Source organism: Rhamphochromis sp. 'chilingali' (genome assembly GCF_963969265.1).
Source record: "Rhamphochromis sp. 'chilingali' genome assembly, chromosome: 14".
In the NCBI taxonomy this organism is placed as follows: domain Eukaryota; kingdom Metazoa; phylum Chordata; class Actinopteri; order Cichliformes; family Cichlidae; genus Rhamphochromis; species Rhamphochromis sp. 'chilingali'.
The window spans coordinates 3,302,726-3,439,750 of NC_137941.1; the positions used below are offsets into that span (position 1 = coordinate 3,302,726).

The window sequence follows — 137,025 nt, forward strand, 5'->3', positions numbered from 1 at the left end:
TATCAAACTTAAGCTCTGACAGGATTTTCAGTTTAGATAAACATGAGCACTCTGGCTTTACGCGTGAATTACTTCAGACACACAAGGGTGACGAACGCTTGGTTTAACTGCTGATCATCCGACAAAGTTTTTTTTTCTTTTTAATTCTACAGTGCTGGTTTTAACTATAAATGGAGCAGTTGTTAGGTAATATGTAATGCCCTTAAAACTACAGTTGCTGCTCAGGTAGTGAGGTTCAATTACATAACATGCAACAGCATCACTCAGCTGAAAAGCCACAGAGTAAAAAACAAATAATTTCAAAAGTATCTAAAATGATTTAACGCTCCAATGTACCACAGAGACATTGATGATAATTATAAATTATCTGGATCTGGAGTGAACGCATGCAGTTTAATCCTTTAAGTTATCTCTAATCTTTAAAAGTAGAGTAACTGCACAAATTATTTCTGATTTGGAATTTCATTTCACACGTAGTGTACATTTATATTAATATATATTTTCCTATACGCTGATTAACCGATTTGTTGTTCTTTTACGACTCACTTCCTCATAAAACGTTAGGTATTTAAATTTAATTCAACATAATTTTATTTATATAGAACTTAATCACAATATCAGGTAATGTTATCAGGTAAAGACCCCGCAATAATAATAATAATACAGAAAACCGCAGCAATCAGACGACCTCCCTATGAGCAAATACTTGGTGAAAGTGGGAATGAAAAACTCCCATTTAACAGGAATCTCTGGGTTGAAGGGAGGAAGACAGGACAAAAGATGCACTGTGGAAGAGATAATGATTGAAACTGAATTATAATTAGTACAGTTAAGTTATATTATAGGATATTTTAGTCAGACAGTACTTAGTAATGCTTTATTTTTGATTTGATGCACATGCTTTACTGCATTTTAGGTACAATGAACTTATCATGTTAATTAAACCAGTTTGATAGTTCACTTTGTGGCTTTATCCTGCAATCAGCCATTAGAAGACAGGCACACTGTGGTCATAAAAGGCGCACATGATCAGCAGTGATGCTCAGTTGGTACTAAGGACCCCAAAGTGTGCAAATGAAACATTTCCCCATACCACCAGCCTGAACTGTTGAGGTAAGACAGGATGGAGCTGTGCTTTTATGGTGTTCTGACCTAACTGTGATCCTGCCATCCGAATGTTGGAGCAAAAATTGGTGAGCCTGTACAAATTGTAGCCTCAGCTTCCTGTTCTTAGCTGACAGGAGCGGCACCCGGTGTGATCCTCTGCTGCTTTTGCCCATCTGTTGAAGGTTTGTTGCACCTTGGTGGTAATGAGCAGTTATTTGAGTTACTGTTGCATTCCAGCTCGAAGCAGGCTGACCATCATCCTCTGACCTCTGGCATCAACAAGGCATTTTCTCCCAGAGAACTGCTGCTTGTGGACTTTACCACCACTGTTAAAGTGTTAAAGTGTCCAGTGAGTGTATTTTGAATAAGAATCAGATCGACCAATCCGACCAATCACTGGAGCCCATTAATCTCTTCCCTAACACAGCAGACAGGTGTGGAGTCCACATGGTTTCAAGTTCCCCATTATGTTTTTATTGCATTAGTATTTATTTATTTACAGCCTGCTTTTAAAGGATATGGAAACATCTGCTTAAAGATAATTGAGTGTGGGTGGAGAGGACTCGATTGGTTAGATTATATTCAGGCTGAACAGTCACTGTAGGTGAGCGGGGCCTGGAATACCCAGGGAACTGGAGAAATATGATTTATAGCACTCAGCCTTCTCATTATTTGGTTGAGGCTGTCAGCTGTCACTGCACACACAGGAAATCCACGAGGCTGCATAGCCACAGGGCACGGGAACAGTGCGACTGCGCATCCTCCAAAACCCGCTGTAATGACAGGCTGTGGGGATGACTGACAGACGTCAGCACTGTCTGCGTCCCTTTTCCATTCAAGTCAAAGCTTTGAAAGGCTGACGGTTGTGTGCTGAATGTACACTTCGTGTGCACGTATGCACAAATGTGTGAGAAGCAAATGCACAGAAGGAGAAAAGCAGCAAACACATTTAATATTTTTTGTAAACACTCAAAAAATTTTGTTACTCCTTTTAATCATTTACTCCACATTTTTATTTAAAGTCATTTAAAGTACCTTTCAATGCTTTAAAAAAAATTGCATATTGGTAAAGTGAAGAATTACTTGTGATACCCGTGTCTCATAATTTCTACTCTCAGCCTGGTTTTAGCTCACCTCAGAGCTTCCTTTATTTCCAGACATGCTCAGTTTGGATTAGTCTGATAACAGAACTACAACCACAGAATGGGCGCTACACAGAAGCTGTTATGTACATATATAATTACTTTGTTAACAGTCAGCCTCAAGCAGCCACTTAACTAGTGTCACAGTCAATGGTTGGAGACAGCAGCGCGGCAGCAGACAGTTAAAATAATCATCCTTTGTGAAGTGACACAGACACAGCACACGTCACCAAACGCTCGATCAACACAAGAAACAAGACACGTTAGTTTCATTTATATACTCTTTAATATATCTTAAAAAATGGATATACAATCTGAGAAAGAAAATGTCGAGGATCTGAAGAAGAACAGATTGTTAATCTCGTTCCTCTGGCCCTGGAGTTTAACTGAAGCGAAGACATTTCCAGAGAAACATCCGAAGAAGAGGAGAAAACAAAACAAATTACCTCCAACAACACAAACTGCCAAACTAAAGGACACCGATAACAAGATCTCCAACAGCAAGCAAAAGTATTATTAAGGCCAAGAAAAAGCACTGAGTGTTGGGCTGAGGCAAAAACTACCGAGACAATTTGTTGCCAATTAATGAAGCGTGGTGTAGCCAGATCTGGGACTGCTGTCACTCTGTTTTTAAAGTCCTGGGTCTTTTATTTTGGCAGAGTCGGGTGCTTTGTGTTGTTGTGTTTGCTAAGAAAATAAAAATGATCTGAGCTGATGAATCCAGATTTTAAAAAAGAAAGAGGAAACCAGAGCATGCTAACAAGTCACATCGTCTCCACAAGTCACACTGTAACTGCCCACACACACACAGACACACTCCAGGAGCACAAACTGTCATTTTTGTTAATCTTACACGCACACTTCCTACACAAAAATTCAATCTTCTGCCTCTACATTTCCACATCCTCGGTAGGCTGCAACACTCGCACACAGACGTTTTCCTCATGCAGACGTGAAAACAAAGCTGAACAGGTGAAAACAGGCGATGCTTACAGACTCAAACCGGAGGCACAGCAATAGCCAGGGCCGGGCAAACGACACACGCTCACACACACACAATCACTAGCCAAAACCCACAGCAGCAGAGGTTCATGGAGACATTATCTAGTTAGTCCAGAATTCCTAGCGGCCATCCCACAAAGCATAATCTGCTCTAGTCAACCGAGAGGCGCAAATATAGTTTAACTAGTTAACTAGCACTCGAGGTAGCAATTTAATCCAGTGTCAAACATGTCAACTGCCTCAAGAGTGTTTCCCACCAAATCTGTGCAGTTTTTTTAACCTCCCCTTTTCCCCAGTGTTTGACTGTGACCGAGCCTGCAGAGCTCCACACATTTATTAGACCCCCCCCATCCCCCCACCCCCAGGGTAAGGTTTACCCCACTGCTGCCCTAAATCAAAAGTATTAGTAATGACCAAAATCATTGTTTATGTTTCTGTAATGCTTAATCCTGCAGTACACACAAGCTCTTAATCAAAATTGGATTTTTAAATGGTAAAATATAGTTATTGTTATGATCCCTGACATTTTAAATTTCCTGTTTCACAAAAACGCTGAAAAAGTAAATCACAATTATTAGCAATTATTATTATTATTTTTATTAAGATGCCAAATTACATGTTAACTTGCATTACTGAATAGAAAAATTAGTTTTAGTTGTTGAATGTGATGTCTCAGAGAAGTGCTGCAGATCAAATTCACCTATAAAAATGTAAAATCGGTTTGTTTTTGCATAAACAAAGAAAAAAAAACATATTTTTGACAGAATTCTCAAATATTTGTGATTCCTGTTTTTATGACAGGCGTTCCAATGGCTTTGTTAAGTACTGCACTTTCATAGATTTCATAGATGTCCAGAATGACGCCTTCCTGCAGTCTCTAACAGATCTAAGGCCACTTACATTAGCTAGCTAGTAATCCTGCTAGCATGTCATCTTGCCATCTGTTTTCATGCAATCTGGAAACCTGCCTTTTAAAGTAGCTGCTTGAACCAGCGTTCAAGTCTTCTGGGCTTCTGATGCACCCAGTGGAGATATATTTGGGCCAAGTTTTCATATTCTTTTGGCCAGTTATGACTTACACCTGCATGCAACTACAGCCTGCTCACCGATCAGTTGAACTCTGGCTACAAACAATAACAGCAGACTCTGCACGTCTGTATGCAGATATCATTTACAGAGTGGTCTTTATGAACCTCTGCTATTGTTTTCTCCACACACATTCAGATAGTGAAATCATACAGTCTGCTTACAAAGGGGGAGAGACTGAAATAGCGCCATTTTTAGAAAGATACAGTCAGCTCGGAAATCTCCCTAAGGGAGCAGAACGAGGGGGTTTGTGCAGATCAGTCAAAAACCTCAATATCGGTTTGGCTCAGCACTGAACAGTGACTATAAAGTAAAAAAAATGACTGAGTTTAAAAGTTGTAAGGCTTTCTTTGCACCTATTGATCTTCATTGGAGACATTTTCACACATGAACACTGGAGAATGTCAGGACTGTCTGGTGGGATACGATACACTCTGCAGCTACCGGAGCAGGCAGGAGGGAGTGCTTGCTGTGAATTCACCTGACAGTCACCTGTTCTTTTCGCAGCTCACTTTAAAGATCATTGAAAGGTGGCTGCACGTCTCTCAATAATCTTTGGAACAGTTCGGAGCTGCAGTGCACGTGGTTGATGACGAAGAACGATCTTGAGTCATTTTAAGTGTTGCCTACGTACATCCAGGAGGTCATTTGGAGTCGTGTTTAAGGTTTCCTCCAACTTTTCTTTCTTTGACAGATTCTTTACCGTGTTTAGCACTTTGTTGCTTAGTGCTGTTATCAGACTCTTATGTCATCACTTCTTTAAAACCAGTCGTTGTTTCGCTTACATGAAGAGCCAGCATGCCAGAAGTTTTGACTGTACTGTTTTAACCTCTCCATCTGCAACACAGAACTTCACATGTGCGCTCACCTGTGCTGTGTGTGTGTGTGTGTGTGTGTGTGTGTGTGTGTGTGTGTGTGTGTGTGTGTGTGTGTGTGTAACAGAGACAGATGCAGTAAAAAAGACAAAGAAGTGAAGAGGGCAGTGGTGCAGAGACAAGAGATGAAGTTGAAAAATGAACAGTGCATTTGGCTGTTTTTGTGGCAGTATTTTATGTCACTGGAACTGAAAACACACAGCTGTGTCTGCGTGCATGTGTGTGTGTATGTGTGTGTGTGTACACATGCAGAGAGAATGACATTAAAATGGGTCAGTGTGGTCATTCACATGCTGTCTAATGGGGCTGGGGGCTGCAGGCTTTCCAACTTCCAACCAATGTGTGTTTTTCCATGTGCTCACCTTTTACTGCAGGCTGTGACTGCGTGTGTGTGTGTGTGTGTGAACTCACATGCATTTTCACTTTAGTGACACAAACATGGCAGGCACTGGAACAGAGAACTGACAGTAACAGATAATCTTCCTCTTGAGTCATCAAATTTAAAAATAGCCAAGCGTGACTTGTTGTCTTCTTCAGTTAAACATCGCATCCAATTCCATCGCCACGTGGCTCGTGTCCGACGGGCTCGTCAGCGGGGTGGCGTCATTCGTGTGTCTTGCCACAACAGACAGACACTGTGGTCACTGTAACCCTCGGCCGATTAACTAAAGCGTTATTTTCTTGTGTATGTAAGTCCTCTCTCCAACGTGTGACTTTTTTTTTTATTTTTATTTCATTCCTGCGATGTGAAGTTTATTGCAATTGGGTGAACAGAAGAGGCGGGGCGTCGCCAGAGCTGTGGTGTTGAGAGGGAGGGGAGTGGTACGAGTCAAAGAGTCAGCTGCTGATTCACACATGTGGGAGGGGAGTTGGCCAAGAGAAGCAGAGGCAAGGTAGAGCAGTTTGGTTAGTTGGTGCAGGCTGCAGCGGGTCACCAATGCTTTTATCATCTGGCGTAATGCTTGATGTAATCTTGAACCTTATTCCGAAAGTCCTCCTGAGGACAGAGAAGGTAAAGAGAAGAAAAGAGTTAGATGGGAAAACTAGAAGTAAAAATGTTGCTGTGTTGCTTTTTCCCCATTTAAAACCAAAAATGGCAAAAAAACACAAACACTGATCTAACTGAAGATATTTTAATGTACTTTTTAGGTCGCTATGCTAGTTTTGGACATATTAGACGCTGTAAGGCACTTTTTCATTCCACATGTTAACTTCTTGCCAAATAATTGGAAGCAAAACAAACAAAACAAAAAGACAAACAAGTGTAAGAAGTATGCACGAGGACTAGGCTAATCTGAGGCGACACTACACAAATGTAGATCCAGAAAAATCAAGGGTCATTTGAATTTTACTACACTGAAAATATGCAAATGACCTTCGGCAGATTTGTCAATTAATTTCTTGATGTACAGTGAAGGCACCCTGCTAAAAATGCAACATGTATAGGGGTACAGTATGATGCATAAACACTGTTAAACAAGCAACAACAACAAGATAAATAACAGCCACTGTTGCAAAACTAGAATATTAATTTCACCAAATATTACATCTCTTTTAACTGTACTATGCACAGTATCAGTCCTATGCAGATGTTACACTGCAAGTAAATGTACGTAAAATCTACAAGCACAAAAACCCAAAACAAAAAGACAAACGTTTAAATTCTTACGTCTGATAGTTTAAAAATGAAATTCTTCAAGTTTTTCTCACTCGGGGCACATCTAGTGCCCGAGACGTGGAGTGCTTGACATCTTGATAATAACGACGTCTGTATCGAGTCGACGTTCCTTGGCCATATCCCTTCTGGTCCTTAGTGTCTTCCTCTTTCCTTACCATGTGTCCCCCCCCCCCCTACTCGATCATGCCCCTTCAGGTTATGCTTGACATCGTTCCACCCCCACCCACCATGCACGAGTCCTGTAAACGCCCCTCTGTCGTTACTTCGACTCATATCTCCTGGTGGCATCTGGTCCAACCAAGCTGTGTGTGACCTCCACTTTCCATCCTCTTTTTTCCCCTCCTCCGCTACCCGCTAGTTTTAGTCACGGTTTAAGTTTTCCATCCTTTAAAACCATTTGGCTTTTCTTGCCAACATCCTTTTCATCTTAACTTCTTTTTAATCCCATTATTCCTTTAAACACTGTTTCAATTCAATTTTATTCAGATAGCTTATACTTGCTTTACATTGTAGAGTAAAAACCTTATAATATTACAGAAAGATGTTTCAGCAAGCACTTTGTGACAGTCCAGAGACATTACAAGACTCACACACTCTCTCACATACACACACACACACTCTCACACACACACTTTGAGGCTACAGGCTATTAATTTGAGCTGCAGCAGCTTTACTCTGTTGTGAAAAGGTTTCCTTTATTTGGTCTACACTAGAAAATGCAAGGTCAGGCTGTTAGCTACACACATTATAAATCATAGAAAGTGCTGTAACTGAGGTTGCTGCTCACACATAACAACAACACAGGGGACATTTTTTACTAGTATTAATGATGATGCAGGTATGACTCTGCACAGATTGCTAGCATTTCCCAAGTATGCGGACATGGGGTAGAAGTTAGGCCCCCCAAAAAGAGTTGAATCTGACTTAGGCCCTAAATAGCAGGTTAATCCTACTCTGTTTATTTAAATTTCTAATGAGAAACTATGTGCTACAGGCTCACATGGTCTTCTGCTGAATGTATTTTGAGTAAATGATCTTTTCCCCAAAGAACAGCACACAAATCATTCCAAACAGATGGATTTAATCCATCTGTGCTTTCAACTGGCCTTTTTTTTTTTTGCTATAAATATTTAGCTAGCTTATTTGTGACTAAATTAATATTTGTGCACCCTTGGTTCCTAAGCATCCTCGTCTGTCGACCCACTTCTTAATATACCTCTGCTTTTTTTTTTTTTTTTTTTTTTTAAAACCCATCCACCACCACAGGGTCCTGCTCTTGTTACAGAGTCCCCCCCTCTTGTCCAACCTTTCACATAAATGTGCCGTGCATTGACAACAACGCCCTTATTTATGCGTCAGGTCGAGCGGCCTGTTGGTTACGCACACATTTCTCTGAGGTCGCTGGAGTACGAACAAGAAATGGAGAGCATGAGAAAATAAAGAGTAAATGGGAAAGAGAAAGAGAGAGTCTGTGCACAAACAGGGGAGACGGCATTAATGCTGAAAAGTTGCCAGCAACCATAAAAGAATTGATGACAGCGGTCTGAGAATTGGTCCATGGAGGGATGATGGATCAACTATTCTCTGTTGAGAGATTACTCCCTTAAGACTTTAATTAATGCTAGAAGAGGAATGAGCGCAGTGTGCTGGAGTCTGGGTACCCAAACTGCTTGTTTCTAAGTGAACCTACTATTTTGGTTTATTATATTGATATATATATATAGAGAGAGATCAGACCGTACTGACTAACATACTCAGCCAGTCACACTGCTTGGCTTGTGACCTCAGCTTAAAAAAAGCAAAGAGAGCTACTGAGAATGGACAAGACTACAGTAAAAATGGTGAAACTGAAGACATACACCTAGTGATGCACAAATCAATGAGTCAGGGATCAGAATCATCCTTGATTGGTGAACATCTGTTCAGCCTCGTGTCTGTTTTGTATTTTGCATGAAACGTTGATGTTTTCTTGATTTTTTTTAGTTCTGGTTATTAGAAAAAAAACTGGCAAAACACACTGAGCCAAGAGGAAATCAAAATGGGCCAAATATATTTCAAAGCTGCTATTACAAAAGGTGTAACTTGAAGAATTACTGCACAATAATTATAAACAACTTTTTCTCTTCCATTAATTAAATTTGAACAGCTTGATCCAGGCTTCATCAAGTATACCTAATCAACTACTTGCTAAATGCAATTATTTAACCAGTCAGTCCCATTCAGCACATTGAGGCATGTAGACACAGTCAAGACAGCCTGGAGAAGTTAAAACCAAACAGCACCACAGACGTTGAAGGTGACATGGTTGTTGATGCCAAATGGGCTCATCTGAGTATTCCAGAAACTCCCGATCTGCTCGGACTTTCCCACACAACCATCACTGGTGTTTACAGAGAATGGTCTGAAAAAGGGAAAATATCCAGTTTGCAGTTTGCACTGGTAGAGGTCAGAGGATAAGTGCTGGACTGTTTCAGGCTAATATGAAGGCAAGAGTAACTCAAAGTAGTACTCATTATAACTAAGGTGTACAACCTGGTGAGTGGAGGTCACAATGAACTCATAATGAGCTTTGTCCTGAAATATTGGTACATTGAGGCCATAAATGGGTGGACATGGTCGGTAACAGCACTCGGACGGGCTGTGGTGTTTAAATGTGGTGTTTAAGAGCAGCTCAGACTGCACAGGATGCCAAACCTCGAAGCAGATGGGCCACAACAGCAGAAGACCTCACTGGACAGCACTCTGGTCAGCTAAGAGCAGGAGCTTGGATGATGGGGCCAGAATTTGGTGTAAATAATATGAAAGCATCGTATTTTTCGGACCATAAGGCGCACCGGATTATAAGGCGCATTAAGCAAAACAAAGCAGTCAGAGAAGTCAAACTTTACTCAACTCATTCTTCTTGCTTCCTCCACTTCCGTACCATTGATTCATTAATGTTGAATTCTCTCACAGCTGCTCTATTTCCATGTTGTTGCAGTATATTAATGACTAACCTTCTATTGTGGATGGATTATCTCAGTTGTTCTCCTGACTGAAGTTTGGTCCGTTTACAGCATCCTGCCATGCGATTGCATTTGTCCCTGACCATTGGAAACCCTCAAGTTAACGAGTAGAAAAAAGTTAGCGTTCATCCTCCAGCTTCACTGTGTTTGTTATGCTAACATAGCTGTGTCGCTAGCCACCACGTAGCACATCATTATATACCAGCAAGTCCAACTTCAGTAACCCTACAAACGTCACTGCTGTTTAGTTTTCTGTCTTCATTTATGTTGGAAGTGACAGCAGAGCTGTACGTTTGAATTTTTTAACAAATCTCTCAGTCAGAACATGCTATATCATGTTTAGCTAACTAGCGAGCTAACTTCCTGCTAACTTCTAACTCTGTTAAATTTAATAAATTCTGTTTTCATGGATGCCTGGATGTTAAACTTAATTGTTACACCTGGTAAAGCAGCAACGCTGATCATCTTATTAAAGATGAAAGAATTTAGACAGTTTTTAACTCTCAGTGATGCTGCAGTGTTCGTTTGACTTTGGGACCTGAAGTAACTGAATTTAGGACCCAGATTACTCCACGAGGCTCTTGACTACAGTAACCGTAATTCTCCGACAATCCATAAAGCGGTGCGGCTTCGTAGCTTACCAAAGTCGTACTAAAGCATTTTTTGACAGATTTTTGAGCGCCGTGTACCAAATAAAATCGGTTTGAGGTCTGTATCACAACCAGAATACATAAGGCGCACTGTCGATTTTTGAGAAAATTAAAGGATTTTCAGTGCGCCTCATAGTGCAGAAAATATGGTACTTAAACTACTTAAACTGTTAGGGCTGGTAGTAGAGGTGAAATCCTGTGGGGGATATTTTATTTACACACGTTGGGCCCCTTAGTACCAGCTGGGCAGCGCCTAAACACCACAGCCTGTCCGAGTGTTGTTACTGACCATGTCCACCCCTTTATGACCTCAGTGTACCCATCTTTCAGGACAAAGCTCATCGTGAGTTCATTGTGACCCCCTCAGTCAACAGATCTAATAGTGCACCTTTGGGATGTGGTGGAATAGAAGGTTTGCATCACTGATGAGCAGCTGACAGCAACTGTGTGACACCACTGTGTCAATATCATCTCAAAATCTCAGAGGGATGTTTCCAGCATCTTGCTGAATCTGTACCACAAAGAGTTCAGACAGTTCTGAAGGAAAAAGGATGGGGCAAACTCTGTACTGTAAGATATACTTAATGAAGTGGCCAGTGACGTGCGTATAGACATTAGTATGTCAATCTATCCAAGAACTGCTGAGAGAATTCACTAAAGGCTGAAAATTTTAAGCTCACAGTTCATCTTCTGACTACTGTTATAATAAAACCCTGCCTGTGACACTTAGTGGCTCTTCTTCCTCATTTGGCAGATGACGTGACATCACAGAGGGAATTAAAAAAAAAAAAAAGGCAAATATGTGGTGACAAAATGACACATTAACTGTGGAAGTAAACACCAATAGAGTGCACACAGATTTTAAGCTAGAAACTCTTTGTCAACTGGGTCCAATTAAGATGTCAATACAGACTAGGAAGTTTCTCAGTGGCAGAATAAGAAAACAAAAAAACCTTAATTAAGCTATCACACAACTATGAGGAGAAACAGGATAAGAGCAGCAACTATTAAAGACGACTCACAAAAAAATAGTACGGGTACATTTACATACTTTGATCATATACGTTTCTCTTCCTTTGTTCTCGATTTTTCTCTTACAAAAGAAAATTGGCTGAACTGCAAATTACTCTGAGATTCATTAGATTTAATATTGCAAGTGAACTCTGCAGTCGATTAAAAAGTTTGTTGGACTGGAGCTTACTTTTCTTGGCTTCACCTAGAGAAAGCAATTAACTCTGTTCCTCCAGTGATCTGCACAGGTACTCAAAATATGCACCACCATCAGTGGGAGGGGAATGTAAATTAAACCCTGTGGGTTCAAATGGTTGGTTTAAAATCGGCTAAAATATAAAAACTGAGCAACTGAGGGCCTCGGGATATATCAGGTAAGCAGACTATGAAGGGAAAATATGTCGGCGTAAGGAGCGATGTGAACAGGAAAGTAAAGAAAGGACAGCAAACAGAAATGACATCCATCGAATTAGCCAACTGTTCCCAGTCGTCTTTTTAAACATACAAAAAAGACGAAAGAAAAGCAGAATGAAGAACCAGGCACGTGTTAAAATCATGCTCTAAGCTTCTGTAGTCAATCCACTTGTGTCCACTAATCAAGGATTTCAGTACCCTGGATCATTCTTTGCTGCATGTAAATGTGATTTGATATCTCGCTGGTAAAACCTGGAAGTGTGAAATAAACTCCCAGGTATCCCCCCCCCTCTCTCTGCACCTACTCAGCTCAGCTGAAACTTAATTAGCACTGCTGTGGGTGAATAGCTCTGCATTAATTGAGTGCATGGAGTGGTATACTGAGGCCACAGCCTTTTGTTTGAAAAACCTATACTGGAGGTGTCACTATGCAAAAGCAACTCTGCTACAGTCTGAAAGGAGGAGGTGGAGGCTCTGGCCGCTCACGATGGATGACATCGTGGCTCATGCAGCACTGAACTCGTCACCACTCTGGATTCCCTCGGCTTTTTCACCTTAAGAAAGGCCAGGCTGCTCATTATACAACTGCTGCTTTGACTTTGAAATTTAGAGCCAACTTGTGCCTCACTTTATCTTCCAGTGACTGTTTTCTGATTATTTGCACAAATCTTTGCTTCCACTTCAGCTACAGTTCATCAGTGTCTACAGGCAGGGCCTACGCTTTGTCTGGCCACTCCGGACGCACCATCTTTTCAGATGACAACAAATGGAGTTAAAGACCTTTATAGACCACTTTACATCACATGCTTGTTAAGTCAGCACTTGGTCTGACTAAACACAGACAGCAGCAGAGAGCAGACATGTCCAATGCTGTTGTCGTTCACTGCCTGGCTGCCACTGCAGAGCTCTGACACTAAACTGATAGAACAGGTACACAACACAATAAGGTGACTGGAGCTGCTGAAGGCTCTGACAGTGTGCTTGTTAACCCGTGTAAGAGCCTGCAGTGTAAATCCAAAGGACAGTCTCCCCTGTAAGACTTTGGGAGTGGACATTAAACCCCCCCAGTAAACCTCGTCTGTTGTGTACGTCGATGGCACAAAATGAGTGGACTGTTCACTGTTATAGAGGTTGTTGGGGTATTATTTTGGGATCCTGTTCTACACCACACACTCCCACATGCACTCATATCCCCAACTTCCTGTACTGTGGACTGAAAGACAGTGAGAAATCGTGTCTATGCATGGAACTCACTCCAAGCTAAATCCATCAGTCATTCAGTTCTTTATATGTTGAGACAGTTATTTTATCTTTTTCTGTTTCTGTGCCGCAGTTTGACAAATTTAGGGAATACCTTATTACATGTCAGATATAGGGGCAATAACATCTGCTGAAGCCTACTGGGATGGTACCGATAATTCAGGACATTCAGTGGGTGACAAAGTAGAAAAATATTAGTATTTTATAAACAAGAAGTGAACACTGCTTCTTTTAAGAGAGACTCAAGAATAAACAACCTTGATACGTGGTCTCCTTTTGTGCTTTAACGAGACCCTGTGGGTCATTCATGGACAGAAAGCTGATGAGGAGAAGAGAAGCCCAATCGAGATGCAGCAAAAGGTGAGAGAGTGTGTGTCTGTACTTGACACGTCTGACTATTGACTGAAGAAGCAAAGCCACTTGAGAGACCCAGGAGTGAGCATCTGGGAGAGTTAGAGAGAGTTAGTCCCTTTAATTGGTCAGTAACAATAAGTGGAGGTGAAGAACATTTAGCATTGTATGAATGAACTTTGAACCCTCCAAGGGCTGACTGGTACAAGGTCACTGTGCGCTTTAGGACAGAGAGTCTACTATGTATCCCAAATACACAGGCTCCCGTTTGTATTTCATATCCACCGAAGTATACGTGCTGTAACACAGTCCTCTGAGCCTTCTGCTCGCTCACGGTTCAGCTTGTTGACATGTTAACAACATTTGATATTTTATGATAGAAGCATGCTCGTGATCTCTGGTAGCGTGTTAATGGTAAGAGCCAATGTACACTGTTCACACTGTCCAGAACATTTCCACCACTGCTGTTGAAAAAAACTGAACAAGTAAGATGTAGGACAATTTTTAAACAATGTGATGTTTTTACATTTCTTCTATTGAATTAAAGCATTTCAGTAAAAAGAAATGAGATAGAATCCAACTTCTCTTTCTTGTAGGTGCAAACTTAAAGAAACGTCTTATCGCTGTGATCACCAACAAGGACTTCTCCAACAAGTACTAAGCCATGTTTTGCTTGGAAATCAAATACTTTATTAAAAGTTTAAATTATAACTTTTATGCAATGATTTTGATTCCTGGATCTTTGGTTGATACTCTGTAATTAAAAATGTAATTCCTAAAAACTTGTTAAAACCCTTGATTAAAAACTGAAGATTTGCATTTCATCACAAGGTGATGGCTTTATTTAAAATCCAGCATGGTGGCATACAGAGCTAAAAAATACAAATGTGTAATTGTGCAGATACTTGTGGACCTGTATGCTTTTCAGTTTGCTAACAGATTCAGTACTGTACAAAATATTCTTAAAGTAACTAATATAGTTGGTGCATCATCGAATGCAACCCAGCCCCATAGCCCTTCCTCAAGTCTTTCCACCATTCAACATTTACTTTTTTCTTCACATGCAAAACCTACTTCGAGTCAGCATGTATTATGTAACTAGGGCACAGAAAATGTTTACACATCAAGAAAAACAGGTAACTGACAACAAGCGCCCAAATCACCCTGTTCTTGGTTTGAAACACAGATCTCAGAAGGATTACAGTCAGTCAGTCTCATCTTTCACACACTTCTTTAAGCTGGAAGGAGCTAATTAGTATTTATAGATCAAGTCTTTGCTGAAGACTTCAAATGTCAGAGACTGTGTGCATTGCAGAGCTCATTATTAATCCACTTCCTTCATAAATCACAGAGAGATTCATACAGAGAAATACAATTTTTTTTGTTCTGGGCAGCGACTCCTGAACATCTGTCATAGGATGATCTCCTTTCTTCAGTGTCAGCTACTCTACCACGCTTTGATCACCTACTACAAATACAGCAGTTTATGTAAAAAAAAAAGTTTGAACAATATATATATAAATATAATTTTTAAAGAAGTGGACATGTTAACACAATCTCGCTGTCCTATTTAGAGTTATCTCTGAACTGTTTGTTGTACCGCTGTCTACACATGTACACAGACAAAAACCCACTCACAACTAATAATAGCACAATACCATTATAACCAACAACGCACACACACACACACACAGATTTACACACACTCATACTGCATTGCTCATGAGGATGCTTCCTTTTAGCCACTTTAACCAGCTAATGTATTCAGAGAGCAGCCACAGGAGGAGCCCCACTTCAAATGCCTCAACACAAAGTAGCACACGCATCCACATTCACAAGCATATTTGTGTACTGACACTCGCACTCCCACATCTCTATCCACTCGCTGCTGAAGTTGATTACAGCAGGCTTTGACTCAGTGGGAGTGGGTCACGGTTGGATGACTTTTCAGATGTTGTGACTCTGAAAAGCCACAACAGGCGGTAAAGCACCACTAAAACTTACTGAAACACATTTCGAAATGAGAGATTTTTATCATTAATGTATCAAATTACCGTAAATGTCGGGCTATAAGCCGCTACTTTTTGCACAAGCTTTGAACCCTGCGGCTTTTAGTCAGGTGCGGCTTTTCTATAGATTGTCCATGATTTTTGTGATATCGTAAGACGATTTGTTTTGTTTGTTCCGCTGTTGTACGGCACTACGTTGCCTGGCGGAAGGATCGGGGTTCAAGAGTGGTATGTTGGTCACATGTCCATCCGCCAGGCAACATAGTGCCGTACAAGTAGCGCGAAAAACAAACTTCAAATTAACGCTATGCGTTCAGCGGGAGTCGTGGATGACGAGCGGCGATAAACTTGCGAAAAGCAAGTTGTGCTCAACTCTACCGGTGGATTCTGACAGCGTGGAAAAGTGTGCAAACATCCACGATCACCAACGGATTTCGAAGGGCTGGACTGCTGCATGATGGAGAGGAGGACACCGCCACGGCCCTTCAGAGGGTGTTCGACTCTGACACTGACAATGACAATGAGGATTATCTTTGGTTTTGAAAGTGACAACGAAGGAAAGAAGCTGAGAGTGGATGACGAAGCCATCCTGAGCCTGTTCGTTTCCGACACTGGAGAAGAGGACTTTGGTGGTTTTAGTGCGCAGGAAGATGGTGGTGAATGACTGACTTTTCTTCTTGTTAAAGCCGTGTCTCTGCACCTGAGCCTAAAAGGTAGTCTGAATCTATTTTTCTGGTGTGCTGTAGGTTATTGTTATGTACTACATTTGTTACTCATTTATGAAGCACAGCACATGTGCAAATATGTACCCATAACTTGATTTTCAAAATATTAATAAAAGGGGTGTGTCTCCAAACAGCCATCTCTTTCCTGACAATTCGCTTTGTGCATATTCTCTTACATATGATAAGTCAATATTGAAACACCTGCGGCTTTTGGTCAGGTGCGGCTAATGTATGTACAAAACAGGATTTTCCCCTGATTTTAGCTTGTGCGGCTAATATTCAGGTGCGCTTTGTAGTCCGGGAAATACGGTAGTAACTTTGTTAACTCAGAACTATAACTGAAAACACTAAATGGATACACTACAAAAACAAATTCTGCCTTTTGGTCAGTCTTATCAATTCAAACTGCTTTTAGTTTCACAACTGATCTGATTATATATCTGTAGTTCAACGACCAAAAGTCTGTTTCAGTATAAATGTGTGTAATCAGTCAAAGTTTAGAAAAAAAACACTGATTTGACTAAAGCCACATTATAAAGCTGAAACGGGTAAAGGTGCTAAATAACAGACTGGGGCAGTAGAATTTAAAATTTAATTTGAAATAAATTTTGTTTATTTGTTTAATTATAAAGCACCGAATTACAGGTCACCTCAAACTGCTATATACTGTAAGGTCAAGTTTCTAAAGAACACAGAGAAAACCCCAACAGATGGACAACCCCTATCAGCAAGCACTTGGTGACAGTGGGAAGGAAAAACTCCCTTTTAACAGGAAAAATCCTCCAGCAGAAACAGGCTCAGTGAGGAACAGTTGGGGGTGAGCTCATAGAGTTTTCTGTCAGTGTAATTATCATATTCATTCATTGCTGTAAGTGAACAGCAATGAATGAAGTAGCCACAGCCAAACGTAGGCGCTTCTGCTATTCTGTCTGTGCCCCACAGGATGCGGTTGTTGAGACAGCAGTACATCAACCACATTAACTACAAGAAACCTTCATATAGAGATTCTGCACCACATACACTGCCACTAGTGTGACTGTTAATTAGCAATTAAACTGACACCTAAATGTTTAAGTCTCACATGTGGTCAGCTGGTCTGGGAATAATAAAAAGTGCATTTCCAGTAGTAGATTTTCTTACCTATCACAAGCTGGCTAGACTGTGTGGAAATGTGTTCATCCCAACGGCATTAAAATGCATTAAATTACAATGCACAATAAATGAGTAATATATGAGAATAGTGCAGAGTGATACAGGATGCAAGAAAATATCATTCATATTAACCTTTACCTTTGTAATCAGAAATGAATTTTTAATAACTTATAGTTAAACATTTAAAAGGTCATTGCCCAGGTCACAAACACATATTCTGAAAAGAATGACATATAGTTAGTAAACATTTATACCTACAGGAGCTGCTAAGCCATGCAAGCCCATCCCATGAAGCTCCTGGTGCACAGATCTTGTGCTGCTGTTAATGCCAGAGGAGGTCTGGAACTCTGCAGCCATTAAGGCAGCAGAGCATATAATGTTTTTAGAGGGGTATATTGAACGAATTCATCAGCTACATCATGTTAGATATTTGTCATAGAAAACCGGAAGTTAAGAGACAAAGAAAGAAGGCTTTCATGAACCAGTAAACCACACTCACATGACAGATTAAGTCTATACATGGTTTACAGGCGTTTGTTTCCACCTATTTAGTCAGTTAATAAAGATCCAGTGGATGCTTGACAAAACACAGCAGTCAATAAATGAACTATTTGCATGCAAATTTACCTGCAACAGCCTAACAGCTGCAACTTCTGCCACAAACACTTTTTAAACCCTCAGCCTTTTAAAACCCCACGCACAGTCAAACCTGCATATCTAATGGGGGCTCACATGGCAACCATCATCACACACTGTTGGATACACTCCAGTGAACACGGGAAACTGTACGTACACAGGGCAGAAGGTCAGTGATGTACTTCAAAATGCTTTCAGCTTGCCCCTACTGAGCCTTATAATTATTTCAACAGTCAGCAGACTCCCTGCAGATGTTGGCCAGAAATCTATGAATTAAACTTATGTGACCAAAATACTCAAATGATCAGTTTTAACAGTTTTGACACTAAATCGCAGGTAACTGATGGCCAAGTTAAACATAGATGGAAGGGAAGTAAGGCGACGCAGCGGGAATAATAATTTAAAGATTAATCAGCCAGGATAAACATATTTTTTCAGGGATCTTGTGTGTATATATTTATTTATTTATTCTCTATTGGGATTCCACTGTTCTCATGTTAGCTCAAAGCTTACCCAATATGCAAAAAGCCCAGTAAATCCCTGGCACTTACCAATATAAGCTTGACTAAATATATTAAAGTTATAGTCAGAATACATAATTAGCTTACAAACCATCAGGGTAGTGAAGCATATATAAACCCAGACATCCAGTTTGATGGTGTGTTATTTGACTTACAAATGGCAGAGCGTGCTTCAGAGGCAGTGTATTCAGTAGTCTTGCACAAAAACACCATATGCACCTGCTCTGTACAGACAGTTCTGGAGTCATAACGTCACTGTCTGCTCAAAAAGGTTGCCGTGTGCTCTTTGTCTTCAGCCCACCATACCAGATTAAAGCACACCGAGTTACCACATAATCCAGCTACAAAAGCAATGGTTTGCACAGAGCACCTCTGGAACCTACAGCAGCAGAAATTTTGTTTCTAAATATAGCTTATATGCAGGATATGCAGCAGTAAGAATCTCACTGTAATGATCGCAATGTGTGTATGTTTCTCCTCCAAGACACGTAGATCAATCTAGCGTACTGGGATTATCAACATCTACATATAACAATGCAACTATTATTTTTAGAACACACATCTACGAATTATATGTTATGTGTAGTAGCTGATCTCAAATGAATGGAGACATTGTTCACATTATGTGTGCATTACGTGCACACTTACATACCTTTTCGTTTAAACTAAACTGGAATGTGTTGTCGTGCATATCAGTAAATAAGAGTAAATAAGCTTTTTTTGCCATCTCATATATACAGAGATATAATGAAGATTTTAAAAAGGCAATGTGATAAATTAAAGTACAAAGTCTGTGTTTACATATGTGAGCGATAGCCACAGGCTAGTATTATGAGGACTACGAGCACATCTTGGATGCTGCAGATAATTAACAAGTGTGCCGAATTTATACCAGATGACCTGAACGACATGTCTCACCTTGTCTCTCAGATGATGTTCTGCTGCATCAATGTTCAGCGGGTCATCAAAGTTCAAAAGGTCCTGTGGAAGAGGCAAAGGAGGGGGTCATCATCGTTCGATGGATCAAACCACACACATCTTCAAAACTGGCATTTATTTCAGTATCAGCTACATGTGTTAATTCTGTAAACTTTGGTGTGGGAAATACAACCCACATTCACATTACTTCCTTTCTGTATTGACACCCTGAAAGCAGCAACTGTGATAAACAGAAAGAAAATTGAGCTAAAACAGACGCCTGAGAAGTGGTTTCCTTATAAAGTGGTAGGACTTAGGGCATGGCCACCGATATTTAAAGATGTTAGATGCTGTTTAGACATGTTCGAAATGTGATGAGGTTATTCAAGCTCACATTAAATGACTGGACTAAATATTCAAAATGCTTCAAGCTCCTTAATCTCTTCTTACTATGGCAGTAAATAACTTTTTAAAAGTTATTTTTATTTAATTTAAAAAAAAAAAAAAAAAAAAAATCAGACATACTTAAAATTCACGTTTAGATTCACAAAATTAAACATTTAACATAATTCTGAAAGGACATTCAGATAACTGTATGTTTTTCCTCAATATAACCCTCAATTCGATTACTTATCAATTTCATTCATTTCCTAAAGAATTTATAATCAATTAGTCCTTATCTTTCCATATAAGACCTGGAACTAGGAGACATCCAGAGCCAGCTGGCCCAGGATCTCGATAAGTAATACGTAATCCAATTTTCCTGCTTTTATTCCCCATCAACTCAAAGCGTTCATCATGAGGAGAAAGATAATTTCTCTACGCTGCAGAAGCGGATAAAAAAAAAAAAAAACAAGGACCTTGTTTAATTTGATGTGAATTAAGAGTAATGTCATTAGTATAACCTACATACAGCGAGCAGCTTCAATAGTGTGAATGTCTTTGTGAAGGTTTACTCTCCAGTTAAGGGATTTAATTCAGGGAGGGCTTTAGGAAGCTCTTTCGTTGGATTTCCCCGATTTAGATGACGAAATTCTCCAATGAAACTGTGCATGTGTTCACGCGTTAGGTCATAAACTAGCAAAAACTTACAGTAAACAAGGAGTTCAATCCCCAGACCACATCCTAGAAGACAAAAACAAATGAAAGAACATTAACAAAAACACTACACTTACTACATTATATGCATACTATGAACATATTTATACTATGTTTTTAAAAACATTCTGATTTTTGACTTCTGATAATGAAGAAAAACATTTTTGTTTATTTATTAAATTCTATAAAAGCGAATGAAAGATGACGTACAAAACGACAGCACAAAAACATCTTATAAGTCTGGCAAACTTTTTGGCAAGCAGATGTCAGAGACTGATGAACAGCTCAACACAACATGTATAAGATCTATAACACAATGCAAAACTTTTATAAGAAGTCATTTTCTGCTGAAGTGCTCAAAACTAGCAGAGAACGTGAGAATTCCTCAATAGCTGACATCTAACAACACGTTTGTTGAATAAAACACTTAAAGGCCAGCCTTTCTTTGTTTTGGTGTAAGTGTATTTCCCCTATCTGAAAACACGTTAAAGATAAACTGTTTCCTTGACCAGAATGTCAAAAACAGCAAACATTTTTATACATAACCTGTTACATAAACACATTTTTACACGTCTAGTAATTTCCTCAAAAGCAAAAAGATGTTTTTCAGTGCCGTCTCATGTTGGGATTATGCACAGTAAAAAGGTTGAAGGGTGATCTTCACCCACAATAGCTACAGTAAAGAAAAAAAAGACAGTTAGAAATGACAACAAGTACATCAGAAGAAATTGTGAGAGACCAAAAAGACTAAATAATCTTCATTTCATTCACTTGCTAAATACAACTTGCAATACTGATCATTTTAAAGGATTACTTTGATTTAACTGAATGCTTTCAGAGGTTTCGTTTACCTTCATTCATGCCATAAGAAAATATTTTGTTAATTTACATAATTACATGAAGTTCTGAGTAATGATTATTTTAAAAGACAAACAACTAGCTTGTCTTTCAAAGTTCTGAAGGTGTGCACTGGATGCTTTGTGAGAAAAGTAAACACAAAGCCTTCTCGTTGTACAATGTTCATGATATTAAAACCAAAAGTTTTCTCTTCCAAATCATGGTGAGCTAAAACTAAATCCCTTCCAGCTTTTATTAAAGCCAGTCTAAAGTAAGAGATTATTTTTTACTTTGCTTTACTTTTTCTTAAAGCTGTAAGGCACTGCAGCCAGTGATATGCCCTTCTAAGCAGAAGAAAGTTTATGAGCAACAAGAAAAAGAAAGGGAAAAAGAAAAGTCAACACAAGCTCCGAGTGAACTAGAAGTTAGGTAGGTAAAAACCATTTTAGAGAAAACATCCGCAAAACACAGAAGGAAAAAATGTGAGGAAACTGGTTACCTGAAGAAAAACAAAAACAATGTTATTACCACTCCAATCAACCTAGAAGCAAAAAACTACACTCTACTGACTTACTTTACATACTTCACTGCAAGGACACCCCGGCAGCCCAGTGCTCAGAGCCACGAGTGTGAGCAGAAGTCAGCAAAAGTCAGTAAAAGAGAAAGGACGACTTTGAAAAGTGTCACGACGCCTTTCCAATCAACATTTCCAGAATTTTCTAAAAGCTATGGTGCACCTTAAAAACAAACATCGGATTTAAACTGTGAAACAAACATTGCTTTTTTTCTAATCCTTTAACAAAAAGAACCTCTGGCAGCATTTCTGATTAGTCAGCAAATAGTTTTGTTTGAAGTGAATTCATAAAACCACAAAGATGATTCTCAGTACTGGAACTACTGATATAGGACCTGACTATAAAGCACCTATTAGAAACACTTACATAGAATAAGTTGAAAATAAATACATGTAGGCACAATATTTCTGCTGAAATAAACCTTAAAGCAATGAAATATTGAATATGGCATGACTATATACAAATACACACAGCAAAGATATTTCACGTAGCAGTGTGTGGGCTGAAGTACAGAAGAGCGGTGACCAACAATCCTTTTGTTGTGTTTTCTTTTCACTTTTGTGAACCTGATGACACTTGCTGACGCACATCAACCCAAAGTCAACCACTCTCACACATATGATCACACTCACACCTACCTTTAGGTAAACAAACACAGGCCACGTTTTAACTTGAGCTGGGGTCACACAGAGAGACAGGCCAGGAATAGAAAGGGACAGCCACAAAAAACCTTAAACAATATGACTGTGAGCATCACTCGAAGCCTTTTATGTCCATCATAAATCGTTCCACCAGATCATCAGTGAAAGGCTGTTTAAATGTTGCCATTTTTAATTATAATAGCTGTTCTAGCAACCACTTAGCTTTGGATATGCAAAGTACAATCGTAATTTGGACAGATTTAGAGCCAGTTTAAGGCCAAAGCAGTGTTGGGGGTTATTCATTACAAAGTTATGCATTTTACTATAATCATTTGTACTTTGGCATGTACGCTCTCTCCTCCTTAGCAGCTGGGCCAATATGAAACTTTGCACAGACATCATCACACATACAGCAATCATTAACATCTATGCTTTTAAATTTATTTTAAATCAGAATTCTCTTGATTTTTCTCTATTCTTATTAGGGCTGCCACGATTAGTCGACTAGTCACGAAAAATCGTCGACTATCAAAATCGTCGACGACTGATTTAATAGTCGACGCGTTGTTTGAAGCTTTATAAGATCACAAAAGACGCAGGAATAAGTAGTAGGATTTAACAGTGTAATAACGGACTGAAACAGAAGATGGCAGCACTGCATGTACAAGGATGCCAGCTGCCGTTAAACCCCGAAGAAGAAGTAGCTGTGTCCCAGAATTCATAGCGCGGCCCTGCTCAGTTTCCAACAATGGCGGCAGCTAGTTAGTCTTAATATTACTCTTATTATTCTTTCTGGGTCACAAAATAAACTCAGTTTATCAAGACACCACATATTTTCAAAAGCGCTCAGACGTTTTTGGAGACGTCTGTTACCCACTAGCTCGATAGCTAGCCGGGGGCTAGGCTCACTAGAGCCCGTGAGAACACCGGACCCCCGGCAAATCGTTTTCAAACCCACCGCCGTCTTTCACTTCTCAGGTTAAACATGATATATGAGTCACTTAGATAACTTAAAAATGTTATTATTTGGCTTTTTTCAGTATTTTATTTGTTCCTGAGTAAATCGGTTTGGCTGAGATTAAAGTTATAGTTTTTACACAGCTGAATAAACGTCAAGCAGACAGCTGATTATCAGAAATGTGAGATGCTGGAGAATTTACTCCGGTGTCCTTTTATATTTTAGATAGCAAGGAGTTTATTAAACTTCACCGAAACAATCTGCAAATTTCATTAAAATTTAATAAACTATCATCTTGTCTTTATTTTTACTTAGCACATACCTTAAACACTTAAAGCTGTAAGCTATTGATAGTTATATAAGAGCAGATGCATGTTGGTGCAATAAGCTGTACGCTGTACGTCCAATGGATGATGATCTGATTAGTCGACTAATCGCAAAAATAATCGGTGACTAGTCGACTATCAAAATAATCGTTTGTGGCAGCCCTAATTCTTATATTATGTTTTTGTCAATAACAAGCACTACTACTTACTGTATAATAGGTCTGACAGCTAAAGCTTGGGCAAAATCAGGAAATTGATCTCGACAATGATCCCAAACACAGCAGCAAACCTCTAACAGAATGGCTGCAAAAGAAAAGAATCGAGGTGTTGCAACAGCCCAGTCAAAGATCAGACCTCAAGTCGAGAGAAACCCTGTGGACTCAAACAATCATCTCAAGTTATTACTCTTAAAGTTCTACAAGTAGTCGAATTGTGGGATGTACTCGTTTTTTGCACACACACTTCTACTGCATTTTTGTGAAGCTTTGTGAAGTTTTTCACAGGACTGATTGTGTGAGACTAGCCTCTAATTGTTCTGAACGGAGCCACAGGACTGTAACCCATACGTATTATGGGCTCATTCTAATAACATCTCCTGTCATTCAAAGTAAATTAACAGTCTGAGCAGCAACTATCAAAACCACCTTAGATGCAAATTAAAGTATAATAAATGCAAGTCTGCCACAAACTTTGGTAAATCCCATTTGTATGATTCATTCAAATACTCTTCTCAAAAAAAAAAAAATTACATTGTGTAAGGAATACATATGCAAAAATGTATTTGTCCACGACTTGTTTTTTTTAACATTACGATAAAGAGAAAACCAATTATGTCCTCACACTGGATACAAAGTTGCTTTCTGTGCAGTGCCTTCTTATAATCAAAGTCATGGAAAAGAAAACGACAGAGGAACCGCGGCTGAAGTACTTTATCAAAGAGGTTTCAGAGTAAAGTGTTCCCCGTTTCTCAGATTTTCAACATTTTAAGTTTCATTTTATAGAAATAAAAATGCTTTTTTAAAATCAGCACAGATTAGGATTTGTTTTATTTTTTATACTTTATACATTTCCACTGTGTTCTGGAAACTAGTGCCAACAAGCAACATGAGATTAAAGTCGAATGTAACGTAATTGATTTGAGCTTCGGAGGAGGATTTGTGGGGTTCCATAGAAGTAATCAGAGGAAGGTAAATGAAAATAAGACTATGTGTGCATGTCCGCTACATCAACTGTGATTGTACACCAAACCACAACAAGAAAAACTGCTTATAACCACAGCATATACAGGCTGAGCAACTCATGAGCTCTATAACCTTAACAAATTGTGACAACATCTAAAATGTAATCAAAAACTGACTTAGGGATTTGGAAATTATTTCAATTCTACATTTATTAGAAAATAATACAAAAACTACATGCAAATTTAACCTTTTTAGTTTAACATTTTCTGTGTCTGTGAATTTACCATGGGTGTGTTATTCACTACCTTGTGTTGCTCACAGAGATTACTGTGAAAAAGAGTGTATACACCTGCGCAGCGCTAACAATTACATTTCTTTTTTTACAGCAGATGGTTAATCAATTGATTTGATCATGTGATTTAGAGCAGGACACAACTTAATGATGTTTTTCTACCACAGGATTACTGAGATATTGTGTGAAGAAAACTGTGGTTACAGGATATATGTTGATGATGAAATTACACTGTGTTGTTGAGGTAATGTTGGAGAAAATGTGAATGTTACAGGGGAGAAATGAATAAAGTTTGAGATATACTGTCCCTATCAGGTGCTGCTGACGACACCCACAGCAGTGAAGATTGCTGAAAGAAACACTTGGATACATCAAGCGCACTATTAAAAGGTGACACACATCAAGGCCAGCTCGGAGTAAGTGGCAGGAAGACCGGGTACAAAGGGGGGGAGAGCCTCCAGGGCCCCTCGTCTCAATCCGGTGAAGAAACCAACTGAGCCACAGGTACTCATCAGAATGGCTGGGAATGTGCTGTGCACCTTCTTGAGCCTGTGGACCCTGAGTGGGATGACAGGAGCGCACTGGGACAGAGCAAACCACACCCAGTACCCGCATGGGTTTTCAACCAACTACTGGTGGCAGTTAATGAACACAACCGCTCGCATAAACAACGAGACCAATTGTTATGCTTGTGATGCCACTGACTACACATTCTTCTGGACTGTGGCCATATAGCATCACTGAGAGCGAGACAGTTTGTTTGGTTGCCTTAGCAACACATCCAGGAGTAAACGTACTTGGAACACTGCCAACTTTTCAACTCCTCTGAACCTGAATGGACGGTTGATTCACCAGTAGCTGGGAAGGTGAACTGCTCTGGTGGATTAGTCCAAGTTGGAGATTTATCATGGAATTTGTGCGACATCACCTATTCTTTTTGTCCTCTGCAAGAAGGATGTAAACAGAGAAGCCTTTTGTCTACATTTACATCATGAACACTTGAGTTTTGAGCCAAGAAGATCAAAACACCTTGATCCAATTTCCTTTACAAAGCTTTTTCTGCGGTGACAACAGGACAGGAGAAGAGTTGTAAATGCAGATAATTCACCAGTTGACTCTAACCCCCACAGGATGCCTACAGTGAGAAGATTTGGGGGGTTGATAGGAGTCATAAAGAAGGGTGTTGACCAGGCTACAGCTTTGAAAGTTAGCTGAGAGCCACATGGACAGACAATAAAGTCAACTGATATGTTTGAATGCCTATGTCTGTATACAGTTGGATTGTAGTGACATATGATTTTTGAGAATGTTGATTCTTCTTGTTTGACTGTTGACATTCAGTTGTTTACTTGCAGAAATGCATGATGAATCGCACGACAGGAGTAGATGCACCACAAGGCTGGATAGCTTGGTTACTGTCTGGTCCTTGGTGGCATCTTCTTTTGAAAATATTAACTCCTGTTTTTGGACTGTTGACATTGATTTGCTTATGTATAGGATGCATTTTACCGTGTATAAGATCAATGCTAACTAAAATGATGTCTAATACATTTGTTAATTATGTACTTTTACAACAATATGAAATGACTGAAATGAATGACATGAGAGAAGCCTGTGTATAAATGACGCCTGCGCTGAAAATGTCAAGCAAGAGGTGCATTGCTAGAATATACTACACAGGAATAATTTGGAGCATAAAAATGACAAAACAGGAGGGAAATGTTAGAGTGAATTGTTAAATGTTGTCATTTTTATGCTTACCATTTCTACATTGTTTTAACTCTGTGATGAAAGGAATTCATTCTTTTGTCCCCCTCCCCAGCCTCTCGAGGTTCTGGGGGGGCTGTAGTGTTTTATTGCAGATACATCCTATCTGGAAGATCTGTTTCTTGTGATGTTGCTCCTGCTTTTATGACCCTTTGGTCAGCAGGAGGTCACACACACACACACACACACACACACACACACACACACACACACACACACACACACACACACACACACACACACACACACGTTCACACTAGGGCTGCTCAATTAATCGAATTTTAATCTAAATTATGATCTGGGCTTTCAACGATCATTAAAAATGACTGAGCCGATTATTAGCACCTCCCTCGTGCTTTACTCTCGCGCTGCTCCGTGTGGCAAATCGAGCGCACCTCTCTGCATTTCGAACTCGCGTCACAACAATTAAGAGGACCCGAGGGAAGCTCGGAAAGCTAAGCAGAAGTTATTTGGAGAGGAGAGTGACTGCCGTTGGTTGAAAAGGGAGGTAAAAAAAACCTTCAGTGGTGTGGAAACATTATGGGTTCGCGGAGTCAGACGTGGATCAAGTAGACATAGTGTGTAAACTTTGCCACAGTGTTGTAGCTGCTCCACAGAGCAACACTGCAAAGTTCACTAAACATAGATAAGATAAGATAACCTTTATTAGTCCCACACGTGGGAAATTTGTTTTGTCACAGCAGGAAGTGGACAGTGCAAAAGTTATGAGGCAAAAATTAGAATACAATAAGAATAAATACAGTACACAGCTGTACAGAATAGAATAAAATAAAATACTATATACAGTAGAATAAAATAAAATAAATATACAATAAGATAAAAATAGAATACAAATACTATATACAACTGAGTAAAAATACAACGATGACAGAAAGTATTATTGCATATGTATGGATGTGTGCTTGATCAGTTAAAGTCTTTATTATGGAGTCTGACAGCAGTGGGGAGGAAAGACCTGCGAAATCTCTCCGTCCCACACCGTGGGTGCCGCAGTCTCCCACTGAAGGAGCTGCTCAGTGCTGTCACAGATGTTTACATTTTTCATTTATTTTTTATATTGTAAACATTTGCACTGTTATCAGTATTTGCACACTATTTTATATTATTTTTTGACAATCTTTAAAGTCATTATTCAATACATTGCTGTTGTTAAATAAATATCGTCGAATAATCGAGATCTCAATTTCCGTGAAAATAATCGTGATTATAATTTTTGCCATAATCGAGCAGCCCTAGTTCACACATATACATACAATGCCTTGTCTTAGAAACATGTGGGCGTTGCCTTGCTGTGATGTGCATTGTGTGAACTGCTTTCCCAATAAAAGGCAGTGAGAGGAGGCCGTCATTGGGGTCATTTTCGTGGTAGACACCGACGAGGCCTCCCTTGCAAGTAAATCGATCGATCGCTGACTGTCTTGTTTTCTTCATGATGAATAAGTCTCTAAACCAGCGGGGCTTGTGGAAAAACTGACCCAACGTTTATTTTTTATCAAATGTGGAAAAAAATACCTGAAACATTTTTTAAAACCAACCACAGGTCATAAGTAACACGGCTGCATATGAAGAGGTAAAGAATGGAAAGTGTTCACTACTTTCTGGAATATTGAATTAGATATTCAAATTGTTAAGCAACATTAAAACTGCAAGTAATTCACTGACTGTGGTACCTAATCTAATTCAAGTTTTAGAAATTCAACAGAAATGCCTGGTTATAAGGGACAAAACCAATGTTGAATAGCCATGATCTCCAGGCCTTCAGGCAGCACTGCATTTACAATAAAGGGGAAAAAAAAGGAAAAGATGTGGTTGGTGAAATCACTCTGTGCGCTCAGAAACTCTTTTCAGGAATCCTGCTAACTATTTTCAGTGAACGACATTCACGGATTCAAGGTAATAACTCTACAAAGAAACAATGACAAGGATTTATTGGACCCAGCTCATTTAAGATTGTGGGAGTTAAAGATGTCCTGCTGTCCGCAAATCAACATTGGACATTTTTGGATCACAGCAGCGGTGGCCACCAGACTTTTACTGCCATAAAAGCAGCTAAAAAAATAAAATAAAATAACGCATATTTTTTTCCAAAGTGTACATTGTTTCATAGATGTTAAAAGTAGATTTGACACATTCTTTAATTCTTGTACAATCATGTTGTACACGGAAGAATAGTAGATAATTCAGTTCTTTTGTACAGTTATTTTTCTCCAAGTTATAAGCCTACATTTCTATAATTTCCCTTTATGAATCCTTAGTAGAAACCTGATTGCAGACACATAACAGTCATTGGACCCCATTATACATTTTCCCCCCTAACCGACTGTGACTGAGAGCATGCTAAATAATGTAACATCATTTATTCAATGCTCTGGGGATACTAAACCTGTAATGATGATCACCCAATAAAAGAAAACATAACCAGCCTGAGAGTTTCAACTATGTGAGACATATTGTACAAGGACAAATAGTATGAACAAAGTGTTTGTACAAGAATAAAGGAATGTGTCTTCTTTGAAGGAAGGTAAAGAATAAAAGCAATGTCTGCAAAAAACAAAACAAAAGGCAAAGGAAGGCAGCTAGTCTGGATTGACACACACACACACACACACACACACACACACACACACACACACACACACACACACACACACACACACACACACACACACACACACACACACACAAAACCTAAAACAGGAATAAAGGGTAAGACAAATCCTGACAGTAACTTCCGACAAGCGCCTTTGCAGGAAACTCGAGGGTATTCAAAGAGGATTTAGTGAATGACCCTCTAAACTCGGAAATCCTGCACTGGAGGAAGAAAGCCCACCCAGTACTTCAAATGCATACATTTGCATATTTCTAAAGCTACAAGAGCATACCAATGCAGTTTGTGACAGCAATTTTTATATACTCTTGAATCTCTGCAGAGAAATCTTATTTAACGTAGAAAGTACAACTACATTATGTTTCAGTCCATAGTTTCTATCAGACATTATTTCAGACAATCTTGAATTGGGCTAGAGGAGGACGTCCTTGCTCGAGTCTTCAGTAACTCTTTCTTAAGAGATTAAAAAAAAAAAAAAAATCTAAATTGAGTGAAGGGTGAAGCATGAAAAGTCAAGGCTTTCTTTTACATGCAGCTGAAAAGCTTTTTTATTGTGGAGTTTATCTTCCACGGCCCTGCAACACTTTATTGTGTCCTGAGAGAATGCCAAAGCTCTGAGCTGTATTTTTTCTGCCTCTTTGTTAGTTTAAGAAAGTGAAAGACACTGTGTGTCAAGGAGTGTGATGCTCGTGTCTTTTGTGTTTGAAATCATGTACAACCCCAACTCCTGTGTAAAGTAAATAAAAACAGAAAACAATCACTTGCAAAACTCATGAACCCATATTTTACTCCCAATAGAGCACAGAAAACATGTTTATGAAAAGATGGGCAGAGGTTCACCAGTCTGCAAGTCTGTAAAAACACAGTGTCTACAAATAGAAGAACAATTTCAGAATAACGATGCTCCACTTAAATTTGTGATGACTTTGAATATCTTATTATCTGCAGTACGTAACGCCTTCAAAAGAAATATCTGCGTGCAAACACGTGGTCTTCAGGCCCTCAGGCAGCACTGCATTAAAAACAGGCTTGATTCTGTCATGGAAATTACTGCCTGGGCTCAGGAACACGTCCAGGACACAGTTTACCGTGCAATCCACAAATGCAGGTTAAAGCTCTATGATACAAAGAAGGAGCCATGTGTGAACGTGATCCAGAAACACTACCATGTTCTCTGGGACAAGGCTTTTTAAAATGAACTGAAGAAAAGTGGAAAACTGTTCTGTGGTCAAGCGACTTGAAATTAATTGACGGCATCTGGCTTGCAGTTCAAAACTCTTGATCTTTGATGATATAGGGTGACATGGGTTTTAGAGGAACATATGCTCCCATTTATCTAAGCAAAACCTTACATATTCATACTCAGGATAATCAGCAAGAGGAAGCAGAACTGCGCATTACATCTATTACAACAACATGGCTTCACAGAAGAGTCTGGGCGATGAACTGGCCAACTTACATTCCAGACATTTTACCTTTTAAAAACATTTAGCTCGTCATGAAATGAAAAAAATAAAATTGGACAAGGACGACCAGGGACGGCTGAGCAGCAAGAATCCTCGCTCAGACGAGACTGCGTCAACCTCCTTCTCCCCAAAGTCTAGCAGCGCCCCTCCTCAGTTCCCAGATGTTTACAGACTGTTAAATAAAAAAAGACATGCTGGGTCCGTCCTAATGTTTGACGCACGATTCTCCCATAGAGTTCAAAATGACTATTTTTTTCTGAAAATGGGACATTATTTCAGTTTAAACATCTGATGTTTTCTACATTTCACTGCGAGTAAAATATGGGTTTTATGAGATTTGCAAATCACTGTATTTTGCTTTAATTTACATGTTACAGTGTCCACATTTCTTAAAAATTAGCATTGCATCAATATTTCCCTCCAAGGGTTCAGCACGATATAAGTTATATAGTTAGTTGAAATAGTCTTGAAAAAAATAATAGCATTAAGTTTAATTTTGATTCACATATAAATTAAGATATCTGTGCGCTTCATAGCAGGAACAGAGCAAAACAAAAGCTTTGGGTTTCAAACACGCTTGGCAGACTATGACCACCACATGTTGGTCTCTGACGGAGAAAATTGACCTGTTATCCAGATAGTTTGTTGAGTTTTGGGTACATTGCAATGGTATCAAAAGCTAAGGAGAGATTCATAAATATTATGATGTAGCAATTAGAAGGGTCCAAACTTTTTTTCATCATAGAGTCCAATTCTAGTAAGACTGCCGACATCAGCAAACTGCACCTTTCATCACACCTTTGAGCCACATCTTTGTAACGGGACTTGAATTGAACCCCTAGCCCACAGATAAAACACTGATGATGACCCCAAAGTTCAATTACACAGCAAAAACAAAGAAAAGGAAATTCTACTGAAGAAAAAGTTACACTTTACCTTTAATGTTCTAGTGGGGGCCCAGCCTGTGCCATCAATAGAGTGCTCCCGCAATAAGCTGCAGAAGAAAAAAAGAGATACACAGCTAGAGTATCTGCAATACTGTAAACGCTTGCGCTTTATGTAAGATGCTTTGTGTGAGCTTTTTAATGCACAATGTTTTTTTTTTTACTGTAGACTACTAATTTTTTTTTGCATTTGCATGCATTGTCGAGGATTCTCAAAGAATGAGGGCTCAGAGAAATTATTTTTCAGTTTTGGTTTTCTATCAATTTCTAGGCTAAATAGAAAATGACAATATGAGATAAAATGTCACGCGCTAGGAAGAAGTAATATTGGGGAAGGGTACACACAATTTACCTCAAACAGATTTCTCCATTCTCCGTGATATTGGGATGCCATATTCTGGTCAGACATCTCACTTTAGGAGGCTGGAAACCAACAAACCAACAATTTAGGAAGAGACACATTTAAGTTATCTGATTATTTTAACATTATGTGATGTTTTAAAAGCAGTCCATTTCTACTTCCTATTAGTCTCCCAAGTTACCTGAGCATCACTTCATACACGCTCTAAACCAACTTAATTAATCAGACTAAATTTCATTAGATGACAGACAAGACTCAGACACAGAGAAATGTCCAAGAAAGAAAACCCTCAACCAGAAAATAAAAACAGAGGAATCATGTTAAATGAGTATTGTTTCTTTTTTGAATCGTGTTGTGCAAACAGCAGTTAAAAAGCAGAGCACACAAAACCCAGCAGAGTGTCCAAAAATGGTCTAGTCATCATTTCTGGGCAACGAGGATGCGTCTGAGCCTTTGGTGCACGTGCCTCGTATCCTGCTGTTTCTAGTAAAGCATTATTGACTTTTCTGACCTCTTTTCTTTGTTAGCAAATGTGACATAGGCCACTGTAAAAACAGTAAAATCATGTAATTAGAATTTTATTGTAGCTTTACAGGAGTGGTTTCAAAGATGGTGTTTGAATTAAGTAAGTAAAACCAAAGAAGACAGTAAGGAAGGTTTCTAGCTTAGAGCTCCCGCTACTGCAGCATGATGAGAAAAAACATAGATAAATCTAATTTCCTGTGACACTATCGTCTACTTTTCAACTTCAGATGCACGTACTTATTCAACAAGACATTGTGGTGGTTTTTGTTTACCCTTATGAACAACGTTAACTGGGCAAAATAGATTTAAATACAGAGGACCTTCATATGAGAACAAGCCACCACCAGCTCTTCAGTCGATAACTGCATTTTAATCTTTCAAAAAACAATAAAAACCAATGTTAATTTCTAATAGTATATGATGTGAATATTTATTATATTAGTAAATTATTGTATGTCACTTATCTGTTTCTCCTGCTAACCTGTTAATGTTATAGGGGAGGTGGCCTTATAAAACCTTATGGTCTTCCTAACCTCTCCTGCACAGTTGTTCTTATTTTTAAACTTGTTGTTGTTGTTAATAATAATAATAATAATAATAATAATAATAATAATATGTTGCTGTTGATTCTATTTCTGTCCAAAACAAAAACAAACTTTTTGCTAATCAGATTTTTTAAACGGCTTTAAGCTTCCCCATTCTGGACTTGATGGCTACTTTCTTTTTCCTATAATGCTATTTGTCTGGAGCCATTTTGTTATGAAAAAAAGAGTAATATACAGTAGCCCCCAGCAAGTCACAACACCCTATTTTCAAGTACAGCCAAAAAAGAAATATTTCTTATCGCACTTTTTATGACTAACAGCTTATTACAAAGAGATTGCACTCATAAATACTTGAAAATGAAGAAACGCTGTTGCATGACACACACTGTTCACTTCACCCCGATAAGTCGGAGTGACTTGAGTGATAATTATAATTATGTCTTTGTAGAGTCATTCTGATGTCCTGATATCTACAAAACTTTATACCAGCAGCTATGTGATGTGGTTCTGATGAGAATTAAATTATATGGATTTAATTTCTCAAATTACTTGTTTCTATATCATGAAGTTAAGTCTTACACTGATGTCAATCCCATCTTGACATTTTGAGTACCTACATGTGACAACCAACTATTGCATTTGGAGACGACAAAGCTATTAAACATAAACAAGTATTGATACTTCACATCTAACAGGAACTGGATTACAGTAAAGTGAGGGGGTATTTCTGGAACAAATCTAACAGTTATTGAAAATGCTTCTCTTTGCTTGTGTTGTAATACTGTTTAACTGGTCAGTAAGACTAGAAAAGCACAGTGCAACTGACTGTCCTTTAATGACTGACCATTAATTATGATTGTGTTTCAGTTAAAGTTTATCAATAGATCAACTAATGTAACATTTTAGGCCATTTGAAATTAGCAGATTATTTTTTACATTTAAAAACCTATAATCAAGAACTTCTTGTTCAACAGCAAGGTGAACATTTGTATCAGTTCAGATTAGAAAGAATTTGTTTTTAAAAAGACGTGAGTGTCAGTCTGATAATGAATAAACCCACTTATTATTCCCCTAACAGCTGACATTTTGAGTCGTAAAGTCGATCTGATTAACTGTTCATGGAAATTATTTTTCTTGGTGATTATTCAGGAAGGATCTGTCCATGAGCAAGATTTTACAGCTACACAGCTCATAAGAAAGCCTCGCTTCAGGTCAGAGATACATGTCAAAATTAAAAGCTTTTTTTTCCCCATGATTAACAGGTGTTTAGCCCTCAGCCGTAAAAGGCTGACAGAGTATTATAGTCAGCTTGCCGAGCGGGCGATGCGGACATGCAAGTTTGTCAACATGATAACTCAAGAATGAGCAACGTAGAAGTTTTGAAATTTATACTACTGATGTATAAAGATTTTATTTGAGAATTGTAATTTGCTCCATAAACAGCATGTATGAGTGTATTTATGTGTTCATTAATTCCGTCTCTAACCCCCGACTTTATTCTGGCTCTACCATGAGGAGAAAGCCATATTTACAACCTGCGAGCACAGACTCACAGCTAACCTTACTAAGATACAGCAATTATTAATTTAGTGCATCATATCATTTGTAAAGATAGTTCAGTTTAACTGCTGGAGTCAAGCCAGTAATAAATGTAGGCATTTAAAAAAAAACCAAAAAAAAAAAAAACCAGTTTTGCATCTTAACAGTCGCCTAGTTTACCTCATATCTCTGTTTCCGTTCACAGTTTGTTCAATTACTCACTCACAGATCCCCATCTACTCCAGTTAACTCTGGTGTACCCCAGGGCTCTGTCCTGGGTCCTTTACCCTTTACTATCCATCTCCTACCCTTAGGTAATATTTTCAAGAAATATAACATCCAATTTCACTGCTATGCAGACGACACCCAGCTCTAGGGCTGCCACGATTAGTCGACTAGTCATGATAATGTCAATTATTAAAATCACTTAGATAACTGAAAAATGTTATTGTTTGGCTTTTTTTTAGTATTTTATTTGTTCCTGAGTAAATCTGTTTGGCTGAGATTAAAGTTATAGTTTTTACACAGCTGAATAAACGTCAAGCAGACAACTGATTATCAGAAGTGTGAGATACTTGAGAATTTACTCCAGTGTCCTGTTATATTTTAGTTAGCAAGGAGCAGACGGCTGAGTTTATTAAACTCCAACGAAACAATCTGCAAATGTCATTAAAATTTAATAAACTATCATCTTGTCTTTATTTTTAGTTAGCACAGACCTTAAACACTTAAAGCTGTAAGCTAATGATAGTTATATAAGAGCAGATGCTGCTGGTGCAATAAGCTGTATGTTTTATGTCCAATGGATGATGATCTGTTTAGTCGACTAATCGCAAAAATAATCGGTGACTAGTCGACGATCAAAATAATTGTTTGTGGCAGCCCTACCCAGCTCTACTTATCTTCCACACCCACAGCTACTCTCCCACCCACATCCATTTCTGATTGTTTAAGAGAAATCTCGATTTGGTTTACTCACAATTTTCTTAAACTTAATGGCAAAAAGCTCCCAGAATTTATTCTAACAGGAACCAAATCAAAACTTATTTTCATCTTCGTATTATTAACCGCCTTCGACCTTCACTCACTCCAAACAGTACTGCCATACTTGCCAATGCTCGTCACATTTTGTTTAGATTACTGTACTTCTCTATGGTCTACCTCATAAATCTCTCCTTAAACTGCAGTTAGTTCAAAATACAGCTGCATGTATTATTTTCAGAATTAGACTTAAACAACTCCATTGGCTTCCAATTCACCTCCGTGTCGATTTCAAGATCCTGCTTCTTACTTTCAAAGCGCTTCATAACCTCGCTCCTCCATATTTATCTGATCTTCTCCATACGCACTCACCACTTCGTACACTCCGCTCTTCTTTAGCTTCCCTTCCATCTGTTCCACCTGTTTACCTGACTACCATGGGAGTCAGAGCCTTTAGTTATTCTGCCCTGAGACGTTGGAATGCACATCCACCAGACCCCCAGACTACAAACTCTCTACTTTTAAATCACGTCTTAAAACCCATCCATTCAAAATTGCATACCCTTCATGATGATTCCGTCTTATTCTCTTTTTACCTTGTTGAGCTTTTATATTTTCATACATTTTTTATTTTTCATTTACCTCGTGTTTTTATTTTGTTGCACTAATGTAAGGTGACCTTGAGGGTCTTTAAAGGCGCCTATAAATAAAATGCATTATTATTATTATTACTACATTCCTTACATTAAGATCTAAATGATCTAAAATGATTGCTTTTTTATGCAGAAGGATTTGTGAAGCTATTATGAAGTGCTGCATATACTTGTGTGGAGCAAATAATGATTGTGTGAAAAAATGTAGAGCAAAGGGAGAAAAACAACACAGAATAAATACACTTACACAGAAGAGTATCAGAATAAATGCTTGGTAGGAAAAGAATGAGTGAAAGAACAAACAAAAGGAAGAGGTGAGCAGGCTAACACAGAGACACCCACGGGCACAGAAATGTGCTTTTCAAACCAGCCCACAGGAGAGAAACTTGACTACTCACCACCATGTTATAGGCTTCAGGGACATCTATTTCAAATTGAAACCTTCCACTTTGGTAGTAACCCTCATCTGGAAAGAGGATGACAAGAAAGGAGATTTTCAGTCATCTACATGAATACTGATTCTTGGTAAGAGATCACATTCATTCAGTGTTGGTGATCAGGACTTAAAAATAAAACAACAATAGAAGTATTTGAATTCAGAAAGACTTCAGTAAAAATGACCTTGAAAACAAGAACTTTAGCAAACACGTGACAAGAGCTGTGCCACATCACACTGTCCACGATAATAAGAGTGTCAGTTTTATGTGACATTTTGTGGCGTCAGTGAACCAGGTTATGAAGGAATGCGAGAACAAGATGCTAACAGCTGGCGATGCGCAACCCAAACATAAACAAAAGACCCCACCGAGCATCACTAGCAGCGCACCATATGCCAGGGAAAGCAGACAGACAGAGAATCCTGATAGAAAAACAAAAAGAAGAGGGCTTTCAGTACCTGTTTAAAAAGATTGACCCAAAATACAACAGGAAAAATTTTTTTTTCAATTTCAATATGTGAGAATATTGTGCAGCAGCTCTTGCAGAGACTAAGGTTAAGATACGTAAGGTATTGTTAAGCGATTATTTTATAATTTTACTTCAAATTCCCAGGGATAACACTACCCAGATTACCGTGCTCACACTTGACTGATGCTGTGTCAGTACTATTGGACTTTAATGTTGCTCCACCTTGATAATGTCATTCTTCACATTAGACTCTGTCATCAGTGACAGGAGTGGAAAAGAAAGATGGAAATGCCCTTCATTCTATCTGCACTAATAAATGCAGCTAAATGCAAGCTGCCATCACTAATAAATCCCTCAGTATTTTTCTCCTAGACCATTAGAAATATTATTATCACAAGTTTCCTTGAAATGGTGAGATATAATTTTGATTCTCTCTCTCACAGGCCCACACTTAACATGACAATGTTTGCATTAAACAGTTGCATTAAATGGTTGGAGCTAACAGAAAACCATTCTTCCAAAAATACATCCTTTCTTTGGTGTTTTGATGATCTTAAGAATTCTGCCTGACACACCAGCCTAAAATCTCATTAACCTTTAACTGGCAGATTTGAAACATGAAGATATAGCAAACAATCCATGCCATTATCATCAAACCACTGCCTGACCCCTGATGCCCTGGAGATGGGAGAACCATCTTTGTGATAAAAAAAGATTTAAAAAGGACAGTTATCATTGATGGAAATGTTTCATCATAGGATAAAGGTGATCACCCAGGGCAACTCTGTATCGATTTGCTGTGACCTCTTCTTTCTGAAGAGACAAGTGGAAACTAAAACATGGCAGCAAAATACCATCAGCATCCCGTCACTGTAGGGGCCAAACATGCTGGACCACAGTGAAGGATGACGTATCTGACCACATCTCCTTTCCCCACATCTCCACTGAGGAGTAAACTCTTACATGTGCATTTGTCTTTGTAATGAGACGTTTATGCATTGCAGCCTTATTAAATATCCTTCTCTATTTAACTCTTGATGGCTAGTTTTGCTGAAGCGTACTGCACTGACCTCAACACATCACACAGACACAGTGTACATGTGATCACAGTGCCAAACCACAATTTCTGACATCAATTAGGTACGGTCATCAAAAAAAATAGGAGTTGGTTCACATTTACTGACATCCTTCCTGTAAATCTAAATACAGAGGCCTCTGCGGTCACAGCTGCTAATGGAAAAACTATCCAGCCGAGTAGTTTTTATGACTGAAGCTCATTTCAACCATGCCCTTACAATGAACCCTCGTTCAAAGTCGCTTAGGTCATCCTCATACTGGGCATGCCAGCTTTAGCAGTGGAAACACATGAATGCCTCCACGCCCCCCTGGACTGCAATCACACTGCGTTTAACATTCCAGGTCCACTTTTGCTTTAGTTTGGCTCTTTCACCCCCAATCTTTCACTCCACTGCTCTTCTTCCCCATATGTCTTTATCTCACACTTATTTATAAGTGACTTATGTATATATGTATGTATATATATGTATATATTGTACTATTCTTAGTTAGCGTATTGTCTGTCTTGTCTTAATGTTGGTTTAAAATGGAGCACTGTAACAAAAAATAATTTCCCCCAGGGATCAATAAAGTATTCTGATTCTGATTTTTCTTCTTGGAAGACCAATTACTGTGAAATATAGTTGAGCTACATGCAGGGAGGTCTACGGTGGGGAAAGTTTTTGGTCCAGTTTTCCACACACTCTCACATCCTCATGTAGCCTTCAAAGCTCATTAAAGGCTTGTTCAGACATAGGGTCTGTTTAAAGGGTCTTTAATTAGCCGGATGACATTTACATTTCTGCTCTCACCTTATGGGGCCAGATGCTTTGAAAAGGATAGGCACTAAATATGGTACCATCACGGATCACAGGAGAAAAAAAAAAAAAAAAAAAAAAATGGAGACATGGGTCAGATTCAAAGTTATAAAAAAAAAATTTAAAAAAAAAAGAAAAAGGAAAAAGACAAAAGGGAAAAAAAAGAAAAAAAGAAATGGCTACTGAGCCTGTCACAAAGGTGGACTTGTCACTCCTGACAACCTGCTGAAATTAAGGTAAGAGAGACAAGGGATGGAAAAAACCCTTGGTAACTGACCATTAAATGATCCGTGTGTGTGCGTGTGCGTGTGTGTGTGTACTCAAGATTTTCTGATATTGTGGATCAGCTCCACTGTAATACAATTAGGGATGTTCCAGAAACGTAATCAGCAATAAGTTTCCTTCCCAATGCAATTCTAACAAAGAGAGATCTGAAATATACTTCCTAAAAATCAGTCTTGGCTCAGTATAGTCAACATGTCTGGCTTTATTTACAGAGTTTTTATCACTTGTTTCTATTCAAACATTATTACATTGTTAAATTCTATTCAATGCAACAATGCGGTGCGATTTAATTAGACGGCAAACAACCTCCTCTGTATTTTAAAAGGTAAAAGACACAAACAGAGAAACTGACATAGAGAAACGCAGCTTCAACATTAGCAAGAAGGAGTAAAGAAAGAAAAAGCTAAGGAATCAAAACCAACAAGGCAAAGTAACAAAAAGATTTTTTTTTTTTTTTTTTTTTTTTAAAAACACAGCCTCCCATAAAAACAAGAGGAGTAAGAATATGACAGTCAGTATTTTTTTTTTCTAACAGCTGCAGTCAGAGGTCATAAATAATTCATGACTGTCTCCAGTACACAGGAACAATCAGTATTTGTTGTGACTAAACACTTCTCATGAACACTAAAACAAATAATCTCACAGCTGAACTCCAAATTTCTGTAAACCATGATTATCACATGATTTAACATAATTATGTATATTGCTTATTGCCTGTTTAGGGCACTGAGAAGATTGCTTTCTTCCTACATCAAGAAACAGCTTAACATTTAAATAAGGGATACAAAGCTCAGCCCTTCATCATGGTCGGTCTGCTTTGCCCTTCACACCGAGTATCCTACTCAATACAAATATTCAACCCTTATTGGGATCAACAGCCTCTGACTCGCTGATTGCAGCATAAAATTTATTGCCCTACCCGGACGAATTATTGTATTTGTGATTTTCCCCCTAGGAAGGCGGCGTGTGGAAAAGTGATCTCTGCAGTGCATGTCTGTGTTTACAGATAATTACCGTTTTACTGAAAGGCATTTTAAACAGGACATAAACACGGATCATCTAAATGTTGAAAACCTGACGGTAAAAAAAAAATAAAATAAAATAAATATAGTAATACGAAGAACGAGACTATGACTCAAAATATGCTGAAAAGCAGAGCGACACTTTGCGACACCAAACTATAGATGGTTCTGGCGCCACTTAAAGCTGTGCACAAGCTGGACATCACTGAACTTCTGATGACTATGCAGCTGCTGTAGCTTCCTTATGGTCATGTCTCAGCAGGAAAAAAACAACAGTTGTTTACTCTACAGCACCTCTCACTGCTCTCTTAGCTGGGACTTTTGTTCTCCGTGTTTATCAGTCTAATAACTTCACAGCAGGAAGGAACAAACACTGGCAAGCATCTTAACAACCAAAAATCACAGAACAGAAAACACAAAAACCCAACTGTGGTGATTCTGAGGCTAAATCTGAAGACGTGGCTGCAACAAAAAGTGAGTGAAGTTAGCAACGAATTAGAAAAGCATAATAAATGTTTAAAATTGACTTTGTATCAAGATTGGGCCCTTTTACTTTATTCAAACTTTAGTCACACTTCCAGGCTTGCGCATACACTTTGTACGCAGCAACAATGGGCATTACAATACTGTAATTATGCTTCCATGCAGCACAAAGACAAGGCGATTGGTACATCAATTTTCTCTCATCATTGTAGTTCTAATAATAATAACAGTGACATGTGAGAATGCGTTCACCCCGTCGTGTTGCTGGTGTCCCCATTCCTCAGAGACTGAGGGGTCTAAGAGCACGGGGTCACAGCACAGAGTGTTTCATGGGAAAAGAAACAAAAGTACACAGACATTCCAACTAAATAACAACAGACCTAACTAATGTGTTGTCTACCACCTGCCTTGTTTCAATTAGATCTGGGAAGCCAATCCAGCACCAGCTATGTTTCCTTTGATGAGTATTCATGTGTTCTTAATTTGGTTTTGTGTCGTTTACTTTGTGTGATATGTATGAGATGATTTGAGCTGCTCAAAAAATGTTTTTACAAGTAATTGTTTACTAAAAATATGAGAAAGAACAGTGAATAGTAATACAGCTTAATTCCCAGAATGACCTACAGATCTATTATATGTGACTGTCAAGGACTTTATCTGAAAGGTGATTTTCTGATGTTTTGCCCTGCTGATTTAGATGATTTAAAACTAATTACAGATGAAGGTTAGATCTTTACAAATAATCTCCTTTTCAGAGGACTCACAAAGCTCTATTCATTAAAACATTCCCACTACAGGATTTTGCCTGATAAGTTATTAGTATCAGTGCAGCAGCATTTCCTCACCATGGGTGAGCAAAGTGAATCAGGCCTTTTGTGAATAAAACGCCAACAAGAGTTCCTTTTTTCCTTTTTAATTTTTTTCTTTGTTAAAAATCACACCATTTAACACGTTTAAATATATAAAAGTAATATTTTCAAAAGCCCTCTGAGTCAAATTGCCAGCTTAGTTTGTGCCACCACTGCATGTCATCAACTTTCATCTCCTCTCTCTCACACACACTTTTATCTTGTCCTTGGTCTCTACGCTTTTCCTTTCTTTTCTCTTTCCCCATCAGCCTCCAACCAGTCATGCCAGATGGCTTTTAAAACAAACAATCAAGATGTGATTGAAGTCAAACATCCAGGGGCTTAACAAAAGTATTGTATTAGCTGTTTAGAAATAAGAGCCATTTTTGTACATAGTTCCCTGTTGTCAGGGGCTCAAAAGTAATTGGACAAGTCTATGACGAGCAGTTTCACAATCAGGTGAGGGCAGCTACCTCGTTATTTTATGACAAGTTAAGCCAGCTGTGGAGTTGTGGGTGTTGCATTTGGGATCTTTTCACTGCAACTCAATAAACAGTCAAAAGAGTTGTCAATAAAAACAAAATATAATAAAATAAAAAGTAATTAACCTGTCAAGAAAATTGCAAATATTTCATGAAACCTAGACAAGTCAATGAGGGCTTATCCAGATTGACAGGGAGATAAATGTAAGGAGAAGGAGAGCGCTCTGAAGCATATCACATCAAACATGGTGGAATCAATGTTATGGTATAGGCATGTACAGTGGGGCAAAAAAGTATTTAGTCAGCCACCGATTGTGCAAGTTCCCCCACCTAAAATGATGACAGAGGTCAGTAATTTGCACCAGAGGTACACTTCAACTGTGAGACAGAATGTGAAAAAAAAAAATCCATGAATCCACATGGTAGGATTTGTAAAGAATTTATTCGTAAATCAGGGTGGAAAATAAGTATTTGGTCAATAACAAAAATACAACTCAATACTTTGTAACATAACCTTTGTTGGCAATAACAGAGGTCAAACGTTTACTATAGGTCTTTACCAGGTTTGCACACACAGTAGCTGGTATTTTGGCCCATTCCTCCATGCAGATCTTCTCGAGAGCAGTGATGTTTTGGGGCTGTCGCCGAGCAACACGGACTTTCAACTCCCGCCACAGATTTTCTATGGGGTTGAGGTCTGGAGACTGGCTAGGCCACTCCAGGACTTTCAAATGCTTCTTACGGAGCCACTCCTTTGTTGCCCGGGCGGTGTGTTTTGGATCATTGTCATGTTGGAAGACCCAGCCTCGTTTCATCTTCAAAGTTCTCACTGATGGAAGGAGGTTTTGGCTCAAAATCTCACGATACATGGCCCCATTCATTCTGTCCTTAACACGGATCAGTCGTCCTGTCCCCTTGGCAGAAAAACAGCCCCATAGCATGATGTTTCCACCCCCATGCTTCACAGTAGGTATGGTGTTCTTGGGATGCATCTCAGTATTCTTCTTCCTCCAAACACGACGAGTTGAGTTTATACCAAAGAGTTCTACTTCGGTTTCGTCTGACCACATGACATTCTCCCAATCCTCTGCTGTATCATCCATGTGCTCTCTGGCAAACTTCAGACGGGCCTGGACATGCACTGGCTTCAGCAGCGGAACACGTCTGGCACTGCGGGATTTGATTCCCTGCCGTTGTAGTGTGTTACTGATGGTGACCTTTGTTACTTTGGTCCCAGCTCTCTGCAGGTCATTCACCAGGTCCCCCCGTGTGGTTCTGGGATCTTTGCTCACCGTTCTCATGATCATTTTGACCCCACGGGATGAGATCTTGCGTGGAGCCCCAGATCGAGGGAGATTATCAGTGGTCTTGTATGTCTTCCATTTTCTGATGATTGCTCCCACAGTTGATTTTTTCACACCAAGCTGCTTGCCTATTGTAGATTCACTCTTCCCAGTCTGGTGCAGGTCTACAATACTTTTCCTGGTGTCCTTCGAAAGCTCTTTGGTCTTGGCCATGGCGGCGTTTGGAGTCTGACTGTTTGAGGCTGTGGACAGGTGTCTTTTATACAGATGAGTTCAAACAGGTGCCATTCATACAGGTAACGAGTGGGGGACAGAAAAGCTTCTTACAGAAGACGTTACAGGTCTGTGAGAGCCAGAGATTTTCCTTGTTTGAGGTGACCAAATACTTATTTTCCACCCTAATTTACAAATAAATTCTTTACAAATCCTACCATGTGGATTCATGGATTTTTTTTTCACATTCTGTCTCTCACAGTTGAAGTGTACCTCTGGTGCAAATTACTGACCTCTGTCATCATTTTAAGTGGGGGAACTTGCACAATCGGTGGCTGACTAAATACTTTTTTGCCCCACTGTATGGCTGCGATTAGAGTTTACTGATGACGTGAGCACTTTCAGAAACAGAAGGATGAATTCTGGAGTGCACGGGGCTCCACTTTCTGCTCATATTCAGATAAATGCTCCAATGATGTTTAACAGTGCAATTTGAACCAAATGACTAAGATTCAAAATCTATGAGGGACAGTACACAGAGTCAAACCTACAAATGTTGTGTCATTGCCTAAACACTTGACTGATATATATATATATTTTTACCTTCTTTACAGGTTGATCAAATCAGAGAGTTGACTTTAAAATGAAGACCACAGAGCCCAAGATGCACAACCTTTGAGTCCAACATTTAAATGAATACAGGATTCAGGAATATTTTTTCCACATTTGGTACAAAAAGTGATTGAGCACACTCTGCTACCTTCAGAACAATGTATTCATGCATTTCTAACCAAAGCAGTGAGTTTTATAGAACAACGTTTTAACCCTTGTAGCATGAAAACTGTTCCAGAGTAAACGGTGCCACGGTCTATGAGAAACATAGAGAACAAGAGAAGAAAATATGAAAGAACATGAGGAAAAAAACAAAAAAGCAAAACAAAGGATCGCTTAGCCTAGAGCTAAAAATGCTCTACATAGCAAGTCAAGCTGATTTTACCTTACGCTGCTAAGAGATATTAGACAGCCTGCATCCGGAGGAAAGTTCCTCTTGCATTTGATTTTTCATTTTCCGGCCCGACTACAATTACCTTCCCTGAAGCACAAATTAAAGATGCTTCATGGGTAACGTCAGCTTTTTACACTGCCATTCTTAAAGGAAAAATCTAACAATGGAAATAAGACAAATATTCATACAGCTTTGCCAGAAACACACCTGTAACATGACACGTCTTTATAAATCCACCATTTATTCATTTATTAATTTGAAAAGCTTGATGCTATTTTTTTAGTAACCAAACTCACACAAATTATAGTATCATCCTTTAACATGCATTATAGAGAAATGTACTCCTGTAATCGTGCCTGTGCTTAAATGCTTTTAGATTTGGCTATTAGTATTTTGTGTTTTGACGAGAGGCAATATTTTGTTTGTTCTCACAGATGAAATACAAACGACCAGCAAATGATCAGGGCTGTTGTCTTAAACACCACATTGGTTACAACTGAGGAAATGCAGGACGGCTGAGGGAGCCGCACAGGAGGAGGGAAAAGGAAGATTAAACAAAGACAGAAAACAGAAATGGCAAAAGGGAGCATGTGATAGCCGAGCGCGGTGCGGGTGGAGCCGAGGTGGTGCACGCCAGAAGAGACAAAGGTTTTGAATAATTGAGCAAGCCTTTTCTGAGAACTCAGTCTCCTTATCAACTCCTCTTAGAATAACACGAAACCAAAGCTTTACTCTAATTGCTGATCTTTGCTTTTCTCTGCAGATATTGCTTACAAAGGCCTCTGTGAACGTTAACCTGAACGTTACAGTGCATACTGCAGTGGAGGAGAGGTGGATGAATCACCGAGACACAATTACACAAGGCACACATTTATTACAGGATGAGACAGCTTAGAATTTTCAAATTAATTCATTTCTAAATGCCCGACCCGACAAAAACAAAAAAACAAAAACCTAAACAATTAATTCCATTGTAAAAAAAAGAAAAAAGTTTAAATATTGATGAGTTCCTAAAGTTAAATAACAGTTCTCTAAAGTCATGTTTAAGCTTAAAACTGCTACTAACAAACTCAATTCAAATGCTTTCGATTAGACCAAATCGCACCAATATTTTTTTTTTTTAACTTATACAAAATGTATTTGTCCCTCCAATTTATTCTATTAGTCTGTGATTGCTGCAATAAATGTATTTTATCTAAGGAATAATGTACGAATGGTGAATGAAAAAGACAAAAAGCCTTGTCATATGAAAAAACTAATTTAGCATAACACTTATCCTAAAACCAGACCAAACTTAACACTTAGGGTTAAACCCCCCATGTTACTAAAACTATACAGGTAGGAGTAAGACCTTTGATGCACAGATGCTTGGTGGACTCAGAACCCATTGTTGCCATGTTTTGATGCACTGAGGTGTCATTTTTATGAATACAAGGAACAACATGCAGTCTCGCGGTCATTAATGTTATAATCATCTGATTAATTTCTATAAAGAGTTCTTTGAGATGCTGCAGTGGAGTCACTCATGCAAAGACTTGTGTTACCGTGTATTTGTAAAGTTGCAAATGTGGACAAAGCCTTGCTCACAAAAACCATCAGAAATGAACTCTCCAAAACAACTTCCAAACCGAGACCATCCTTCATGCACATGACCTCAGTCCACTCACTCCCAAGCCGTACACCCGCCAGCTTTGATGTGGACTGGATGAGTAGTTGTTGGGAAATGTGAAAACATAATAAGACATCTTCCTTAAATTATTAGCTAGATGAAATATTCTACAAATATTTAAATAATATATTTATTACCGCTCTGTTTCTTTGCTTCTCTCCTTCTATTGCTCCAACATGACTGAGATTTCTCTCAGTCTATGGATTGGCATGTTTACTGATGAAAATGAAGACAGATTGCTACATGAGGAGAATGATAAGGAGAAACTGGGTTTGGGCTGGAAGAAAGTTTGTGTGTGATGGAGAGGAAGCAGGAAGTGGGACGCATGAGAGCCTCCGGAGACTTAGGTAACCCCACACCACTATGTTTGGTTTGTACAATATTCGACAGGTAGCCCGCTGAGCTTGAAACAATGCTGATTAAGCACAACTGCCTTGGGGAGTGAGGACAGTGCTGCGGTAATGTGAAAGTACAGAGAATGCTTAAGTGCCTTTCAATAGGAATACTTTAGGACACACAGAGATTGAGAAACAAATTGCAAACACTTGCAGTCTCCTCTCCTTTACACTAAATCACCTGAACCCAACAACGTCCCCGTCAGAGCTTCTTTTACTACACCACTTCATCTTTAAATGTGCTGGTGAAGTAAATTTAAGTGAAACAGAGATTTAAAAACTTTTATAACTAGAATAAGAACAAACTTTTTTTTTTGTGAGGGTGTACCAAAGCAGTTTTTAGAGCGGGATCAAAACAGGCTTTCTTATTTTCTTACCAGGAGACACTGCCAGCTGAAAATGATGCAGCTTATCCTCATCTGGAAAACTGGCTTTGCATGTGCCTGGACACGAACGATGTGGGGAAAGAGGAAAAAAAAAAAAAAAAAAGAGTCATTAGAGTCAGATAATAAAAACAGAAGAATATTTGCCTTACTGGCAAATAAAGGCATTAAAATCTAAGACATACTGCAATCTGTTCTAACCATGGTATGTTGATACCGCCTTAATTTGGTGCAGGATTTTTGCCTTGCATTTCAAAGTCCCTGTGGCACCATATTCCCCCCTGGTGTTCAAGGACAGGTACTACACTTAAAACTATAAAAGAACTCCTTTTATTTGTTTTACTTACATAATTACCAGCTTTTTGATTAAATAATAATAATAGAAATAATTCCTTTATGTCTTAAAATGACTCCAGACTGCCATCTTCACATTCACATTATATATATGCAAATGAGCCCCAGCAGCTCTAGCATATATACTCAGTGCTCACTATTGGCTTTGGTCACACACCGTAACACTACTCTGTGCTGCACAATGGAAGTTATAATATCAGAGTAATGCAGACACACACACACACACACACACACACCAACTAGAAACTCATTCTGAAGAGGATGATCAAATTATACCGGGCTGGCTGCCAGTCAATGCATCAGAATGTTAATATAACGTGTTTCACACATTGCTCCCTGATTAGAAAAGAATTAATGAAACCCTGGTTGTCTGAATCAGTGTCATTAAAGAGCCCTTGAGAAATAAAGTGCTCTGCTTGCTCTATGAGAAGATTGCATATTGCATTTAAATACAGCATCAATTTTTTTATAACCTTTCTTCACCTCAAAACATGAAAATGATGTCTTAAAAGCTGCAAATAAAAACTTACATAAATGGATCAATAACAACAATAATAATTATGTGATGAAGTAAACAGCTACAATTAAGACATGTTTATGAGCGTAAACCTATAGAGAATAAAAATGTCTTCACTGCACGGTGGATGAATCCCAGCTTTCACCTGGACAACAAAACTTCCCTCAGTGAAGTCCATCAGCCACGAGTGCTCCTTGTTTTTTTTACATCTGATTTGCTTCTTATTTCCCCATCCACCCTACGTTTAACATATTGCCTTTAACAGGCAAAGCTCTCTGCTTTAAGTGATTCCAAGAAAGTCACAAATATAAAAGTGAAAGACTGTGCACACAAATCTGTCACTGTTCTTCACACTGGTGTTTCTCACTGTGTTCACAGCCGGGAGGGTTGTTTTTACGTATTTAATGAATTCATACTCTTCAAGGTATCTTAGCGTTCATACTGGGACGTAAAGAAAGGATACGTAGTGGTCCATACATATTTAACAAATGAGGTTTGAGCACTCGGGAGTTCCTAAAACAAACAGCACTTTGCATCTAAAAAAAAAAAAAAAAAAAAAAACCCAACCAAACAAAAAAAAAACAAAAAAAAACATTGATATGTTTTGATAAAACATTTATCATCCAGACAACGATATAAATCACAAACATTTTAAATTTTCTGTAAATTCTGTGAATCTCGGGCAACTCGACTTGAAGTGTTTTCAGCTGAGCGCCGTGTACCTGAAGTCGAGTGTTTTGACCGATCCGTGAAACTACAGTTTTAGATACAAGTTGTAACGGCCGCCATTTTCTTTGTGAGTATTTATTACACGGCGTGCTGCGGGGAAAAGCTTGTTTTAACGTTTAAGTCTAAGGTGCATTTTGAGCACCTGACGGCTCTATTTTGCTTTTCATCCGTAAACTCGCTCCGTACTTTTTTACGCGACTCTTGAGTAGGTGGTAGAAGAGGTTTGTCGTGTTTGAGTCTGTAGTGGGGACCGGTTTTCGGCATAATTTGCATTGTACAGTTTTCTGGTCCGTGTCAGACTTTTCATAACCAAACCATGTCCATGCTACAGAGGTAGCCCCTCGTTTAGAAATATGGTCCTCGATTTGTTTTGACTGGTCCTTCCTTTTCTGTTATACTAACATGGAGCCTATAAAACAGGAAGCTCCGTTCTGCCGGAGGTTTCTTCCTATTAAAAGGGAGTTTTTCCTTCCCACTGTCCCCAAAGGGTCACATGATTGTTGGGTTTTTCTCTGTATGTACAGTATTATTGTAGGGTCTACCTTACAATATAAAGCACCTTGAGGCGACTGTTGTTGTAATTTGGCACTGTATAAATAAATAAAATGTAATTACATTGAATTGAAGTTGCTGATTGGAAATGTAATAATTAGATCTTTGTAATCAGCAGATTGGATAAAATCTTATTGGACAAAACAGATGCCGAAAAAGCTTAACTTGGGGAGATAATTTGCAGTATAAAAAAGTGAAATATATGTTATTCCAATAGTGAGATGGAAAATCACAATAAAATTGTATCTCGAGTGAAGTATTGAGGTAATATCGTATAGTGGGAAGTCTGGTGATTCCCACCTCTAACATATATTAAATCCTAATATGTTTTTACACATAAGCCCGGTTTCCATAAATAAAAACTACTTTAAAAAAAGCACTTTGCACAGAACATTATTTTATCATTCTTTAATTGTACAGCACAGGTTGCAGAAACATAAACGCCTCCTGCTTCACACTGCTGTTCATCTAAGAGCCGCATGACCTCACAGCAACTGTAGTGATTGTTTGAAAAGCAATTTGAAGAACTCTCAGGTTGTCATATGAGGAAGAGATCAAATAAGCTGCGAACACCCGCTGCAGCAGCGCCTACCTCCAGCAACTACTCACTAGTGCTTTTTTTGGACTCTTTGAATTGTGTCTTAAATTTGAATCTCACAAAAACATCTTCTAAGAAAGCCAATCAGCGGTGTTACTTTCCTGTTTCCGTGTGCATGACACATTGTTCATTGACCCTCAAGCTACACATCAGTTTCATCAGGCCACAAACAAAACCAAAAAAAGAAGCAACCTGGTCTGAGCCACAGCAAGCATGATGAACTCTGCACTTGTGCATAGCAGTGACCAAAGAAGATCTGATATACTGAGGTGGAAGTGCTAAAATAGTAGCCAAGGGTAAAGTTTGTTTAAACAAATATCTCCCCTAAGGGCAGAAATACAGCGAGCAGCAAACGTCTTCAGGCCTGCATCACTTTTGTTTATATTTAAAGACATGAATCACTTGCAGCTTAGCACAGATACATTTATGAGGTCGAACTCGACGAGCTGGCTGAAAATGCGCAGCTAAATAATGCTAAGCTGTCTCTTATCATTTAAAAACATCCACCAGTAGGGTTGCCAACCGTCCCTTAAAAAACGGAATCGTCCCGTATTTCGAAACAAAAGTACACGTCCCGTATTGAGCTAATAAGGGACGCACTTTATCCTGTAACACAGTGAGAATCAAAAGTAGTCTATAAATGTTTATGGAATTAACGCTTTGTTTGAAAACATAATTCCCAGCCCCTCTCCTGCTTTGTGACCAATGAGCTGACAGCACACTTATGACAATTCGAGTATGACAATTCAGATTACCGCTCATCTCATTGGTCGAGGAAAGGTCGCTTGCGGAGAAAATACCGGAAGACAACAGATGACCACAACAAGAAGCATGGCCAACAGGGGAACAAACGCCGACACTGCGGTGCAAGTCTCGGACGACTGTACACCTAAAGCTGGGCAGACACTGTGCGATTTTTTCAGTCACGTTATTCAGCTCCTGCTCAAACTGCACGATTGACTCACAGGGGTTAGAAGTTGGTAGGTCACGATGCAGGTCTCACACTATACCGCCCGATGCTCTGATGCGACCTGAGTGCTCACACTGTGCCTCCATAACATGAAGCTTGTAACAGAAAATCTGTCGCTCTCTCTGTCTTTCACTCACACACACACACCAACACCATCAACTTTGCTAAATTGCTAATGAAAAACATGATCAGGCAGCTGTGATTGAGCAGCAATGTAAATCCAACTATTTTCACGGTTGTTGTGGTCATGATAATTTTGTGATGCCACATGGAAAAGGCTCGGATGAGCTTTCCAAAGTTCTACAAGTTGTGCCTCCATCGCTTGTGTCCAGATCACACGCTGCACTGCCGTGCTGCTCCGTCTTTTTCACCGACGTTTACGTGTTTGCGCGTGAGCAGGTGTGGTGACACAGCCGCTTCTCGTTACCCCACGTATACTAAACGATGCACGATGAAGGCCAAAAACGGGCCGATCACCAAATCGGTCGCACGACTCAAAAATCGGCTCAAAATGGACCAAAAATCGCACAGTGTAAGCCCAGCATTAGAGCAGCAATGTTTGTTCCCCTCAGAGAAAGAAAAAAAAGGCTGCAAAAGTACAGGGAAGAATGGGAAAAGGAAAACACCTGGCTGGGAAAATGCACGATAACACCTATAACGTGCACTGCACTGTGTGCCGGCGCACTTTTTCCATAGGCATCCTTCTAGTGGTGGGCACATGAAGAACATGAGGGGCGTGACAGCTCGGGGAACCCTTAACCAATTTTTTATCCACCAGGCCACGGCAGAAGCAGATATGGTATGTAAACACTGGTTTGTTTTTTTTAAACCGTCTGGTTAAGGTTAATATGGGCATGTGCAGTGAATATCAGCGCTATGTGGCCAGAAGTGTGATAATATAATTTATTTTGTGTAATAAACAACTGCAAGGATAGATGATTACAACAAATAGATGACTAATACATAAAAGTAATACATAGATGAATATGATGAGTTAAGATGCATAATCATGGGAACAAGTGGGTTTACAAACAGGAGCAGCTGATTAGCATTAGAAAAGCTGAAATAATACCTCAGCTGAAGCCAATTGTACTAAATGCACTAAATGTGCACTGTTACAAGAATATTTTTCGTTCTATTGCTTTCTATTAATTTATATAATAAGTTAAGCAGGACAGAGTTCTTTTAAAGAAAGATTTACTTATATTCTCAAAAGTTAAGCATGACAGGCTTCTGTGTAAGAAAGAGACCTGTTTTACTGTGTTAATGTTGTCATTTTGAGCTAAAAATAAATGGCTAAATGATCATTTGTTTCCCATATGGTCATATCAAAAAGAATATCCATCTGCTTAAATCAAATTCAAGTCAAATGGTTAAAAAATAATTTCACACACAAAAAAAAGAGCTACCACACTGGGAAGGGTGAAGACAACTGGGTTGCCCGGCCCTGGCCATGAGGTGTCCCTTATTTATTTTTCAGGGAGTTGGCAACCCTATCCACCAGTCTGTCATTTGTAGGGATGGGTATCGTTTAGGTTTTATCCGATACCGGTGCCAAATCGGTACTTTTGAAACGGTGCCGGTGCTTAAACGGTGTTCGAACCGGTGCTTAAAGAATGGAGAACACAAACTTTGTCCAAAAACCTCTCATGTTCAGCTGGTTTTTTTTTGTAAAAAGATAACAATGTTAGCCTTTTCTGCAGCTATGTGGCATATATGGTATCACTCTTGGCTGGAAGCAGTGCTTAATCAATGGAAAAAACACAAACTTTGTCCAAAAACCTCTCATGTTTAACTGTTTTCCACTTTTTCTTTGGTCATTTTAGCCTTTTTGGCCAGGGTGAAGGGAGTATCTGCCATCAAACAAGAAGACAGCCGCATGTAGCTATGATGATGTTTGCTAGTTCACCTTACATGCATTAATGTAATAACGTGGTTAGCCTACTCAACGTAAATTACACACTAACAACATTAAGCTACTCACGCAGAGAAGAACGGCTGCTGCTGCATCATCATCCTCATCATTTCTGCTACACTGGCAGGGCTAGGGGCCAGGACTCTCCTCTTCGGGTTTTTGGGGGATGTTGCTCCGGGTCCGATAACTGGCAACCCACCCGACGTGCACGGTGTGAGGTCTCGCAGCAAGCTATCAAATACGGCGCATTTCTCGGCTTTTAAAAAAAACGCTATGCGTCGCCAGCTGTTTAATCGGATTCTTGGTGTTACCTCCTTTGACAGTATCACAGTATCAGCTTAAAGCACTTGTTGCAGGCTGCTGAGTTTGCATATTTTGCTATGAAGTACAGCCAGACTTTGACCGCTTCGCCTTGGGCATTTTTAATCTGTAGCTCTGCTCTAACAGAACGTACGTACCTGGCCCCGCCTACTATCCTCGGAAACGTAAAATGATTGGCTAGAAGTGTATCACAGCTCAGGAAAAAAAAAGCACCGAAATAAAGCACCGAAATGTGCGCTGCTTTTCGGTCTGGTTACTACCGTTTATGTCAGAACCGGTGCCATCATGGCACCGGACACCGGTACCCATCCCTAGTCATTTGGACTAAGTAGTCTTCCATGAATCACTCACTTAACAAACATTTTAACCATGAAGTAAAATGATCGTGTTACTGGTTGTTGCTGAATAACTTCGTGGCAATGTAATAACGGCTTAAAGTATGGTTACAAATAGCTTTCACTTAACATTAGCAAAGCAATTTGTCAAAAACAGAGAACGTGAAGCACATCAGAGGCTTGGTTTTCTTTCCTGCCTCCTTTATACCATAACTGAGGAAATTAAGAGCCAGAAGGAGACTATGAGGATTTATGGCAAATTAGGCCAATTACTCAGTTGTCAGAGTTTCAGCCGCTTTTGACTGGCGGAAAACGTGAAGCTGAAAAAAAAAATGCTGTGTGTATGAAAGTAGAAGTACTTACTAGGAAGATTGGCTTCAAGTTCGGCAACTTCTGTTGGCAGAAAATAAGAACGAGTGAGACAGCAGCAAAAACATAAAAAAAAAAAAAGAGGCTGAAGAATGAGGCACAGTGTGATATCCTCATACACAAAGAACTCAAACTCCCACACTGGTGTTTTTATAATGAAGTAATATTTTAGTAGCTGCATTGTCAGGAAAGTTTCTCTGCATAAAACATAAAGTCTAATATGAAATTCATACACGAAAAAATGTATTTTACATACAGCGCAGTGTAGCAGAGACACACAGCGAGTAACACGGTGGGCCAAAGTAGGAAAAAGGAGACGGGGAGAGAGAAGAGCAACGCAAGAAGGATAAAAGGTTGTTTTGTTCTCGCTGCCAGAGGGCGAGGTCGGGCTGAATTTTTAAAAGCGTTCAGGGTCTGTTGTGTTTTCTCACTACTGACACACTTTTCACTCCTAATTCGTGTCAGCTGGTTTAACACCTTTACCTCCCAGAAAAATACACAACAAAAATACCCGTTGTATTTTTCTTCTCTGGGCAGCTGGTGCTGTTGGTCGGACGTGGCCTGCTGAGAATTTTTACTTTGGTAAATATGCTCTTTGAGATGTGCATAGTCTAATAATTAGGTCATTCAAGGAAGTCGCTGGAGTTTCATCTGTTTCTCCACACAGAATGTGCATACACAGTAATCTACTTAACAGCTCCCTCGGAGATAACGCCGGCTTACTGTTTTGCCTAAGGAGACCAACGATGGGCTTTTATCAGATTAAGAGTAGCTCACAGTAACAAACTTTGGCCAAAAGGCAAAGTCCTATTCAGATTTTGAAAAATTTTTAATCCACCACCTACAATTTAGGTCACCTGTCCCCAGCTAAGAAAAGCTAAAAGAGACTCCTTCCTTCTGGCTGAAGGTGGGTCTCTCTATAAAACTAATACGTGTAAAAACATTTGTGTGAAGTATGTTTTTGGGATGGTTGGCTCTAAATCACCAACTTATACGGTCATGCATTCAAAAGTTAAACATAAAATTTACCAACTTTATTTTGCGTCTGTAAACATGATATACTTGCACTATAAAATACCAAAATAACAATAATACAACAAGGACATGTGCAGCCTTTATGTTGGAGGGCTGGGAGATGTCTTACTACAACAGTTGGCCTGAAAAGCATTTTGTTAGTGGAGGTAAAGCTTCAGGAGTGTAAGACCAAGACTAAGATTACATGTTTGATAATAACGTCAGACAAATGTGAGTGTGAAAGTTATTTCGAGGCTATTTTCTGTGTTGAAACACAAAATTATTCATTGATCAAAAAACCAATTTGTTTACATCTCTTGGGTCTTATTGTGTTGTCATGAGCTGCAGCTGCTGCCATTATTCATGCATGTTTGACTGGCAAAGCTGTCACCTGCTGGGAGTCTCAAAGGGAATGGCATTTGGGTATTTCTCCACGTGATGCTCAAACAAAAATTCTGACTAATTAGATGTATTACCTACAACTAATATTTTAATAAAGTTGATTTCCATGATTCTATGCGTGTAACATAAAGAAATAAAGAAAGATCCCTTTGGAGAGATCATCTCTGTGCGCACCTCTGGGCGGCGTCCTGCTATTGCAGAGCCCTCACTGGAAGCCCCATTTTAACCACTTGCACTCTTGTCCTACGATGTTCTGGATCTACTTTACTGTGTCTAAAACAAGCATTCAACCAGAGTTTCAAGTTGAGGAGGAAGACGAAGTTGTAGAGCTCAGAGCAGGTGGCCAGTCTCACCTCAGGGCATGCCCACTTATAGGTTTAAACAAGAGGTTTAAAAATTGCTGCTATCGCTAGTCAACATTCTAATGCTAATCAGTTAAAGTACCTCTCTCCTATTTTATTACTGAACACTTGTTGTTGCCCATTATTTCTGAGATGCTACAAGTTCAAGGGCTACAACCCAAAATGTAAAATGTGATTTGATTATTTAAGAACATGATTAAGTGTTTCTAACAACTCTTGAATACACACGTAATATCAGAGGAGACAGCATTTAACCTCGTCCATTACGCTCGACTCGGATTTCCGAGCGTGTACTACTATGACACGAGTCAGTCAGACTGTGTGCTGCCATTTAAAAACATTAGTAAATTAGCCTCAAGGAGCATCCCTAATATTCATGGCGCTCTGCACAGTGAATGTTTTGTCTCTGTGGTCAGAGCCAGAGAGAGAGAGCTAACATAGAAGTGACTCTCACCCTAACCAGTGAGCACAAATGCTGGGACAGACTCCAGCCACTCCGTCAAGCTAAGATGGAGAAACAGTTAAGAAGAAGGAAGGAAGGAAGGAAGGATGGATTATATTCACAAGAGGAAAACTGTTGCAACCTTGTTGAAATCTAGTTTTGTTCCTGTAATAAAAAAGGGAAACTGAAACTGAAAAATGGACCAAATTATAAAATACCCGGGTACCTTTGGTAAGGAGGCGGTCTCTGATTGAGACCCTGTGGGTGGAGTCTGAGGCTCCGGAGGCACGGCCTGTCTTTCCTCCGTCTTCTTTCTTCAGCTTACTGGCCAACGTGAGCATGGCTACGCTGATGTGATATGACTGTCAAAACCACGGTGCACCGTGCTGCAATGCACTGCTGCTCAAATGCCTGCAAACAACACAGAGCATACAGAATAAAATGCTCAGTTACACCATACTGCATAACACACAGATGCAGAGGCATTATAAGGTAGTGATACAGCAGTCAAATAATCCTGAATTACACGAGGGAGTCTGTGTTTTCATTACAAATAGATATTTCTACCACTTCCTTTAACTGTTCTCATTAGGGGTCGCCACAGCAGATAATCTCCCTCCCCATATCCCAGCATCCTCCACTGTCACACCAACCCTCTGCATGTCTTAGAATAGAATAGAATTCAACTTTATTGTCATTGCACATGCACAGGTACAGGGCAACGAAATGCAGTTTGCATCCATCCAGAAGTGCTTTAGTGATATAGATATATTACAATATATATTAGCAATAATATAGATATGTGAGTATATTACAGAAATGGGTCTATTATGGTATGTTATAATGTACACGGTATGAAGTATGTTGTGAATATTCTATAACTAAGTATGTACAGGCTGTAGTGAGTACAAGCTATGTACAGGATATGAACAGGATATAAATATGAAAAACTATACAGAATATGAAATAAATAACTTTACAGAATCTGGGATATACAGCTATACAGAAATGGGAACTATGCAAGTTGTAAACAGTTGTAGGATTAAAGATTATCGAATGTACAGAATGATTATTTACACAGAGCTATACAGTAGTGCAGTTAAGATAAGTGAGATATAATTCCTACAGAGGCTATATAAAGTGCTAGTGGTTGTGAGTGGTGGTTCAGTCCATGTTATTATTGTGTTTGAGGGTACAGTTGTCCATTGTGGGTGTGTGTATGTTCAGTCCATGAGTTTAACGTGGGTCAGATGTCAGGAGGCAGAGTTCAGGAGTCTGACAGCTGTGGGGAAGAAGCTGTTCCGGTACCTGGTGGTCTTAGTCCGGAGGCTCCTGTGGCGCCTCCCAGAGGGCAGGAGGGTGAAGAGTCCATGTGATGGGTGACTGGGGTCTTTGATGATTTTCCCAGCCCTTTTCAGACACCGCTTCCTGTAGATGTCTTTTATGGCAGGAAGTGGTGCTCCGGCGATGCGCTGGGCAGTTTTCACGACCCTCTGCAACGCCTTCCGGTCCGAGGCAGAGCAGTTCCCGTACCAGACTGTTATACAGTTGGTCAGGATGCTCTCGATGGTGCAGCGATAGAAGTTCACCAGGATGTCTGAGGACAGGTGGTTCTTCCTCAGAGTCCTCAAGAAGAAGAGGCGCTGGTGAGCCTTCTTGACCAGCTTGGAGCAGTTGGTCGTCCAGGTGAGATCCTCGGAGATGTGGACTCCCAGGAACTTGAAGCTGCTCACACGCTCCACAGCCGTCCCCTTAATGTGGATGGGTGGATGTGGGTCAGCATTCCTCCTGTAGTCCACGATGAGCTCCTTGGTCTTCTCGGTGTTAAGCAGCAGGTTGTTTCTGTCGCACCACTCAGCCAGACGATCCACCTCCTCCCTGTAGGCGGCCTCATCGTTGTCACTGATGAGGCCAATCACCGTGGTGTCATCTGCAAACTTAATGATGGTGTTGGAACCATCAGCAGGTCTGCAGTCGTGGGTGAAGAGGGAGTAGAGGAAAGGGCTCATCACACAGCCTTGTGGTACACCGGTGTTCATTGTGATGGTAGATGAGCAGCGGTTATCCAGCCGGACATGTTGGGGACGGTTGGTCAGGAAGTCCAGTAACCATTTGCAGATGAGGGAACTGATACCCAGGTCTGTCAGTTTCCTGATGAGTTGTGAGGGGTGGATTGTATTGAATGCTGAACTGAAGTCTATAAACAGCATTCTGGCGTAGGTGTTGTTGTTGTCCAGGTGTGAGAGGACAGAGTGCATTGCGATGGAGACTGCATCCTCTGTGCTCCTGTTCCGGCGGTATGCGAATTGGTGGGGGTCCAGGGTGGGGGGGAGACAGGATTTGAAGTGTGCTAGGACCAGTCGCTCTAAGCACTTAGTGATGATGGGGGTGAGTGCTACTGGGCGGTAATCATTGAGGCAAGATGGGTTGGAGTTTTTGGGTATCGGGACGATGGAGGTGGATTTAAAGCAGGCCGGTACCACAGCGTGGGCCAAGGACAGATTGAATATGTCTGTGAGCACTCCTGCAAGCTCCCCAGAACACGCTCTGAGAACACGCCCGGGGATGCCATCAGGGCCTGCAGCCTTGTGGACATTGATCCTGCTCAGCACCGCTCCTACATCGGTGGGGGAGAGAGTCATAGGTTGGTGGTCTGGCGTCATGTCTGCTTTGGTTGTGGTTGTGGGGTTCCCTCGCTCAAAACGAGCATAAAAGTTGTTGAGCTCGTTGAGGAAGGAGACATCAGAGGATGCGGGGGAGGGTTTGGTGGTCCTGTAGTCTGTGATGGTCTGGAGTCCTTGCCACATGCGTCGGGGGTTGGAGTTGGAGAAGTGTTCTTCTACCTTCTTTTTGTAATGGTGTTTGGCTTTTTTGATGCCCTTCTTTAGATTAGCCCTGGCTGTACTGTAGGCGTGTGCATCTCCTGACCTAAAGGCAGTGTTGCGGGCCTTCAGGAGGAGACGAACATCCCGGTTCATCCAAGGCTTCTGGTTGGGGTACATGGTGATCCGTTTCTGGGTGGTGACACTGTCTGTGGTTTTGGAGATGTAATCCAGTACAGATGAGGCGTACTGGTCCAGGTCTGTGTGGGTGAACATATTCCAGTCTGTGTTTTTAAATCTGTCCTGGAGCACTGCGTCTGTCCCCTCTGGCCACACTTTAATTGTCCTCACAGCAGGTTTCACACGTTGGATGAGTGGTGAATACCGAGGTGTGAGGAACAGGGAGAGATGGTCCGATTGTCCAATGTGGGGGAGGGGTGTGGCTTTGTAGGCTCCAGCCAGGTTGGAATACACATGGTCTAAAGTCTTGTCTCCTCTGGTGTGGCAGGAGACATGTTGGTGGAATCTGGGGAGGACTGTCTTTAAGTTGGTGTGGTTGAAGTCGCCAGCAACAATAAAAGCAGCCTCGGGGTGTTTATTCTGGTGTTTGTTAATGGCTGCAGAAAGTTCTTTCATGGCCAACCTAGCATTAGCGTCGGGGGGTATATACACGGCAGTGAGTATGATCGAAGTGAATTCTCTGGGGAGATAATAAGGTCTGCATTTGACCATTAAAAACTCCGCATTAGGTGAGCAGTGACTCTCAGTAGTAGTGGAGTTCATGCACCAAGTATTGTTAATATAAATGCACAAACCTCCACCTCTGGTCTTGCCGGAGTCATCTGCTAGCCTGTCGGCTCAGTGTGTGTGGCGTCCTGCTAACTCGATAGCATTGTCCGGGCAGCTGTTGTTCAGCCATGTTTCGGTGAAAAACATGACATTTGAGTCCATAATCCGTCTGTTGTTAGTGATGGAGAGCCGTATCTCATCCATTTTGTTTGCCAGAGAACGGACATTGGCGAGAAAAATACTGGGTAAAGGCAGCCGGTGTGGTGTTAGCTTTAGCTTAGCCCGTAGCCCTCCGCGCCTACCTCGCCTTTGTTTACGATCTCGGCGCCGTCTGCGTGCACTTCCGCCCAGCCGGGGAGAGTGGGCAGCCTCCGGTGTTCTGGAGATCTCTGGGATGAGTCGGAGATCGGCGATAAAACTGTTGGAGTTGTGAGTCCAGATGTCCAGAAGCTCTTGTCTGCTGTAGGTCAGCAACGCACAGCAATTCTGGACGAATAATTCCTTCAATACATCCATAAACCACCTCACAGCTCCATATTTAACATCCATTGGACAATATACCCATTGCCCCTCCTCTGTACATGTCCAAATCAGCTCATCAACTTTGACTCCAACCTGATGTGTGCCTCTCATGAACTCATTTCTAATCTTGTCCATTTTGGTCACCTGCAATAAAAATTTGCCACCTCCAGGCTGGCCTTCTGTCTAATTGTCAGTGCCACCATGTCAAGCTACACATCCTAGCAGGTCTCACTACCATCTTGTAAAACTTCCCTTTTATTCCTGCAGCTCTCCTGTCACAAATTACCCCTGACATCCATCTCCACCCACTCCACTCCACCTGCACTCACTTCTTCATCTCTCTTGTGGACTGTCTGTTGCACTGAATGGCTGACCCCCCCGTTTAAACTCATCTACCTTCATCACCTCTGCTCCTTCACCTCTCATTCACATGTATTCTGTCTTGCTTCTACTGACTTTCATTCCTCCTCTTGAGACCATAGCTTCACCTCTCCAGGCTCTCTTCCACTTGATCCCTACTCTCACTACAGACCACAGTCATCTGCAATCATCACAGTCCATCAGTGGATGGTCAGCCTGTCCATCACCACTGCAAACAAGAAGATCCCTGAAGTAAACTCACCCGACCTTGAACCCATCTGTCACTCCTACTGCACACCTCACCACCATCACGCTGACCTCATACAGGTCCTGCACCACCCTTATATCCTTCTTTGCCAATCCTCACTTCCTCATGCAGCACCACAGTTCCTCTCTGGACACCCTATCATATGCTTCACGTAGAACATTAAAGACTTAGTGAAGCTCCTTCTGACCTTATCTATACTTCCCCATCAACACTCTCAAAACAAGTATCACATCTGTAGTAACGTCACTTGTTAATTGCAGTTATTCAAACATTCACACTGGTTTCCTCCCACAATCTAAAATTGAGGACAAAAATTCAAAACTTCTCATGTAACTGTGGTTTAAAACATAATGCAATGCTGTTACAATTATGCACATACAGGTAACACAGAGAATAGAGAGGCGCAAACACACAGACCATAGCTCTTTCAAGGTAAATTGCATCAAAGGCAAACAGTAAGAAGTCTCTATTTTTTCACAGAAAATTAGTACTACTACATATCACATACATTACTACAACTACTGTGAAAAAATGATTTTAAACTCGTTCATTTTTAATCCATCTTAATTGCAACTCATAAGCAACTCATCTGCAATTCCAAATGATGTGCAGAGACGTGCTGAAAAAGTTTTGAATTATAGATATGTTAAATATTATTTCCTGCACAATCATGCTTTTGATCTCGTAGCTATCATCTGGTTGCAGAGAAGGTGTGAATTTAGTGTGAATTTAATGCGGGGGGATTCAAATGTAACTCAAAAACAAGATCTAGTATTGAGCACCGCAACACAACATTTCCATCAACAGAAGGAAATCTCACTGCACACATTCCTTCTGTGTGATAAGCAGGTTGCTGAGTCAAGACATCACGGAGTGTTACATTTCTTGCAGGATCACTACTCGTACAGTACAGTCCACAGTCAGTCAAGGGCTGGAAGTTTTCATGACGAGAAAACAGATGGACCTTGAATCCAGGAACACAGATATACTGTAAACAAACAGTGTCTGAGGCCGAATGTGACCCTGACTGTTAAGGGTATATCATCAGTGGGGCATACAGAGGACAGCACTGGCTTGCTGTCAGTTGGTCTATCTTACCTTTTTCCTGACAGGTTACATTTTTTATCTGGAACATCATGAGACATTGCACATGCAATATTTGTCCTCCGCTCTCATCTGACATCAGACTCAATCTTTATGGTCTTTTGAAAACATCATGTGCCACGGCGCTCTTACTGTGATACTGCTTCACAGACAGCGCAGGCTGCAGCTCTCGGTCAGTGTGAATCCAGTCTGAGCGATGTGGGAAGCAGAGACTAAAGGTATCAACTATCAGCGGACCGTGAAATGTGTGTCACTGCGCCTGAGTCAAGGCCCACCTGCCTCAGCTGTCACTCACTGCTGCACCTCCTTGACACATAGCACCTGGATGCCGGTCAAACAGTAAGCAGGCAACATATGACACATCTGTCAGGCCTACCGCAGTTCCAGCGATCAGCGCAACTGAAAATGTTCCCTAAATCCCAAACTTCCCCAAAACCCAAACCCAACGTGACCCAAACTAGAAGGAGTCGGCTCCCTTCTTATAACACCCAAACCAAACAGAGGTGTAGTACACGAGTTAAACCTTTGTGCAGAGCTGAAAGTGCTTCAAACACATTCAGGACTCGTACTAAAACTTTTCAGAGTGAAGTCACTGCCTCGTCTCCGAGCTGTGGGCTGCTGTGTTACCGTAAAATAACAACAACAAATGGCTCACACCGCTCAGCACGGCTAGCTGGACACTATGCCCAAGCTCATACGCAGCCTCGGCTCGGGGTTATTCCTCTCTAAACGCAGATGGGAGCAGCTGTACAGCTGAAAGTTGCCCGCAAAGTCTGTGTGCTAACTGCTGTTAGCCTGTGTGTGATCTGTGTTACCTGCTGTCTCAGAGCTAGCGCTCCGCGCTACACCATAATCAGCCGCCCCTCCTCTGCTCGGGCCGCAGTCTGCAACTCCAGCCGAGACTCGTAGCAGCTCCGTGCGCCTGTAAATAACCTCAAAAATGACGCCCTGGAGGCACGAAATGGATATGAACTGATTTAGGAATCAGCTGTCAGAACTTCGCTCCGGTGTCATGGGCAACGGAAGTGCAGTGGGTAGTTTACCTTACTGCTGTCCGTGTAGACAGTGCAGCTGATAAATAGTTCCGCAGGGCAGCAGCCGTCTTCTCGTCCATTCTAGTAAGTTCCAGTTTAAAATGGGTAGTAGACGATATGATTATTTAAAAAATTAATTACAGAAATAATTTAACATTACATTGGTATATTATTTGTACATTTGTACGTGCATTTCGTGCCAGTGCCAGTGTGTGAATGTGTGAATGACTGAATGTAGTGTAAAGCGCTTTGGGGTCCTATGGACTAGAAAAGCGCTATACAAATGCAGGCCATTTACCATTTACCATTTCATTTATGTCATTAACTACAGCAGCATTTCTTTGTCATGTTGAAAAACTGAGACGTACATTTTAAAAGTGTATGTCTTTTTTCTTATATTGAGATCGTCCAGGGATTCATTGTGCAATTAAACCAGGGCTGCCCAATCCCAGTCCTCGAGAGCTACTATCCTGCAGCTTTTAGATGCATCCCTACTCCAACACAGCTGAATCAAATGAATGGCTTGTTATCAGGCCTTTGCCAAACACGATGGCATGCTGAAGAGGTAATCAAACCATTTGATTCAGCTGTGTTGGAGTAGGGATGCATCTAAAAGCTGCAGGACGGTAGCTCTCGAGGACCGGGATTGGGCACCCCTGAGTTAAACTAAAGATCAGAGTGGGGTGTAGTTTGAGTTTGATACTGTTTCTCTAAAAGGATTTGGACATGAGTAAAATGTTTCCACTTATATATAAACACACAAATAATGTATGTTTATATATAATTATGAGCTGCATGTAACCAGATACAGTGGAGCAAAAAAGTATTTAGTCAGCCACCGATTGTGCAAGTTCCCCCACTTAAAATGATGACAGAGGTCAGTAATTTGCACCAGAGGTACACTTCAACTGTGAGAGACAGAATGTGAAAAAAAATCCATGAATTCACATGGTAGGATTTGTAAAGAATTTATTTGTAAATCAGGGTGGAAAATAAGTATTTGGTCACCTCAAACAAGGAAAATCTCTGGCTCTCACAGACCTGTAACGTCTTCTGTAAGAAGCTTTTCTGTCCCCCACTCGTTACCTGTATGAATGGCACCTGTTTGAACTCATCATCTGTATAAAAGACACCTGTCCACAGCCTCAAACAGTCAGACTCCAAACTCCGCCATGGCCAAGACCAAAGAGCTTTCGAAGGACACCAGGAAAAGTATTGTAGACCTGCACCAGACTGGGAAGAGTGAATCTACAATAGGCAAGCAGCTTGGTGTGAAAAAATCAACTGTGGGAGCAATCATCAGAAAATGGAAGACATACAAGACCACTGATAATCTCCCTCGATCTGGGGCTCCACGCAAGATCTCATCCCGTGGGGTCAAAATGATCATGAGAACGGTGAGCAAAGATCCCAGAACCACACGGGGGGACCTGGTGAATGACCTGCAGAGAGCTGGGACCAAAGTAACAAAGGTCACCATCAGTAACACACTACAACGGCAGGGAATCAAATCCCGCAGTGCCAGACGTGTTCCGCTGCTGAAGCCAGTGCATGTCCAGGCCCGTCTGAAGTTTGCCAGAGAGCACATGGATGATACAGCAGAGGATTGGGAGAATGTCATGTGGTCAGATGAAACCAAAGTAGAACTTTTTGGTATAAACTCAACTCGTCGTGTTTGGAGGAAGACGAATACTGAGTTGCATCCCAAGAACACCATACCTACTGTGAAGCATGGGGGTGGAAACATCATGCTATGGGGCTGTTTTTCTGCCAAGGGGACAGGACGACTGATCCGTGTTAAGGACAGAATGAATGGGGCCATGTATCGTGAGATTTTGAGCCAAAACCTCCTTCCATCAGTGAGAACTTTGAAGATGAAACGAGGCTGGGTCTTCCAACATGACAATGATGATGCTGATGAGTTGTGTTTGTTTTTCCACATGCGGTGTTATGTTATAGGCAAACATCTCCATTTTGATCTCATCTGTCTAAAGCAAATTTGGGTTTGTTCAGAAGCAACTGAAAGATGAGGCTTTCTCCTTGTAACCCTTTCAAATATTATTTGGTCTTTTTCTAATTTTAATGTAATGAACTTTAATGTTTAAGAACTGTGCAAACAATGTACAAAGCAGCAAATAAATCTTTGCCCCACAACATCCAGAACTTGTTCCAAATAAGACAAAATACTCATGACCTGAGAGGAATCCTTATGTTCAGCAAGCCAGTAGGGACAAATGTAAACTATCACAGCATTACAGTCACATGAGTTAGTGTGTAGAACACCTGTACAGATGAAATCAAGACAAGTACATCAATACACAAATTCACACGATTGTTTAAAAATAATAAATTGCATGAATATAGGAAATATTCCTCTCAGTGACTGAGTTGTCTCACTGTGCTCTATTGAAGCCTTGACCTCCTTTTTATAGATCAAAGCCAGAGTAACCCAAGCTTCAAGCGCTCATTAAGGTATTTGTAACATAGATAGAAAATAAGCTCAGAGATTAAGCAGGTGTTAACCACAGCGTGCTTAGTTTATGTAAAAATGTAGTTTGTTATTGTTTTGGTTTAAGTGCTAAAATTGTTTTATGTGTGTATGTTTATGTGTTGTATATGAGTGCAGACTTGTATATAGTTAAACATGTATGGATCATATAATGTCAAATTCTGAATATGGATTTGTAAGCAATAAAAGTTGAAATATGGGGGTAGGAACAGGAAAAGTGTAGACTTCATCCTACTCTGAGCATGCTCATTCTGTAGACATAGATATATACATGAAACATCTATCTATCTATCTATCTATCTATCTATCTATCTATCTATCTATCTATCTATCTATCTATCTATCTATCTATCTATCTATCTATCTATCTATCTATCTATCTATCTATCTATCTGTGAAGGTGTTCTCTTGCATTGCTGTGCAGGGCAAAGGCTCATAAATTCAAACGTTAGGATGAAGAAGCATCTATGTATGAAATGAAAACCTCCTGTTTGCCATGTCTGCACAAAGACACACAAACACACTCAGAAATATAAACCGGAGTATTTGCTGTTTGACAGAACAGCACATTCTTCTTGGAGCAAACCCAGTTCGCCCTAAAGTATTTGGACAAAACTGTTCATTCACTCAGCCAGTTGAACAAGGAACGAGGGTGGTGCTGTCACTGTAAACAAGCACATGCTCTTGACTGACCCGTCTGATTAGATAAGGGTCTTAAAACAGGAGGGGCGTATTAATCTTGCAGCGGGTGCGCATTCTGTTTTTCATCTACATGTGTTTAGACAGGTGTTGGCCATCAGGCTTTCTGGCCAAAGGACTAACCCCGTGACTGTGTTACGTTCACTTCCTCGCTTCACACAATGCGTTTGTTATTCGGAGGATGTCCAGTAACAACAAAGCGTACATCTGTATTTATTTGTGGGAGTGTTGGTGCTTCATTGTAGAGCTCGAGAACCAAAGTAAATAAGTAAATATTTATAATTAATAGTGCAAAAATTACACTCGAACCCCGAGCAAATAAATACTCTCATAAATCAATGAGAGTTTTAGCCTAAAGAGAGAGCGAGAGATCAAGAACACAGACTAAAGAAATAGACAAATTAGACTTTCTGTCCTTAAATGACCCCAATCCAGTACTGAAAATCAAGACATTTACTAAAATTATGTATACTGTCACGTCAGGGCCTCAGAGATCAAAACAGACTAAAGAGGGGGATTTAAAACAAAGTTTGTTACTTTCATACCCAAAGGAGGCAATTAACTGACAGAAGTGCCCCTTAAGGAATTTCTGAGTTCTGTTTATCTTTTCAGAAACATCTTGAAATTGAAACGTTTAATTAGCTTCTGTCAGCTTTGATGTCTGAAGCCCATCGGTGCCTTGGAAAGTATTCAGCCCAAGTGAAAAAAACAGTCTCATAGAAACGTATTAGGATTTATCTTCTGCTGCTATGTTGTCTACAAGCCGGTGGCTCTGGATTGTCCTTGAAGGCAGATCTTTAATCTTCGTTTCCCTTCCGTGACTCAGATTCAGTCACGCTGCTTGGAAAATATTACACAAGTTATTATTTTATAACTCTAACCGACTGAAGCTGTGTGCGCTCCTCACAGTGCATGTGCTATTTTGAGGTACTCACTTGATTTAATGTCACAGTAATTTGACATTTTAAGTCGAGCTGTGGAGACTGCTAACCGCTTTTGGTGACTTTATTATCAAGTTACAGCAAAACTAATGAGTTCCAGCTTTAAACCACAGGATTACATTTCCATGTAATTATTCACTTCCGAGCCAGCTTCATTACACAGCTGCCTTGAAAGTAAACAAAAACAATCTGCTATATTTATTTATTTATTCCTAAAATTTACAAGCAAGTTCATACAGTACAAAATCAGCTGAATGGAATTTCAGTGTATTTTATTTGAAATTACAACGTGATTATATTTACCTACCAGTACGTGCAGATAGTACCCTACAATAAGTAAAAAGTCAAGTTTTTACACAACACAAAGAAATTATTATACTATCGGCCAATTTCAGCAGCTTCTAAGTACAGAGTAAGCAAAAAAGAACAAATAAACATAGAATATCCATCATGCACATCAATATAAGGAAGATTAAAAACTATTTTAATAAATAACGATGTAAAAAGGTAAGTCACTCAATAATATGGCTCCACAGCGTACTTATAATGTAGGATGGGGAAATATTGCTTGTTTTCTGCAAAATTTATGCAACACTTAAAATGACTGTATATTTTAAGTATTTCTTTGGTGACAATTTGCAGGTCACCTAAATAATGTAAATACAGTTAAACTGTTATTGGTACTTTATTAAACCACTGTATGTTATGTGCTTGTATCCAAGGACAACGGCTCTTTGTTATTTCTAATTCATTTTCTAACTGGCACAATAAACATCTGTAGTTTATGGGTGAACCAAAGATTTGCTCATATTTTTTCAGAAACCAAAGTACAGAATAAAAAGAAAAAATAGTTTTAACAAAGATTTTTCTTAAATGTCCCCAGAAGTACCCCTGGTTACTCTGAATGCACAATAAAGTCATGTCTGGCTGTCAATTCAGATCACACTGCGACTGCAGCAGCAGTGACATCAGCCCCAGAGGCTCCAGTCTTAATCATGCAGAAACAAAAAGTTACACTTGGGGCTTTGCTCTCCCCACTGGACCAAATGACCCAGATGTTGGCACAGTGTCCACTCAGTTTAAAGGAAAATGTATCCACAAGAACATGAGTAATGCTTGTGATATCATTTTTATACCGTTATTATGTCTGTTGCAAACTTGCTATTATCAGCTAGGTTCTATCAAAAATCTGTTACTATTGTGTGAGACAAAACAATCCATCCTTGTTTGATTCAGGGAACAGAGGTTTTACAGAGCACAGTGCAGACAGGATGCCAGTCCATCTCTGCGCTAACACTTACACCGATTAGGTGTAATGCTCTGACCGCTGCAGGTGAACTGAATGACCCTGATTATCTCTTCATCATGGTACCTGTTAGTGGGTGGACTATATCAGGGAGCAGGAGAACATTTTGTCTTCAAAGTTGATGTTGGAAGCTGGAAAAACGGTGAGTTTTGAGTTTGACAAAAGGCCAAACTGTGATGTTAGATGACTGGATCACAACCACAGCCCTGCTCCTGGTTTATAGGGATCGATCAAAAGTGGTCCACGGAAGGAACAGTGGTAATCCAGTGACGGGTCATGGACCACCAAGGTTCATGGATGCACATGAGGATTTAAGGTCTGATCCGACAGACGAGCTTCTGTAGCTCAAAGTTTAAAAAAAAAACAACAACAACAAAAAACAAAACGTTTGTGCTGATTCTGATGGAAAAGTGTCTGAACACACAGAAGATCAGAGTTTAGCTGCAGATCAGTCATGCTTATACCTGATGGTAAATACAGACAGCCATCAACCTTGCTGCCTTTTCATTCAGACTAATTTATGTGTGAAATGTAGAAGAATGTTATGAGCTGAAATTCCCTGCAGTAGTGATTCCTGAGCAGAGTAAGAGATGTAGCTTAGTGCTACCAGAGAACGTGTATCAGGCTCAAATTTGTCATGTCAGAAAAAGGCATACCTTTTGTGTCAAACCCATTACAAGCAATCCACCTTTACTCATGTACCATTAGATGTGGTGTTATTGTTGTAGGTGAGCTTTAGGAATATGCGACGTGACAGGGCAAAGCGCTGAAAGAAGAATTGTGTCAAAAAGTAGACCCTGATGGAAGTATTTGGTCATGCTGTCCTCGGGCATGCGGGAAGCTGATGTGTAATGTGCAGTGTTTGCAAGTACCAGAAAACACTGAGTCACGAGAGGACTGTTTGTGCTTGTGTTCATTTTACGATGTATGCTCTACAAAATTATTTGTCTGTTATTAATATCCTTGCTTTGGTTTTTAATGCATAACATTGAAGACTGCACAGATGGAAACACGTGTTTAGCAGACACATCAGACATGCTCACTGTTTGACAGAATATCTCAGTTGGTTTGAAGTTGCTCCAGCACATTCTGCAGAATTCAATGAGAGTTACTATCAGAGCCTGGCGTCTCTGACGTAAAGCACAGAGTTTTCAGTCACAAATCACCGCACACGTGCGCTGACGAAACTAAAACTCTCCTTGAGCCCCTTTGCTTCTGTTTGATCATTGTATAGGGATGGAGGAGGATGCAAATGAGCTCTTGCTCATATTTGTATATTCAAATATTTGCTTATTCAAACTCTGGGCTGCCTCTTTTTTCCTTTCCTTCAGGCTCGTCTGTGGTGGTGTTCCCTTGAGTCCTACCCATCTCATCCTCCTCTTCTTCTGCAGGTCTTTGTTTTGCTCTTTCCTACAGGTCATTGCAGATCAAGTTAGACCAGTAAGTCTTCAAAATGTTCCTTAGACAGCTGCTGATGAAGGTCTGTGAGCCTTTCTCAGCTTCCTATGTTCTGCACCACAGAGCAAAACTGATTTAAGATCAGAGTTGAAGATTCTGATCTTGGTTTGTTTGTGTTCTTGACTTCCAGGTGGTCTTCAAATTATTCTCAGCTTTCACATTATTTTTAATCATTTCCCATTAAAATCAGAAACTGTTACATAGACACCGACTGTGCCCAAAGATGTGGAGTCTGCAGAGATGCATGCGCAGAGTACCCCATTGTGCAAAGATGTAATTCAAAAGCAGATCAATAAAAATAAATCCCTTCAAGCTGACTTTCTGCTAAGCTTTGTCAGCAGCCTGACAGAACAGATGTGATTTCAAAGGACAGACAGCTATTGATTTCCTTCCATATCTTTAGATAATAGCAGGGTGCTTATAATGAGATCTGAATGGAGCCCATGCACTTGAAACATCAGAGAGAAAGGAGGACGCAGATGTGCCGTAGTAAATTGTTGTATTTAATACATGAAAGTAATATTATTTACAACTATTATTCTATCATAGTTTAAATCAGCTGTAGCCTTCACTACATTAATTACATTAAGCAGTAAAAAACTGCAATAATGTTCAAAGGAAACTAAAAAGTTAAAGGTAAAAAAAATCATTTAAAAATCCAGAAATTGGAAGAAGAAAATCAAAAAGCACCGGGAAGTGAGAATGTCATGTTTTTCACTATTTAACAGATTTTGTTAGATACTTCTGCCTGGTCAGAGGAGGAAGACAAGAAGATACTGTAAAAATAAAATGATATAGAGTGAAACAAAATGTAGGTAACTACATATTTTGAGGATGTCCTGTCAGGTTAAAGAGGTTAAAGGTTAAAGCAGACCAACTTCAGATTAGGCAAACATGCTTACTTGGCCCTCCTGAGTCAAACCATGATCTCAAGTCATGCCAGCAGCAACAAGTGGCACTCTAATGTTTAACACTCCTGCACTGCCAGTACTATAATGTGTTTATAATAAAGGCCGTCAGTTAGAAAGTCAGGGTTTGAGAACAAAATTGAGGCTATTTTAAGCATAACAAACATGACAAAGTTACTCTTAGCTCAGTAAAGACAAGAATACAAAAGGATTAGTCTGGAGAACAAGCCCATAAATCCACTGTGGTCTGTAATGGGATGAGGGCCCTGAGAAGTTCAAAGGTTTTCTAAAGCCCTGTAGACAAGAGTGATACAAGGTCATAGAGAACTGTTAAGAAGCAATAGCAACTCCAACCCCTTGTGATAGTTAAGGAAATTCTATTTTTTTTCACTGAGATTCTGAGCAAACAAATTTAAGAGAAGCTGCGATGAACTTTCAAAGACTGAAGGTTGAAAATGGCCCAAGCACACCGACATTAAGGTAACAGGGGCTTCATTTACATCTCCTCCTGGGCAATGAAGCCAAGCAGACACTGATAATGGTGATGATGAAGAAACCAAGGACACAGCAGTCGGGTTTTAATGGTGGTGCTTTGCCAGACTTACAAAACCCTGATCGGAATGGTCTCAGTCATCAGTAGAACATTGATCAATGGCTCCCTCTAGTGGCAACTTATGAAACACCATGAAGGCTTCACATGTTTCTGAGAATTTACTAAAGCAATCTGATGCAAACACTGAGTATATAATTCTGTGCTTATTGGGAAAAGTGCGTATTCAGCAGATAATATCTGCACAACCTTTCTGTGCAACTTCTCTATGAAAAGGCTGGTTTTATAAAAGCTGGATTATTAAGTGTGATGATGAATATCACTCTTATGTTTGTACGGTAAATGTACACACGTGACTAATTTTAGTTAAAATACAGGAAATAAATTATGTAATTAAAGCATTATATAGCACTATTTGTTTCTGAGCTTGTCCTAAATTTTGAGTATCAAAGAGATACATTTGTGCACAGAGAAACTGAAGGGAAAACAAAAACAGGACATGTTTTCTACTGGATCCTTAATTAGGTTCATTTTTGTTGTTTAAAATAATAATAATAATAATGGAGGAGACAGGTGTCAGGCTTCCTGTGGTTTGCAGGCCAAAAGGTAGAAATACTTGACAGCCACCACCACCTCTGTCTCTGCAGAGGTCACCTTCATTACAGACATCAGCCTATGCAGAGAAACACAGGAAGCAGAGCGCATGATAATTCAGCTAGAGGGACTCGTTTAGACAACAACGAATGCCAGTCTTACACCTATAATTGTGGTTTTTCCACTGACATTATTATCACCCACAAAACCTGCTGACATGTTTGTCATGTTACTGTATGTAATAGATTTTAACACTGAGGAACATTAAACTGTCAAAACACATTATTGTCATTATGACACATATACATCGTGAAGGTCCCGGTTCACCTCTGACAGATGTCCTGGGAGAGTCTGGAGGCCTCCTGCGGGTCGTCTCTCAGCAGAGCCTGATAGCTGGAGAAAGACTCCACCAGCCCCATGTAGCTGGACAGAGGCATGGTCTTTCTGTCCCACAAACACTCCTGCCTGTAACACAAAATACACTCGCGGCATGAACGCAGTCAGTGGAGAGAGAGAGAGATAAATAAAATACCCATCAGACATGCCAAGGGGATTTTTTTTTTAAAGTGGATGCTGAACATTAAAATAGCTAAAGTGATATTTTTATTTATTTATTTTTTAAATGTTACAAATTATAAAGTACACAACATGTATATGCTGGAAAGAATTAAAACGTCTGTTACATAAGTAATGGTGGTCTGCTGCGAAAATTCCATATTAAGAAACAATTAGAGTTAGGATTATTTACCATTCCTTGTGAGGGTAGGGAATAGTTTCTAAGGCCTCCCGGTACAAGTTAATAGAGCTCACTCCAAGGTGGGGGCTGTGGTACGGCTGCAACGCTGCATAAAACTGGCAAATCCAACAGAAAAGGCCATGAGAAGTATTTATTATGAATTTGTTAATAATATTACAAAGAGCATCAATCAGACATAACTCGGTAATATTCAAGTTATGATAACTATGAGCTGTGTGTTACAGTCCACTCAAAGTTGGTGCACCTCACTCATCAACTCAAACAACTGCACCCCTCAGCTCAGGCTGTTTTACCAGAAACGCCCTCTAGATGGCAACGCACATCATCTTAGTTTCTTAACAACAAAGTAATCCAAACTCTGTGTCCTTATGTTTGCACTGCATCAAGTGCTGTTTCTCTGGATGATGTGGCAATGAACCTGGTGCATAAAACTCCACCGAAAGCAGAGAGGAGATGCTTCCTTTATTATTATTTATCATCTTTTGGCTGTTTTTTGAAAGCGCCGTTATTCACCGCTCACATTCCTATAAAATAACATCTGAGTGGCACACAAACCCTCCTTCCTTATATATTTATTAGTTAAGGTGGACTTTTTTTTACCCTCTAAAACAGACTTTAAACACAGGAACATCTAATCCTTTTTACATAAATCTTTTCTGTAAGAATTATTTAGTTTAAATGTAACTATTTTAACTGAAATCCCCTTCCTGGACATGAATATGAGGCTTGAATAATGTTTAGTCTTAAAGAAAAGAGTTATTTTAGTAATCATATTGACTTTGTGGTGTATAAGTGAGCGCTCAAGAATTTTTCCAGAAATGGTTTTGCTGCATTACTTTAAAAACCACTAGACTATAAACAGTGGTAATGAAAACACAGCAGTCTATTCTAGGTGGATATTATGCGAGCACCTCTTTGCAGACTTGGTTTAGTGAGTGCGAGCAGCAGTCGGCGTAGCTGAGCTCCATGTCAATGGTGTAGTTGAGCAAGGCTAAGCAGCCGCGGGGCTTCAGGACCCTGTGGACCTCTTCGAGAAAGCGTGGCCTGTCAAACCAGTGGAAGGCAGACATGGCCGTCACCAGGTCCACTGAGCTGTCAGCGAGTGGCAGCTCCTCGGCACCACACTGTCTGAAGATGAAAGAGGAGCAAAGGCCAAGTGAAACTTTTGACCGACTGCAGGATCATTTTTCAGAGTGTTTATGCAGGACTTCTGAAAACACGTAGCTCGCGGCAGAACAATGTAACCCCTGTCCTGTGAAGGCTGGTCATGCTGTGAGGCTTACATTAAGGAACATTCTCCTACTAGAACAGAACAAATGATGTGGCATTAACTGTGGTATTTTATTTTTTTACAGGCACGAGTTTTGATGAATTCTGACTTGTTTGGTCTTTTCTTACTTGTACGTGATGTTCGGCTCTTTGGCGTGCTGCAAAGCCACTTCCAGCTGGGCGGGACTCACGTCAGTGCCCACCACAGAGGCAAAGTGTCTGGCCAGCAGCAGAGTGCCCTGTCCTGAGCCGCAGCCCACGTCAACTGCCAGCTCAAAGGGCCGACCTTTCTGACAAAATATTCAACATGTCGTTAACGCGCTGTAAATGTTTGATGGCAGTTTACAGTTGAAAGGATTCTCGAAGGAGAAGCATTTGTCACACTTACATGTTTTTCCAGGAAGTCGAGCACGTGTTGAAATAGATGACCTGATGGAGAGATCCTGTACCTCCAGTAGGAAGAAGCATGCTGCTTACCTTCAAACAGGCGGTAGGCCATGGTGAGCTGAAGCCTTCTCAAACAGCTGAACCAGCATCAGTTTAAGTAATAAGTTACCTAATGTGGTGTTGTTGTTTTTTTGTCTGTGTATCTTTCTTTTTGATCAGATAAGAGAAGTGAAACTCTACGCTCCACTGTGAGAATCAGCAGTAAGTCACAAACACAAAGAAAGACACACAGTGGAGTGGGAGGTCCCACTCCTGCCAAAACCTGCTTTGCTTCATAATTAGAGCCTTTTAAAGAGACAGTCTTTTTTTATACTCCTATTTTTTGCTTGTTGTTATAATAATGTTGTTGTTTTCTTCTTTCCCTACATAATACTGATTTCTAATATTCTAAATGTCAAAATTAAGCCATGATATTAACATTAAACTGAAATCTGGGTCAAGCTCAAAAGCGCTGTGTGAGAAAAGGGTTAGATTACGGGTCATGTGATGGTATGTGCTCCCGTCAGAACCAATAAAAACTCCTGTGTGTGTCTGTGTGTGTGTGTGTGTGTGTGTGTGTGTGTTACAGCTAAAGTGGAGTCTTTCAGTATTTCCTGTACCAAAAGTTTAAATGTCACCTACAACACATTTTATTTTGCAAGGAAACATAATGGCTTCCTCTTTTCCCACGTGTTAGGTACCTTTAGAAGAATGGATTACGTTCATGAAAAAACCTCCAAGGAAGTAATTATGATGAACTTCAGCGATATCTTTTCTTGAGAGATTTACAGTTACTTAGCAAAATACATTTGGCACAGAGAGTTAATCTTGACCCCATTCGGCCACTTTAAGTTGTAAAGTTTTAAGAGTACCCACTGGGATAGGCTCCAACCCCACCATGAGAAGTGGAAACGAGGGGATGGATGGATTTTACACTACACCTAAATAATACCTACACTAAGACATATCTATTGATTCTGACAGTTCATTATGTGAAAAATCTCTTAAATTGATTTCCGAGTGATAATGACAGCTATTCTTTCAGCTGGAACATCAGATTAACTATTGGAAATATTAAGGAAGGGGCACTGATATGGTTACAATAAGAGGACAGGCCACCCACAATATCAAGACCGTTGACAGACTCATCTAAGCACCCACCCACCTCCACCCCCTGACGTGACACAGCTGGTTAATCTTCAATTCTTTCTTTCCACTTATGTAACCTGTGACTGTGCATGTCAGACACCGGTTATTCACTTCAAAATGAAACATGTGTCCAGTTCAAGAAAATCAGTAAAACACAGAATCTGCTGATAAAAACATGGTTTATTTAGAACAACAGGTTTATGTATCTCACAGTGATATTCACTGAATGTTGAAGTGTTGATTAATGTGGTTTGCAGGCCAGGATGCAGTAATAATCCAGTTCAAGTTCCACTTCAGTGTCAGGAGACGTGACTCCCATCTCTTGAAGGAACCTGTAAGAAGATCAGTGACACCAAAAAGTGTGAGTCAGATCACAATAACAGGCACGGGCCAGTTAAATATCTGAATTTGTGTGTGCAGGTGACCTCCTCTCAGTGTTGGACAGCAGCTCTTCAGCACCTTTGGGGTCTTTCAAAGCGTAGGCTTGGAACATGGACCAGCTTTGCATGAAACCCACCAGATGCCTCACTGAGATCAAGGACTTTGCTTGAAAACAATCAATCCTGTCGGATCAGTAAAATAATACAATTAATCTGATGAAAAAGCACCAATAATGTCTCCTATAAGGCACAAGATTAGTTTTACACACAGCTGAAAAAAACATTCCAGCCTAAGTTTGTATTGTTGGCAGTGAGTTTCCTCTGAAGTAACAAGTTAATGCTGTTTTTGTGCTTAAGCGGTTTTTATTTAACCATCACAGAGGTAGCATAAAGACAGGGATGTGTTTGTGTTTACCTCTCTTTATCTGGAAAGGGGATGGCAGAGTACAGCGGGTCCAGCTTACCGTCAGCTACAGCTACTGGGTTGCTCATGTACGGCTGCAGCGCCTGCTTCACCTGGAAGTGAGTTCATAGAGGTGTGAGATGGTACTGCACCATTTGTTATGTGACTGTCTGCAAAAGCTGTCAAAGTAGTACATCTCTAAAAAGACAAACAAATGATACATTAAAGCAGTGAATGGTGGAACTGCTGCGAATAGTGACTTTACAAAAATATGAGATTCTCAAAACAGTCAGTGCCCAGTATTATTCTTCAACAAGAGACATTTACCAAAGTACAAACATTTTAAAATAAAAAGTTATGCATTTTATAACAGAGAGAAAGCTTAGCTGTAGTGTTCGATTTTGTTAAGAGACAGAATTGCTGGCTCTTTCCCCAAGCCTTTAGTCAACGCTACATTAGGCAAACTATATTTAGTTGGGTGTTCCACCTTAAAAGCCAGTCCAGTGCTGGCTGCTGTGTTTGTCTTGGTGTTTATCATTTTTGTCTTTAATTTTAAATTGCTGTACACTTCACTTTTATTGTTATTATACATCTTATCTATCTGTACATCTCTATTTATAGATCTATATATGTTTGTGTTTGCCTCTGAGTGGATGCAATCATGTGGCACACGGGTCACAAATCACAACACAACTTTGCTGCTTTTATTTTTAAGTAACTACTTTTTTTTAAAATGTATGTAGATGTGCACAAAGGAATGCACCGTCACTGTTCCTGAAAGTTTCTAGCCCCGAGAGATGTCACAGTGACAAAAGAAAGACTGATGTAAATACTTCTAAGTATTTACTGAAGTCAGAAGTAAAGCTGTGTGGTTCGTTTGTGGAAAGCAGATTTCTGTGGTGAAAGATTACAGTTTGAATCATCATGAATGAGACTAAACACAGTGAAATACAAGAACTTCATGGAAGCCGAGCAGGAACAGGGATCTGAAACTCTTCTTGGAAAGCAACAAAAGCAGCGTTTTTGCACCAGGTTTTGTCAGCGCTAAAAATTAACCACGTTGCTGATGTTGAAACTGAGATAATTAACTTCACAGACAGTTTGTTGCACTTTGATTCGCTACAGATAGATTACTTCAGGACAGTATCAGTGCTCGAGTTTTATTCTCTCACATAAAGACACGTGCTCAGAAGATGTTTGAATCCACCTTCACATGTGAACAAACACTGTCAGTGATGACGTTTAACAAAACTAGACACAGATCCTCAGTCACAGCACTGAATCTGACTCTAAACAGACCAGATTTCTCTCACTGAACATGAAAATATACTGAAAAACTGCAGCTGAAGTAATTAAACTTCAAGAAAATTTACAAATGACGCTTTGTATGAAGTGAAAAGAACTGGCATTTTGCAAAAAAGTGTTCTTTGTCACATTCATGAGCTGATTCTGTCTCAGACGCTGCAGGCTCTTTGGCAAAGTCGATGTTTGATTGCCAAGGTGATAATGCTCATGCACACATGGATGTTTGAGTAGAACAGGACACTTTCAGGGAGAGATCCAGGAGCACTGAAAGGAATCCAACGGTGCACATGGGAATGGACTAACACTACTCTGATTATCAGTGTGCACCTACCTCTTCATAGATGTTTTTGAGCCTGTCTCCACAGTTCTGGTAGGTGGGTTTGGTGTTATAATCGCTGAAGCCCAGCAGAGCCATGCAGCCTCTGGGTTTCAAGACCCGAGCTGCCTCTGCCAGAAACCTCGACTGATCAAACCAGTGCGCTGCTGAAGCTGCCGTCAGCAGGTCTACAGATCCATCTGAAAATGGAAGCTCCTCTGCTGTCCCCTTTCTGCAAATGCAACAGACACAATACACAACCTGCCCATGTAAAGGGATCCTTCTACCTAGTCAGCTAAAAGCTGATCAGCTTGATAATACTCAGGAAAATATATTGCGGTGAAACATGAAGGAAGTACTCAACAAGTGATTTACAATAGAAATGTTCCTCAAGCTGTGGACTTGGCAGTTATAAGAGAAATGTGGACATGGTCTTGAAAGAACAGTTTGACATTAAGAAAACTTTTATTTACTTTCTTGCTGTGAGCCAGATAAGAAGGCAGATACCGCCCATGGCATGATATTGCAAATCACTTGCTCGAAGTACTTTACTGTACACACTCCTACAGGCTGCAGCCCGGAAGCTCTCCTACCTGTACGTGATGTTGGGGTGCCCTGGCACAGCTCTAGCCTCTTCCACTTGACACTCACTGATGTCAAGACCCACTACTTCCTTGAAGTGCGGTGCCAGTAGACGTGAATTCTGTCCCGTTCCACATCCCAGATCCACCGCCAGCTCATGTGGCTGTCCCTTCTGGAGTTGCAGAAAGGAGTTTGCTACTTTTTAATGTCTTTCCTTAGGAAAGGCCTTCATATGTGAAGATAATTTGCACATTATATTTTAAGCATACCTTTTTATCTAAGTACTGAATAATAATATCCTTGAGCCCTGCTGGAGGTGTAAAGCGATACTTTTGGTAGATGGAAGCATGATCCTTCCCTTCAAAGAGCCGGTATGCCATGGAGTTGCCTTTTCACTCTTCTCTTTACAACTGCGGCCTTTTAATCTGGGCTGTAAAGCAGCCTTCTTTGTGGAGCAAAGTTCGCCCGTATTGCCCTTCAGCCTCCTGTTTGACTTTAATTGCTTTTCTGTTAATAAAGCTTCTGCATGTCTTCTCTTGTCTTCTTGCTACAGTCTCTGTTAGAGCTGCTTTCTGTCCGGACACACACTGGACTCCTGTTTTTTCCTGCACTGACGTTTTTCCACATTAATCAAAGCATTAACAGGAAAAAAAATCACTGAACTGAAGCTGCAGTCTCAAACATGAGAGCAGAGATACGTTTAAAACACTGAGGGAAGAAAAGCAGAAAGTAAAACCGATGAAGAAAAAATGCTTCTTACGAGTTGAAAGGTGTCTCTGAAGCCAGGAACTAAACTCAGCTGCAGATTTGCTAACAGTGCACAACAGGGGCAGGGCCTCTTACTTAACCCTTTCATGGGACAATTTCTACAGACTGTACTGTCTCATACTGGAACATTAACAAAATAGAAAAGTGGAGAACACACTACAGTTTTAGTCACTGTATTGCATGATTTCAAGTGAGAACGCAAAACATACTTATGATTTTTATTATTATTTTTCCTGTCACCCATTTTACTGTACGATGGCACTTAATACCCCAAATTCCTTACAGTATGTCTTCAAGATATACAGTTAAAAAAAAGGTTTATCTTAGCAAAGGACACCTGGCTATGATTATATTATAGCCGACTGCTGTGATAAAATGCTTTGTCATAACCTCGACCAAGCAGGTTATGTTTTTGAGTGTCTGTGTCATACAGGATAGTTTTGAATGAAACTTTGTAGGAGTGTAAAGTTATGTTAACAATCCAGTAATAATTCATCAGTGTGTTCAAGCTCCAGTTAATGATTTATTGGTTAAAAATTGCCAAAAGGCCTCGTAAAAATATCATGTCACATTTGACCTCTGACCTCTGCTTTAAGGTCAATAGATTCATCTGATGGTCAAAGTGAGAAAAATGCATTATAAAAGGTATTTAAGACTATGTTTCTTACTGTCATTATTTGCATTAACAACATATTGATATGTAGGGAATGATATATGAGGATTCTAAATATCACTTTGGACCTCTGACCTCTTCTTCAAGATCACATAAGGTCAAACTTTCAGAAAATGTCTTTTGCTTTGCTTAAAATTCTACTAACTTTGTTTGTGCTGGCAACATTTAGGACTTTAGAATCTTATTTGGGAATTTTGTTTCTACCCCAAAATGTGCTATATCTTCATAGAAAGTATTGCACAGTACAGTAAGATATTATACAAGTTATTCATATTCAGTTATTTAAAAATTAATACCCATTACCAACGCCGACATAATGTTCATATAGTCAAAGTAAACATCTGTCATGCTTCCTTTATCTGACATTTACTACACTACAAACAAAACAAAACAAAAGGAACATATACAGTATTAGTAGTAGTAACACTGTTCCCTTAAAGGTAAATACTGCTATGGGCCCTTTTATGCATATACAGTGTAGCATAAACGTATGGAATAGAGTTTATGACTGCTGCCATCATAGAGTCTCACAAACATGTTCATTAGGTCAGTCAGCTGGTTTCACTCTATGTTTGTCATAGTTTGCGATCTTCTCTTGACCACTTACACTGAAAAACATCTTTGTTTTGATTTGGTAACCCAGCACAGCCCTCTGGGCGTTGCAAAGTGTGTATAATTGCTCTTGTGGGATAATGAAGGTAATGACCTGTTGACCATTTCCAACTTGAGCAGTGAGCCATCCCATGGGTTCTCATTACTTTCAGCCTCATCAAACATTGAACCAGGAGATGAATTAAACGTTATTTGACTACAGCTCACCCAAGTTCACTTTACTGACACTAATCACCCAAGCTCTGTGTTTTGGCACCTAAGGCAGATACACGTGGGGGTTCATGGCCGTGATGGGCATCTAGAAGGGCCGAGGGACTCACGCAATTCTTTTCAGTGTCCTTGCATCATTCATGCCCCTGTGTGTGTTTTTGATAAGTTGTTTTAAACGTTTGAAATTAAACAGATTTTGTCTGTCCTATAAATCCTTCATGCATGTGAATCCATCTTTAGTATTCCATTATGCATCACTCTATCCACCTAAATACACATACAGGGAGTTAAAAGTAAGGACCTGAGACCTCAAATGTGATTTGGAATATTGAACCCGATAAGTCCTTCCCAAATAAGCATCATCAGTTATTTCAGCCCAGTTATCCCAAAACAACATAATATATGTTTACTGCTGTCCACCATTTCAGAAGATCAAAAGTAATTGTTTACTGTAGTTGTGTTTAAATAGTAGTTGTGTTTTTAAAATGTGGAATAAAGTCCCAGACAAAGATTACTGAACATCAGCCTTGAGAGGCTCTGTCAGGCCTTTACTTTTGTTTTAATACCTGAAAATGTTCTGTGAGGTTGAGTTCAGGTGACTGACTTGGCCATTGAAAAACATCTATTATTTACTTTCACAGTATGCATATAGTATAGTCTGTAAACGCTTATCCTGCTGAGATCATGAGCTGTTCCTTCCTTTGTCTACATTTTTCTTTTTTCAATCATGTATAAATTCATCTTGGTTTCAGAATTGAAACCAAAACGTGCTAAAGCAATAATTTTTTGCATATGAAAACGGAGGGTTTTACTTACACATCACGCACTCAACTTGTCCCAGGCCGCGGTTTCCTTCCACTTTGGAAAAATCGCATAAAAACCGCTGGCAACAACAAAAACATTACAATCCACAAACACGTTTTGCTGATTTGATCAGCTGCTCATGGCACTTCCTACATTGGAATAAACGTCATCGCATTGTGACAGCACACATCAGCAAAACAGGAAGTGACGTCATCTTCGCAGGATATTTCTCTCTTATTTCCCCCCCTCTTGGGCCTTTCAAAAGTTAACTGGTGCTATTGAAAGTCATGTTTGACTTAACAGCTTCTATCACCAGCAGTTAGCTACCCACGCTCACAAATCTGTCTCTTTAACACAAATCTCTAGTCAGCCAATCAGAGGCAGTGTTTAAATACAGCGGCCTCTGACGTCATTGGTCATTTCCAGGTTCAAACTCTTCTTCAGTTCCCAAACCTAAACAAACAGTGAGTTAAACAGCCTAAAATCTTTCGTCTTTAATAAAATATTCTGTTTGGCTGCTCTCCCAGGTGTGACAACAAAGTTGAACCTCCAGACAACCATGAAAAGAGGATTTATGAGACTTAACTGATTAGAAGTTAGCAGGAAGTTAGCTCGCTGGTCTCCATCTAAAGATGATGTACCATGTTCTGACTAATGGATTTCTAAGAGACTAACATGTACTGTTCTGCAATCACTTTATGCATAAATGAAGATGGAAAAACTAAACAGCAGCAATGTTTGAAGGGTTATTAAAGTTGGGCTTGCTGGCATATAATGGTGTGCTACCTGGTGGCTAGCTACAAAGCTGTGTTAAGGATAATATAAATACATTAGGACAGCAAAGATGGAGGATGAGTGTTATCTCCTTTCCACTGAATAAAAGTCAATTTCAGGGTCCCTGATGGTCAGAGACAAATGCAATCATCCATCCATCCATTCGCTTCCGCTTATCCTTTTCAGGGTCGCGGGGGGTGCTGGAGCCCATCCCAGCTGTCATAGGGCGAGAGGCAGGGTACACCCTGGACAGGTCGCCAGTCTGTCGCAGGGCCAACACACAGGGACAGACAACCATTCGCGCTCACATTCATTTGCACCTAGTGACAATTTGGATTATCCAATTAACCTATCCCCACAAGCTGCATGTCTTTGGACGGTGGGAGGAAGCCGGAGTACCCGGAGGGAACCCACACAAACACGGGGAGAACAAGCAAACTCCACACAGAAAGACCCCGGCCTGATGGTGGAATTGAATTCAGGACCTTCTTGCTGTGCGGCAACAGTGCTAACCACCATGCCACCGTGCTGCCTAAATGCAATCATATGGCAAAAAAAGTCGCTGAAAATGAACCAAACTTTAGTCAAGAGAACATCTGACTGAACGAGGTTAGCCATTAATATGTTGCTGTGTTGTTTGGATTACTTGCTATAAAAAATTCCTGATCCTAAGCTTCATGTACAAATTCAAATCTTTGCCTCAGAGTGAAGCATTGAGCTATTTGATGTCTTCCAATCCATGAGCCCATGGGCTGCAGTTTCATCATTAGGAGTCTGTTTCAGAAAGCGGGTTTAGAAAACCCAGAGTTTTCATTAACTCAGGGTATATTTACTCAGAGTTTGCACTAAACCGGCTTCCTGAAATAGGGCCCTGGGACCCGTTCTTCGTACGTCGCTTACTACATCCAAGATCAAATGACACATCCAAGACCAAACCATCGCGCTAACCGTGAGCTCGCTAATCCGGTTCCCCGAACACACCTGCTGTTGACGATCAGTACAGCTGGATGAAGTAATGTGAGATCACTGGGTGTCGTAAAAGGGGCTACGCATCTGAAGGAAACGGTTTCCAGGGCCTAATCCGTGGATCGACTTCCTTCGAGGCGTGGACGTCTATCAGCAGAGAATGTACCTTCACCTATCAGCAGAGAATGTCCCTTAGTCTGTAACACAGTCAAATATATTCTCAAGTAATATTCAAGCATGCCATTCAGCGTGTTAGTACGAGCTCGGGAGCAGCTTGGGAGAACAAGAAAACAGAGACTGCTTCAGGTTGTCTTCCCAAATTGACTCAACTTTATTCACAAGTACAACAGTTTATATAGAGGGTAAAATTCATGAGACAGCAGATTATCAGTTTAAACCAGTACAGACCAAGATAAGGGAGCGTCTTCCTGCCCTTGGGTGAAGAAGCATCCTTTGTGTAGTGTATCAGTTCAGCTACAATTGTGATTATCTCAGCGACATATTTTCAAGGCACAAAACAAAGAGTTCTTACATTAGTGAAATCTGAAACAAACCATTTGGTCTTCAACAGGCATCTCCTAAAAGATTAAGAAACTAATGTAGCTGAGGGAGTGATCTCTGTGGTATTTCAACCTTGTACCAGCCTGTGATTCTCACACATCAATTCTTGGGTCAAAGAGAAAAATAACTAAAACAAAGGGGCCTTATTGAATGACAGAGTTTTCCTGCATAATGTCACTATAAAACAATATCCAGTAAATGCTCCCATGGTACTAAAATACCTAACAGCATCGATAGTAGAAACATTGATCGGCAACCCTCTGATTGGTCGGCGAAAATACGAAGGAGCGCGCTCGGTATTTTTCGGCAGCAGAGCAAGAACTCTTGATTGAGGGATTTCAGGAGTTTCAGAGTTTAATTAAAATGCAAGGGAACACTGCAAAGGCTGCAAAAGCAAGGAGAGAGAAAGTTGCAGAAAGTTGCTGACAAATTAAACTCGTAAGTAATTTAATAATAACAATAATAATGGAGTGGATTTATATAGCGCTTTTCAAGGCACCCAAAGCGCTTTACAATGCCACTATTCAGTCACTCTCACATTCACACACTGGTGGAGGCAGCTACGGTTGTAGCCACAGCTGCCCTGGGGCAGACTGACAGAAGCGAGGCTGCCATATCGCGCCATCGGCCCCTCTGGCCAACACCAGTAGGCGGTAGGGTAAATCTATTATATTACACTATATTATCCAATATTATATTACATTATATTTTATTATGTTATATTATATCCCCTTTCACATTAGAGCCACAACAGGACCCACTAGAACATGGGAACAGGTAAAAGTGAAACATAAGAATATTCTACAGAATGGTAATATTTATCACTTATATTGCTTTTAGTCTCTTGAAAAGAGACCCTGAAATAATCTGTTTGTTTGTTTATAACAACAACCAAGAAAAGGGCAGAGCAAAAACAGACAGGTGGTGGTCCTGCACCCCCTCGTCAACAAGTTGGTTAAGTAAATAATACCCTCACGGGAATATCGATATCTCTCTATGAGCACACTGTCGCCCTGAGCTAAAGGATTCTGTCTATCCCGCAATATACGCTGAATTCTGAAAACTCTCCTTATCAATCTTGCACCTTCCGCAATGGGTGGCTCGCGTATACGGACAGGATATGACTGCGACAGACTTCCCAAATCCACCTTCGCTTTTATAGCCGTGGTCTCTCATCTTGATTACACGAAGTAATTTGCAATTACTACTCTGAAATATGAATTACATCTGTAATAATCACATACATGTAATAGAATGTTAATAGTACATTTCCCTTTTTTAGGAAATGACCTGTATGTATCTGTGTGAAATCAATAAATGGATCAAGTGCTGCATTATCTTTAGTTACATTGATAATATTTATTTATGGTGAAACAGTGGTGGAATATCGCTGTTGCTTTCGTATACATGAAGCGGACATACCTGCGTGGCCGCGATCTAATCCTGTTTACATAAAGTAAACCTGCTCCCGAGCAGGTTTACGCTTACGGCTCTGTTGCTATGGCAGCAAGTCCCGGATGAGCTTCGGGGAACCGAACGATCCAGGATCATGCGAAATCGTCAACAATCAAATCCAGCTAATTTACTTAGCGAGGTACGAAGAACGGACCCCTGGGCCCTATTTCAGGAAGCCGGTTTAGAAAACTCAGAGTGAAAAACGATACTCAGGGTTGAGTAACCCCAAACTGTCCAACTCGGAATATTCGGTTTCAGAAAGGCTGATAACAATTAGTTCAGTCAACGCGGAGTTGCTTTAACCCCAAGTTAAGCGCGCGCACGAGGATACATAAAGCCCTGATTAGTGGAGCACAGATTAAGCGAGTCACCATGGAGATGGAGGGAAAGAAGGCGCGGTCAATGTATTTTACAGCGCTTGAGGCCAAAATACTGATGGCAGCATATGCTGATAACATGCAAATTCTGCGGAAAAAAAGTAACACAGCCTCAGCTGCAAAAGAAAGGGAGCATGCATGGCAAAACATAGAGTCAATGCGTGAGTGTTAATTTAAACATTGATCTAGGGATTTCCACCCATTTAACACGTTATTTTATTATATTTTATTTTATTTTTTATTTTATACATTTTATTTTGTGATGTGATTTGAGCGCAGGTGCAACCCAACAGGCCCCAAACGTTCCTGGCAGCAAGTAAAAATGAAATAGAAAAATATAGTCCAAACAGGTAAGGTGTAATTGTATTATGAGCCATAGTGCTTGGTCTGTTTGTCCGATGTAAATCAATTGCAGTTAGAGGCTACATTAATTTTCCCTCTGTAAGCACTTATTGAAATTATCTGAGCACATTACAAGTACATATTTGCTTACTCTGTATGCTCAAATGTGACCCGTTATAGCCAACAGAAAAAAAGCGGAGGCCCGAAAAACAGGTGGGGGTCCTCCACCACCACCACTCACAGAGGCTGAGCAGTTGGCTTCCACATTTGTGATAATGTTGGCAGCATCACATATGATCTTCACAGTGCAAGGAACACAAATTAGCATCCATTACTATAATGAAATAATTTGTTAGTTTGAAATGCTACAGGGAACTATGTACCTGTACATTAATGCTGTGGAAAGACTTCCTGTTCACATAGTCTCCTTCATTTACTGAAGGAGCAATGATTGGAATGTGAGTGCCATCTATACAGCCAATCACGCCTGGGAACCCTGAAAATAAATGTAAAATTTAAGTAGTAGTCCAAGTATCACCACATCATACATTAAGTTTTGGTCATCCTGATACCTGCAATTTTGTGGCATCCCTCTTTGATAAATCTTGTGGGTCTATGACCGGGGAACACCACAAACGTGTACAGGAGACGTTTCAGTGCAACTGTAACATTCCTGACTGCCCGACAGACGGTAGCCTTGGAAACGTGCTCAGCGTCACCAATATTATACAGAAAGCTCCCGTTTGCAAAAAACCGAAGTGCCATACAAATAATATGTACAGAACTGAGAGGATGTCCGCGATGTGTCACATGAGCAATATTAGGCCTGAGGATGTTATTCAAATAAATTATAGATTGTGCTGAAAAACGGTAACGTTCACACAGGAAATCATCAGGAAATGATAAAATGTCCAAACACGCTCTAATCACTCTCTCTCGGCGGAGAGCTCTGCGGAGAATTTGGGCTTCAACATCTACTGGCTCTTCAAGGAAGGGACACGCCATGTCTGACACTTCCTACAGTCAGGTTTCCGACAAAGAGGCGGAGACAGTCAGGGTTAGTTGAAGTAAACCTGCTAGGGGGCAGGTTAGCTTCACGGAGTGTGTCGTCATAGTGACTCACTCAGAATTAATCTAAACTCGCTTTGTGAAACCGGAAACCCAGAGTTTTCGTTAACTCAGGGTATACTTACTCAGAGTCTGCACTAAACCGGCTTCCTGAAATAGGGCCCTGGGCCCTGTTTCAGGAAGCCGGTTTGGAAAACTCAGAGTGAAAAACGACACTCACGGTTGAGTAACCCCGAACTGTCCAACTCGGAATATTCCGTTTCAGAAAGGCTGATAACAATTAGTTCAGTCAACGCGGAGTTGCTTTAACCCCAAGTGAAGCGCGCGGACGAGGATACATAAAGCCCTGATAAGCGGAGCACAGATTAAGCGAGTCACCATGGAGACGGAGGGAAAGAAGGCGCGGTCAATGTATTTCACAGCGCTTGAGGCCGAAATTCTGATGGCAGCATATGCTGATAACATGCAAATTCCGCGGAAAAAAGTAACACAGCCACAGCTGCAAAAGAAAGGGAGCATGCATGGCAAAACATAGAGTCAATGCGTGAGTGTTAATTTAAACATTGATCTAGGGATTTCCACCCATTTAACACGTTATTTTATCATATGTTATTTTATTTGTTATTTTATACATTTTATTTTGTGATGTGATGTGAGCGCAGGTGCAACCCAACAGGCCCCAAACGTTCCTGGCAGCAAGTAAAAATGAAATAGAAAAATATAGTCCAAACAGGTAAGGTGTAATTGTATTATGAGCCATAGTGCTTGGTCTGTTTGTCCCATGTAAATCAATTGAGGCTACATTAATTTTCTTTCTGTAAGCACTTATTGAAATTATCTGAGCACATTACAAGTACATATTTGCTTACTCTGTATGCTCAAATGTGGCCCGTTATAGCCAACAGAAAAAAAGCAGAGGCCCGAAAAACAGGTGGGGGTCCTCCACCACCACCACTCACAGAGGCTGAGCAGTTGGCCCTCAGCCAAAACAGTGGGCGCCCTGTGGCTGAAGGCATCTCTGCGGGGACATCCTCTGAGTCAATAACCCCGCAAGACACAAGTGCCTACATAAGGGGTAAATTCAAAATAATACATGATGTGCATACATCCTTTCTTCACAGTCACCTTTGCAGTGCTACTCATTCATTTGATAAACTCTTTACCATAATGGATTATTTTGTAGTGAAGTTATTTTCCTACTGATTTTGCCTTCCCTCAGCCTTGGTTGTCTTTGAGAGCATAATGACAATGAAGTGTAAGGTGCTTGGTATGTTTGTTAATTGCCATTTGGTCCCTTGTAAGTTATAAGTGACCTGTATAAACCTCATATTCTATCAGTTGATGGTGATGGTGTACTGCATCTGGTGCAGCCTCCTGTTGAGCCAGACCAACATGCAGTTGTGAGTAATACTCCACAGATTATATGAGTTTACAGTAGAACAGCAATGTTGTTTATTTCTTTACTACAGGAAAATAATGAAGAAACATTGACAGCTGTTACAGAGGAGGAAGCAACAGAGACACTTTATGAGGTTTACATCTTTTAATACTTTGTGTACAGGAAATACAGGCGACCAATAAAGCCAGTTGAACAAAAAATCTGTTTATTCTTCTTTCAACATGTTTAGGTGATGGGTCAAAGGAAATGATTGTGACATATGGTGTCTCTGACTGCTCTTCCATCTTGTATGTCCGTGGGAGGGTCAGGATGTTCATGGTTTGGATCACTGCTGATGTCTGGTTCAGAAGGACAGTGTTCTCCTCTAATTGTGGCAATGTTGTGAAGAATCACACATGCCACAATAATGTCACATGCCCTTTCTGGGGTGACCCTGAGTCTTTGCAGGCACTGGAACCGGGCCTTAAGCATTCCGATAATCATTTCAATTCTGGCTCTTGTCCTGCAATTAGCCAGATTATATCGCTGCTGTGGGCCCGGTTCAGGGTCAGGGTAAGGGGTAAGCAAATAGGGTAAACATGGATACCCCCTATCACCAAGCAAGTAGCCAGTGAACTCTCCTAAGACAGAAGGATACACTTCAGTTCAAATGTCCCTGAAGCAATTGGTCTTTATATATTTTAAAGTATTCTCAACTCACCATGTCCAAATTTTGTGCTCAGTGTACATTCACGGAATATTTGTGAGTCATGGACAGAGCCTGGCCACTTGGCTTCCACATTTGTGATAATGTTGGCAGCATCACATATGATCTTCACAGTGCAGAGAACACAAATTAGCATCCATTACTATAATGAAATAATTTGTTAGTTTGAAATGCTACAGGGAACTATGTACCTGTACATTAATGCTGTGGAAAGACTTCCTGTTCACATAGTCTCCTTCATTTACTGAAGGAGCAATGATTGGAATGTGAGTGCCATCTGTACAGCCAATCACGCCTGGGAACCCTGAAAATAAATGTGCAATTTAAGTAGTAGTCCAAGTATCACCACATCATACATTAAGTTTTGGTCATCCTGATACCTGCAATTTTGTGGCATCCCTCTTTGATAAATCTTGTGGGTCTATGACCGGGGAACACCACAAACGTGTACAGGAGACGTTTCAGTGCAACTGTAACATTCCTGACTGCCCGACAGACGGTAGCCTTGGAAACGTGCTCAGCGTCACCGATATTATACAGAAAGCTCCCGTTTGCAAGAAACCGAAGTGCAATACAAATAATATGCAATGAACTGAGAGCATGTCCGCGATGTGTCACATGCGTAATATATGGCCTGAGGATGTTATCCAAATAAATTATAGATTGTGCTGAGAAACGGTAACGTTCGCACAGAAAATCATCAGGAAATGATAAAATGTCCAAACGCGCTCTGATCACTCTCTCCCGGCGGAGAGCTCTGCGGAGAATTTGGGCTTCACGATCTACTGGCTCTTCAAGGAAGTGGCACGCCATGTCCGACACTTCCTACTGTCAGGTTTCCGACAAAGGGGCGGAGACAGTCAGGGTTAGTTGTAGTAAACCTGCTAGGGGGCAGGTTAGCTTCACGGCGTGTGTCGTCATAGTGACTCACTCAGGCTGCAGCTGAACTCGCTTTGTGAAACCGAAAACCCAGAGTTTTCGTTAACTCAGGGTATACTTACTCAGTTTTTCCACTAAACCGGCTTCCTGAAACAGGGCCCTGGTCTTAAAAATTTAGCTTAAAGACACAAACGAATATTGCTAAAAAAAACAACAACAACAACAACAAAAACCCCAGCGAGCTGACAATCACCACTGATTATTTTTAGAGGCTTGTTTATATTTAATTAAACAAGATCAAAACACAGAAAAAGACAACAGTGTGGTGGGGCGTGGTCTGCGGTGCCATGCGGACACACCTGCACGGCATCCGCAATCTGGCCGGAGAGTTAGAGACACGGGGATTCAGGGTTGTTGGTGTGTGTGGTGTGCGGCCTGCTGCTGAGAGCTGCAGGCCGCACTGTGTGAATAAAGTTGGCTCTCAAATCAAACCTCTGGACCTGTCATGCGTCATCCTTGTCACAAACAGTCTTAATGCAGTGGGAACTTGGACCAGGGTTGATACCATCATAACTTACCAAGCAAATTGTTGCTGACCATGTCCGTCCCTTTATGACCATAGTGTGCTCATGTTCTGATGGGTATTTCCAACAGGTTAACATGCCATGTCACAAAGACGGGATCATGTTGGTTTCCTCCACAGTGACTAGATTGCAGTCCATAAGAGCACTGTTCAGATGCAGTGGAATGGCAGGTTCTGCATCATGGACGTGCAGCAGACAAACCTGCAGTAACTCTGTGATGCTATCATATTAATATGGAACCTCTAAAATAAAGAATTAAGGCATTTTTGAAGTTAAAAAAAGGCTCAAACTGGATATGAACATGGTGTAACTGAGAAAGTGTCTGGTGAGTGAATCATGATAATACTGTGTACTTATTTGTATTTTTGTACACAAGTGCAATCATCAATAAAGTAAACTATCATTGTTTTAGATTCTCCATGGAACGATGACTGTCAGCTGCCATCATAAAGAGGCGCTCAGCACTGCTCTTAATCCTCAGTGGTTACCTGCTGTTCCACAGACCACACACACTGACAACACAAAGGACTTTCAGTTGTGGTGAGGCTTAGAAACGCTGAATTTATATTTTAAATATAACTGAGACTAAAAGTTGTTTATTTTCTAACTTGTCCAGATTTATTACAAATATTTTTAACCTGTTGTTTTACATAATTGGTTGGTTTGAAAATATTTCTGTTAAATTGTGTTGTTCTCTGTTGCTCATCTGTGGTACTGCCCATTGCCTATGGGGTAAATGGAAAACAATTCCCATCCACTATATTTTAATCTGACGATGTTTGTGTACATAGGAAAGTTCCGCTATCCGGCATTTGTTTTGTTTTTACTCTTGTATACGTTTATTATCTCAGCGAATCTTGTCATAATAGTGGTAATATCAAGAGAGAAAACCTTACACGAGCCTATGTATATTTTTATTATGTGCCTCTCAATTAACTCTCTGTATGGCTCTGGTGGATTTTTCTTCAGATTTCTAAGAGATCTTCTGTCTGACTCAAACTTGATTGCACATTCGGCTTGTTACACTCAGATCTATATCATTTACACCTATGCATCCTATGAGCTTACTATTTTAGGCATAATGGCATATGATCGCTTTGTTGCTATATGCCAGCCTTTGCATTACCACAGCAAACTAACTTCAAGGGTGATCTCCAAGTTGCTCGCTTTTGCATGGATCTATCCAGCCTTTTCAGTTGCAGCCTGTGTTTATTTGGCTTCCAGACTTCCACTGTGTGGCAATAAGATACCTAAGGTATTTTGTGCCAACTGGCCTGTTGTAAAATTGTCATGTGTCCCTACAGTGATCAATAATATTATTGGCATGTTTGTGAGCGTAACCACAGTGTTTCTGCCACTTGCTTTTGTCTTGTATACATATATGCAAATTTTCCTGGTTTGTAGGAAGCGCTCGTCACTGTTCAAGAGCAAAGTCATACAGAGCTGCCTGCCACACATTGTTACTTTTGTCAATTATTCCATTACTGTGTTTTGTGATGTTGCCCTCAGCAGAATTGACCTTGAAGAGCTGAATCCATTTCTGGGCATCATTCTGTCACTGGAGTTTGTTGTGATTCCCCCCATTTTAAATCCTCTCATGTATGGTTTAAAGTTACCAGAAATTAGAAAGTGTATCCTAAGAAACTTATCATGCCTAATTAGATAAATGTCATATGACAAAGAAAATAGTGTAAAAGAATCTGTGCCGTTTCTAATAAAAAGGTTATTTTATTATCAACTTAAAAGAATTAAATAGGGATTATGGTTCTGCTAAGAATGACTTTATTTTAATATGTGAGTAAATGCGAATAGATTCATGTTTCAGCATTTATATTAACGCATGTTCCTGTGCTGTGACTGTTTCAGAAAAACAAACTGAAATAAAGAGTTGAGTTAAAAACAACAACAACAAACATTTGTGATGTGCTTCATACATATTATTAATAAAAATGTGTAAATTCATTATATGTGTTTTCTTGTTTATGGACAACATATTACTTTTAAAAGGGAATAATTAATAAATGTGATGTTCTCCAGCAAATGATAAAATTAGCATTTTGTTAATTTTACACACTTTAACAGCTCTGTCACATAGAATTCATACAGCTCCACATTTATCACACACATGTTCACTTTTGGTAGAGTCAAAGTTAAATTTCAGACCAAATGATATAAAATCATCTAAAACAATTTTATGCAGGCCGACTCCAATATGCACTGTAAATTAAAAATTAAATATTGACCGTTTAAGAGCATTTCACAGAGAGAGAACATATTTTTTGTTTTTTTTTAAATTGGTAAGAAACTATTATTGAACTGTTGCATCATCATGACACTGAGTGATAGGAAGTTGCTTTTTGTGCCTTAAATCTTTTTATATTTCAAGTTTTTTGGCACTAAAAAATAAAAAAAATTTTATTTTTACATGTAATTTACAAATTATATATCTCAGAGAATTCGTCTAAGGCAAATGATTAACACCCATTACAAAATGCACTCTGTGTGGAAACTTCACTGACATTTTATGTTCATAAGTAAAATAAAAGAGGAAAAACCTGATATCATCTTTGTTCTGCTTGTTCAGATTTACCTGTAAAAGTTTTCGGTGATTTTACTGGATTTTCTGACCAGTTTTATATATGTGCAAGATCATTTAAAGTGTCTGAAGAACAAAGGGGGATAATCGTAAATCGCAATGAAAAATATTTATTTCAGAGTATACCATAAAGGCATAGTGTTATAGCCGTTGTCATATATACTTGTTTTTGCGGTACCTGGAGAACTGCCTGTGACAGAGGTTTACTTGCTTCCCCGTGTTTATTATTTTGTCTATTTGTTTATTATTTTGGCCTCGGCTCACCCTGAAGTGCTGACTGTCCTGTGTGGTTGTTGTTTTTTTCCCTTTCTATAAATAAAACCATGTAGTGACAGAAGATTGTCTCCTGTGGCTGCTTGGGTCCTGCTTGGAGCAGGTGCCTCATTCCTGCTATGACCTGACCCCCAGACAGGACTAAACTGGGACCGGATGCCAAAGTGCCGGAGGCTACTGACATGCTCCCTGCTAGCGTGCAGGCTGATGGTAAATGGACTGGTTCTTACATAGCGCTTTTCTAGTCTGAGCACTCAAAGCGCTTTACACAACTTGCCACATTCATTCATTTACACATATTCGCAGAGGCACTCTTTTCTATGTGCTTTCTATCTAAGTGCCTTCTATTGAATGATGCAGCTGGGGACCCTCAAACAGCTTTGTCCACTGAGGATCTCTGCTTAACCCTCTGTGTAAAACAGATGGAGGCCCGCACTAAACAACTTGAGATGCAAGCTATGCATCTCGGGCTTTGGACTTAGAGAAAAGCTCACGTGTTGTTTCCATGCCTGTGTGTGGTCATCCCAGCACATCCACCACTATTTCTATATGTTTTGACATCACAAAGCACATTCAACTAGTCCTTCCATTTCGTGAAGACAAAGTTGGTTCATATTTCAACAACTGCAAGTTGTCCCAAGGAGTTTTGGCTGCTTTTATTATACCGTAAACTGGTTGGTAAAGCCCAGGAGGTTTATACCAGTTTGTCGGTTGTTTAATTATGAAATTGTAAAGAAAACTGTGTTACAAACATAGGAGCTTATCCTGGAAGCTTATCAACAAAGATTTAGGAAATGTGAAAAAACTTCCAGTCAATCATTGCATCAAAAACAGTATCACATTGCTGGAAAGAAGAATTTGTAGATTCTACAAAAGTCTACAAAACATTGGACCAGGTCTCCATTCTTATGGAACTATTGGAGGTTTCATGGGTGACTGACCAACCAGTCAACATGTGTTTTGTGTAAGGGTAAGGTTACATCACACTGCAGAAAATTGGAGAAATAGCTGGGTTGTTGAGGCTTCATGAGTGGACTTCTGCTTTGAGGAGCTTGATCACTTTTCCAGAATGGACTAAGGAGGGAGTGCAGGCTGGAATCTTTCCCTTATGGAATAGGAAAGGTAGAGAGTGAGCAGATGGCAGAGTAACAGGTAAGTAACAGGTAACAGGTGCAAACAAGTCTTTTTTCCACAGAGTTACTAAGAGGCAAAGACAAAGCAACATTCACAAGAACTTCTACTGTCTTTCTAGTGACTTCAGCAAACGGCAGAGAGCCTGATCATTATCACTGAAGCAACAACGATCTGACTGGACTACGAAAGACTACAAACAAAAAACAAAAGAAAACCACAACAAGCCCTGGACAATTATGTTTAATTGGCATATGTGTAAGAAATTCCTAACAGTATTATGAAGAAAGCATTTTTTTAATAAAATTGTACTGCCTCTGCTATGGTTGGGCAGTCAGCTAAACTCCTTCCCCACATCAAGACTCTGATGACACGATTCCCGGTTCACAGGTTTATTGACACAGGGAAAGGTGAAACTGTAACAAACAGTACAAGGCATAATCACTGTACTTATTCACCATGTACATATATAACGATGAAAATATATTAACCCAGTTTTTTAATATGTCAACATGCAATGTTCATATGAATTACTTCCCTTTTTAAGTCAAATACAAACATCAAATTATGATTTTAACAAGTCTTACTATAATGAATGCCTCCAATTCGTTTGTCATTCCCCTTTAACTAGCTCCATAAGCGATTGTTAGCTTAAACTGCACAAGATAGGTTTTATCATTAAACTTACAGAAAAATGAACTTACTTGAAAGAAAGTGGTCTATACATGCACATAAAATATAAAACAAGTCTATACATACCCACAATGCTACCAAAGGCATAGGATGTATGTGGATGCCACTGGATTTATCTGGCTAAGGCCACAATGCTGCAAATGCCTTCTCCTTAATTCACAGACTTACTTCCTGTTTACCGACGACATCATGTCCTATTACAGACTACAGGTTTTAAGGTGGCACCAGAGAGTTACAATTGCATATTTAAACATTTACCAAATCCAAGAAAACAGTCTACCTTAAAAACTTTTGATATCAGAACACTCCCCGCCTGGCGTGATTAACGCCACCACACTTTGTCAATGACAGTTCAACACCTAGACATCTGAAGCCAGAAGAAGTACTATTTCTGTAATGGGTCTCACAAACAATGTTTCTCCTCCTGGCTTGATGACCTTGACCTCGACCTGGCGAACTTTACCATCTTTGCTTTGGAAGGTTTGTGTTACCAGACCAAGTGGCCACTTATTTCTTTGTACTTGACTGTCCTTGAGGAGAACAACATCCCCTGGCTTAATGTTTGGGTTAGATGACTGCCACTTCCTACGTGATTGCAATGTTGGAAGGAACTGCTTGCGCCACCTGTCCCAGAAGGTGTTGGACAGCTGCTGGACTTGTCTCCACTGATGCTTGTAGAGGTCAGCAGCTCCAAACTCTCCTGGAGGAGCAGGAACACAGTTTACCTTCTGTGTTAGAAGAGCAGCTGGCGTAAGAATGAAGAGTTGTCGGGGTCAGTTGTTACAGGAACAAGAGGCCGGGCATTAATGATGCCTGCTACTTCTGCCATGAAAGTTACCAACACTTCATGGGTAAGCTTCCCCTTGAGCTGGAGGAACATGGAGTCAAGAATCCTTCTATCCAGACCAATCATCCTTTCCCACGTTCCACCAAAGTGGGAGGCATGTGGAGGGTTGAATGTCCAAGAGCATCCTTGGGCTGACAGATAAGACTTGACGCCATTGTGGTCGATGTTAGAGGGTATCTTCAAGGACTGACAAGCACCCACAAAGTTAGTGCCTCTGTCTGATCGAATACTTTTGACCGGCCCTCTAACTGCTAGAAACCGCCTTAATGCGTTGATAAAGCTGGATGTGTCGAGGGATTCTATGACTTCAATATGTACGGCTCTTACGCTCATACATGTAAAAATCACGGCCCACCTTTTGCTGTGTGAGAGGCCTCCTCTAGTCCGGCGTGCAGAAACACTCCAAGGACCAAACACATCAAGGCCAACATTTGTGAAGGGAGGGTCTGTTGAGAGACGATCTGCTGGAAGGCTGGCCATTTTTTAGCAGCTTACTGGAGCTCTAAGTCTTCTGCATGTCACACATCGGTAGATGATGCTGCTCACTTTTCTCTTTCCACCAACTATCCAAAATCCAGCTGCACGGACGGCCCCTTCCGTAAAGAGATGCCCTTGATGGTGAACTTGTTCGTGGTACTGTCTAATGAGCAGGGTTGCAATATGATGATTCCCTGGAATAATCACAGGAGTCTTCTCACTCTGAGCAAGACTCGAATAGTGAAGACGACCTCCGACTCTTAGTAGGCCATGTGCATCAATAAAGGGATCGAGACTTTTCAGAGGACTACTTCTGGGAACCTCTTTGTGTATTATGATACATTTGATCTCCTCGCCATAAACCTCTTCTTGGACTGTTCGAATGATGATGTCTGAGGCTTGGGTGGATTCCTCAACACTAAATCCTGTCTTACAAAGATGCCAGCCCTTACAAGGTTTGTTTGTTGTGATCATGTTGTAACAACTGGCAATATGTTTCAGATGGGCGATTGCCCGAGTCAGTGACTGCCACGAAGAAAACTTGGTGAATCGTTGGGACCCAAGTTGCTTGGATGCTGTGGCAGAGCTTAATGTGGACACAAGCGGTCGGATGTCTGGATCTGAACCTGGGTCCACAAGATCAAAGGTGATGTCAGGGACGTCTTGCTCTGGTTTGGACAGAAACCTGGGTCCACTAAGCCAGTTGATGTCTTTTAAAGTGCCTGCAGCAACCGAACGTGTTGCATGGTCTGCAGGGTTCTGGTTTGTGGCCACATAGCGCCACTGGCGTGGACTGGAGGATCTTCGAATGCGCAGGACCCGATTACTTACGTACACATAAAAACGCCTGGTCTCATTACAAATGTAGCCCAGAACCACCTTACTATCTGTGTAATAAGTCACAGCATTAAGCTGAAGATCAAGTTCTGCTGAGATCAGGTCTGACAACTCCACAGCCAGTACTGCTGCACAGAGCTCTAATCTCGGGATTGTGTGCTCTGGACGAGGAGCCAGCTTGGCCTTTCCCATGACAAACCCCACATGCTGGTTTCCAGCAGTGTCTGTGACTCTAAGATATGCTACTGCAGCAATAGCTTTTGTTGAAGGGTCAGAGAAAACACACAATTCTCTGTTGACAGCTGTCGATGGTGAAGTTTCAGTGTAGGGTCTGGGTATTGTCAGACTTGACAACTCTGTCAGTGAAGCTCTCCACGAGGCCCAAGCTTCCTCCTTGTCTCGAGGTAATGGCGCATCCCAGTCACCATTCTCAGCAGTGAGCTCTCGCAGAATGGCCTTGCCTTGTATGACAACTGGTGCTACAAACCCAAGAGGGTCGTAGAGACTGTTAATGATAGATAAGACTCCCCGGCGAGTATAAGGTTTTGTCTCCTGGGAGACACTGAAGACAAAGCAATCTGTTTGAAGGTTCCAGTTGAGCCCGAGACTGCGCTGCATCGGTACTGTGTCTGCATCAAGGTCAAGATCTTTAAGGTCACTTGCATAGTCTCTTGAAGGAAAGGCTCTCATGACCTCCTTCTTGTTTGCTGCGATCTTATGCAGCCTCAGGTTAGACCTGGAGAGGACATCCTGTGTCTTCTTTAACAAGTTGATAGCTGCTTCGACTGTAGGCAGAGACTTCAGTCCATCATCTACATAAAAGTCTCGCATCACAAAATGCTTTACATCAGGGTCAGCATGGAACTCACTGACCTGAACGGATTGATGCAGGCCGTAAATATCCACTGCAGGCGAGGGGCTATTCCCGAACACGTGGACTGTCATGCGGTAGTCCACGATATCTTTGGAGAGGTCATTATCACGGAACCATAGAAACCTCAAGAAGTTTCTGTCCTCTTCTCTGACCAAGAAAGAGTAGAACATTTGTTCTATGTCTGCTGAGAATGCAACAGCTTCCTTTCTAAAGCGAATCAATACACCCAGCAGTGTGTTGTTCAGATCAGGCCCCGTCAACAGCACATCGTTGAGTGACACACCATTGAATCGAGCACTGGAGTCAAAAACTATTCTGATCTTCTTTGGTTTCTTGGGATGGTACACACCGAATGTTGGTAAATACCATCGCTCTTCCTCCTCACCCAACGGAGGAGCCAACTCTGCATGACCATTTTTGAACATCTGTTCCATGAAGCTAAGGAAGTGTTCCCTCATTTCAGGCTTCCTCTCAAAGTTGTGAATGAGAGACTTGAGACGCTTCAGTGCCTGAGGCCTGTTGTTAGGAAGCTGCTGACGTGGACTTTTGAAGGGTAAAGGGGCTACCCAGCTGTTATTTGTGTCTTTCTGTAGTCCAGCCTTCATTATTTTCATGAATGAAGCGTCCTGAATTGAAGGAGCAACTTGGTTATCCTCTTTGGTCCTCTTGAACACATTGCATCCAAGATGGTCAACATCGCAGATGGACTCTTGCTCAGGACATGTTGGAAGATGGTCTGCAACCTGGATGGCGCTGTACCTTTCTTTAACACAAAACACATTAGGGCATGGGTTAAAGATAGATGGCCTTCGCAGCTCTGTGGTATTTGTATAGAAGGAGCTGATTGCTGATGGCCTATGGACACTGCCAAGACACACGTTGCCCACAACAACCCACCCCAGATCTAACTTCTGAGCATAGGGCTGGTTGTGTGAACCATTCACCTGTTTGCGGACTTTATGTACTCTGATAACGTCCCGCCCTAGAAGAAGCATGATCTGGGCATTTGGGTCCAGATCTGGGATGAGGTGTGCCAGTGACTTTAAATGTGCATGATGAATAGCGACATCAGGGGTTGGGAATTTCATTGCATTCTGTGAGACTGGGTAATGGAATGCGGACAGTCCCATCAAGAGATTCCACCTCATAACCACTTGCCCTCCTACCTGATGATTCTTTTACTCCTGCACATGTTCTCAGTATGTATGGCGCACATGGGCTTTTGTCACCAAACACTTCAAAAAACTGTGAGCGAACTAACGACCTGTTGCTTTGCTCATCCAAAATTGCATACAGCTTCACTGCTTTTTCTCTGTTCCCAGCTGGATATACCTTCACAAGGCATATTTTGGAACAGGATCGGTCCATCAGATCTCCCCCGCAAACCTTTGTGCATTTGGCTGTGATGTCCGATTGAGGCAAAGTTTCAACTTCCTCCCCGCCATGGTCTGGAGCAGGGTCCTTCACTTCTATCCAAGGTGCAGGTCCTGGATGTAGAGCTGTGTTGTGCCTTTCACTTTTGCACTCAGAACACTGCACTTTGACCTTGCAATCCCTAGCAAGGTGTGATGATGCTGAACAGCATTTGAAACACAAATTGTGCTCCTTCAAGAACATCTTGCGCTCATCAATCGGTTTTTCTCTGAATGCACGACATTTGCGTAATGGGTGTGGTTTCCCATGAATGGGGCATACTTTATCACAATCATCAAGCTTTGATGAGAACTTACTAGAATCAGAACTAGCTCTGGAGGATACGTCCGTTTTACAGACTGAGATTCCTCTATGCTTGTTTGGCTGCCACGCTAACTTTTCAGTCCTGGGGCTGATGTCTGTCTGAGTGATGAAGTTGAAGCTTGGATCGTTGGCAATGCTAGCCTCCTGGCTAACAAACTCTACAAAAAAGGTAAAGGGCGGATACGGCACATGCTCTCGCCGCTTGTACGATGCGCCAGCTGAAGCCCACTTTTCTTGCAGACGAAAGGGGAGCTTCTGCACGATTGGGTTGACACCTCTTGCTGTGTCGAGGAATGAAAGTCCAGGTAGGTCTCCTTCATCCTTAGCCGAAAGAAGTTCCATCAGAAGATCACTCAACTTTGTTAACTTAGCATAGTCTCGATTTCCTACCTTTGGAAATGTGTCAATGCGCTTGAAGAGAGAATCCTGTATTGCCTCTGTTGAGCCGTAGGTTCTATCAAGTCTTTCCCATATCATATCCAGCCCAGCTCCTGGATGATTAACATGAATTGCTCTGATCTGCTCTGTGTGTTCTTTTGACTCCTTGCCAAGCCACTTTAAAAGAAGATCCATCTCTTCACTCGCAGTCAAATCTAAGCCACTGGTTGCAGATAGAAATGAGCGTTTCCAGGCTCTGTAGTTCTGTGGCTTGTCATTAAACTGAAGTAAGCCTGTAGACACAAGTTCACGGCGTGCAAGATATCTCACAAAATCATTTGGGTTGGGGCTGCCATAGTTGGCGTTAGGAGATATGGGATAGGCTGAGGGAAATGCACCACTATAGTCATTTTGAGATCTGAGATTCTGGGTTGGAGTAGCAGAACTGTGTTCAAATCTTACTTGTCGTGGCTCGTGAACATCTTCTTCCTTACAGATCTGAACTCCATGTGAGCTGGGGAACGGCTGTGATTTTGTTGGCGTAACACTTTCATGCCGCTGATGCTCTGTCTCTGATACTTTGCCTTGGTCCGCAACATACTGTTGTGTTCGTTGAATAGTTTCTAGAGGGTCAGAATCTAGTACACGGTCACAACTACGTCTTTCACTATTGATATTAGCTGCAGCTTCTAGCACTTCTGCCTCCGCAATGGCTGCAGCAGTTTCTTTCTTATATTCTAGCATTTGCATTGAGGCTTCCAATTTAGCCTTTTCTAGTTTTAGGTTTATTTCCTCCTCAGCATAAGAAAGACGAGCCTTTGCTGCTTCTGCACGTGCTCGTGCCTTGGCTGCAGCAGATCCAGTTGATGATGCATAGGAGTGCACAGAAGGAGCGTGCGAATGCGTTTTTGACATGGTTGTTTCTTCTGACTGGGACTGAACAATTTCTCAGCGAATCTCTGCTTAGATGTGCTAATTGTCCATTAGTTGATTGTGATGATGGTCTCCCTACCATCTGTCGGCGTTTCCACGTTATCTTGCCCGCTAGGAAGTGTGGTTTCACTGTACTGTCTCTGCTATGGTTGGGCAGTCAGCTAAACTCCTTCCCCACATCAAGACTCTGATGACACGATTTCCGGTTCACAGGTTTATTGACACAGGGAAAGGTGAAACTGTAACAAACAGTACAAGGCATAATCACTGTACTTATTCACCATGTACATATATAACGATGAAAATATATTAACCCAGTTTTTTAATATGTCAACATGCAATGTTCATATGAATTACTTCCCTTTTTAAGTCAAATACAAACATCAAATTATGATTTTAACAAGTCTTACTATAATGAATGCCTCCAATTCGTTTGTCATTCCCCTTTAACTAGCTCCATAAGCGATTGCTAGCTTAAACTGCACAAGATAGGTTTTATCATTAAACTTACAGAAAAATGAACTTACTTGAAAGAAAGTGGTCTATACATGCACATAAAATATAAAACAAGTCTATACATACCCACAATGCTACCAAAGGCATAGGATGTATGTGGATGCCACTGGATTTATCTGGCTAAGGCCACAATGCTGCACATGCCTTCTCCTTAATTCACAGACTTACTTCCTGTTTACCGACGACATCATGTCCTATTACAGACTACAGGTTTTAAGGTGGCACCAGAGAGTTACAATTGCATATTTAAACATTTACCAAATCCAAGAAAACAGTCTACCTTAAAAACTTTTGATATCAGAACAAAAATTTTAAAACGTTTTAATATTTCTTTTTCAAGAACCTGCAGGTTTGTTTTATTATGTGTTTAGTACATGATACATATTAAATCCCCTGTGATTTTCCAAAGCTGTGAGCTTTCATTCCAGATCAATGATTGGCTGGTTTGAAATCCCAGCTCACGTGTTGCTGTTATCTGTACCTGATAGAGGAGAGAGGAGAACAGATACAGTGAGCGACTAGGCTTCACTTCTCTCAATCACAATGAATAATGTTTCTGTAATATCAATGTTTTTTCTTTCAGGTTTCAATGAAACAGTCAGTCACAGGTTTGTTCTCTTTTTCCTCAGTTTGTTTTGCTACTGCTTCATTTGCCTCGTCAATGTTTCTCTCATTGTGATCATCATCTTGGACAGCAACCTCCATGAATCAATGTATATTCTGCTCTGTGTCTTTTGCATCAATGCACTTTATGGAACAGCAGGTTTCTACCCTAAATTTCTCTGGGATCTCCTCTCTGATGTTCATCTCATCTCATATTACGGTTGCCTTATTCAGAATCAGGTAGTTTACTCTTTTATCTGTGGTGAACTGTCGATTCTTGCACTCATGGCATATGACAGATATGTGGCCATATGTCAGCCACTGAAGTACCACTCTATCATGACAAAGCAAAGAGTCATAAGGTTTGCATGTTTTTTGTGGTTCACAACTTTCTGCATTATGGCTGTGAATACCTTTCTAACATTTAGATTGAAGTTATGCAGCCCGTATATTTCCAGACTCTTCTGTGTGAACTGGAGTATTGTTCAACTCGCTTGTTTTCCAGCACAAACTGCAATCAATGCTATATCTGCAAATATTACAATAATTATTTATTTGCTTCATGGTGCTTTTATAGTTTGGTCCTATATGTATATCATTCAAACATGTCTCAGGTCTATAGAAAACAGAGCAAAGTTCATGCAAACATGTGTCCCACATCTCGTCTCATTATTTACTTTTGTTGTGGCAGTACTTACTGATGTTATAAGTATGCGACTGGGTTCGAAAGAGTTGCCTCGGACCCTTCAAAACTTTGTAGCAATAGAGTTTCTTGTCATTCCTCCTATTATGAATCCTCTGATTTACGGTTTCAAACTGACCAAAATTCGGAAAAAATTGTATAGTGTTGTTATTTTAAAAAGAACTAATTTTTGTTTTATTCGATCAGAAAATAGTTTCACACACAGCTAAGTGTCACACCCATTGTTTGACATCCATTTTAAAATAAGTCCAAAAAAATGTTTAATTTTTACTGAAATTTGTGTTTTATTTGGAGTTGTCTGAAAACATGTCTATTGATGTAAGCGGATATGACGTTTTATTATTTATCTGCATTTCCCAGATGATTTACATTTTGTAGATGTCTTTGCACTAAATGTATTTTTGATGGTCACCTGCCTAATTACCAAAAAAACACTGATATGTAGAAAGGCTGTAAATTTCACTATCTTTCTTCTCATTACCGTTCAAGGAAATAACAGGCACCGTGGAGACTGCACATGTGAAAAGGATTAAAAGACAAACTGTTTTAGATGTGGCAGCACTATCAGAGTGTCAATCTATTTTGATATTATGCTGTCTTATAAATCTGATCCACAACCACATGGATGTGAAGCAGTTTTAGTAGTTTTCTCAGTTTTATCCTCTTTCTCTTCAACACTTATTGAAACAGTCAGAGGTTTTAGCAACTGGACCAGTTTTTGAATTTCTGCTTAATCAAACATGAAAGTCTGTTTTTACTTAACACTTGTACAATTAAATGGCTTTTCCATTGTTTGAAGGATTGGAAGTTGAAGCTGAAGATGTACAGTGCAAATCAGTTTTTCTACATGACAAAATGTTTCTTTTTACTGTATTAAGTAAAAAGAAATGAGAAATCTGTTAAATAGTAAGAAATAAATATGTACAGTTGCAAAAAAAAAAAAAAGATCTGGTAGCTCATTTCTCAGCAGCAGGTGAGGCCAAGAAGCACCACATCCCACACACAAACTACCAGCAAAGGCCTCCCCAATAGGCGTGTTCTCTCCCTGCTGTTCTTGACCCTCTAAACTGATTGACTAGAATGCCTTTTATTGTCACTATAAACACTCCTACCCAGTGCAGACATGTGGGAAAAGAAGAAAGGGGGGTGAGGTGCACAGTGTATACTGTGGCACTGTATACATATTGTAAATGGCCTGTATTTTGTAAAGCGCTTTACTTAGTCCCTAAGGACCCCAAAGCACTTTACACATTCAGTCATCCACCCATTCACACACACATTCACACACTGGTGATGGCAGCTACATTGTAGCCACAGCCACCCTGGGGCGCACTGACAGAGGCGAGGCTGCTGAACACCTGCGCCACCGGGCCCTCTGACCACCACCAGTAGGCAACGGGTGAAGTGTCTTGCCCAAGGACACAAAGACCGAGACTGTCCAAGCCGGGGCTCGAACCGGCAACCGTCCGATTACAAGACGAACTCCCAACTCTTGAGCCACGATCGTCCCACTCCAAGTCCCCGCCCTCAGTGGCCAGCAGCTTCCTAACATCACTCATATCACTGAGCCCGTTCCACTGACTCTCTCTGGCAATCATTCCCAGACTATACAGCTGTACAGGGAGTGCAGAATTATTAGGCAAGTTGTATTTTTGAGGAATAATGTTATTATTGAACAACAACCATGTTCTCAATGAACCCAAAAAACTCATTAATATCAAAGCTGAATGTTTTTGGAAGTAGTTTTTAGTTTGTTTTTAGTTTTAGCTATTTTAGGGGGATATCTGTGTGTGCAGGTGACAATTACTGTGCATAATTATTAGGCAACTTGACAAAAAACAAATATATACCCATTTCAATTATTTATTTTTACCAGTGAAACCAATATAACATCTCCACATTCACAAATATACATTTCTGACATTCAAAAACAAAACAAAAACAAATCAGCGACCAATATAGCCACCTTTCTTTGCAAGGACACTCAAAAGCCTGCCATCCATGGATTCTGTCAGTGTTTTGATCTGTTCACCATCAACATTGCGTGCAGCAGCAACCACAGCCTCCCAGACACTGTTCAGAGAGGTGTACTGTTTTCCCTCCTTGTAAATCTCACATTTGATGATGGACCAGAGGTTCTCAATGGGGTTCAGATCAGGTGAACAAGGTGGCCATGTCATTCGTTTTTCTTCTTTTATACCCTTTCTTGCCAGCCACGCTGTGGAGTACTTGGACACGTGTGATGGAGCATTGTCCTGCATGAAAATCATGTTTTTCTTGAAGGATGCAGACTTCCTTCTGTACCACTGCTTGAAGAAGGTGTCTTCCAGAAACTGGCAGTAGGACTGGGAGTTGAGCTTGACTCCATCCTCAACCCGAAAAGGCCCCACAAGCTCATCTTTGATGATACCAGCCCAAACCAGTACTCCACCTCCACCTTGCTGGCGTCTGAGTCGGACTGGAGCTCTCTGCCCTTTACCAATCCAGCCACGGGCCCATCCATCTGGCCCATCAAGACTCACTCTCATTTCATCAGTCCATAAAACCTTAGAAAAACCAGTCTTGAGATATTTCTTGGCCCAGTCTTGACGTTTCAGCTTGTGTGTCTTGTTCAGTGGTGGTCGTCTTTCAGCCTTTCTTACCTTGGCCATGTCGCTGAGTATTGCACACCTTGTGCTTTTGGGCACTCCAGTGATGTTGCAGCTCTGAAATATGGCCAAACTGGTGGCATGTGGCATCTTGGCAGCTGCACGCTTGACTTTTCTCAGTTCATGGGCAGTTATTTTGAGCCTTGGTTTTTCCACACGCTTCTTGCGACCCTGTTGACTATTTTGAATGAAATGCTTGATTGTTCGATGATCACGCTTCAGAAGCTTTGCAATTTTGAGACTGCTGCATCCCTCTGCAAGATATCTCACTATTTTTGACTTTTCTGAGCCTGTCAAGTCCTTCATTTGACCCATTTTGCCAAAGGAAAGGACGTTGCCTAATAATTATGCACACCTGATATAGGGTGTTGATGTCATTAGACCACACCCCTTCTCATTACAGAGTTGCACATCACCTAATATGCTTAATTGGTAGTAGGCTTTCGAGCCTATACAGCTTGGAGTAAGACAACATGCATGAAGAGGATGATGTGGACAAAATACTCATTTGCCTAATAATTCTGCACTCCCTGTATGTGTTTCAAGCTACACTCACGTTACTAGTTCTGGGTTACCCGTGGTTGCATCAACATAACCCTGTTATCCATTGGAAAAAACTCTTGAGCCACGATCGCCCAGTCATATGAGCAGGTCAATATCAAAAAATATCAAATATACAAATATTGGAAAGAAATAAATAGTTTATATTTACAGTGAGGTATTTGACATAAATTAAATATTGCACAGTGGTGGTAGTGTTTGTATATTCTGTGTATAGAGGAGAGGCTTGAATTGGGGGGTGAAACTGTGTCGTCGGTTCATGTGTGAGTTCAGGGTGCTCATGGCTTTTGCAAAGGAACTGTTCCTAAGTCTGTCAGTGTTTGTGCTGATGCACCTGTAGCGCTTCCCTGAGGGAAGTAGATCGAACAGGTCAAAGCCTGGGTGGCAGCTGCCCTTGATGATGTTTGTTGCTCTGTTGAGGCAGCGGGTGAAACAATTGTCTGCCAAGGAGGGGAGAGGGCAGCCAATAATCTTCTATGCTGCCTTGATTACACTGTGAAACTTCACTCTGTTCCCATCTTTGAGATAAGTCTGACTAATGTGGTGTCTTCAGCAAACTTGATGATGATGTTGTTGTTGTGGGTCGAACTGCAGTCTTAGGTTTAGAGACAATACAGGAGGGGGCTCAGCACACAACCTTGTGGGGAGCCAGTGCTCAGCATGCGAGTGGAGGAGAGATGGGGGCCAAGTCTTACAGTCTGGGGCCGGTTGGTGAGAAAGTCAAAGGCCAAGAGTGACCAGTTTGGTAAAGAGGATATCCGGGATGATTCTATAGAAAGCTGAGCTGTAATCCACAAAGAGCATCCATCCATCCATCTGCTTATCCGGGGCTGGGTCACAGGGGCCGCAGCCCTAGCAGAGAAGCCCAGACCTCCCTCTCCTCAGCCACCTCCTCCAGCTTATCTGGGGGAACACCAAGGAGTTCCCAAGCCAGCTGAGAGATAAAATCTCTCTAGTGTGTCCCAGGTCTGCCTCGGGGCCTCCTCCTGGTGGGACATGCCCGAAACACCTCATTCAGGGGGTGCCCAGGATGCTTGAACAACCTCAAATGGCTCAATTCAATGTGGAGGAGCAGCTGCTCTGATCTGAGCCCCTCCCGGAAGACTGAACTTCTCACCCTATCTCTAAGGAAGAGGCCAGCCACCCTTCGGAGGAAGCCCATTTCTGCCGCTTGTATCCGCAATCTCGTTCTTTCGATCACTACCCACAGCTCATGACCATAGGGGAGGGGAGGGACGTAGATCGACCAGTAAATTGAGAGCTTCGCTTTTACACTCAGCTCTCTCTTCACCACAACACAATGGTATATCGTCCATATTACTGCAGCCGCAGCACCAATCCGTCTGTCGATCTCCCGTCTCTCGTCACTCATGAACAAGACCCTGAGATACTTAAACTTGGGGCAGGAACTCGTCCCTGACCTGAAGTGGGCACTCCACCCTTTTCCGGCTGAGGACCATGGCCTCAGATTTGGAAGTGCTGATTCTCATTCCCACTGCTTCACACTCAGCTTTGAACCGTTCCAAAGCGAGCAGAAGGCCATCACCTGATGAAGCCAACAGAACCACAAAGTAGAGATGAGATTCTGAGAACACCCACAAAGAGCTTTCTGACGTACTTTGCCGCTGCTCCAGGTGGCTCAGCACAGAGTGGAGAGCTACGTTGATGGCATCTTCTATGGATCTGTTCGCATGATTTGCAAACTGGTAATCACTGGTCTGATCCACAATGAAGATGAGTCCGCATAGAAACAGGATGTGGACCAGCTGTTCCACTGTTGCAGTCAGAACCACCCAGACCCAACCGTGGAGGTGGCAGTGAACCTTCAGACTCACCCTAACTATCCTCAAAAATAGAGTACTTACCGTGGATAACTTCAGATTCCTAGGATCCACCTTTCCACATGATCTGAAGTGGTCCCCACATATAGACTCTATCCAGAAGAAGGCCCAGCAGAGGTTGTGGTTCCTGCAGCAACTCAGAATTTACAACCTGATCTCTGAGACCATGGTTTTATGCAAAAAAAACCCCCTTTGATTTACTCATTTCTGGGCTGGAGGAAAAGGGGGTGATCGTGGTGCAACAATAAGGTTACATCACTCTGCAGAAAATTGGAAAAGCACCTGGGATGGAATCTTTCCATTGTGGAATAGGAAAGGTAGAGAGTGAGCAGGCGGCAGAGTAACAGGTAAGTAGCAGGTAACAGGTGCAAACAAGTCTTTTTTCCACAGAGTTACTAAGAGGCAAAGACAAAGCAACATTCACAAGAACTTCTTACTGTCTTACTAGTGACTTCAGCAAACGTCAGAGAGCCTGATCCTTATCACTGAAGCAACAATGATCTGACTGGACTACGAAAGACTACAATGAAAAACAGAAGAAAACCACAACAAGCCCTGGACAATTATGTTTAATTGGCATAAATGTAAGAAATTCCTAACAGTATTATGAAGAAAGCATTTTTTAAATAAAGTTGTAAAACGTTTTAATATTTCTTTTTCAAGAACCTGCAGGTTTGTTTTATTATGTGTTTAGTAGGGGTGCAACGATATTCGTATCGATATTGAACCGTTCGATACAGTGCTTTCGGTTCGGTACGCATATGTATCGAACAATACAACATTTGTAATTTATTTTATCAACTTTCCTTCTGACGATGCTGTCTGTGTGGAGCGCTCAGTGAATCTGCGTTCGACTACTCCGCCTAGGCTGCACTGTCGAGCGCAGATCCACTGAGCGCTCCACACAGACAGCATAGTCAGAAGGAAGAGCGCAGGGCAAGCTAGCGAGACAGAAGTTAAGCTCTCCTTGCAACATGGCAAATTGAACCTCCCCCACCCTCATTCAGATCTGGCGTTTGGAATTATTTTGGTTTTCATGTGACGTATGACCCTGAAGGTAAGCGCGTCATGGACTAAAGTAAAACAGTATGTTGGATGTGCCACGCAATGCTCAATTACATGGGTGGGAGCTAGTGTGTTAGCGCAGTTAGCTCGTTAACATGTTGGCCGTCTAGCCCCATGCACGGGGCTATCGGGGGTAGCTCGTTAACGGAGATTTGCCGTGTTGTGGCGTTAAGGTCATTTTAACGAGGTTAACCTGAAAGCACTAGTGGGAACACAACGAATATGACTGCACATCGACGTCCCAGGGCTAGCGATTTTTCCAGTCGGGCTACCAAAATCTATCTCTGCCCTGCCCGTCGGGCTATTGTAGGAAGGAAAAATCAATGCTTTTGCATTCTTTAGGAAATGTAGCTGGGTAATTATGTCATTGGCATCGGTGAGCCACTGTCAATATGTGACATATTGAAATCGAGTTTGAATTTGCGCTTGTTTTTTTGCTTTCGCTTTGCAATCGCGCGAACTGTGTATAGAGAGCGACAGTACTGATTGGTGAGTGATGATAATTTGTGCACCAATTCCTCTGACATCGTCTTATCAATCGTTAGCTTACTACGCAAACATGACAAGTGAAATCTCCCGCAGTAAGCTTAAACATGTGAGAGGTTGATCGCACAGAGAATCGCTGAGCTTATGTGAGTGCGTGTGTAAAAGCAGCAGGATATATATTTCAGTTCTGCTGAGCCAAATAAGACAGGTCAGGGTGAAGAAGTGACAGCCAAAAAAAGCTTACCGCAAAACGGAAAAGTTATGACAAATCAGACTATAAGGCAAAAAGAAAGTGCAGCTTTATGGTTTCATGGACAAAATAATTTCTGTGGGTGGGAGTGCCTACTGGGGTCAGCGGGGGAGCTGGCCCCAGGGAGGGGTTACCTGCCCCTCCCTTCCTTCCCTCCCCATCTCCAGCTGCCTCCCTCTTCCCGCTCCTCCACAACCACTCACACATGCAGGGCCTTGGAGTGGGGGTATGTCACCAGGGTGCAGAGGAGGCTACCCCCCCCCCCCCCCCCCCCCCCCCGTCCCCTTCTGGCTGCCTCTGCCTCAATTTTATCCCACAACTTAGACATTCACATTATTCACACTCTCATTACACATACATATAGGATCTTGGGGGTGGGCACAATCACGGAGTCCAAATTACCATCAGGGTGTATACCTCACCCCTGACGTCGTTGCCCACCTCTCAATTTTAAATACACTTAGTCATTGAGGGCTAGCAGGAGGGACTATGCGCTTACCTGCTGCTCCTTGGCAGGTAGCTCCATGCCCTCCTGGGTTTTAATTGCACCTTAGAACACATATGCATCAACACTACAATGAGCGGGTGGAGGGAGGTTTGGAGTCTTCTCCCACCCCCATTCTCTGCGGCCTGCTGGAGCGGGAGGGCTAGTAGGAGGAGTTGGCCGTCCGACTGCGGTCTGGGGTGTGGGGCCTCCCTGCTGCTGCGGAGTCGGGGTGGTCTGCCTCTCCCCACCGCAGGGAAAAGGGTAACACCACCTGGGTCTGGGTGCAATTCCCCCCTCCAGGGGCAAGGGTACCTAGACCCGGTTTGTAGAGTACGCTTGGGGAGTGTGATTGTGTGTACAGCGTCTCTTTATGTCTGTCTCCACGTTGGTTGAGTGTGGAGTGAGTGCATATGAGAGCATGAGGGTGGGAATGGATGTTTGTGTCTGTGTGTGCCTGTATGTCTGTGTCTATATGTCAGGTTGGGTATCAGACGCCACCTCTCTGGGGACACCTCAGGCCCTCCAAGGTTTGGAGGCCTATCTCCACCCACCACCACTTCCCCTGCCGGTGGCGGACTCCCTCAGGTGTCGGTGTGTTGGTGGTTCTTTGTGTCTGGGGGTGGGCGTCCGGGTACACACCGGCTCACTCCTTGGCGGCCGCTTGTCGGGGCCTGGGGCCTGGGGCTCGCTCGGGCCCCTTTGGAGGTGGGGTGCCCCCGGCCTCTCGGCCTGGGGCTCGGTCACTCAGGCACAGCTGGGGGCCGGCGGAGCTCACGGGCGCGTCACTGCAACTCCCCCTGGCTTCTGCTCCGCGGCTGCTGGGCGAGCCCTCATCTGGGACTCTCCTCAGCTCTTACTGGAACAGTGGCGCGGCTGCCCCTCTGTTGGTCTTCCATGGTCTCTTGTATTCTGGGGGCCTCTGGATGTCTGGAGTTTTGATCTCCTCCATACCCACTTCACACCCTGGAGGACGGGGCTGTGGCCCCCCCACACTCCCTAGCAGATCATTACATGGAGAAACCTTTGGAATGCAAGCATGCTGATCCACACAGGTATGCACACATGGGTATTCACAGACGCGGACTAAAGCTTTCTTGGCTGCTGCCTCAAAGCACACTGTGCGCTGTCTATCTTGCGTGCTGCACAATATCGTTTATTATTTAGTAAATATTGATATCTATGACTAGCTAGTTTATTGTGATGGTGCTTTGTTTTCTCTATTATTATGTTGCTCTTTGTTGTTTGCTGTCTCCTCTGTTTGTTTTTTTTGTTTGTTTTTTTTTTTTTCTCCATACAGGTGACCCAGGAGTTCTTTTTTTTTTTCTCTCTCTTCCCCCCCCTTCTCACCGTCTCTTCTCCCCTTTGGTTTTCTTTCTTTCTCTCCCCCTCTTTCTCTCATTCATTCCCCCTGTCCTATTTATTTAAAAAAAAAAAAAAAAAAAAAATGACAAAGGATGAACTGAAGCTCTGCCATCACGTAATGTCGCATACTGCTGTTTCTGATGTCATTTAAAAAAAAAAAAAAAAAAAAAAAAAAAAAAAGGCAAAAAGAAAGTGCAGCTTTATGGTTTCATGGACAAAATAATTTCTGTGGCTGCAATATGACGAGCTAAATAACCTGGGCTGCACATAAGTGGTCCGCAGGTGCGCATTCGCTGTCAAAATAAAAAACACGCACAAGGGTTAGGGTTAAATTTAAAAACTGTACTTTTGAGTTAAAATATATATTTATAATTTTAATAAATGACAAATTAAAAAGGCATGAACATTTTTTTTTGTATCGAAAAAATATCGAACTGTGATAACAAAGCATCGAACCGAACCGTGAATTTTGTGTATCGTTGCACCCCTAGTGTTTAGTACATGATACATATTAAATCCCCTGTGATTTTCCAAAGCTGTGAGCTTTCATTCCAGATCAATGATTGGCTGGTTTGAAATCCCAGCTCACGTGTTGCTGTTATCTGTACCTGATAGAGGAGAGAGGAGAACAGATACAGTGAGAGACTAGGCTTCACTTAGATCTCTCAATCACAATGAATAATGTTTCTGTAATAACAATGTTTTTTCTTTCAGGTTTCAATGAAACAGTCAGTCACAGGTTTGTTCTCTTTTTCCTCAGTTTGTTTTGCTACTGCTTCATTTGCCTCGTCAATGTTTCTCTCATTGTGATCATCATCTTGGACAGCAACCTCCAGGAATCAATGTATATTCTGCTCTGGGTCTTTTGCATGAATGCACTTTATGGAACAGCAGGTTTCTTTCCCAAAATTCTCTGGGATCTCCTCTCTGATGTTCATCTCATCTCATATTACGGTTGCCTTATTCAGTCTCAGGTGATTAATTCTTTTGTCTGCGGCGAACTGTCGATTCTTGCACTCATGGCATATGACAGATATGTGGCCATATGTCAGCCACTGAAGTACCACTCTATCATGACAAAGCAAAGAGTCATTAGGTTTGCATGTTTTTTGTGGTTCACAAATTTCTGCATTATGACTGTGAATGCCTTTCTAACATTTAGATTGAAGTTATGCAGCCCGTATATTTCCACACTCTTCTGTGTGAACTGGAGTATTGTTCAACTCGCTTGTTTTCCAGCACAAACTATAGTTAATGGCATATTTGCAAATATTACAATAATTATTTATTTGCTTCATGGTGTTTTTATAGTTTGGTCCTATATGTATATCATTCAAACATGTGTAAAGTCTATAGAAAACAGAGCAAAGTTCATGCAAACATGTGTCCCACATCTCGTCTCATTATTTACTTTTGTTGTGGCAATACTTACTAATATTATAAGTATGCGACTGGGTTCGAAAGAGTTGCCTCGGACCCTTCAAAACTTTGTAGCAATAGAGTTTCTTGTCATTCCTCCTATTATGAATCCTCTGATTTACGGTTTCAAACTGACCAAAATTAGAAAAAAATTTCATAGTGTTGTTATTTTAAAAGGAACTATTTTTTGTTTTATTCGATCAGAAAATAGCTTCACACACAGCTAAGTGTCACACCCATTGTTTGACATCCATTTTAAAATAAGTCCAAAAAAAATGTTTAATTTTTACTGAAATTTGTGTTTTATTTGGAGTTGTCTGAAAACATGTCTATTGATGTGAGCGGATATGAAGTTTTATTATTTATCTGCATTTCCCAGATGATTTACATTTTGTAGATGTCTTTGCACTAAATGTATTTTTGATGGTCACCTGCCTAATTACCAAAACAAACCCCACTGATATGTAGAAAGGCTGTAAATTTCACTCTCTTTCTTCTCATTACTGTTCAAGGAAATAACTGGCACCGTCGAGACTGCACATGTGAAAAGGATTAAAAGACAAACTGTTTTAGATGTGGCAGCACTATCAGAGTGTCAATCTATTTTGATATTATGCTGTTTTTTTTTTTGTTTTGTTTTTTTGTGTCCCGTTTGGATCTTTAGCCATCAGAATTGTTGTCTTAAGGCCAAGAAAGATGCCAAGCGGATTTATTTTACCAAGTGGATCATCATGGCCTTGCCATATTGGTCCATTTGATTGACCTTTATTATAATTATGAATTTATTTTATTTTCAGTTGCTACAAACGGGACAGACATGACTGGGGGATAGGACAGGGAGAGAGAATGAAAGAAAGAGAGGGAGAGAAAGAAAACCAAAGGGGAGAAGAGACGGTGAGAAGGGGGGAAGAAAGAAAAAAGCAAACAAACAAAGAAACAAAACACCTGGGTCACCTGTATGGAGAAAAAAAACAGAAGAGAAAGCAAACAACAAAGAGCAACATAATAAAAAAAACGGCACCATCACAATAAACTAGCTAGCAGTAGATATCAGTAGATACTAAATAATAAACGATATTGTGCAGCACGCAAGATAGACAGCGCACAATGTGCTTTGAGGCAGCAGCCAAGAAAGCTGTAGTCCGCGTCTGTGAATACCCGTGTGTACACCTGTGTGCATACCTGTGTGGATCAGCATGCTTGCATTCCAAAGGTTTCTCCATGTAACGATCTGCTAGGGAGTGTGGGGGAGCCACAGCCCCGTCCTCCAGGGTATGAAGCAGGTATGGAGGAGATCAAAACTCCAGGCATCCAGAGGCCCCCAGAACACAAGAGACCAAGGAAGACCAACAGAGGGGCAGCCGCGCCATATTATGCTGTCTTATAAATCTGATCCACAACCACATGGATGTGAAGCAGTTTTAGTAGTTTTCTCAGTTTTATCCTCTTTTTCTTTAACACTTATTGAAACAGTCAGAGGTTTTAGCAACTGGACCAGTTTTTGAATTTCTGCTTAATCAAACATGAAATCCGTTTTTACTTAACACTTGTACAATTAAATGGCTTTTCCATTGTTTGAAGGATTGAAAGTTGAAGCTGAAGATGTACAGTGCAAATCAGTTTTTCTACATGACAAAATGTTTCTTTTTACTGTATTAAGTAAAAAGAAATGAGAAATCTGTTAAATAGTAAGAAATAAATGTGTACAGTTGCAAAAAAATAAAATAAAAATCTGGTAGCTCATTTCTCAGCAGCAGGTGAGGCCAAGAAGCACCACATCCCACACAAACTACCAGCAAAGGCCTCCCCAATAGGCGTGTTCTCTCCCTGCTGTTCTTGACCCTCTAAACTGATTGACTAGAATGCCTTTTATTGTCACTATACACATGTACAAAGAGATTGAGAGCATCTCGTACCCAGTGCAGACATGTGGGAAAGAAGAAAGGGGGGTGAGGTCCACAGTTCTGTGGCACTGTATACATATGAGCAGGTCAATATCTATATTTACAGTGGGGTATTTGACATAAATTAAATATTGCACAGTAGTGGTAGTTTTTGTATATTCTGTGTATAGAGGGGAGGCTTGAATTGGGGGGTGAAACTGTGTCGTCGGTTCATGTGTGAGTTCAGGGTGCTCATGGCTTTTGCAAAGGAACTGTTCCTAAGTCTGTCAGTGTTTGTGCTGATGCACCTGTAGCGCTTCCCTGAGGGAAGCAGGTCAAACAGGTCAAAACCTGGGTGGGAGCTGCCCTTGATGATGTTTGTTGCTCTGTTGAGGCAGCGGGTGAAATAAATGTCCGCCAAGGAGGGGAGAGGGCAGCCAATAATCTTCTGTGCTGCCTTGATTACACTGTGAAGCTTCACTCTGTTCCCATCTGGTCAGCTGCCGTACCTTACTTATAGGCAGTATGTCAGCAGGCTGTCAATGGACAAGTAGTAGAAGATCAGCAGCAGGTTGGAGTCCAGTTTGTGCTTCCTGGAAACCGGAAGGTGTGGACCCTCTCCAACCATCACTGTTGATGTATCGGGGGCCTAAGTCAGTGCTGTGCCACCTGAAGTCGACAATGATCTCTTTGGTTTTCATAATAGTCAGTGCTTGTTTTTTCTCTGAACACTATGATGTCGACTGGGGGTGGCTGTAGCTCAGGTGGTAGAGCAGATCGGAAGGTTGGTGGTTCGATTCCTGGCTTCCCCTAGTCTACATGCCAAATATCCTTGGGCAAGATACTAACCCCAAACTGCTCTCCGATGCATCCATCGGAGTATGAATGTGTGTGAATGTTAGCTATAAAAGCACTTAGAAAAATGTGCTTGTGCGAATGGGTGAATGCAAAAGTTGTGCAAAGCGCTTTGAGTGGACTGAACTTCTCACCCTATCTCTAAGAGAGAGGCCAGCCATCCTTCGGAGGAAGCCCATTTCTGCCGCTTGTATCCGAAATCTCGTTCTTTCGGTCACTACCCACAGCTCGTGACCAGAGGGTAGGGACGTAAATCGACCAGTAAATTGAGAGCTTCGCTTTTACACTCAGCTCTCTCTTCACCACAACAGACTGGTATTGCATCCATATCACTGCAGAGGCAGCACCAATCCATTTGTCGATCTCCCACTCCCGTCACTCATGAACAAGATCCCGAGATACTTAAACTTGGTGTAACAAAGGACTGGACAGGCAGGGTTTCACTTGAGATACATGAAACACGTTATGGATCTGCATATTTCGGGATGGACAGAAACCGGGTTAACCAGAAAGTCTATAACAAACGGACCAATGAAGGTGGGAGACAGTTTCTTTAACTCAGCTCGGAGCGGAACAAATCGGGTCCACAGCCAAACCTTTTGTCCCGGGTTGTAGGCATGTGCGGGGGTCCGGTGACGGTCCACCAGGTGCTTATTGCGATCAGCTGTGCGAAGAAGGGCGGCCCGGGTGGCTCTCCAGGCACGTCGACACCTCCGTAGATGCTGCTGGAAAGAGGGGACAAAGTGCTCACCTTCGACGGCCGGAAAGAGAGGTGGTTGGTAGCCCAGAGATGCTTCGAAGGGGGACACCCCGGTGGCTGAGGAGGTAAGACTATTGTAACCCGCATCAGATTTGTGGGTTGTGCTGCTGAATAAGGTGTAATTTTCCCTCCCAGCCACTAGGAGGCGAGTATGCCTTGAGATGACTTTCTGTCAGTCAACGTTTCCTGTTGTGAAAGCCGTTACTCACAGCCATCTATTAACTACTCACTAGTAGTTAATAGATGGCTATTTATTAGGATCTAACATCTGTGAAATTCGGCCGGGGGGAGCTGCGTCAGCCAGGCGAGCCATCTCACCACGAGCTCCGGTAAGGGATGCTACATGAATGTTAGCACCATAAAGACATGTAGTTGACTGCTGTTAATATATTTTCTGCTTTAAGAAACAAAACCAGTCGGAGTTGTGATATTTATGTTTAAAGTACTGTAACATCACTGATGTGCAGATGTTTAATTTTAAGTGCTAAAGAATATATTAAAATGTGCCCAGCTAACCGCTAGGATTAAGCTACTGCTTAGCCATTTCTGTGTATTTCTGTGGTCTAACATTACTGTGATTCATCTGAGTTTGTTAGCTTTCCAAAACGTTGGAGAAGCAATAATATCGTCATGCAGTGCTAAAATGCACCCTTTCAGTTTTGTTGATTTAGAAGTTAATTCATTTGATAAAGGTGCAAAAAGTTCATAAAATGTGATTATAAAATGTGAGGGATCTCATTACTCTGTTGAAGTATTAATGTTTTAAGAAGTTGATATATTTTTCTGAGAAATAATTCAAGTTGAAATATCTTAAAAAGAAGAACAGTTAAAAGCGAGCTGTTAAAGGGATAAATATGGGAGAGTGAATCTTACAAGTTTATTTATTCTTAAAAGGGTAAATATAAGGTATATTTTCTGTTGCGCTAAAACCTTGCGTGATGTAACTCAGGGGCGATTCTAGGATCAGAGATTTGGGGGTGCTGAGCACCCAGAGAGCTGCCCAGCCAGGAAAGATAAACCTGTCTCTGTCAGTCCCTGCATCCGTAAATGTTGTCCCGAGTTCTCTCTGACTGTCACTTTGGTGCATTTAAACCCCCGTTCCTCCCTGTCCTCATCGTCTGTTGTCTTCGTCTCCGTTATCAGTCATCATAATTTTACCATCTCTGTGCAAGTCTGCAAATTTCTTTATTAATATAAGATTCTTAAATTCATCAAGTCTCTCTGTGCCTGGGTCCTCGTCACAAAACATGACATGACTGTTTTGTACATTTTAACACAATTTAATCCCCACATTTGTGAAAGAAAAGCAAAACACTTTTTTGAAAAGTCTGTAACAAAACCATCAAATCTGATCAAGCTTATTTAAATGCTGCAAAAGAAGAATGGATTGGAATAGAAAAAGTACATATCCTAACCTTAATTACTGGGGGAGAATTATGAATGATGCTCATAGTGAGTAAAAAGTAAACTGAGTGCATTTTTTGGACAGAGATTCACTTTTAATGTGTATGTATAATATAATACAGATACATAAAAAACACTCCCAAAACAGAATTATTGCAAATAAATTATTACAAAATATTAATAAAAACTATAAAAATGGAGGCAACTTTGCCTGTGGTAGAATTTATACAATGTATGAAAAAAATCTTTATTGCAGACGCTAATTTTACTAATTTAATAATACTAATTTTGTGTTGTAAGATTTATGAGTTTCATGCTTTCATAGTGGTACTTAGGAGAGCTTGACATTTTTATCAGGTGGTACACACTGTAAAAAGTTTGAGAAACACTGATAAGTTAAGTGTGTGTGTGCTTTTGGAAAACATTTAAAGCTGCTGTACAGAATCTTTGAAACAAGCTAGCTTAAAACATTTTTAGAATATAAACAGAGCTTCTGCTTCTCTTTACAGCTCCTCACTCCACCAGGGCTCTTTGGCAGTTTCTGATAGTGTGCAAATGTGATGTACATACTGCGGCAGTCATACAGACAACTGGACGGTCCAAAGGTTGGCCTACCTATTACTGGCTGAGGTTTCAGTAGAGTTGTGGCTGAACCACATAAAAATATATCATTAATTTTAATCTCCCCAATCAATTACAATGTTATGTTGGAATGTTGTTAAAGAGGGTCAAAAATGTTTCAACCCAGTTTGTTTTGCAGATTCTGTATAGCAGCTTTATTATAGGGAGAACACAACTTCCAGATTGTATGAGTAAAATCAGGTTTTTTCTCTTTCTCAGTTTAACAGTTTCTATATTGCCTGTCACTGTTCCCTGTCTGTTTTCTTACATGGTTCTTCCTGACCTTGTACTTTCTCCTCACGTTCCCCTCTTTCCTCTCTCCCTCTTTAGACTGACAATCATACACAAATAGATTGTATTCAATTAGATGAAAAGTTACATTAATATGAAAAAAATTCTATTAAGATCACAAACAAAAAGTCCTCCCTCAGTGTACTTTCAACCAAAAGGCAAATAACCAAACCACATGAACATCTAATAAAAGATATAAACATTGAAACACTGATCCAACATTGTTCTTGATTGACGGATCATTTGATCTTACACTTTTACCTGAATGTGGCTCCTTTTTTTGAAAAAACTTCCTTATATCCATTATGAACCTGGCTGTCTCTCTGTACACAAACACACACACACACACACACACACACACACACACACACACACACACACACACACACACACACACACACACACACACACACACAACAGGAGTTATAAGGTTAATGGGCATTCAGTCAGTTAGCTAGTTAATATCCATTTCAAACAGGACAGTGGTAACAACAGTACGCTACGGACAATTTTAAGTTTTAGATTTTAAATAAGCTGTATACATTTCAATGGGGGCAACAGGACGGTCAAATGTCGCTGAATTGACTACAGAGCAGGACGGATTGTAGGGTAGCAAACATTGTCGGAAAAAACGTTTTTAACACTGCAGGTTACCTGGGTGTAATGCTTTTCAGCTAAAAAGAAACATGGTCTGACTCCTACCTAACTATATAAAGAGTAACTGAAGGATAAATGCAGCTAATATGTCCTGTTTTAAGCCAGGCACTTACACCTCCGCTCCGCTGCGTCTCAGCCACCATCGCTCTGGCAGCAAGAGCGCTAGAGCCAGAGTAGGGGAGAGGCGAGCTGGAACAAACCATTTTGGGAGGAGGGGTTATCTATACTTTTGTTGTTACAATGTTACGTCTCAAACAAGTACAGTACTGTATGCTTTTTATATTTTTAGTAGTGTGTCACACAAAAAGCAAATATTGTCAAAAAAAAGAAAGAAATCTTTGGGGGTGCTTTGATTCATTTTGGGGCTGCTGAAGCACCCCCAAAATTGGGCTAAAATTGCCCCTGATGTAACTCAAGTTATTTCATGATGGTTGAGACATTGTATAACTAAAATAATTTGTTATACTTGAGCAATACTTGACTGAAAGATGAGTGATGGAAGAAGCATAGATAAAATAGTAATGTATGCACTCTGAACTGTGTGCATAGATTGGTTTTTGACCAGGACTGGATCATTCGAGATCTGAACCCTGTGGGTTCAGTGGCGAGCCAATCCCAAGAGAGTGACTGTAGACGGACCAGAGTACGGTGTGGCCAGCCGTGGGATCCATCTTCAGCGAACCTCAGGACTATAACTACATTCCTTGACACAGATAAGACTAACACTTTAAAAATCTGTGTAGTGTTAGAACCAGTGGACAGAAACACACACACACACACACACACACACACACACACACACACACACACACACACACACACACACACACACACACACACAAGGAACTCTAATTTCTCTTTCCAAAGAGAAGTGGACTGAGCAACAGGAGCGGAAGCTCTTTAATTGAAACTCTTTGGAGAATTTCCTTAAAGAGGATGTTTGGTTATGATTTTATTTTTGAGCCCTTTAACCCTCCTGCCATCCTTTAAAAAACTCACACCCATCACCCTAGGGACCATTCTCAGCCACGCCCAAAAACGCCATAAAAAGACCATATATCCATATTTTATTCCACTTTAAATTAGCCAACCTTGTAAAACTACTTCTCCCTGAAATATTCATGTAAAGTTTTAATTATATTGTCGTTGTTTTAACCCTTCAAATCCCAGTGTTATTACATGAGCGCCCTGTGTTATAAGCCCCAAAAAACAAAAAACGAAACTAAATATTTCCACAAAAAACCAGTTGAAGTAATATGTGATTGTCATTATAAGTAGGCCTTTAGATGGACCAAAGATTGGCACCAACATACATTTTGACCTGCCATTATTTTTTTTGCATTTTTTTTGCAATTTAAAAATTAAAACTTCAAGGCCCTGAGTCTTCATTGACATCCAAGAAAAGAAGAAAAAATAAAATCATATAATGATAATTTGGGGATGAAAAATAGCGTTTATAATGGAAGTCAATGGGCAGAAAATGGTCCCCAGGGTGATGGGTGTGGGGATTTCTGCTGCTCAGCCATTTTAGGCTGATTTAAGGAATTCACACTGGAATATTAACATTGACAGGTAAAAACTATCCTGTGGCAAGTTTGGTTATATTCCACTGAACACAGTGGAAATGGCAGCCATTTAACACATAGCAGTGGCACAAAAAGGTCCCAAGAAGGCAGGAAGGTTAATGTGCGTTTGTGCACTGTAGGAAGCCAGCTTTAGACAGGCAGGGTTTGTAAACTTTACAACTTTCAATACAGTTTCTATTCAAATCACATCTTATCTATCATTGTGTGGTTCCTTCTCTGCTGATCCTTTCAAGGCTCCATAGTCTTACCTAGAACTTCCTGATACTAGTCCAAAGTTGTCAAGACAATAATTTAATGCGTATCTCATATTATTTAATTGTAATACCTGTTACACTATTGTGGGCATACTCAACCCATGGGAGTTGCTCACTCCAAGTTGTCTGATTGGTGGATGCCAAGCACCGGAGGGCCGCCTCAAGTTCCTGATTGGCCCGTTCCTGATTGGCCCGTTCCATCTGGCCGTTAGTCTGAGGGTGGAAACCAGAGGAGAGACTGACCTGCGCTTCGAGGGCATTGCAGAATTCTTTCCAGACCCGTGATGTGAACTGCAGCCCCCTGTCGATGTCCGTGGGGATTCCGTGAAGGCGAAAGACATGGTTAGTCAGGAGTCGAGCTATTTCTAAAGCACTGGGGAGCTTGGGGAGAGGGACAAAGTGAGCAGCTTTCGAAAAACGATCAATGATAGTAAGGATGACTGAGTTACCTGATGAGGAAGGGAGGCCCGTGATGAAGTCCATTGCAATGTGTGACCACGGGCGGCCAGGGGTCGGTAGGGGTTGGAGAAGGCCGGAAGATGGCTGATTGACGCTCTTGTTTTGAGCGCATGTAGGACAGGCAGCAATGTATTCGCGGACGTCCTTAGCTAAGGACGGCGACCAGGCGAAGCGTTGGAGGAAGGTAATGGTGCGGTGGACCCCAGGGTGGCAGGTGAACTTGGCCGTGTGAGCCCAATGCAAAACTCGTGATCTGACAGTAGAGGGAACAAAGAGTAGGCCCGGGGGACCCGCACCAAGGTCCGGTTCCGTTTGTTGGGCCTCTCGAATAGCTGACTCAATCTCCCAGGTTTTTGCCCCGACAACACACGTGGAAGGAAGAATGGGGGCGTCCTCGGCAGCTCCGTTGGAGGTGGCAAATTGGCATGAGAGGGAATCGGGTTTGACATTACGAGAGCCGGGTCTGTAGGTGATTGTGAATTGGAATCTGGTGAGAAACAGAGCCCACCTAGCTTGCCTGGCGTTGAGTCGTTTCGCGGACCGGATGTATTCCAAGTTTTTGTGGTCCGTCCAAACCACGAACGGTTGGGCAGCTCCCTCTAACCAGTGACGCCACTCTTCTAGGGCCAGCTTGATGGCCAATAGCTCTCAGTTCCCCACATCATAAGTATCAGAAGTAAGCACAAGGATGAAGCTTACCACCTTGTTGCTGGGAGAGCACTGCCCGCACTCCTGTGTCCACCTCCACGACGAAGGGTTGACTGAGATCGGGTTGGATGAGGATGGGTGCAGAGGCAAAGCGCTCCTTCAGGCAAGAGAAAGCCTGGCGAGCCGGTTCATCCCAGTGGAAGGGGACCTTGGGTGAGGTGAGGTGAGACGAGTCAGGGGTAGAGCGAGCTGGCTATAGTTGCGGAAATGGCGATAAAAGTTAGCGAAACCCAAGAAACTCTGAAGCTGCTTGCGATGGGATGGAGTGGGCCAGTTTAACACAGCCTGAACTTTGGAGGGGTCCGCTCTCAGGTTACCTTGTTCAATGACATAGCCCAGGAAAGAGACTGTGGAAGCATAAAACTCACATTTTTCCCCCTTCACGAAGAGACGGTTTTCCGGGAGGAGGTGGAGGACCTGCCTGACATGGTGTTTTTGTTCAGAGACAGAATGAGAGAAAATGAGGATGTCATCCAGATAAACGAAGACGAAGTGGTTAATGAAGTCCTGCAGTACGTCGTTTACCAGGGCCTGAAAAACAGCTGGGGCATTGGTGAGACCAAACGGCATGACAAGATATTCAAAATGACCAAGGTGATTGTTGAAGGCTGTTTTCCATTCATCCCCCTCCCTTATTCTTACCAGATGGTACGCGTTGCGCAGGTCCAGCTTAGTGAAGATGGTGGCCCCCTGAAGGAGCTCGAAGGCAGAATGAGTGAGTGAAAAATAGTGAGTGGATATTTATTCTTCACTGAGATGTTGTTAAGGCCCTGATAATCAATACAAGGTCGTAAGCTCTTGTCTTTCTTGGCAACGAAGAAGAATCCGGCGGCCACAGAAGATGACGAGGGGCGAATGAGACCTGCGGTGAGTGATTCGTTGATGTATTTTTCTATACTTTCACGTTCGGGCTGAGACAGACTGTATAGGCGGCTGGTAGGGAGAGGTGCGCCTGGAAGAAGATCAATGCCGCAGTCATACGGCCGATGCGGAGGAAGCGAGCGTGCTCTATCCTTGCAAAACACTTGTTTGAGATCATGGTAGACGGGTGGCACGGAGGAGAGGTCCGGCGGCTTGGAGAGAGAAGAATTGGTTAGTGGTTCGGAAGAGGGGGTGGCAGCTTTCAGACAGGACATGTAACAATCCTCCCCCCCACCCCACCTTTTTCCAATCGATAACAGGGTTATGTTGATGCAACCACGGGTAACCCAGAACTAGTGGCATGAGCGGAGCTTGAAACACATACAGCTGTATAGTCTGGGAATGATTGCCAGAGAGAGTCAGTAAAACGGGCTCAGTGATATGAGTGATGTTAGGAAGCCGCTGGCCACTGAGGGCGGTGACTTGGAGTGACTGTGGCAGAGGCTCAGAATTCAGATTTAATCGTCTGGCCAGCGAAGTGTCAATAAAGTTCTGTTCCGCTCCTGAATCGATTAGAGCCTTAAGAGGGCTGACCTGAAGCTGCACCGTTAATTTAGCTGCTGGCATGAGCCGTGGAGGAGACTGTGAACTAGAGCCCACGCCCACCCGTATTCTCATCTCTACTGCAGCCTTTTGGCAGAGACGTGCAAACATTGGCAACATGACCCTTACGGCTGCAATAGAAACACTCACCGGCCCTCCACCGACGGTGCCTTTCCTCAGGGGAAAGGCGAGAGCGACCCAGCTGCATAGGTTGCTCACCCTCCTCCATGTTGTGCGACTCCGAATCTCTTCCGCCACTCGTGGCGCTTCCGCCCGATGCTGCTTCGCCGTGTCCCAGAGACCTCTGGGAAACATAGTCCTCAGTTCTGCGTCGCGCACGTAAATGCCCGTCCACCTTTACACACAACGTTATCACATCAGACAAAGTTTTAGGTAACTCTCTTATCACTAGTTCGCCCTTTAACTCATCACACACGTTGTTCAACAAAGTACTTATCAATGCTGGCTGCCCCCACCCGGTCTCTTCGGCCAACGTCCAGAACAAAATGAAGTATTCCGCCATACTTCGTCTTCCCTGCTTAAGATTTAGTAAATGGTGAGATGCTGCATCAGCGCCAGTAGCTCTCTCAATCACACATTTAAATTTAGCAAGAAAATCCTGGTATGCTGACGTCAGTTCTCAAAACAGCTTGAGCCCAGGTTAAAGCCGGTCCGCGTAAGAGCTGGACAAAAAAGGCAATCTTAGCCTCGTCAGTTTCATATGTCCTCCGCAACTGTCTAAACTTTGGGTCAGAAAGCCGGCACATTTGTGAAACTCACCCGCGAAGGGTTCCGGTGTTGGCAAATCTCGCTCCGGGGGCTCCAGGGAGTGGGATGAGGCGAAGCCAAAGGCCCGGGTGCCGGAAGCTCAGAAGCCGGTAACTGTGAGGAGACAGAGGGAGGAGAGGCTGCTGGGCTTACCAGGGGTACGCGCTGAGCAAGGACCTGCGTTAGAGCGGTCAACTGCTGATTGATGAGCTGCAGCCTTTGTTCGTGACGTTCCAAAACCTCCTCGGCTGTAAGGACGCGCTGCTGGGCGGCAGAGTCCGCTGACTCCATATTCTGGCTGGATCGTTATGTTAAGGTTCAATGCAGGGGACTCAAACGCAGGACTCCTGAATCAGCTGAATAGAAGGGAAATCCAAGGGGGAAGTCACTCGCTCTCCAACTCTCCACATACACGACAACAGTCCTTCTTTTCACACTTGACACACAGATTCACACGGGAAAGGTAATCCAGGGGCACTGTAGATAAGGAGACAGGAATGAGAACGATATTCACAAAAGACACATGACTTATCTTGAGCTGTAGCTTGACTTTCACTGACCTGAAGTGGGCCCTCCACCCTTTTCCGGCTGAGGACCATGGCCTCAGATTTGGAGGTGCTGATTCTCATTCCCACTGCTTCAAACTCAGCTGTGAACCGTTCCAAAGCAAGCAGAAGGCCATCACCCGATGAAGCCAACAGAACCACAAAGTAGAGATGAGATTCTGAGAACACCCACAAAGAGCATTTGGACGTAGCTTTGCCACTGCTCCAGGTGGCTCAGCACAGAGTGGAGAGCTACGTTGATGGCATCTTCTATGGATCTGTTCGCATAATTTTCAAACTGGTAATCACTGGTCTGATCCACAATGAAGACGAGTCCACGTACAGACAGGATGTGGACCAGCTGTTCCACTGTTGCAGTCAGAACCACCCGGACCCGACTGTGGACGTGACAGTGAACCTTCAGACTCGCCCTAACTATCCTTAAAAATAGAGTACTTACCGTGGATCACTTCAGACTCCTAGGGCCCACCTTTCCACGCGATCTGAAGTGGTCCCCACATATAGACTCTATCCAGAAGAAGGCCCAGCAGAGGTTGTGGTTCCTGCAGCAACTCAGAATATACTACCAGATCTCTGAGACCATGGTTTTACGCAAAAAAAACTTAAATTTACTCTTTTCTGGGCTGGAGGAAAAGGGGGTGATCGTGGTGCAACGATAAGGTTACATCACTCTGCAGAAAATTGGAGAAGCACCTGGGATAGAATCTTTCCATTATGGAATAGGAAAGGTAGAGAGTGAGCAGGCGGCAGAGTAACAGGTAAGTAGCAGGTAACAGGTGCAAACAAGTCTTTTTTCCACAGAGTTACTAAGAGGCAAAGACAAAGCAACATTCACAAGAACTTCTTACTGTCTTACTAGTGACTTCAGCAAACGTCAGAGAGCCTGATCATTATCACTGAAGCAACAATGATCTGACTGGACTACGAAGGACTACAAACGAAAAACAGAAAAAAACCACAACAAGTCCTAGACAATTATGTTTAATTGGCATAAATGTAAGAAATTCCTATCAGTATTATGAAGAAAGCATTTTTTAAATAAAGTTGTAAAACTTTTTAATATTTCTTTTTCAAGAACCTGCAGGTTTGTTTTATTATGTGTTTAGTACATGATACATATTAAATCCCCTGTGATCTTCCAAAGCTGTGAGCTTTCATTCCAGATCAATGATTGGCTGGTTTGAAATCCCAGCTCACGTGTTGCTGTTATCTGTACCTGATAGAGGAGAGAGGAGAACAGAGACCAGATACAGTGAGCGAATAAGCTTCACTTACATCTCTCAATCACAATGAATAATGTTTCTGTAATAACAATGTTTTTTCTTTCAGGTTTCAATGAAACAGTCAGTCACAGGTTTGTTCTCTTTTTCCTCAGTTTGTTGTGTTACTGCATCATTTGCCTGCTAAATGTTTCTCTCATTGTGATCATCATCTTGGACAGCAACCTCCATGAATCAATGTATATTCTGCTTTGTGTCTTTTGCATCAATGCACTTTATGGAACAGCAGGTTTCTACCCTAAATTTCTCTGGGATCTCCTCTCTGATGTTCATCTCATCTCATATTACGGTTGCCTTATTCAGACTAAGGTGATTTATTCTTTTGTTTTCGGCGAACTGTCGATTCTTGCACTCATGGCATATGACAGATATGTGGCCATATGTCAGCCACTGAAGTACCACTCTATCATGTCAAAGCAAAGAGTCATTAGGTTTGCATGTTTTTTGTGGTTAACAACCTTCTGCATTATGGCTGTGAATGTCTTTCTAACATCCAGACTGAAGTTATGCAGCCCGTATATTTCCAGACTCTTCTGTATGAACTGGAGTATTGTTCAACTCGCTTGTTTTCCAGAACAAACTGCAATCAATGCTATATCTGCAAATATTGTAACAATTATTTATTTGCTTCATGGTGTTTTTATAGTTTGGTCCTATATGTATATCATTCAAACATGTGTAAAGTCTATAGAAAACAGAGCAAAGTTCATGCAAACATGTGTCCCACATCTCGTCTCATTATTTACTTTTGTTGTGGCAGTACTTACTGATGTTATAAGTATGCGACTGGGTTCGAAAGAGTTGCCTCAGTCCCTTCAAAACTTTGTAGCATTAGAGTTTCTTGTCATTCCTCCTATTATGAATCCTCTGATTTACGGTTTCAAACTGACCAAAATTCGAAAAAAAATTTATAGTGTTGTTATTTTAAAAAGAACTAATTTTTGTTTTATTCGATCAGAAAATAGTTTCACACACAGCTAAGTGTCACACCCATTGTTTGACATCCATTTTTTAAAATAAGTCCAAAAAAATGTTTAATTTTTACTGAAATTTGTGTTTTATTTGGAGTTGTCTGAAAACATGTCTATTGATGTGAGCGGATATGATGTTTTATTATTTATCTGCATTTCCCAGATGATTTACATTTTGTAGATGTCTTTGCACTAAATGTATTTTTGATGGTCACCTGCCTAATTAACAAAAAAAAAAACCCACTGATATGTAGAAAGGCTGTAAATTTCACTCTCTTTCTTCTCATTACTGTTCAAGGAAATAACAGGCACCATGGAGACTGCACATGTGAAAAGGATTAAAAGACAAACTGTTTTAGATGTGGCAGCACTATCAGAGTGTCAATCTATTTTGATATTATGCTGTCTTATAAATCTGATCCACAACCACATGGATGTGAAGCAGTTTTAGTAGTTTTCTCAGTTTTATCCTCTTTTTCTTTAACACTTATTGAAACAGTCAGAGGTTTTAGCAACTGGACCAGTTTTAGAATTTCTGCTTAATCAAACATGAAAGTCTGTTTTTACTTAACACTTGTACAATTAAATGGCTTTTCCATTGTTTGAAGGATTGAAAGTTGAAGCTGAACATTTACAGTGCAAATCAGTTTTTCTACACGATAATGTGAGAAATCTGTTAAACAGTAAGAAATAAATGTTTACAATTGCAAAAAGAAAAGATCTGGTAGCTCATTTCCCAGCAGCAGGTGAGGCCAAGAAGCACCACATCCCACACACAAACTACCAGCAAAGGCCTCCCCAATAGGCGTGTTCTCTCCCTGCTGTGCTTGACCTTCTAAACTGACACTGTCACGGTCTGCCGGAGCAAGCCGTGTGGGAATTATTTAGGACCAGGAAGCGGCAGCTCGGGTGCACCTGAGTTTAATGACAAGAGAAAATACAAACAGCAAACGGTGCGGGTGGACATGAAACTGGAAAACTTAAAGTGGGCAAAACTAACAAAACAAACCAGAAATGAAGATGCAGGGAGGTCAGGGGAAATACACAGGGAGAGACACAGAGAAACACAGAGAGACCGAGGGAAACAACACAGACGAACCAGCAATGAGGACGGGTGAACACACACTATAAATACACATACCAGTAATCAGGGGATGGGAAACAGGAGGGAAACATACTTGGGGACATAACAGCTGACGAGGTAAGGGAAACATAAACAGAACACACTGACATAAGACAGAGACCTTCAAAGTAAAACAGGAAACACATACACGTAATGACACAGACTCAGAAACGCAGACTGGACACAGAGATACACGGGCAGAAAGAAAAGAACACTAACCGAGGAAGAACAGAACCAAAATGACAATAATAGAAAACACAAAACGCTGGGTCAAAAGGACCCAGGTTCATGACAGATTGACTAGAATGGCTTTTATTGTCACTATACACATGTACAAAGAGATTGAGAGCATCTCCTACCCAGTGCAGACATGTGGGGAAAGAAGAAAGGGGGGTGAGGTGCACAGTTCTGTGGCACTGTATACATATGAGCAGTTCAATATCAAATATACAAATATTGGAAAAAATAAATAGTCTATATTTACAGTGAGGTATTTTGACATAAATTAAATATTGCACAGTGGTGGTAGTGTTTGTATATTCTGTGTATAGAGGAGAGGCTTGAATTGGGGGGTGAAACTGTGTCGTCGGTTCATGTGTGAGTTCAGGGTGCTCATGGTTTTTGCAAAGGAACTGTTCCTAAGTCTGTCAGTGTTTGTGCTGATGCACCTGTAGCGCTTCCCTGAGGGAAGCAGGTCGAACAGGTCAAAGCCTGGGTGGGAGCTGCCCTTGATGATGTTTGTTGCTCTGTTGAGGCAGCGGGTGAAATAAATGTCTGACAAGGAGGGGAGAGGGCAGCCAATAATCTTCTGTGCTGCCTTAATTACACTGTGAAGCTTCACTCTGTTCCCATCTGGTCAGCTGCCGTACCTTACTTTGATGCAGTATGTCAGCAGGCTGTCAATGGACGAGCAGTAGAAGATCAGCAGCAGGTTGGAGTCCAGTTTGTGCTTCCTGGGAAACCGGAAGGTGTGGACCCTCTCCAACCATCACTGTTGATGTATCGGGGGCCTAAGTCAGTGCTGTGCCACCTGAAGTCGACAATGATCTCTTTGGTTTCCATAGTGGTCAGTGCTAGTTTTTTCTCTGAACACTATGATGTCAACTTCAGGACTTCCTCTCTGTAGGCTGCCTCGTCTCCCTTTGAGATAAGTCTGACTAATGTGGTGTCTTCAGCAAACTTGATCATGATGTTGTTGTTGTGGGTCGAACTGCAGTCTTAGGTTTAGAGACAATACAGGAGGGGGCTCAGCACACAGCCTTGTAGGGAGCCAGTGCTCAGCATGTGAGTGGAGGAGAGATAGGGGTCAAGTCTTACAGTCTGGGGCCGGTTGGTGAGAAAGTCAAAGGCCAAGAGTGACCAGTTTGGTGAAGAGGATATCCGGGATGATTGTATAGAAAGCTGAGCTGTAATCCACAAAGAGCATCCATCCATCCATCTGCTTATCCGGGGCTGGGTCACAGGGGCCGCAGCCCTAGCAGAGAAGCCCAGACCTCCCTCTCCTCAGCCACCTCCTCCAACTTGTCTGGGGGAACACCAAGGCATTCCCAGGCCAGCGGGTGAAATAAATGTCTGACAAGGAGGGGAGAGGGCAGCCAATAATCTTCTGTGCTGCCTTGATTACACTGTGAAGCTTCACTCTGTTCCCATCTGGTCAGCTGCCGTACCTTACTTTGATGCAGTATGTCAGCAGGCTGTCAATGGACGAGCAGTAGAAGATCAGCAGCAGGTTGGAGTCCAGTTTGTGCTTCCTGGGAAACTGGAAGGTGTGGACCCTCTCCAACCATCACTGTTGATGTATCGGGGACCTAAATCATCAACAAGTCATCAACATTTCTGCTTCCTCTGAAGCCCATTTCTGCCGCTTGTATCCGCAATCTCGGTCACTACCCACAGCTCGTGACCATAGGGGAGGGGAGGGACGTAGATCGACCAGTAAATTAAGAGCTTCGCTTTTACACTCAGCTCTCTCTTCACCACAACAGACTGGTATTGCATCCATATCACTGCAGCCGCAGCACCAATCCGTCTGTCGATCTCCCACTCCCGTCACTCATGAACAAGATCCCGAGATACTTAAACTTGGTGTAACAAAGGACTGGACAGGCAGGGTTTCACTTGAGATACATGAAACACGTTATGGATCTGTATATTTCGGGGACGGACAGAAACCGGGTTAACCAGAGAGTCTATAACAAACGGACCAATGAAGGTGGGAGACAGTTTCTTTAACTCAGCTCGGAGCGGAACAAATCGGGTCCACAGCCAAACCTTTTGTCCCGGGGTGTAGGCAGGTGCAGGGGTCTGGCGACGGTCCGCAAGGCGCTTATTGCGATCAGCTGTGCGAAGAAGGGCGGCCCGGGTGGCTCTCCAGGCACGTCGACACCTCCGTAGATGCTGCTGGAAAGAGGGGACAAAGTGCTCACCTTCGACGGCCGGAAAGAGAGGTGGTTGGTAACCCAGAGATGCTTCGAAGGGGGACACCCCGGTGGCTGAGGAGGTAAGACTATTGTAACCCACATCAGATTTGTGGGTTGTGCTGCTGAATAAGGTTGGAGGTGTAATTTTCCCTCCCCACCACTAGGAGGCGAGTATGCGTTGAGATGACTTTCTGTCAGTCAACATTTCCTGTTGTGCAAGCCGTTACTCACAGGCAACCTCCAAATTAGCTGAAAGATCCCAGTAAGAAAAGCTAAAATAAAAGTTAAATTCACAATTTATCTTCACATACTAGTAGTTAATAGATGGCTATTTATTAGGATCTGATATCTGTGAAATTCGGCCGGGGGGAGCTGCGTCAGCCAGGCGAGCTATCTCACCACGAGCTCCGGTAAGGGATGCTACATGAATGTTAGCACCATAAAGACATGTAGTTGACTGCTGTTAATATATTTTCTGCTTTAAAAAACAAAACCAGTCGGAGTTGTGATATTTATGTTTAAAGTACTGTAACATCACTGATATGCAGATGTTTAATTTTAAGTGCTAAAGAATATATTAAAATGTGCCCAGCTAACCGCTAGGATTAAGCTACTGCTTAGCCATTTCTGTGTATTTCTGTGGTCTAACATTACTGTGATTCATCTGAGTTTGTTAGCTTTCCAAAACGTTGGAGAAGCAGTAATATCGTCATGCAGTGCTTAAATGCACCCTTTCAGTTTTGTTGACTTAGAAGTTAATTCATTTGATAAATATGCAAAAAGTTCATAAAATGTGATTATAAAATGTGAGGGATCTCATTACTCTGTTGAAGTATTAATGTTTTAAGAAGTTGATATATTTTTCTGAGATATAATTCAAGTTGAAATATCTTAAAAAGAAGAACAGTTAAAAGCGAGCTGTTAAAGGGATAAATATGGGAGAGTGAATCTTACAAGTTTATTTATTCTTAAAAGGGTAAATATAAGGTATATTTTCTGTTGCGCTACAACCTTGTGTGATGTAACTCAGGGGCGATTCTAGGATCAGAGATTTGGGGGTGCTGAGCACCCAGAGAGCTGCCCAGCCAGGCAAGATAAACCTGTCTCTGTCAGTCCCTGCATCCGTAAATGTTGTCCCGAGTTCTCTCTGACTGTCACTTTGGTGCATTTAAACCCCTGTTCCTGCCTTTCCTCATCGTCTGTTGTCTTCGTCTCCGTTATCAGTCATCATAATTTTACCATCTCTGTGCAAGTCTGCAAATGTCTTTATTAACCCTTTAAGACCTACCATAGAACCAAGGCCGCCAGAGATTACTTTATATTTTTACATGCTGTAGTGCCATTTTTGGGAGCATTTCAAGTTGCTATACATCAGTACAACTGTTATAGCCCATATTTTAATAATATGTATGCATTAAGTCCATAGTAACTACATTAATTGCAAAAAAAGTGCAATAAACTACAAAAAAATTGAAAATCGTTTTTGGTTTTTTTACATATATTTCTACTTGGAGAAATTTAAGAGGCTTATCCCTCAAAACTTTGAATACAAAAAAGTTGCAAAAAATAGTTTACAAAAATAGGAAATTTATTTTGAGTGTCTTCATAGTTTTATTTTTGAGATACACCAATTTTTATATACTGCAGGAAAAACGAAAAACAATCCTATGATGCAAATTTGCAAAGAAAACAGCATGTGCATCTAAATAAACTATTTCCAGCAGTGCAATTCGAGTTCTAAGCATCCCAGCAACTATTCAGAAAAGCATAAAGTCAAACATGACTTATAAAAACACCAGTATAGGCTCTTAAGGCCTACAAGTAAAAAACTACATTTTCCGCAAAAATGACGTCACTTCCGGTTTCGGGCAGGAAATGGTGGACATGCGATCGTTCGCGCTGACGTCTGTTTCAATGTGGGAAGTGTTACGAACAGCTGATCAGATCGGCAAAGCGTGTTTCTGGAATATTATGTTTTTGTTCCTGCAAGCGCTTTTTATGCGATTTTTGCAAAGCTTTATGTGGAAGGAAACCATGACTTAGGACAAGCTGATGGCATAAGATGTAAGTACAACTCCTCCGGTTTCATATGCAAAACAAATTATTGCGCTAGCTTATGCGGTTGCAGTGCTACCGGGATTTAAAAATAGTTACGCAAAAAAGAGCGTGCCCGCTCCGACCGGCTTCAAAGGGTTAATATAAGATTCTTAAATTCATCAAGTCTCTCTGTGTCTGGGTCCTCGTCACAAAACAGGACATGACTGTTTTGTACATTTTAACACAATTTAATCCCCACATTTGTGAAAGAAAAGCAAAACACTTTTTTGAAAAGTCTGTAACAAAACCATCAAATCTGATCAAGCTTATTTAAATGCTGCAAAAGAAGAATGGATTGGAATAGAAAAAATACATATCCTAACCTTAACTACTGGGGGAGAATAATGAATGATGCTCATAGTGAGTAAAAAGTAAACTGAGGGCATTTTTTGGACAGAGATCCACTTTGGGGCGATCGTGGCTCAAGAGTTGGGAGTTCGTCTTGTTATCGGAAGGTTGCCGGTTCAAGCCCCGGCTCGGACAGTCTCGGTCGTTGTGTCCTTGGGCAAGACACTTCACCCGTTGCCTACTGGTGGTGGTCAGAGGGCCCGGTTGCGCCAGTGTCCGGCAGCCTCGCCTCTGTCAGTGCGCCCCAGGGTGGCTGTGGCTACAATGTAGCTGCCATCACCGGTGTGTGAATGGGTGGATGACTGGATATGTAAAGCGCTTTGGGGTCCTTAGGGACTAGTAAAGCGCTATATAAATACAGGCCATTTACCATTTTAATGTGTATGTATAATATAATACAGATACATAAAAAACACTCCCAAAACAGAAATATTACAAATAAATGATCACAAAATATTAATAAAAACTATAACCATTTAGTGCGCATGCGCCAACCAGCGTGCAGCCTGTTACAGTTGCTCCTGCTTTTCTCTTAGTTTAGCTTTTTTTTTCTTACGTATTCTTTTTTTTCCTGACTTGTATTTTCCTCCGTTTTCTATCTCTTACTCAATCAATGAGGGAAGCAAAGGACACCTACAGGAGGAAGGTGGAGCAGAAGTTGGAGAGGAACAATATGAGGGAGGTCTGGAATGGTGTGAAAACCATCACAGGCCACAACACCAAGAAAAGCACAGTGGGGGGGACTGTGGAGAAGGCAAACGAACTTAACAACTTCTTCAACAGGTTTGACCAGCCCACAACCCCCCCACCCTCACCTTCACTACAGAGTCCAATCCCCACTCTCCTACCTCCCTCCTCCAATCCCTCTCTCAGCAGCAAGACATCTCCCCCCCTCCCCTCTGCCCAAACATCTCCCAGTGTCACAGTGGATCAGGTCAGGAGACAACTGAGGAAGCTTCGCCCCAGAAAGGCAGCAGGCCCAGACAAGGTGTGTCCTAGGATGCTAAAGGCGTGTGCTGCTGAACTTGGGGAGCCGCTACAACGAGTCTTCAACCTCAGTCTGCGACTGGGGAGAGTACCCGCCCTATGGAAGACATCCTGCATCGTCCCGGTCCCCAAAAAGAACCGGCCCAATGAGCTGAATGACTTCCGACCGGTGGCACTGACGTCACATCTTATGAAGACTCTAGAGCGGCTCTTCCTCAACCTCCTCCGACCACAGGTACAACATGCCCAGGACCCACTACAGTTTGCATACAAGGCGGGTGTCGGAGTGGAGGATGCCATCCTGTACCTCCTACACAGAGCCCACTCACACCTGGATGGGGGAAAAGGCACGGTCAGGATCCTGTTTCTTGACTTTTCCAGTGCCTTTAATACCATCCGGCCCTGTATGCTTCAAGAAAAACTGAACAGGATGGAGGTGGACCCCTGCCTGGTGGCTTGGATCTCCGACTACCTCACCGACAGACCACAGTACGTCAGGCTGAAGGACATCACGTCTGACACTGTGGTCAGCAGCACAGGAGCACCACAGGGAACTGTGCTGTCCCCTCTTCTCTTCACCCTGTACACCTCTGACTTCTGCTACAACTCTGAATTATGCCACATTCAGAAGTTTGCAGACGACACAGCCATCATGGGGTGTATCTGGGATGATCAGGAAGAGGAGTACAGAAGTCTGGTGAGGAACTTTGTCGCATGGAGTCACACAAACCACCTGCAACTCAACACCTCAAAGACTAAGGAACTGGTTGTGGACTTCGGGAGGTCTAGAGCAGGTCCACTGCCGGTTCAGATAGAGGGGGAGGAGGTGGAGGTGGTCAACAAGTACAAGTACCTCGGGCTGTGGGTGGACAATAAACTGGACTGGTCATGCAACACAGAGCACCTGTATAAAAAAGCCCAAAGCCGACTGTACTTCCTCAGGAGGCTGAGGTCTTTAAACATCTGCAGGAAGCTCCTGAGGATGTTTTACCAGTCAGTGGTTGCTGGAGTACTTTTCTATGCTGTGGTGTGCTGGGGGAGCAGCACAGCAAAGAAGGACTCATCCAGGCTGGAGAAACTGATCAGGAGGGCTAGCTCTGTGGTCGGCATGAAGCTGGACACTCTGGTGACAGTGGCAGAGAAAAGGACATTAAAGAAACTGATGGACATTATGGACAATGCCAGGCATCCTCTGCACACGGCCATTAACAACCAGAAGAGTCTGTTCAGTGACAGGTTGCTTCTCCCAAAGACAAGAACTAACAGACTTAAAAACTCCTTTGTCCCACACGCCATCAGACTGTTTAACTCCTCTCTGGAGGGGAGAGGGAGGGGAAACAGAAGGACAAAGGAGGGGGGAACAACTAAGCTGTAGTGCCTCTTCACCTCACTGTGCAATACCTTTTGTGCAATACTTTTGTAAATAGTCAACGGTGCAATAGACTCAATACTTGAAATGTGCAATTCACTTGTATTTTTATTTTTATTCCTATTTATTATATTTATCCCCTTCGTATATTTTATTTATATTGTCTCTGTATTTATATATATGTGTGTGTGTATAACT

General features: G+C 41.3%; 6 protein-coding genes across 6 annotated transcripts; 4 read left to right on the forward strand and 2 right to left on the reverse strand.

The window, feature by feature from the left end:
* Positions 1-3,832: 3,832 nt before the first annotated feature.
* ube2f (ubiquitin-conjugating enzyme E2F (putative)) lies at positions 3,833-63,519 on the reverse strand. The gene is made up of 10 exons (XM_080902225.1): positions 63,291-63,519; positions 56,837-57,021; positions 54,385-54,414; positions 47,725-47,790; positions 37,259-37,326; positions 32,609-32,679; positions 32,249-32,306; positions 20,635-20,667; positions 19,543-19,605; positions 3,833-6,209 (listed from the first exon to the last, which is right to left on the reverse strand). Exons 2-10 carry the CDS (start codon positions 56,949-56,951, stop codon positions 6,159-6,161), a joined length of 555 nt encoding a protein of 184 aa, XP_080758351.1. The 5' UTR covers positions 56,952-57,021; positions 63,291-63,519; the 3' UTR covers positions 3,833-6,158.
* A 7,400-nt stretch (positions 63,520-70,919) lies between these two features.
* On the reverse strand, positions 70,920-79,841 carry LOC308409883 (uncharacterized protein). The gene is made up of 12 exons (XM_080902883.1): positions 79,331-79,841; positions 79,073-79,233; positions 78,495-78,711; positions 76,871-76,971; positions 76,501-76,638; positions 76,321-76,407; positions 74,889-75,024; positions 74,630-74,790; positions 74,143-74,359; positions 73,223-73,326; positions 72,802-72,939; positions 70,920-72,553 (listed from the first exon to the last, which is right to left on the reverse strand). Exons 1-12 carry the CDS (start codon positions 79,439-79,441, stop codon positions 72,457-72,459), a joined length of 1,668 nt encoding a protein of 555 aa, XP_080759009.1. The 5' UTR covers positions 79,442-79,841; the 3' UTR covers positions 70,920-72,456.
* Positions 79,842-91,975: 12,134 nt separating this feature from the next.
* Positions 91,976-92,905, forward strand: LOC308409884 (olfactory receptor 4B13-like; the record flags this gene model as incomplete). Its single annotated transcript, XM_080902884.1, has 1 exon — positions 91,976-92,905. The coding sequence occupies one exon, from the start codon at positions 91,976-91,978 to the stop codon at positions 92,903-92,905; it is 930 nt and encodes a 309-aa protein (XP_080759010.1).
* Positions 92,906-103,074: 10,169 nt separating this feature from the next.
* On the forward strand, positions 103,075-107,783 carry LOC308409886 (olfactory receptor 2K2-like; the record flags this gene model as incomplete). Its single annotated transcript, XM_080902886.1, has 2 exons — positions 103,075-103,973; positions 107,600-107,783. The coding sequence occupies 2 exons, from the start codon at positions 103,075-103,077 to the stop codon at positions 107,781-107,783; spliced, it is 1,083 nt and encodes a 360-aa protein (XP_080759012.1).
* A 5,428-nt stretch (positions 107,784-113,211) lies between these two features.
* LOC308409887 (olfactory receptor 2K2-like) lies at positions 113,212-116,476 on the forward strand (the record flags this gene model as incomplete). The annotated part of the gene is made up of 2 exons (XM_080902887.1): positions 113,212-114,117; positions 116,360-116,476. The coding sequence occupies 2 exons, from the start codon at positions 113,212-113,214 to the stop codon at positions 116,474-116,476; spliced, it is 1,023 nt and encodes a 340-aa protein (XP_080759013.1).
* An 11,045-nt stretch (positions 116,477-127,521) lies between these two features.
* LOC308409888 (olfactory receptor 6N1-like) lies at positions 127,522-131,665 on the forward strand (the record flags this gene model as incomplete). The annotated part of the gene is made up of 4 exons (XM_080902888.1): positions 127,522-128,425; positions 130,467-130,574; positions 131,265-131,372; positions 131,592-131,665. 4 exons carry the CDS (start codon positions 127,522-127,524, stop codon positions 131,663-131,665), a joined length of 1,194 nt encoding a protein of 397 aa, XP_080759014.1.
* Between the last annotated feature and the right edge of the window lie 5,360 nt (positions 131,666-137,025).

What these genes read in the sequence shown, in the direction of transcription:
- ube2f (XM_080902225.1), bottom strand. Translation starts at nt 56,951, where the DNA reads ATGCTCACGTTGGCCAGTAAGCTGAAGAAAGAAGACGGAGGAAAGACA. An exon ending in AGACCGCCTCCTTACCAAAG is followed by an intron (nt 54,415 to 56,836) that starts GTACCCGGGTAT and finishes TTCTGCCAACAG; the next exon opens with AAGTTGCCGAACTTGAAGCC. An exon ending in TCAGCTGGCAGTGTCTCCTG is followed by an intron (nt 37,327 to 47,724) that starts GTAAGAAAATAA and finishes TCCTCTTTCCAG; the next exon opens with ATGAGGGTTACTACCAAAGT.
- LOC308409883 (XM_080902883.1), bottom strand. Translation starts at nt 79,441, where the DNA reads ATGGCATACCGGCTCTTTGAAGGGAAGGATCATGCTTCCATCTACCAA. An exon ending in CACCCCAACATCACGTACAG is followed by an intron (nt 78,712 to 79,072) that starts GTAGGAGAGCTT and finishes TTGCATTTGCAG; the next exon opens with AAAGGGGACAGCAGAGGAGC. An exon ending in GAGCCGAACATCACGTACAA is followed by an intron (nt 74,360 to 74,629) that starts GTAAGAAAAGAC and finishes TTTCATCTTCAG; the next exon opens with ACAGTGTGGTGCCGAGGAGC.